Source organism: Elgaria multicarinata, chromosome 7 (genome assembly GCF_023053635.1).
Source record: "Elgaria multicarinata webbii isolate HBS135686 ecotype San Diego chromosome 7, rElgMul1.1.pri, whole genome shotgun sequence".
In the NCBI taxonomy this organism is placed as follows: Eukaryota; Metazoa; Chordata; class Lepidosauria; order Squamata; family Anguidae; genus Elgaria; species Elgaria multicarinata.
In genome coordinates this window covers 65,533,078-65,677,256 of record NC_086177.1, presented here as the reverse complement: position 1 = coordinate 65,677,256, position 144,179 = coordinate 65,533,078, and the positions used below count along the sequence as shown (strand labels likewise).

General features: G+C 41.4%; 1 protein-coding gene across 1 annotated transcript; it reads left to right on the top strand.

Moving 5' to 3' along the window:
* Positions 1–57,998: 57,998 nt before the first annotated feature.
* Positions 57,999–120,047, top strand: ST18 (ST18 C2H2C-type zinc finger transcription factor). The gene is made up of 18 exons (XM_063130710.1): positions 57,999–58,177; positions 64,011–64,802; positions 69,898–70,032; positions 74,590–74,680; positions 76,229–76,333; positions 76,479–76,684; positions 78,620–78,831; positions 89,738–89,983; positions 97,603–97,715; positions 101,348–101,410; positions 102,988–103,056; positions 108,640–108,702; positions 108,912–108,992; positions 110,060–110,281; positions 112,434–112,522; positions 114,551–114,654; positions 116,462–116,605; positions 119,907–120,047. Exons 1-18 carry the CDS (start codon positions 58,015–58,017, stop codon positions 120,045–120,047), a joined length of 3,039 nt encoding a protein of 1,012 aa, XP_062986780.1. The 5' UTR covers positions 57,999–58,014.
* The last annotated feature ends 24,132 nt before the right edge of the window (positions 120,048–144,179 follow it).

Sequence of the window (144,179 nt, the reverse complement as noted above, 5' to 3'; positions counted from 1 at the left end):
TTTATCATAGCAAAGATGTCTCCTTGCATCACCATCATTGGGTTTTAGGGTGGGTTCCCCCCCCCAGTTTAGCATCGAGATGTGTTCTCCCCAAAGTGTTAATGGAGGTCACCATTGTTGCTTCTGTTTGCTGTGTCTAACCAAAAGAGTTCTTGCAGAGTTGACTGTTGAGGAGCAAAAATGATGTACTTCTGTGTATTTCACCTTCAGCTTGAAAGCAACAGTGATTAACAGGACTTTTACAAAGTTTCCGTGTAGTTACAAGGACAGCTTCAATCTTCTGTCATTTTTTTGCATTACCTATGATTATGCTTTTACCACCAAAATGCATTTATTTTAAAGGTAACAATACCGACTCGGGGAATAGCTTATGTTTCATCTATATTTATCAGCACTCACTGTACATTTGTGTCTTCATTACCAGGAAATATTAAGGGACATTGTGCCATCTATTCCTGTTTACAGTTTATTATGCAGAGATAGGAAACACTTAGCATGTAAAATGAATGTAGAAATTATTCCTGGATAGAAACACGGACATTTCCCACTCGTTGGCTCTTTCTCCTCCATCACCGGATCAGAGTGTAATTGTCAGTAATCAGGCCTGGTTGCTGCTGATAAAACCACTCTGAATGCTAGCAGCCTTCTTTGTGTGATGACTCAATTATTCCAGAAGTGCCTCATCAAATCTGCCCCATCAGCTGGGCTAATAAATAAGGAGAAGAAACTGGCCCCCCAAAGCAAATTATAAATCCATTTGCATTAACCATTTCGCTGGTCCATGATCTAGGCAGAAATAAGCATGGCAGATTGTGTTAAGCTTATTTGAATATGTTTATAATGTTTACAGCAGGCATCCCCTGCTCCCCCCATTTTTTTTTTACACAAGGTGTTGGAACTATCAGCCATGAATAGCATCTAAATGCAGTTATGTTAATTAACAGGAAGCCTTGGGCATCTTTGTGCAATATTTTGTTGCTTAAATCAGGTGAAAGTTAAACCTTTCTGCTAGGCGGAATATGATCTTCCACAGGGCATTAGAAACTGCTGCAATGGGTTTAAAAAAGCAAGCAGGGGAGGGAGCTTTTTGCAGGTATTGCGAGGACAAGTGCAGAGGTTAAATGGCTTTCTCACACAGGCAAAACTAACCTCACTTTACTGCAGCAATTGCTAAAACAAAGTTAAAACAGGCATCTTGAAATACAGTTTAAAAGCAAACATTAAGAAGTTTTATGACTTTGGTATTTGATGTGGCTCCAGACCACAGTGAGGCCCAAGAATGATTTGATTCAACTGTGCTTCTAGGTGGAAGGTGAACCTTGGGGAGAAGTCTGAGGTGGGGTCACAGAGCCCTTTAGGATGCTGTGTAGGCTAGAGGAGAACCCTTGTCCTTCTGGGAAGATGGTAGCTGGGGCATAAGGAGGCAAGCACCAATTACTATGAAGGGAAATCTGGACTGAGAAGGCAGTGCCTATAAGAGAGGGGAGAAAGATGACAAAGACAGTGAGCCACTTTGCAAATATAAGGCACAATACTGCCCTCACCAAGAGTACACAGTGCAGAAAGGGTCTGTGAACTTGCAGAGACCACCAGCCCCATTGCGCCACAGTCATGTGGGGTTCAGAAAGATATCTAACTAGCCAGCTCGTCTTCCAGCAAGACAGACCTCTGTTGACTCTGGTGCTCAAGCTACTTACACCTAGGGGCACATGGAAGGTATGTACAGCTTCAGTATGTACCATTGTTATAGGCCTCAGTCCATCCATTGGCTGCCCCAAAGGTTGGGCTGAGGCCTATACCTTAAGGCAGAGACAGGCAACCTTTTGGGGCCATGGGCACATTTGGCAATATGAGAAACTGTCCTGGACACCACTGCAAAATGGCTCCTATAGGAGGCATGACAAAGGAGAAATAACCTGCCCCAAAGGCTGAGTATAAGGCAGAAGTAGGGTCTGAGCTCCCACACATGAAACTACTCATTTGAACCTACAATTTTCAACACCAACAGATACCTAATTCACAATCCCAGCAGATAAGGTTGTTGTTGGCAAGGTGCTGGGCGTTCAGGCACCACATTGCTTACCCCTATCTTAAGGACTCTGTTAAGCCATCAAGCAATGTTTGAGGTACCTTGCAAGATCCCACTCATGTTCTGGAGTCCATGAGTTAATATTAAGGTTAATATTAGTTAATATTAGAAATTTGTTTCGATTCGGTTTTGATCAGGATTTATCCAGTTCACATCTTTCAGACTGAACATGGACTGAGATGCAATCTGCAGTCTAAGTCCATACATTTCCAAGCTTGTAATGTGATTCACAGATCCCTAAAAATTGCATTCAACTGCATGTGTACATTTCAAAAATATGCTTGAAAGAAAATGCAGACTTTTGAAAAAAACGTGCACAAATATGCTTTAATCAATGAAAGAAGAATGCATATATTTCTAATATGTACACAATTGATGCATACATTTGAAAAATACACGGAAAAATACACATGGATTTTCATGCAGAAAGAAAAACAATAAATTGCACACTCTGATACAGACTTGAGTCAGAACGAGCTTTGAGGTGGAATTCAGAGAATTTCAAAGAGCTTGAGTTTTTCTCATTCGCATATCCCTATGGGCATGCATTGGCCAAGTCTATAGTGATCTCCAGTAACTGGCCATATCGTCTTAAGCTTGTGGCTGTGACAGGGTTGCTGCAGCCAGTCCAAGGTCATATGTACATATTTTTCTATCCATTCGTGGCCTCCAGGATATGAACGGCTTGCCAGTGTTTCTCCTCAATTGCCACGCAAGGCAGTACATCCAAGCATAGGCTGCAACAAGCATAAGGCCTCTGGTACAGCTGTGCACCGGTGCTTCTTGCCATCCATTCAGAAGAGCAGGATTATTATTGATGTTATTTATTTCATTTCTATACCACCCAATAGCCAGAGCTCTCTGAGCAGTTTACCATTCGTATAATAATAAAATACAGCATAAAATACAGCATAAAACACAGATTAAAAATTTACATATACAAAATTTAAAACAATTTAGACATCTGAAAACAGTTTCAGTATAAAATACTCGACCTTAGATGTCTGGCATAAATGCCCCATCATGTGCCACTAAATGCCATTAAATGCCTGGGAGTAGAGGGCAGTCTTATCCTGGCACTGAAAAGATTACAGTGTTGGTCTGAGTGGGGAGCTCATCCCATAGTCAAGGGGCCACCACTGAGATGGCCGTCTCTCTTGTCACCACCCTTTGAGCCTACCTCAGAGAAGGGTCTCAGAGGAGCCCCCGAGATGTTGATCCTAGTGTCAGGGCATGTTCATGTCAGAAGATGCATGCCATCAGGTATTGCAGTCCTGAGCCATGTAAGGCTTTATAGGTTAAAACCAGCACCTTGAATTGGGCTCAGAAACATACAAGCAGCCAATGCAAGGAGGCCAGAATTGGTCTTCTGTGCTCAGAACTTCTGAACACAGTTATTAATCTGGCTGCTGCATTTTGCACAAGTTGCAGCTTTTGAACAGTCTTCAAGGGCAGCCCTACATAGAATGTATTGCCGTAATCTAATTTGGAGATTACCAGAGCATAGATTATTGAAACCTGGTTATCCCTGGCAAGATAGGGCCATAGCTTGGCCACCAGCCAAAGCTGGTAGAAGGCACTCCGAGTCACAGAGGCCACCTGAGCCTCAAGAGAAAGAAATGGATCTAGCAGAACTCCCAAGCTATGGATTTACTTATTCAAGGGGAGTCCAACCCCATCCAGAACAGGTTGAGCACTCTCCTTCTGGGCAGAAGAACTGTGGATTGTGGTGTAAATCTGTTTCATGAATAGTGAATAGCTGGAATAAAAGTAAGATCTGCTAGGAATGGAGTAGGTTTACAGCCCAACCAGACTGTTCACAGGAACCACAACTTCCAGCAGGTACAGAAACATTTTTAAGCAAGGCCAGGAAGCACTACTTTCTGATAGATTCAAGCCTTTTCCAGAAATATAGGTGAGGTGGGCACAGCATGTTTCAGACTGTCCTTGGTTGCATCACAGCCTCTGTCCATCTCTGGAAGCCTCTGGTGAGCCAACCAATGGAGAGGCAAACTCTCAAATCCCTCAGTGTGCTGTTGGCTTTTGTAGCAAATAACAGAAGTCCTAGCATGGCTTGTGGGACCTCCATAAAGTGTGCAAGGTCTGATCTCTTTTTTAAAGGCTCCTACATATTGATGAATGGTGATATCACTAACAACTTGACATGTCAGAGGTCTTAATAAGATGAAAGGAGGTCTAGTGTCACTCCAGGGACCTCCCCAGGCTGACTTTGGCTGCCTCTCATCTTTCTGAGACTTTTGGCACATCATGGAAGCAGATTGTAGAATCCATTCCAAATACTGCAACCCACTCTAGAATTTTTGGCAAAATGGAATAGATTCATTCTATGCACCACCAAAACTTTTTGGAGTGGTTCTAGTGGGGTTTGCTCACCCATAATAAGTTAATAAATTTTGTGTGTTAGATTTATGACTTTTTGTGTATTAGATTTATGACCATTCCATGTGAAAGCATGTGCTCATTCAAAACTGAATTATTATTTTTAAGATTGTCCAGAAAACAGGGAATTCATTGCACTACTAACAGATACAACAGAAAAAAATATAGTATGCCTTTTGTGTCTTCGTTACTGTACATACATTTCCAATTGCAGTATTTTTATGACAATGGACAGTTTTGGTAGTGAGCTACATTAAGTAATAAAAATGGTGGTAAAAGATAATAGTACAAATAATGATGGTCAATTTCCAAATACCAAATACAACAGTAACTGTGGGGCACAAGCTCAATTCTTAAGATGTTAGTGATAGGCCACTGCATGTGTGAAGGAGCATGCAGTTTTAAGCTCACAAGGCTTAAAATTGCTCAGTAGAGCATGGTTAATGGGTTTGGGTTTTAAATCAGTCTTCCAGAGAGTTCAAGAGGAACTGAAATAAAATCCCTCATATATAGCTTTTTTATCACAATGTTTTCTCCCAACAAAGCAAAATATCTATAGTAATGGTGGAAAACAGTTGAAACTTTGAGGACATTCCTATTTTCTAGGCAAAACTTTACCCTCCGGGTAACAATAGCTGAACAAATGTGTATTCTCTAATCTTGCTATCTGAACTAAGTAGGTGTGCTTTTATGTCTCTGCAGATAGCAATGGAAATCAGAGTGATTCACAATACCCTCAACAACCAGTAGATTGCAGGTTTTGGGATGCTGAGGGAACTTTTAATGCATGGCCAAGTCATTATATAACTCTTTTCCCCTACATCTATATATCCCTATAAAGCCCAAGAGGAAACGTGTGGTTTTTGCGATGTATCTCATCATGTGTTTGCTCAATAACTAGGTATAGATATCTGTCTGCATGGGGTGAATCTGGCAGACAACTCTGTTGCTATAGACTGACTTACACCATTTGCATGCATGCAAACTCATCAACCAAGCATCATGTAGGATCATGTGTTGGCCGTGATAAAGTTGAGCATAGTGAGAGAATCATAGTATGAGGGATCCTTTCATTATTTCAGGTAGAGGATCCCTTCTTGTGTTTCATTTGAAAATCATTGGCACACTCCTGACACTTGCTTACATTTCCAAACCGAATGCTGAACAATAACAGATACAAATCATTTGGAGACATGATGTTGTGTGAAGGCCCAGCCTCCCAGATATTACATGTTATTTCTGAGATCGGTGTGTTCAGTCATTGCAGTCCTGACATTACACTTTCACACATATCTAGAGCTGGCTGTGAAACTTGAGAATTTGCCCATGTTCTTTAAGTTTAACAGGAGATCAATCTTGAGTGGAAGCTAACACATAAGAAATTGCACATAAGAAATTAACATGTCGTAGAGAATGGCTTTAGGATAGCCTTCTTCTGGCTGTGCTAGGTTGTTATATGCATGGGCTATTTTCATGAGGGAACATTTAAACCTGTGATTTCCAGCCACAATATGATGTTGGAGAGTATACAGCCATTTTCAAGGGTAAAATGAATGCATGTGCGTTTGGATTCTGGCAGTAGCAGAACGGCATTGCCCCAGCCTACATGCATTCATTAAAACATTCTCCAAGAACCCTCGTGTGATGAGGATTCAACAGTTATGAACATTTTAAAAGGTCTTAAGTGACATATTAATCTGCTGCTGCTATAGGCTGGCATTAAGAAGTTTGTCTCCACATTTTCTACCATGGAATGTGCCAGAGTGGAGTCAGACAACCAGTTTTTCTTCAATTACCATCAATGCTTGCTATAACCTCATGGTGGGAGTTGAACTCAATTAGGGTCTGATGTGATATAAGGCTGATGTGTATGTTACAAAACAATGAGCAGAACCCAACCGGGGGCTTATGCCGCCATTGATGCTTTCCTGCTCCACCCTTACACAAGTGGTGAGTCCCTCAAATTGCATTGCACAAGTTGGACCTGCCTCTTATGCAAGAGCACTTCCTCTTAGCACTTCCAAGGGGAAGCCCGAAATGAGTGGAGGTGCTCATTTCTGAGAGGAGGCAGGTTGGCGGAGCTCCTTTATGTGAACTCTGTCAACCTGCCCCCTTCCAGAAACAAGCATTTCTGCTCATTTCAATTTGCCCCTGAAGTGCTAAATCACATTGTGCAAATGGTGATGGTGGGGTTCACTTGTGCATCACAATTAGCAGGCGGAAGATAATTAGTGGGGGTGTAGGCACCCCAAGAGTCTTGTGTGGTGCAGAGTGGTGAGCGGCAGTTACTGAAGCCGAAACTCTCCCCACTGCCTGAGTTTGATCCCAGCGGAAGCTGGTGCTCAGGCAGCCAGCTCAGGTCAACTCAGCCTTCCATCCTTCCGAGGTCGGTAAAATGAGTACCCAGCTAGCTGGGGGAAAGGTAACTGTGACTGGGGAAGGCAATGGCAAACTACCCCGCTACAAAGTCTGCCCAGAAAACATCAGCTAAAGCAGGCGTCCCTCTAGGAGTCAACAATGACTCAAGTGCTTGCACGAGAGGTTCCTTTCCTTTTCCTAAGCACCCCATTGGATTCTGCCTGATATTCTTAATGATGGTCATCTTGCAAGGCTGGTATAAAAATATGAATAAATTTAAGTAGTTAGCCCATAACTCTGATTGCAGAGTTATATGGCTAAAATTGTCTTCTTTTCCAGAGCTGTATGGTTAAAATGAGGGGTGCATGGAGGGAATGCTGTCTTCTTCCAAAAAAAAGAGAAAAGGAATGGGTAATATGTGAATTTTTGCATGCAGTTCTCCTAGTTTGTGCAATTTTGCAAGTGATTCCCCTCCCCCAGTATAATGCATTCTTGTGCATACTTTCTCCTGATATACTCATGTTTGTGCACATTGCCATTTTTGTATGCATTATTTTAATTTGCAAACTGAATCTCAAAATTTCTGTAAAGTATGGATTTAGATGCACAAGGACGATTTGGTTTTGTACAGAATTTGTGTTTGCCTGGCCAATTTGCTTATATGTGCAAATTAGACACATTTCTATAAAAAAATATTAAATTGAATTAATTTCTTCTCCATCACAACCAATGCAGAGGGGTTAGAAAATCTTGATAGCTCGTTCATACTTTTCTGAGCGGTTTTTCCAGCATCTCTGCTTCAGTCAGAAACCTATTGCACTTTGCAGTCAGTCTGCAAAGTTACGCCCGCCCCTGTGCACTTTCCGAAGTGGATCTCAGCTGTGCTGTCTTAACTCTCAGTCCCTTAGGAAGCCAGAGACAGCAGATGGGGTTAGGGCAGAGGGCTGACGCTTCTGACAGTAAACGGCCCGGTTGTTGAGTTGAAGCTGTGAGCGTCAGGAAGCGCCTTGTCCCTCGAGAGCCAACCACTGAAGAAAGTTGAAAATGAGCCTTTTGAGAAATGCTATTAAAAGTAGTAAAATTTACAATTGTGCAGATGATCGGCTGCTGTGTGGTTATTCGGATGCTAATGAGTTTGACATTAGGGAACTCCAAGGGTTTACAGCTACTCCCTCATGTGATTTAGCACTTTATTGGCAATCTTTGAGAAAATAAGTGGAAAATGTATTGCTAATAAATATATAACTTGATGAAGCGTTGGGTGGGGGGGAAGGCTGCTAAATTTAAGGATATAGAAAGGGCTCCTCTCACAGATCTTTTGTTTTAGGATAATGTATTGCAAACAAAAGGACTGAGGCAGGTGCAAAGTGGCTCTTGTATGAAACTAGATTAGTAAATTAAAATCTTATCAGGGTACACAACCTCTTTTTTCTAGGAGCATGTCTATTATAAGATTAACATCCTTTTAGTTTCTTGGCTCTTTTCCCTCCTCTTGGACATAATGTTATTATTTCCCCCCACTGCTGCAACTACTCACTAAACTTTTCTTTGTTTGTCATGTTAGAATTTGGAAGCCTAGTAGCTGTGAAAACCTCTCCCTGCATGCATATGCCAGTATAAAAATTTAAGGCAGCATTTTCAATTTCAAGGGTTGATATACTACATTTATTATGAAGAGTGTAGAAAAGTTTGCAAATTGCATCAAAAGTAAGTTCATGCCATGATGAATTGGCAGTCTTTAATGTACCACAAGACTCTTCTGCTTGCAGAATGGCAGTGGCAATGGGCTACTAAATGCCATTCATTCTCCCCAGCTCCAGCATCTATGCAGCATTTGTGCTGTACTGCACACTATTCCAGAATGTCTGCCTATACTCAGGCAGGGCTGAAGTGGGATATGGGCAACAATTCTGTGGAGTCCTTCTTCTCCTCCTTCTCCTTCTTCTTCTTTATACTCTGTTGCTGGAAAAAATAATTCATTGTTAGGTAGGGTGACCATATGAAAAGGAGGACAGGGCCCCTGTATCTTTAACAGTTGCATAGAAAAGGGAATTTCAGCAGGTGTCATTTGTATATATGGAGAACCTGGTGAAATTCCCTCTTCTTCACAACAGTTAAAGTGCAGGAACTATACTAGAGTGACCAGATTTAAAAGAGGGCAGGGCACCTCCAGCTTTAACTGTTGTGATGTAGAGGGAATTTCACCAGGTTCTCCATATATACAAATGACACTTGCTGAAATTCCCTTTTCAATACAACTGTTAAAGATACAGGAGCCATGTCCTCCTTTTCATATGATCACCCTATTGTTAGGTTCCAGAAAACTATTTTCAGAACACTTCTAAAATTGTTCTGAACTACCATGTCAAAAGGAGCAACAACATGCTACATACAATCTAGGAAACTCAGAGGCTGTTGGTTGGTTGAGGGGTTATTGTTTTCTTCTATGAGGCACAGGCAGAATTCAGCTGAATCAGCCAGGACATGGGCATTTTCAGTTTGGGAAACAAGGTAAAATCCATCAGGAACCTCTCTTGTGCATTTGAAATTTATCCAGGTTGTCCCATGGAAATTTTGGGATGCCAGGGGGTTACCAAATCGTAGTGTCCAAGCAAGACCATCTACAAAATGTTTCACAGGTCAACATTTTTGGTCAACAATTTATCTACATTTTAATAGCAATGCTTTTTGGTCCTTCTCTGCTAAGAAACCAAATTGTTGTTCTGCAAAGGGTTAGAATCAAGAAACTTGCTGAGTAGTAGGGTGACCATATTTGGGAAACCAAAAAAGAGGACACCTAGTGTGTGTGGGGGGAAGCAGCTTTCTGAGTCCTGCAGAAAGTACGTTATTCCCCCGTCACCTTAAAGAACCCGATTGGAGTGGAGGATTTCATTCTGCACCACCACCATCCACTCCAATTGGGGCCTTTTCTATAATGTCCACGAATGACCCACTTTCCACTTTAAAACCTCAATTGGAGCTCAGGGTGGGAGAATGATGTGCCTCAAGAAAGCATGTCATTCCCTCCTGCCATGCTAATGGCAGCCTTAAAGGGGAAGGTGTGTCATTCCAGGACATTATTGAAAATTATAGAAAATCCCCCCCTGACACCATGGAAAGAACAAAAACCAGGACAAATCCGGGGAAATCCTGACAGTTGGTCACCCTACTGAGTAGGCTTCTTCCGCCACTCTTTAGGGGACAAAACAGACTTTACTTTAAATGTATGTCTAGCAGTTAAGCACTCTTTTCATTTTTACTCTAGAGTAGGCACAGCGGCTCCTAACAGGAGCTTAAACGTCCCCCCATACCCTCCACAATAGGGTCCCAATATGATTAGAGACCCTTTAACTACTCAATAATAATAATAATAATAATAATAATAATAATAATAATAAGTGCTGGTATTAACATTTAAAGCCCTAAATAGTTTGGGGCCAGGCTATCTGAAGGGACGTCTTCTCCCATATGTATCTGCCAGGACTCTAAGGTCATCCTCAGGGGTCCTTCTCATTGAGCCCCTGCCAAAGGAAGTGAGGCAGGTGGCTACCAGGAGGAGGGCCTTCTCTGCTGTGGCACCCTGGCTGTGGAATGAGCTCCTAAAGGAGGTTCACCTGGTATCTACACTATATTCTTTCAGACACCAGGTGAAGACCTTTTTATTCTCTCAGCATTTTAACAGTCTATAAATTCAATTTTAACTTTGCTGTTTTAAATTTGTATTTCTGCACTGCTGCTGATTCTATCATGGTTGTGCTTTTATAGTATATTGTATATCATGTTTTTATACTGTTAGTTTTATACTTTGAATGGTTTTAATTTTTGTGAACCGCCAGAGAGCTTTGGCTATTGGGTAGTACAAAAATGCAATAAATAAATAAATAATTCAAAAACAAAATAGCTGCAAGTCCCAAAATGTAAAGTCATGTCTGATTAGGGCCTCCATATTTAGAACACACTCAACGACCTATGGAATATCAGGAATTCTGACTCTGCGTTGGTGTTTCAGGTAGCTATGCGAGCACATATGTTTTGATCTGGATTCTTAAGTGCTGCGATAGCTTACAGGGCATGAGGATTAACATTGGCACTTCTGATAATTTATGTAATTAATAATTTATATGGACACTCTAGGGGGTAAAGTGGTTTTCAGTCTTTATCTGGTGAAGTGCTTGTGTAAAAAAAAAAGTAACGAAAGGGAAACTGAACTTGGCAGATAGCTGAGTTATTCTTGGGTGAAAAGGGTGACTACGGCAGTATCTACACTACTGCTTTATTATATTGAAGTGCACTGACAACTGTTGGGGCCCATTGACACATTCCATATACCATTTTCAAACTATTTCCATAGTGTTATATCTTGCTTGGTGTAGATCTGGCCTAAGGCCACAATCCTACACATGTTAAGACAAAAGTCCTTCAACTCCCAGCATGCCCAGGCAGCTATCCTTTTTTTTCTGTCTGAACATGCCAGCTGGGGCATGCTGGGAGTTGAATGACTTTTTTCTCTGTATAAACATGCATATGATTGAACCCTAAACTGACTAAAGTTCTCTTGATAGGAGCACTGGCTTATTTGAACTAAAAAATAACCCCACTTCTGGGGAGTGAGGCATGCCATGCTGGCCTTGGCTCTCTAAGATTTGTTGTTTAAATATATTCTTCATTTGTTTACTGTCATCACCCCTTTCTTCCCCTCCCTCTGTAGTTGCCCTTGGCAGGAACCTATCATCTTGTTACTTTGTAAAATGCTGCGCACATTTGTGTTGGTGATGGTGATGTCATTGTGGCTATCTTTTGGACTTTGTAGGAACATTTAATGCCTCAAATAAGTCACGCTAGAACTTAAGTCTGCTGATGTCTGATCTGAAGGCCTTTCCCCACATAAGTCCTGATTTGTGAGAACTCTCTGTGGTTACTCAGAGAGGAGGGGTGGTACTCATGCTCAGGAATGTTTCCCATCTGTTCTTACATCATATGCTCCTTCCTTGTCAGGGATGAGCCCTGGCACACATCTAGCCTTTCCCTTATAAATGCAGGATTTACATTGCATTGTGATAGTACACTCAGGCCATAGCTAGACCTAAAGTTTATCCCAGGATCATCCCTCATTCGTCCCTGCCTGAGTGCTGGATGCCCTGTGTGGCACTTAGATGAACAGGTTTGACCCCAGGACAATCCTGGGATAAACCTTAGGTCTAGCTATGGCCTCAGTTAATTCTGAAGAGCACACTCCTTGTTGTACTTTAGACCAAAACCAGCGAGAGCCAGGCAGGACAGAAGCGTTTCCACCTCCTATTCCATCTGAAAAATAATGTTCAACTAGATGGGCCTCTCAGCCCACTGACTTACCTGGGAGTTGTTGTGATGGGCGATGGAGAGATTTGTGGATCTTCCAGATCCATGTCTCTGCTCTCCCCTCTCTGTCTACTGTTACACCTCCTTTCATCCCTCCCTGACCCTCTTCCAATGTTGAAACAGCAAGCTCATAAGAAAAACCACTGAAGAGCTTTCCACTGTGTCTGGGAAGGGTAGAGAGGGGAAACCCCCCTAAGGTTCCTCCTCCAGTTGTAGCTGCATCTATGGCTTTGGTGGGGAGGAGATCTACACCATCCTATGGTCCTTCGGATACCCTCTCCAGGACTGTATAATTGTTGTGCCCGTCTTATTCTAAGAAGGCGGAATGCTGGAGAACCACATTGGCCATACCCAAGGCTGTTCTATTCAACAATTACAGTATATTACAAAATAAATACATAAACAAATAATATTCATACAGTATTTACTGCACAAGTAGATAATAAAATCTGTTCCCACATTCCACACCAAGCAGAGTTTTTAAAACAAAGATTTAGGTGCTTCCATGATCACAGCCATCTTACAGCTTGCAGCCTAATTTATATCATCAGTGGGGTAGGCAACAAGGTGCCCTCCAGATGTTTTGGACTACAACTTCCATCAGTCCCAACCAGCATGGCCAGTGGTCATGGATGATGAGTGTTTCAGTCCAAAACATCTAAACATCTAAAGAGCACCAGGTTGCCTCCCCTTCTACCATAACATGACAAGGATATGCACTAATCCTATAATAGGGGTGGGATTTTGGAAGCATTGCAGGAACATATTTTCGTTTCTAGAATTGGATGACAGGATACGATTTATTTCATTCATTTTGTATCTCACCCTTCCTCCAAGAACCTCAGGGAGGGATATGGTATCTTCTGCACACCTTTATTTATTTTAAACATATTTTTTTAATTTGTTTTTTTTTTAGATAAACACAATAAAACAAACTATCACAATACAATAGATAATTCAGAATGCTGTCCAATCAATAGTACTTTATCTTCACACCAACCCTGTAATTCTGGTTTGTTTAGATTGAGAGGGCGTAACTGGCCCATGGTGAGCATCATGGCTGAGCAGCTATTTGCTGTAAGCCTCCTTGGGAGCGCTTCTGCCATGAAAGGTGGCCAAGAAATAGTTTAAATAAATAAATTAAAAGGCTGGGTCTTCTCTACTCTCTTCCCCACTCTGGCTCTCTTCTGCGAAGCTGATTTATATATGTACTCTTATGTAAACTCAGCGTAACTTACTTCCAAGTAAATTCATGGAGGTGTATATTTAGTAGCATGAATTTAGTATAGAAAAATGTTTTTCTACATAACTTACATTTGTTATAACTTACTATATGTGCTCAAGCATTTGCACCAAATCATAAGTAACGTGTTTTCATCTTTGAAGAGCAGGATTGCATCTTATTTGGGTACAATGATAAGTCCTTTCAAGGTAATGGAAGCTTATCCATTGAGATTACAAGACAGACTCTTCATATGTAGCCTGCTAAAAGGAAAGGGGAGCAGAAATTTAGCCCAATGTCCTCCTGCTTCATCTCTAGTTTTGCTCATTCACTTTGCATTCTTTCTTACAGAGAATGAATTTTGGGATTATCTGTTAAGTCAGACAAGACATTTTGGTCCGAGAGACGGATTTGGTCATTTGGAATTTGCACATATTTTTGCTCCGAAGCAAGCAAAGGTGGGAGAATACATTCAGTGTTTAGTTTTGAGTGGAAAGTATGTGATTCATTTGTCGCACTACTGTTTCATTCGGAAATCTCATCATGACATTCGAACTTTGGTTTTATTTAAACTGTTACAGTGTTTCTTAGGTTCATGCAGCATCTTTTAAAGAACAGACTGATGCTTCTGATACTCTGTCATTCCAAATGGGCAGGCGGCAGTGACGTTTTCAGATGCACATGTCCTCCTCACAAATAAAGAATACATTTTAACACGTATGTTTTTCATTTAATATAGGAGACATTAAAAAAAAGCATACACATCGGCAATACAGTGTTGGGTGCATCTTTTGTTCCCCAAGACTGCTAAGTGTCACAACATTTTTTTTTAATTTTTATATTTTCCCATCATATTAAGAACCAGATTTCTCTCTCTTAAAAAATGGTTTCAGCCATGTGACATCCAGAAAACATTTCTTTAAATAAGTCCAAAGGGGGAGGGGGAAGGTTTTAAAAAAGATAATATTTTGCTTCGGCTTGTACTGACCTATCGGTTATGATATTATCGTACAATATTTTTACATATTTGTTCTGAAAATATAAAGCTGGCACCTGCCCCCTCATTTCGTAAAGCTGCGACTTTACCCTCTGATGCCTTGGTAAAGCAGACTAATAGAAATCCTTGGCACACATTAGTTACCTAAGGGAATAATAGAACTATTTGCTGTAATCGTTTGGCAAAAGGACATAAACATATGGCTTTGGTTTATATTCAGCACTGCCAGTTGTGCAAAGTTGCATGGATGAGGTATACAACAGCAGTGACAACTCCGAAATCAGAAGTGAGAATCAAAATAAATCATCCTCATTACAGAACCATCCAAGCTTGTCTCTGGTCTAACGTTTATTCCGCTGTTATGCATTTTCAAATATTAGATCTCTCTTTGAAAAATACTCCTTCAAAAATATACATAGCATTTGGCCATTACTAATCATGGTGTCCTAGAATGGATTACACGGTATGTAGTCTCAAATTGAATCTGTTTTCAGATTTAGATTTAGCGTTTGGACTTATTTATTTTAGTTTTGGAGGATAACAACACAGCTAAAGCAGTCAGATGCCCTTCGTTCATTTTTCACTTGTGGAAGGCTGTAGCACCGATGTTGAAATGGAAAATATGGTGTTGGAAAGAAGTTATCAAAATCCAGAAATCTATACTTTGGCACCGAAAAGGTCCTTAAATACTGTTTTGACATTTTATACCTGCTGATTAAAAAAATAAACCCCAAACATTTCTAAATAGTCTACTGAGTACCAAAACAGACATTACTTTATATCTGTATCTAGCATCTATGTCTTCTTTTCTTTTTAAAATCTGGATCAGGATCCTCATAAGGGAGCTTTTAAGATCCAGATCTTGCTTCTCCCACTATTAAGTATTATCGGCATATTAATATATAATTTTAATCCACCATGTATCCATCCTGCATGTGTATGTCTGTGTATATTCATTCTTCTTTAACTATATTTAAAGTAGTCATAGAAAATTTGGTTGATTAGCTTTAGTCTTTCCTCCTGGCAATAATTTGCTTTGATCTCAACCTGCTATGGGATTGACATCTTGGTTGCAAACAAGACCTAGGCAAGTGGTCAGTGTTATCCATAACCAAATAAACTCTAAGGACTTTGATTTATGCTGATTTACAATCTGACCCTTGGCAGCATATTTTTTTATACAATGCCAGCATAATATCCTTTGAGCATTGAGTTAATGATGTGCCCTGGACACATTATAAGTATTTAGAACTTGAGACCTCCCTAGCTTTGGGATTGCCTCCTTCCATCTCTGAAGAGCCATTCTGGATAGCAATTTCCCAGCTATGTGATTCCCTTTCTCCAAAGCCTAAAAAGATAGCAGATCAGATATTCATCACTCATTGCCTGCAGTCTCAAGTAGTGACCTTAAAAAACAAGCCTCAAACCTTAGGTCAGACATTTCTTGATTTGCTTCAGTGTTTGGCATTAATGATAATGTTAATATCTTAAACATGTTAGAAACATACAGTGCTTATGAACATGTCACTCATAAGAACATAAGAAGTGCCCTGCTGGATCAGACCAAGGGTCCATCTAGACCAGCACTCTGTTCACACAGTGGCCAACAGCCATCGGCCAGGGACCAACAAGCAGGACATGGTGCAACAGCACCCTCCCACCCATGTTTCACAACAACTGGTGCACACAGGCTTACTGGCATGGATACTGGAGATAGCACACAACCATCAGGGCCAGCATCCATTGATAGCCTTTGCCTCCAGGAATTTATCCAACCCCCTTTTAAAGCCATCCAAATTGATGACCATCACTACATCTTGTGGTAGTGATTTCCATAATGTAACTATAAGCTGTGTGAATAAGTAGTTCCTTTTATTTGTCCTGAATCTCCTACTAATAAGCTTCATGGGATGACCCCCGACTTCTAGAATTTTGACAGAGGGAGAAAAATGTCTCCCTATCCACATTCTCCATGCCATGCATAATTTTGTACACTCAATTTACATGAATCAATAAATGATGATTTTGAGGTACTCATCTGAGATTTTGCCTCTCCACGCAATGCTTCCCTCTCCCCACATCTCCTTCTTTTTTTGTATAGGCAAATATGCTCTCATTTTCATCACCTCAGATAATATGTTTGCATCATCTCATGTCAACTCAAACACAAGGCTTTTTAAATCGAGACAAATTTAGTTAAATCGAGACAAGTTTGATTAAAACGAGATGGTACCTTAAATTCATGACCACATCTGTGTATCTTTAGGTTTTAAAAAAGCAGCCGTGGGGAATGGGGGCAACTCAGCTTAGACCATGACATCATATGAGGGGGTTGACTTTTCTCCCCCATGTCATGTCCTTCCCCAAAGATGCTATTTGTCTGGGAGGAAAAACTGCCATAAGTGCAATGAACAGTTTCCTTTCCTTAGTTTAATTGCAAAATGTTGTTGGGAAGGATTCACACCCACACCCACACCCACACACCATGTTTCTGATTTGGGTCTGGGGATATCATTTATTTGCATTAGTTCTATACCACTTTTCATTTGTACAAATCCAGAAGTGGTTTACAAAAGAATACCATAAATAGTCCCATATGAGAGACTGATTCAAAGAAAGCTCGTGGTTGGTGGTTGGGGGAAAGCCATAGTTTTTTTAAAAAAAGTTATACTTTCAGTAAATCCCCTAAACACAACAGCATTGGTGTATTGCGGCAGAAAAATTATTCAAAAGGTCAGGCACTGCCACAAAAGAAGACTGTCTCTTGTGTCACAGCCAACCAGAAATCTATCCATTGCAGCACAGAGTACAGGGCCTCCCCTAAAGATTGTAGAGGCCTGGGAGGTTAGTATAAGGGGAGATGTTCCTTGCGGTAACTTGATCCCAAGGATCGGGGATCAGAGGATCTGGATTAGGGTGACCTGAACTGGTATGTAAATGTGATCACACATTTAAAGTATCATCTAGATGCATGAAATCATTGTGTATATGTAACTGAATACTGGTTCATGCAACCAGCAGATCCCAGGTATGTGTTTCAGAGAATGTAGGTAGGCAGATATGAATTCACAAATGACCTGGAATCATGTACAGAAGTTGATCATATGAACTGGTATTTCCATGTGGTGTCTGTGTATGTGACACCAACAACTTGTGTGATTGTAGGTCCTCTTTTCTTAAAAGTTGTGACAGTGGCAAAGAACATGGCAGCTGCTCCCGGAGGCCATTATATGCATGAACTGCAGGCTGAATGAACATGGTACCAAGTGTTGGGTAAAATGAGATGAGAGATCAAGTGATGTTCATAAATATATCAACTAACCTTGCACATATCCTGAAAATCATTGAAAGCCATTTTCTTAGGGAAGGTACTTCATTACTAGGGAAGAGCAGGTGATTCATTAGAGAACCTTTAGAAGTGATAGCTAAGGGCTACATTATATGTTACATTGGAACTCTGATTTTAGAGATAATAATAATAATAATAATAATAATAATAATAATAATAATAATAATTTATTACCCACCTCTCTCTCTGGATCAACATAATTTTCTTTTTATAAAATCAATCACGGAGTGACACAGTTTAGATTGGCATGAGGCAGGAGAGTTTAACCTTTCCCCACTCCAGATTGTCTCCCTGGAAGCTGCTTTTAGGCGTGGAGGGGAAAGCATCTAGACTTAAGAATGTAAGCCTGTAGACTTTCCCTTCTATACTTAATAGCAGCTCCAGTTGGGATGCACCTCAAACTTTACTGTGACCTCCGTCCAAATCAAGGGGCAACTGCAGGTTGGGAATCCCAACATCAACATCATCATCATCATCATCATCATCATCATTATTAGTATTAGTACTAGTATTATTATTTATTGCATTTCTATACCACCTAATAGCCAAAGCTCTCTCTCTCTCAAATATAATGTGATATTTACTTATGTAAGTGTTTTCATTAGGTAAGATAAAATCCAGAGAGACAGCACTATGAGAGAGAGAGAGAGAGAGAGAATCATATGTTAGGATTTAGGTATTAGACTACTAAATTCAGTGCTACTGAAATGGTGTCAACTTAAACTAGGTGTAGCTCTGAAGTTTAAAAAAGTTATTGGCAAAAAAAAAGTTATTGGCAAGTGTTACATGGACAGATATGCATACATATTCAGGTGTTAGAGAAAGTATTGACTTGAATACTTAAGCAGGAATTGGCCACCCCAAGTAGCTTCACATTGCGTGTCATTTAGTTCCTAACCCAGGCATCCATGTATACATAGGTGTGAGCAGCACATTTCATTAGGTGGTTCAGCCAGGGATTTTTTTAAAAAAAGGTTTAACAGCACATAACTAAGACAAACCTGTTCTACATTACATCTTAATGTTAAAATCACTGAAATAAAGAACGGGAGACATTCAATGTACCTGAAATTAACACCACTGGCTATGGAAGTTAAAGAACTATGGCAATAGGGGAAAGTTACATGTATTCCATTAGTCACATTAGTCACCAGTAACACATCATATATATTTTTATTCTTTTACAGAAAACATTCAGAAATTAGGCCTACTAATTGGTTGCATGAAGGAAGGACTTCTTCACACAGCACATACTTAAGTTATGTAACTCACTACCACAGGATGTGGTGATGACCACCAATCTGGACGGCTTTAAAAGGGGGTTGGATAAGTTCCTGGAGACAAAGGCTTTCAATGGCTACTAGGCTTAATGGTTGTGTGCTATCTCTAGTATTTGAGGCAGTAGGCCTGTGTGCACCAGTTTCTGGGGAACATGGGTGGGAGGGTGCTGTTGCACCATGTCCTGCTTGTTCATCCCTGACCGATGGCTGGTTGGCCACTGTGTGAACAGAGTGCTGGACCCAGCATGGCGCTTCTTATGTTCTTAAAATACATCCACACCAATATCAGGAAAGCTGCCACACTTAAAACATGTTCAATAGTCAGGAAATTTCTGAATCAGTAAAAGACAGCATGAGTTGGTAAAGCCCATCATGTTCATCTAGAACAGCCTTTCTCAACCTGGGGCGCTCCAGATGTGTTGGACTACAACTCCCAGAATGCCCAGGCTGGGGCATTCTGGGAGATGCAGTCCAACACATCTGGAGCGCCCCAGGTTGAGAAAGGCTGATCTAGAAAGACCACCACTCGTAAGAAAAGAGATGATGATAAATAGCAACAGCAACCCTGTTAATTTTTTTAAATGATTTTTTTAAGAAGGATGAACAATTATTAGCAATTGTTTCAAAATATACAACATCCCAATTATATCAAACAAATTGGAGAGGAAGGTCTATGGGTCAAAATGCATTATTTAAAAATGAATTACTGTTTTCTAGCACCAACTAGAGTTCCACTTCTTCCTTTGCACTACTCAAGCAAGGAAGCCAAACCACATACCACAGAGGATGACTAAAAATAACTATCTATATCTATGTTGGGAAAGAATTTCCTTCATGACTCAAAATTCCTGATCCCACCCAGCAAAGGTTTTGGGAAATCTCGCTCATATTGGCATAGGTTGAGATATTTTGCTGGTCAAAATTACCATCAGTAGAACTCCAATGGAAATACCTTAATGGAAATGTCTTTGTGACTTTTAACAATTTTACTTTGGACTTTCAGTCTAGGGAAACTGCAGGTGGATGATATGAAATAACTAACAATTACAGGAGAAGTGAAAAACCCTTCTCCATCCCACACCCCACCATTAGGCTGACCATATGAAAAGGAGTACAGGGCTCCTGTATCTTTAACAGTTGTATTGAAAAAGGAATTTCAGCAGGTGTCATTTGTATATATGGGGAACCTGGTGAAATTTCCTCTTCATCACAACAGTTAAAGCTGCAGGTGCCCTGGTCACTCTAGTATAGTTCCTGCACTTTAACTGTTGTGAAGAAGAGGGAATTTCACCAGGTTCTCCATATATACAAATGACACCAGCTGAAATTCCCTTTTCTATGCAACTGTTAAAGATAGAGGAACCTTGTCCTCCTTTTCATATGGTCACCCTACCCACCATGCCTATTGGCACAAGAGCTAATAGTTAAATCCAAATATATATATATATATATATATATATATATATTCAGTGAATTTGTTGGAAAACCTTAGGAAAATTTAAAGCAGTTCTGTGATTTGTATCACCGTTTTAGTGCTGAACTATCCTTGTCATTTTATGAAAGGGTTATGAATTTATTTATTTATTTATTTTTAGTTTCTTCTATTTTATTTCTATGGGGAAAATAAATGTAATGAAGTCCAGAACTCAGATGCAAGGAATGGAAGGGGGGAAATCAAGTCAGGGATTTGGCTTTTTAAAATTTTGAGGGGGGAGTTTACAGACCTGATAGTCCCCAAACTTTTTGGCACCAGGGTCAGGTTTCGTGGAAGACAATTTTTCCACAGACCTGGGGGGGGGGGTGTTGAGTGGATGGTTTTGGGATGATTCATGCACATTACATTTATTGTGCACTTTATTTCTATTATTATTACATTGTAATATATAATGAAATAATTATACAACTCACCATAATGCAGAATCAGTGGGAGCCCTGAGCTTGTTTTCCTGCAGCTAGGTGGGTTAGGCTGAGAGTCTGTGACTGGCCCAAGTCACCCAGTGGGCTTCAATGGCCAAGTGGTGACTAGAACCTCGATCTGGCAAGCCCCAGTCCAACACTCAAACCACTCTGCCACACTGGATTAGACAATGGCAGGGCCTGTCCCCATAGAAAATGAATGGAGAACCTCCTGCCCACAGGCTGAATGCAGCCCCTGGGGGTTTCCATCCCTGTGCAAGCAAGCTTCTTTTGCTGTTAACTCTGATCACTGATTGGGGATAAGAGGATATTTAAAAGCATTTAACCTTTAAATATCCTGCGAAGAATGGGATAGTTGCAAAGATTTTGAGCAGTGCCTTTTGCAGGCAAGAGAGCTGCTGCACAGAATTAAGATGTGCATTTTGCAGACCAGAGACCTGCTTACTTGTGAGTAGACATGCAGGGACTTTGAATTTGGGATGCTCTTTAAAAGTGTTGTGGAGTAATTCATTCAGAAGTCTTGTCCTGCTTGCTTCTGAGTAGGGCTAGACACACAGAGAGAAGCGCGGGCAGGCAGCGCTGCGTGCACCTGCCCGGCGGCCAGGTAGAGCGTGCTCGCCCAGAGCCCCCTTCCTCCTCCCTCAGCAGCAGGAAAGGAGGCGCCGCCCCGCCCGCCCGCTACACTTGCGCACACGAGGAGGAGCAAGCAGGAGGAGGAGCAGGTGAAAGAAGGCAGGGGTAGCCGCAGCTCAGTTTCCCCGCAGTTGAGCTCTGCGCAGCCACCTTTGGCCCGCGTTTTACACACACACACACACACACTGCAACGGGAAGTTTCCCCGGGCTTGAAATTCAGAGGTTACCTCATTTCTCCTCAGTTGATGGCCCTGGAAGAGAGGCTTGCCTAAACACGTTTGAAGAGTGGGCGGGGCTTAGCAGCAGATTAGGGGGTTCAGTTGAACCTGTTGTCTGCACGCAAATGCATGTATACAGTGCAAATGTCTGCAGGAAGGAGGCCTTTCCATGTACAGCTGTATGTGTGAAGCTTCCTTAAGAGCTAGAAGGGTGAGGTTCCGGTCCACGTGGAAACCTCCATGCTGGATTCTCCCCTGAGGGTGGAATACTCCCCCCAGTGAGGCTCATCCTGGTGCAAATATTGTCATATTTTCAGCACCAAGTCAAGACTTTCCACTATTCCTAGGCATTTGAAGGCACATGCTGGGGGTTTTATGCATATGGTCTGTACTGATGCTTTAGTTAGTTTATTATGTTTTTGGCATTTCTAATGGTAATTGTTTTTAACTGTTTTATATTTTGTATTTTTTAATAAAGTTGTTGTAAATCACCTTCTCTCAATTTTTAAAAGAAAGGCAACTTAGACATTCAATCATTAATAACAACAAAAACCACAATAATTTGTGGGTGCAATATCAGGGATGGAGTTACTTAGTGTGGGCCCATCCCACTCATGTGTTGAGGTGCTTTTTATGCACACACATGCACACACATACACATTGTTCATTATGAAAACATGATATATATTTTCCAGTTTTATGGGAGAGTTGTGATGTACACATTTTCTCCCAAAACTCCTTAACTACATATGATCTCATTGCATTTTTCTTCAAAATGTAACAAAGGTCCTTCCTAGAAACTCAGAGCAAAGCATTAAAATATTTTCATTTCAGGTGGCATAAAACATTGCCTGTCACCAGTGAATATAAAAGCACTTTGAAGGCCTTATTAAAATGAAAATCATTAGTCAAATGAACTCTAATGCTCTATTGTGTGAATAGATAGTTAGAGGAAATCTTGATTAAATCATAATATATATTTTATGACTGTTTGTGTAATATGTGTCCCAGTAAGTGTACTTTAGATGGTAGCCTTTTGTTAGAAACATTAAAACAAAATATAAGCACTAGTGCTCTGTTGTCTCTTAAACCTAACAAAAATATTAAAATATAAATATAAAATATTTCCCCCCCAATTGTATTTATCAAATGTCAAGTTTATAATATTTAATTTTCTGAGAAGTGTCCTGTAATAGGTGAATATTATGCTATTAAAGTAAAAACAGCATGTATCTGATAAAATGGGATCTAGTTCACAAGATCTAATGCTGCAATTAATTCATTGGTTTCTACGGCACCCCAAGGGTGTTCCAACACACTAACATGGCTACCTACTTGGGAAGCCATTGAAGCATGGGTTTTTGGTGTTTCTTATTCAAAATCATTTTGCTGAAATATACTAGAGTGTTAGAAAGTCTTCTACTACAGAGATTTTGTTTTCTGCGCAGAATTTAGCATATAACTCTTTGAACTCTTGGCATATATAGCATTCCTCACCATTGGCAATGGTGGGCAGGGATATGTGGATAGTCAGGTGCCTTTCATTCCATTGTCCTTTCACTGGCAGAACCAGATTTCTCCCAAATTTGCATGAATTTGTACCTGTGAAAATGTGCCAATCCTCCCCCAAATGTGCAAATCCCTCCGCAAATGCACATTTTTACGATTTAGCTTATGGAGAAAAGACACGTTTTTGGCCAGTGGTTCCCCCCCCCCCGCCCCATACATTTCAATGATTAAATTTATGTAAAATTCAGAAGGTAAGAAAACTGCTCCGCAATTCCACAGAATCCATGCAACTCAGGAAAACCTGGTCTGCTCTAGAATCTGCAGGTTGGATTCATAAAAATCATCAACTCATTTGATTCCGTACAGATATCTCTGACATGCCTAATGTTGGCTAGGACTGATGGGAGTTGTAGACCAAAAACCTGGAGGACCATAAGTTGCCCAAGTCTGGGATAACCATTTTCAAATGAGCACTACCAACAAAAATCCTACATGTTTCAACACCAGCAAATGGATTGGAGGAGAGGAAATAAGTGAGACATCAACTTCTGTACAAATGCAATGTTACAATCAATACGGTTGTGATAACATGGCATCTTGACACAGAGTGTTGCACTGGCTCATTAGGATGAGTTTGAAAGGAACTGAAGAAGCAATGGCCATTCTCCTCTCAGACAACCCCACTTGGATGTTGAAAGGACACATGAGGAGGTCTTAAGGCCACAGAGGCTAGTCTAATCCCCACTCCATATTCAGTGAGCATGAGAACAGGCCCTACATATACGCACAAGTGGAGCTCTATGTGCATATGCTAGATACATGTAGAATCCCTACTAATGCTCAATTAATGCAGGGGCACAGTTGGTACACACTAAAGTTGTCCATTGTGGAGAAATCTGGTAATTTGTGGGCCCAACAGATCCCCACAATGGACCTGGCATGGCTTGCATTAGTGAGCCAAGCCATGTGTCAGTTCTCAAAACCTTGGAACTTTACCATTTTTATTTTGCACAAAATCATGGGCTGATTTGCACAAATGGCGGTAATAAATAGAGCAATTTGCACTAATTAGACCATTTATAGCTGTATTTTTGCGCAGATTGTGCTACAAATAGACTAGGATCTCAGTGAAAACTATTCCTTAATCTGTCCCCTTTGTACAATGAGCAGAGAAACAGTGCCTGGTCTCATTGGCCTTCCCATGTGTTCAACCAGCAGATACATGTTTGGGTTCCTCTTATCAATTACCAATGCTATTTTAGGGATGACCATCTAAGTGGAGTTCCAGAATAGTCCCACTGAGATCATAACAAATGCTCAAGGCATTGCAATTGTAATTTGAGTTAGACAAATCCTATTGCATGTTCAAATGTGGGTTTTATATTAGAGAAAAGCATCAGTACATTCAGAAGGGGTGACTACTCTTTCTTTCTGGTAATTTCAGTACTGTATAGGGTTCATGAAAGGAGTTTGTGGCACACTGACCTCTTACTATATACATAGGTCCAGAACTAACATACTTTAAATTCATATCTAGCAGACATGTCTTTCCCCCCATTTTTACTCTAGAGTAGGTGCAGGGGCCCCTGAACTGGATTAGGCCCATAGTAGGCAGGAAAGGGTTGAATCTCTCCTACCCTCTCCCCATGTTAGGGTCCCAATCTGGATTTGAGCTCCTGCGCCTACCCAAAAGTAATAAAAGAAAATGTTGTAGCTGCTAGATATGGATGTAACGTAATGGCTGTTTTGTTCCGCAGTCTACAAATAAGTAGAATTACATTTAAAAGTGACAGAACATTTATCTATCAATGGCCATAGATTGAGAGAAGATTATGCAAATAAGTCGACTGGGCTGCTGGATTATCATGATATCTAATTCTATCATGTTGACTAGTATTGCATATTGAAAAATCAGACTCCTTTTAAATAAACACAAAATGATATTTTCTTTAAATGTGTTTGAGATAATAATGAAAAGTTTCACCTGCCAGATCCTAACAACCTTACTTGGAAGTCCAACTTATTTTCACAGAGACTTTCTCTCTCTCTCTCTCTTTTTTTTATTGCATTTATATACCGCCCCATAGCTGAAGCAATCTGGCCGGTTTACAAAAGTTAAAAACAGTAAACATTAAAATAAATATACAAAATTTAAAAATATAAAAAGCATAAAAACTTACTGTACAGGATAATCAGGAAGATGCATAGAGACCATTTGTGAAAATAACAACTAGGATGCACTGTTTAGACAGTAAGGAACCTAAATAAAACATACCTCCTTGCCTCATTAAATGAAATCCTCCTTTATATGTAGGAACATTCTTATATATGTACCTATCAGAAAAATTTCCCCTCCGCTAATACAGTTTCCATAAATACAGGTACACTGAATTCAGTTGCACTTTCCAAATGATTCTTGATATCTTCTGAAATAATCAAGTTTGTTCACAAGCTACAGTTTTGCAAGGCTGCAAAAGAAGCCTGTCCATTTGTCCCTTTTGAGGATCATGGTTTAAAATCCTTTCACCCTGAGTTCTTGGCATTCATTTCCTTCGATCCTTGAATGCTGCCCCAGATTGCAGTTGCCTCAAGAAGAACACCTTATTTTAGTAAGGCGTTTAGGTAATACGAAATTAGGTGGCCTCAAGAAGCCTTGCCTCTCAAAGGCAATGGAAGCCATCTCTCAAGTTTGTATGACAGACCTGAAAAGGATCCACTGAATGTAATGAAAACCACACAGCAGTGGCTCTGTGTGGATTACACCATTTCCTGAGGAAAAAGACCCCCCCCTTTTTTTTAGTTTTGTGTGAGTGAATTGTTTTATATGCCACAGACATGATGATAGGTTTACGGTGCCACGTTCATCATACTAAATAGGCCTAGCCAGTTTAATCTTAATCTGTTTAAACATCTGTCATAAATTCAAATGATTTTCCTAAAGAAAGAAAATCAATAGAAAAAATCACCTATATTGATTTGGCTGGTGCTTTTCATCCATTGTGTGGCTTTTAAATATTCATGACAAAATAAAAACCCAAATAACGGCTGTTTAAAAAGAGGCAGTATCCCCCCCCCTTTTTTTTTTTGATTCCTCAATTAAAAGTGAAGTGCAGTGATTGGTGCAGTATTTATTATGAAACGATGACAAAAAACTGGTAACCAGTATTTATTTATTTATTAATTAAAAAAAATAGTTTCAGCTTACAGAAGCGGCTGTTAATTTTGTCAGCAGAGTTGCAGGTGAAATAATGCACATTGGATAAATAGTCTGTATTGGTTTAACTGAACATAATATATAGTGTGTTCTGGAGTTGTTTGTCTCAATAGACTATAGTAATCAAAAGTAATGAACCTATTATGTGCAGGACCTTGGAGAGCATAGAATGGCAGTAAAAGTGTGGCACATAAAAGGTTTATTAAAGGAAATTAAAGTCCATCATTGCCACACCTGCTCCCCTATTATAAGTCTATGGCAGGTCAGTGCCTTCAATCACTACTCAGCATCAGAGAACAGAGCCACGTTTCCCATTACCATTGCAGTCACATTGCAAACAACCCTATCTAAGGTTTGAATGGCAGCAAGCAACCATGGGCAAGTTTTAGTTTCTGATCAAACACCTTCTTTTTATTCGGCTGTGTAACCATTTTTTTTTTTTTTATAGATCCAGCAGATGAAAATGTGTAATTCTGTTTCCCAGCCATATATGTGTGTGTGTGTGTGTGATATTTCTAGTTTTAGAGTACACAAGACAAACACAGAAGAAACAGAGTTATTCAAGTATTTGCATAACATTTTCAAAAATCTGTTCAACCATTTGACTGCTTGTTTATTCCTATAAAGAGCTATTTAGGTCATATGTCATGTACCATATGTTCCATGTCTCATGTAGCCCTCTGTAATAATTAGCTGGGGGGGGAGGGAATGGAGAGGCACACAAATGTTGTTTCATCTTTCAGATGGTTAACTCAGCCCTCTTTCTCTTCTTCACAGTCTTGAAAAGGAATGCCTTCCCATGCATATTGGGGATCTTGCAATAAAGCTTAACATATGCGGGGATATCTTTCAGTATCTGACTGATGAAAATATGTACAATTTGTGTTGTTGTTTTTATCAGTTTGGCGAACAAGGGGTTAGGGGAGGAAGCGTAATGAGCAAATTATCCATATTTAGAATTTCAGTAGATACTAAACAAACTTATGCCTTTGCTAGATCAGGCTATATCCCGGGGGGATACCCAGGATCTTCCGTGTGTGTCCAGATGAGGCACAGGGGATCCTGGGATCAGGCAGGGATCAACCCTCCCTGGCCCCGGGATATAGCCTACCCCTTTGGGCCAACTTTTCCCCGCGGTCTTGGGTTGAGCCCGAGACCACAAGCGTATGGCCCGTTTTCGCAGCTTTTCCCAGTTCTGCACAATTACTCGCATGGAGCCAGGAGCTGCGCCCATCGGGGGCAGGGTGGGGGGAGTGGGAAAATCAATTTAATTTTTTTTAAAAAAACCTTACCTTCGCATACGAGCGTTCATGCACATTGTCCCCTTTAAAAGTTAAAAAAATGGTGGGTGCGACAGCTCTCTTCTTGAGTTGCCTTGCCTTATATGTAAATGAGGGCGAAGATCTCGTGTTATTGACAACACGAGATCACCCCTCCTCCATCCTGGGATATCCTGAAGGTCTAGCAATGGCCTTAGATGCCCCATTTGCATTTCTCACAGCTACTTCTGTGATCCCCAAGTAGAAGGGATGCAGAGAAGTGGACGTATAAGTACGTGCCGCATCATTAGAAGCTGGTACACACAGTTCAGATAACTTATTTAAATAACTTTGAATTAGATAAATTTGCACTCAGCAAAGATTATTGACTATCTTACACAACCCTTCTAGGTGGTGTGAGATGAGATGATTGACTGAAATTTGAGGCCTGCTCTACCATTACACTTGCCATATAGCATGTCCACACAATACGCAATATGGTGCGCCATGCTACACATTACAGCAGTGGCATATCGGGGATCAGAGAAACGTCTTCAGTTTGGGTCCATGTGATGAGTAGAAGTCTTTCTCTTCTTAACCCGTGGTGAAGACCTTTGCTGTTGCTTGACCACACAACCAGAATCTGGTGTGTGTGATTTTCATAGCATGGTCTTATACCAGGGGGGCTTATGCAAGGTGTTTGTATGTGTTTTTGGCCACTGGACTCCTATTGGGCTGTGGGCCCTTGTCCAGTCATGCCTACCATAGATGGCAGACCTGACCTTCCCCCGTCCCACCATTCTGATCAAACGTGAGGTCTTGACTTTACCTAATTCCCTGCCCTTTGCTCCCCATAGTCAGTCTGTTGCCAAGTCATAGTGCTTCTCTATTTACCTATTTCAAACATAGCAAGCAACTGGCCAGTTCTACACCAAGCAGGATCTGACACTTTGAAAGTGGTTTGAAAACTGTATATTTTATTTATTTATTTATTTATTTATTACATTTCTATACCGGCCAATAGCCGGAGCTCTCTGAGCGGTTCACAAAAATTAAAAACATTCAAAGTATAAAACAACAGTATAAAACCATAATATAAAATACAATATAAAAATGGAGTGTGTCCTGGGCCCCATCAGTTGTCACTACTGTTATAACTCATTTTAAAGCAGTAGTGTAGGTCCTGCCTAAGATTAGTCAATAGGAAAACACATAAGTGTGAGCCTTGGGTTCACTTCCCCTTCTTTCCTTCTCCTTCTGTTTCCCCTTGTGTTTTGTCCTTTTTGTCAGAATATGGTAAACCATGGTTTGTGCCACTGTTTGTCATGTTTAGACAAAAACTGGAAAATGTAACTTGCAACAAACCCCAAGTAAAAGCTTTGCATCTCCTCTCCTCATTCATGAAGGAGGAGGGAAGGGAGAAAGGAGTATGTGGAAGCCAGTGTTAGTGCTACTTAGAATAGACCACTGAAATGAATGGGACTCAAGTTAAAGTAACACTGAATATGACCCCCAAACGCCCACATTCTCAGAATATGGGTTACTGTTACATCTAAATTGGCCCATTATGTGTGATTTGACCAGCTCTCAAGATGGTTTAGCTAACTCAATAGTTGTTTATTAAGAACTATTATTAGATTGTAAGCCTATGCGGCAGGGTCTTGCTATTTACTGTGTTATCTGTACAGCACCATGTACATTGATGGTGCTATATAAATAAATAATAATAATAATAATAATAATAATAATAACTTTATCTTCAGCTCAAATCAGTGGAGCTCTTGGAAGGGAGTTCTGCCAAATTGTCCTGTTCCAGAAGTTTCAGCTAGTTCCTGAAGCAATGCTGCAACTGTGAAATATTGTGTCTTTTCCGAGGACCTGCCCAGTTTCAGAACGCAATAGGCAGTATCAGTTGCATTTATGCAATTGATGTAGTGCTAGCATAATGTCAGCAGTGTTAGCTGGCACAACAGGTTTCCCCCAAAAAACTGTCAAGCCAGCTAATGCCATTAGTGTTGTGCTAGAGGTCACTTACACTAGCACTACATCAATTGCATAAGATCCACAGTCCTGCTGGATACTGCCCAATGCTTTTTGGTTTTGATTGGATGAGCATTACTGTAGTGATGGCAAATAGGGCATATGTTACCCAGAGGACCTTTTCTTCTGTCGACCCCGGACTGTGGAATGGCCTCCAAGAGGAGATTCATCAACTTAACTCTCTCTCTGAATTTAAGAGATCTTAAATCGCCTACCCAGATGAGTTTTAAACTAAGAATTTTTAAGATGTGTTGATTGTTATTTTGACACTGTATTGGTTTTATATGCTCTTTTAATTAATTTTATGTATTGGATTTATATTGTATAATTGTACTAATGTTTTTCCCCGCCTCTATCCAAAGGGAGAGGTGGGTAATAAATACATAATGATATTGATGATGATGATGATGATGATGATATAACAACAAGGGGTCCAGCATTCCATGACCTTTGGTAGCAATGTAGGTGATATGCCTTGATAGTGCAATAGAAGATGAATATATGTGTCATTACTTCATAATATTCCTATGTGCTCACCGCTTTCACCAGAGGTGAGAAGTTCCAGGGGTAGCAATTATCTGGGTTTGCTTTTCATTAGAGGAGAAATCACTGAAAACCTAAAGTGCTATTACATTCTCATGAAAATTGTGAAGAATTTTATTTTCACTAGGGAAAATGACAAAGTGTTGCCTTTGAAATACCCTGAGCTTTTTCCAAGAAAAAAAAAATACAGCATGGGAAATAAAAAAGAGACACATGCTCCTAGTCATACAAACAAACAAACAAACAATCCATAGAACGTCTTCTTTTGTTTGATTGTACCTTAATTTGCTGTTCTGTTGTGAAATGTCATAAGACCTTAATCCACAAAGCAAAATATCTATCTTAGATCTTATTTGGAATATTTTCCAAATAAGTAGAATTAGATTCACTTTGTCCAATCAATCACTTTATTACGGTCCGAGACCAGCACAACATTAATCCAGTAACCACCACCATACAAAGTAGTACATATCCTTAATTCCCATCTCCCAGAGATTTAACAGTCCCCCGAGGTTAATAGGTTATGACGTGTCCTCATAGCCAAGTGGCAGAATTTAGCAACCTTATAAGTAACTGAGGGGTTTCTATCGGCAAGGAGAAACTTGGTATAAAATTCTTCAGTGTTACCTGGAAAGTCCTGTAGTAGAGGATGGATACTTTGTCACTTCAAAGCTCAGCCCCTCTATATTTTAGGAGACTTTAATGAGATCCCTAGATCAAAACCTGCCATTACACTTTTTTCCACCTGATCCAGATCCCAAGACTGCCTCCAGCATCAGAGACAGAACAACTACAGTATGTACACCTGTTGCTGGGGAGCAGGAGCAGGAGCCTGCTGTTGCACTCATGTCCTGCTTGTAGGTTTCCCACAAGCAGTTGGTTGGCCACTGTGTGATCAGAATGCTGAACTAGATTGACCTTGCGTCTGATCCAGCATAGTTCTTTTTATGGTCCAATAACCAGAAGTTCTTGTATTTTGACAGTTCTTGTTTGCATGCAAAAAATGAGTAATAATATAATTTAAAACATCTGCTCCATTTAATTTCAGGTTGTGGTAAAATTAAGAGGTAATGAGTATAAACAAATTGGAAAGCATCCACTACTGAGCCACACAGAGAGAATGCATCTCAAGATGCTACAAAAGATCACTTTATTCTTAAGAAAGCCCATCACATTTTGGCCCTGATGATTTTAGGGGTATTCTTCAGGGGTTACAGATATGAGGATGGAAATGTGCTGTGCTTTCTTAAGACTAAAGTAATATTTCCCAGCATCTTCAGATTAGGAGTGTCATCAGACAAGTGTTTTATCGCACACTCATTACTCCCCACTGATGGATGTTCATGTGTCTTTTCATGATGACGTCCACCTCCCATGCATCTCCTGCTCCTTCTTGCCTTCTTTCTGTCCTAAAATAGACCCCTTTAAATCCAGTTTTTTTAAAAAACAGAATGTGTCGCTATTTCCTGCTGTGTGCAGGAAAAGAAGCGCAATAAAAACAGCCACTGAATGTGCCATGTGTTTATTGTTTATCATAGGACAGAAGCATCATAGGACAGAAGCAGGGAGGAAAATGATTGTAAGGAAACACAATTCCCCCCCCCCCCCCCCCGTCTGATGATGCTCTTGTTCTCCCTCTGTTTGCCTGTGGTGGATTATTTCCATTTTGACTGTCCTTATCACCTCTTACCACAGCATGAAACTTTGTTTATTGGTGATAAGACTAGAAAAATAACTTTCACCTCTGGCTTAATAATAGACTTCTTCATTTTCTACATAATTTTTGATGGGTTCATTTTGAAGAGAACAATGTGCTGATCTCGAGGGTTCAGATTCGGCGAGATAGCTGAATACCTTTTGATGTAAACTTCATGAGTATCATGAGTATCATGAAGCAAGTGGAGCACAATCTGTCTTGCTATGTTGCATTTCAACTGCAGTTGCATCCTAAAGACAGGTTTCCAAATATTAGGCACTTAAGGTTTTCTTAGCTGAATTATGTGTGCTTGGTGAAACTGTGTGGTGTCTAAGGGCACAATCCTATGCATGTTTAGATGGAAAAAAATCTTTGCTGGCTGGAGATGCTGGGACTTTTCTCTGTCTAAACATGCATATGATGCCCTAAAATGTCTCTTTGAAGTTGCATTAATGAGACATCTCCAGTTTCACTCCATCTTTGAGCAACATTATGCCATAGCTCTACCAGATACCATGCTGTGTTAAAACATTGTGCACAGGCAGTAGTACATCTACTGCTAGCCATCTCCATGATATTGTGTCACCCCATTGTTCCCATGTACAGCATGACCATCTGGAGAGGAGAGGCCTATGTATGTGGAGCATGTAGGTCTCCCTCTTCAAAATATTCACATGCTACATGCAAATTTAATAAGGTTCAATAGGGCTGCTCTGTTGCACCAATGTGATGTTCAAAACCCACTGCTGCCACCACTATCACACAGCAGTGCATAGTTTCATTAGCCCCTGCAACCAAAACAATCAAGGTATTGGAGCATCTTCCCCATGAGGCAAGGCTAAAGCATTTGAGTTGCCTTAGTGTTGAAAAAAGTGATTTGGAGGGGGAAGCAGCATGACCAAGGTTTAAAACATTATGTGTGGTGTGTAGGAAGTGGATAGAGGGGGGTTTCTTTTCCTCCATCTCCCATCACCCTAGATCTTACAGCTACCCAGAGGCATTGAAAGGCAGTCAATTCCGAACAGACAAAAGAAAGACATCTCCATGCAACTCTTAACTAGCTTGTGTGGCTTTAAAAGGGGGATAGAGACATTCATGCAGGGATAGATCTATCAGTTGCCACTAGTGGCTTTGATAGCTAAATGGTACCTCTGTGTCCAGAGGGATGCTGCTGTTATGGAATACCTGTTGCTGAAGGGCATCAGCGGAGGAGGGCTCTTGCCCCATCCCCTGCAGTTCCTCTTTTCACCAGTTATTTAATCTCATTGGGGTGAGAATGTAAATCTTGATCACCTGCAGCCTTTGGCCCTTGTCTAAAAAGTATAATTAGCAATTGCTTAATTAAATATATTTTTTTCCATTATGAATGACAGTCTAACTATGCCTAAAAGTTATTCACAATGACAAAATTAGTAAGTTCTTGGCCTACACAGATTTTGTGAGACATGATAACAATTCTCCCACTACTGCATTCAATGGTGAGTAGACCTAATGAAAGTCTTTCTGTTACTGTTACAGATGGATGCAGATGGAGAAGATAAAAAGCTACACACACGTTCAAGAGGAACCAACGGTGAGTTAGGAGACCCCTTCCTATGACCCTGTGCCCATCGCAGCATGAAATGTAATGATTGTTGCACATGGTCCCAAATGTGTAGTCAGTAAGTCTACACCTTCCTTTGGGCTCATTTTAATCAAGTCAGGACATGCAACTGGAAATGTTAAGAGGTGAAATGTTATTAGATGTGTGGGGAAATGGAAGAGGAAAGAAAATTTCACTATGCGTGTTCATTTCACATGGATAATTCAAAATCCAACACAAAATGACTTTGGTCTCAAATAAGAACGATCTCCTTCAAATTATATGCTAACTTTGGACATACATTTTTTTAATGTTTCTTCTTCCTGTTGAATCCATTCTGCTGCAGGTATGTTTATTTTTTTAAAATCCTTTACAAACTGGATCTGCTTCTATCCGAAAGTGCTGGAACACTCCTAATGTGTATGTTTTTTAATTTATCGTTTCAAATGTATGATAAAAAGTTAAACTTTCTGTTTCTCTCTCATTGGGTATGGAACAGATGGCAATGTAATATTGAGATTAAAAGGCCCCTTAATGATCTAAACATCTGGAAAACATGATTGACTAGTAATACAACCCCTTAAGGAAAATAACTTTTTATTATAATTGGTAATGCTTTTTGTGACCCTTGATTGTGAGTGGGAGACTGGCATGTGTAAAATAAAACAAATAACATCATTTGAAGCAGACTTTGGTTACAAAGTTTGTGGCAGAACCGAAATAACTGGATGTAATGCTAACAAGTCTAATTTGCCAGTACCAGTTAATGTGACCATGCATGTCCTAAGGATGTTTTCATACATGACTCCATAAAATGCCTTTGAAGCATTTATTTATTGAAGACATCATATGACTGTTGCTAATGCAGCATTGAATGCAGGATGTGTACCCTGAGCCAGTGAAGTCTGGTGGCTCTGATTTTGGTGGGGATGTGAATCCATTCTGGGTTTCAATCCAAACTTGCAACAACTCAAAAGGAGCTATTGAAGCTGATGATCCCCATCTCTAAAATAAGTTCAACACCTTGGAAAGCTCTTTTAGAGTTCAATCTGGTTCTCTTTTAGAGTTCAATAGATTCACAACCCCACCAGAATCAGAGGCACCAGCCTCCATCTCTCTGAGCAATTAATAGCAAAAACTGATTCAAGCATTACTTGTGGAAATGCCATAGAAGCTTGTCCATGTTACATTATGGCATACCTCTGGAAGATGCCTTCTTTCTATGGGAAGTTAGCTAGGCAGACTACACAGCCTGCTCTGATCTCATAGCCCCCCCCCCCCCCCAATTACCAGTACAGGTAAATGGAGGACCAGGAGAGACCTAAATCACTGGTGCATGTAGATTGTGATGTACAGCCCTCCACAAGCAGACCCCTGTGTTCATTCTTTTCACCCCCTCTCACATTCATCCTGCCCTCTGTGGCTTCTACCTATTTTCCCAAAAGAGGGGTGGGTGAATGGGCAGTGCTTGTGCTGAATGCTCAAAAAGCCACCATCTCTAATTTGGATGCACTTCCTGAATAAATTTGATTCACTGCAGAAGTAGTCTGAACGAATGTGCTTAATATTGGGTCCTTCCTTCCTTCCTTCCTTCCTTCCTTCCTTCCTTCCTTCCTTCCTTCCTTCCTATTATATTATTCTGGACAAGAAACGATTTATTTATTTATTTATTTATTTTATTTATTTATTTATTTATTACATTTTTATACCGCCCAATAGCCAAAGCTCTTGGGCGGTACAAAGAAAGAAATATTAGAAAGATTTTACTGTTTAGGACCATTTAGAGCTGCCTCACTCAGTCCTTTTCCAGCTTCACTGGCTGCCAGTCCAGGTGTGGACCTGATTCAAAGTGCTGGTACTAACATTCAAAGCCCTAAACAGCATGGGGCCAGGCTATTTACTGAATTAGTTGCTGTTGTAGACAGTAGAATAAGGAATGAGTGTGGGGGTAAGCAACCTTTGTCCATAGGGCCACATATGGTCCTCAGGAGGGAGGGAGGGAGGGAGGGAGAGAGAGAGAGAGAGAGAGAGAGAGAGAGAGAGAGAGAGAGAGAGAGAGAGAGAGGCCATGGCTAGACCTACTATTGTGTCTAGCACGACAGAGGGGGGAGGATCTCGCAATATGGTTATCGTGAGATCTCCCCCCCCCCGTCTACATGTGGCGCGCGATGTCCCAGGAGGAAGAGGATGTTGTGCCTGCCATTTTGTTTTTTGTTTTAAAGGAGACAGAGCACATGAGCACTCCTGTGCAGAACGTAGGTCTTTAAAAATATTCCCGGTCCCCCTACCCCACCCCGATGGGCACAGAGCTCCTGCCCAGGTCCCAGGTCTTTGCGGTTATTCGCGAGGAGCTGGGACAACCCGCAACACCCGGCCACACATTCCACGGTCTCAGGATCATCCCGAGACTGCGGAAAAAGCAGGCTAAAAGGGTAGGGCAATATTTCAGGCCAAGGGAGGGATTATCCCTCCCTGCTCCCGAGATCCCCTTTGCATCATGTAAACCCACAGGGATGATCATGGGGCAATCCCCGGGATATCGCCCCATCTAGCCATGCCCAGAGAGAGAAGAGAGAGATTGGGGAGTCAGAAATAGAGAAAGGAGGGGGGAGAGAGTATCACACAGAGAGGGAAAGAGCAAGGGTGGCAGAAACAGAGAGAGAGAAGAGGGCCAGAGAGAGAGAAAAGGGTTTGTCCCCATCTGCCTCTGGCTTCGGCCTTGCTAGCATGTGGCCCCTGACAGATTGTCAGCAACATGACCCTCATCATGGGAAAATTTCCCCTCTCTGGCATAGTGGACAACTAATATAGTTTTAAATAGTCCAATATGGTCTCCTTGCACTGTCAGCCATTTTAAAGCAGTGCCACACTTCTTAAAACATCACTGGAATGTTGTGAAGGGCCATCAAAAATTCCATAGACCTTTCAGTAGAATGAACCTGAAATGTTGGGAGTTTCAGTTCTAATCAAACCCTGTCCTAGGGCAAACTCATACGTTCATGCACAAGTGTAAGTGTGTGTGTGTGTGTGTGTGTGTGTGTGTGTGTGTAAATGCTGCCATTTATTTCAGAGGAAGTCCTTAAATAACTATCTCTACCAAGATACCTATTTTAAGAGCTCACTTTGCCCTCACTGAAATAAATGGCAACATTTCCATAGACTTCTGTGTGATCCGGATCAATCCCCAAATGAGGTGAATAATTGCAACAGCATAATGAAGTTACTGCTGCATATCTGAACATTGTAGTGAGCCTCCATTAGATGGAGTCTGCAGGGAGCTACAGACTAACTGGCTGGGTTTCATTTAGCAGTTTCTAATCAGAGTTAATGCACTGCCGTACTTTCTTTAAACATTTAAAAGGTGATCTCTCTCATTTAGCAAGCTAGTTAAATATATTTAGGGCTTAAAATGCCTCTCTCTCTCGAACACACAGGCTTAATAGAGCAACAGCATTTTCCCAGAAGTGGGACAACGGATGCTGCCTGTGCAACATGAGTAATCTTTAGAACCACCTGTTGGGCGCTTTCAGTTTGCTGCTTAGCCTTCTGCGGGCAGGTATTGGTAAACACCAGCTTTCTTTATTCCCAAATCAAATTATGACTTAGGAAAATAACGTGGTTTTTTCCTCATTGCACATCCATTTTAGTTATACTTAAAGGAAGAGTACAGTGACAGTTTTTCCTGTATTGAGCACTATCACCTTCGTTATATGCAGAGTTTTTGTTTTTAAAGAACCATTACACTTAGCAGTCACAACTCACAACAATAATCCTGCGGTTAGGGGAGAAAAAAAGAGTCACCTGTGTTTTCAAAGGCTCTCCGCTCTCATCCGAAACAGGCAGGTGCACAGAACTAAAATGACTTGTTCTTCTCTTCTTTTACTCACAGCACACGTGGACTCGATAGCACAGGAGCTCAGGTAAGATTCAAGAAGTTCATCTCTCAGCTTTGTCATAGAACAACCCCATTGTGCATTTCTTGCATCTCACAAATGTACGCACCAGAGCAAAGCAGGTCATCACAGGGATTCAAATTATTATTATTATTATTATTATTATTATTATTATTATTATTATTATTATTATTATGAACTTGAAAGGGAAAACCTTTTAAAGTTCCCCTGAATGTCACAGCCTATCAGGAGACTGTGTATGAGGGAAACGTGCCTTTGGTAGTGCTGGTGGTTGCAGAAAGAAGAATTTTCTTTCTCTTCAAAGTCTTTTCCCCAGACTATTCGGGTGTATGTGTTGGGCTCAGAAGAGTAGACTTCCTGTGTTTCTTCTTCTTTTCCTCAATCATCGAAAACAGTTTTGCATGGAATTCTCCACCCCCTGTTATCTAGATGGTTGGCACTGGGATTTAATGAACGAACTCTACAATTAGCTAGGTGTAGGTAGTAGTGCTGTGCCTAAAATTTTGATTATTCTATTTTCAGCATTTTGTGAGGGGTGGAGGAAAACAAAATCCCTGGTGAAAGAGGCTGGAGGAGGTGAGAATTCTGAAGGATTTTCTCCTTGAGGAAGGCTACAGGGTTTCCACATATCTTTTTAAGTGCAGGCAATTGTTGAAGGGTTTTCTTTCATTATTTTTTTTTAAAAAAAACACCGCTGGTAGTTGCAGGAGCCCAGGAGTTCTTACTAGATGTCTATTGGAGAGTGATAGGTCACATGCTCTCCAATAGACATTCAGGAAGAAGTGCCAGGGGTGTTTTTAAAAAAAATAAATAGAAAGAACACTCCTCAAAACTGGCTACACTTTAAAAAGGTATGTGGAAATGCTGAACCCCTTCCCCAGGAGAAAATTCTCTGAAATTCTCCATCTTATTGTAAAAGAGGCAGAAAAAGCAATGCCTCTTTTGCAGGGAAAGGTTCCTGAAAATAGGGGGCACAGCACTAGTAGGTAGTTACTGACAGGAGCTTGTCACTGGGAATTGACATGCAAGAACTGATGACTCTGACAATTTTGGTTTCTCCCCATTTTTCATTTTTACCGTCTTAAATTTGCTTCATCCAATTTCCACACTCATTTTAGATGATGATGATGTTGATGATGATGATGATGATGAAATCACTATGATAATCCATACACCTTTTGTCTGCATTTGCCCTAATATACACATTTTTGCAAGCAATTTTCTCTAATAATGCATTTTAATATTAAAATGTGTTTGATAGGAAAAGAGGCACACAAAAATGTGTATATTAGTAAAATACACATTTTTGTGTGCCCTTTTCCCCATCATACACATTTTTATCCTCTTATCTAATTAGAAAAATCTGTCTCAAAAATTCAGAGAAGTGTATTTTTGTTTTTTATGGATAAATGAATTTGGGTTTACATATCACAGCTTTCCACAACCTGGTGCCCTCTCGATATATTTGTACTGCAACTCTCAACATCAACCAGTCAAACACACTAGTTGGGGGATACTGGAGGTTGTGGTCCAACATCCCCAGAGGGGACCAGGTTGAGGAAGGCTGGCATTATTGGTTCCAAATTGTGAAATTAGGCAAATTCATAGTAAAATCTGAATCAAACATTCCCCCCCCCCAACCCCATCCCTAGTGACAGGTAGTGTCGCTATTTCTGATGGCTCCCATTCTTCAGCCTGCTCATCACTTCTCCCACCATGCATTTTCCTGATACAATGAATGTGCAAATATTCACATTCATGGTAAAACTAGCTGTTCAGTTTAGAATTGTCCTTTGCGTTACTACTGGGTCACTGAAAGCATTAAATAAAGTGGTATATAGGATATTATGTAGATGAAAAGAAGGGAATAATTTGTCACAAGCAGGGAAAAAACCCAGTTCTTCACATCCTAAGTAGTTGAATCAAGGAAATTTCAAGGACACATTGTAGGAAGAATCCTAGTGAAATTTAGCTTTCAGTTGAATGGCAGTTGGGGTGTGTATGGAATGAGTCTTTTATCATACATGTATATGGTAAAAGCTTGGGCTTATCTTGCTTTTCAATCACCACCACCAAAAAGGTTATTGTGAGAGTATACTATATCTGATATAAGATAAATGACTCAATACACCTTCTATCCTAGCAATTGTAATTGTTCCATGGTCCCGTTTTCACATAAGCAAAGTTTTTTGGGGGAGGAGGGAAATTGAAGCAGGGAAGCACTGGGGTTGAGGCCCTTAAACCTTGTCCTTGCTCACTACTTCCCTACTCCAAATTGCCCTCCCTGGATGTGGTTCAAAATGCATAACCTTGAAAAGATGCATTTTGAAACTCATGGGGCAGAGGAGGCTCCAGGTCAGATGTTTTGGAGCAAAGACATGTTGATGGGAAAAGAGTTAAGCTGCTTGCCATGCTGTTTCTCCAATACCAATTTTTGCCTCCTGAAAATGCTCCTCCTCCTCCTCCTCCTCCTCCTCCTCCTCCTTTTTCTTTTAATTTTAGAAAGGTGCAGGGGTGCCTTATACATTGCACTAGGGCTGTGCACAGACCCCCCCGATCCGCTTCATGGCCCGATCATGAACTTCCAGATTGGGCCCGATCCTCTTCAGGCCGATTCGCCTGACCCCCGCTCCGCTCTGCGGAGCGATATCTGGCTCTGCCACCATCACTGCATGGATGGCAGTGCCGTCGGCGGCACCAGGTAAGCCAACCCCCCAACCCTTTATCTGTGTCCGTCATTGCGGGCTTCAATTGAGGCCCTGGCTTGAAGCCGGAAGAGGCCTCGGCCTTCACTTCTGGCTTCAACCAGGGCCTCAATTGAAGCCCGCGATGGATGGAGGTAAGCCTCCCTCCTCCCTGCCCCCTTACCTGGGTCTGCCATCACCGTCGCTGCATGGACGGCAGTGCCGGCAGCGCCAGGTAAGCCAAACCCCCCACCCCCTTACCTACATCTGTCATGGTCCGTCGCAGGCTTCAATTGAAGCCCCAGCTTCAAGCAGAAGAGAAAGCTGCAGCCTCTTCCGCTTTAAGCCGGGGCCTCAATTGAAGCCTGCGACGGACTGCGATGGACACAGGTAAGCCTCCCTCCTCCCTGCCCCCTTACTTGGCTCCATCGCCATTGCTGCAGGGACTGCGGTGGTGGCGCCAACACCAGATGAGTCCCCCTCCCCCCCACTTACCTGCGTTCGGAGCTCCAGATTGAAGCGATCCTCTTCGCCTCAATCCGCAGCCCCCCGACTCTCTTTGCCTCCGCCTTTTCCGGAGGCGAATCAGACCGCCTCGCTATTGCTTCTCCAACCCGAAGAGAAGCGAATCACAGCCCTAATTTGCACATCATATTTATTTATTTATTTATTGCATTTCTATACCGCCCAATAGCCGAAGCTCTCTGGGTGGTTTACAAAATTTAATGTAGTCATTAAAGGGGCATGGGAGTGCCTCTTTAGTTAAGCTGAGTTGCAAACAAACAAAATGTTTTCACCATTATATGCCTCAAAATACTAATACTTATAAAACAACTCCTGTTGAGGTAATAACTTGGCATACATAATCTGCTAGTGTGGCCTACAATTGTGCAAAATCTGATACAAATTGATACAGCAAGTTAAAAAGTGTTGAAAATGGACACATTTGTACCTTTTACTCCAAGCTGAAGCTTTGCATATTATATACTTCTTTAACATTCTGAGGAAACCATTAATGTACTTTATTCAAATTTATTTAGGAGGTGTGTCATTCGTTAGCTTGCTGACATTCTGAGCAGTGGTTTAAAAGTATCAAGGGTTTTCTGCCTCATGAAAGCCTATGGCAACAATTATTGGCAAAGTTATGGTGGGCATGCTCAGTTTCTCTCTGAAGCGAAAATGATGTTAGTACACCAATGTTCTGAGAGGAATTTCAGCACTCTTGTCAGCGTTCTGACAGAGGAGGAGGGATAGCAGAAAACTGTCAACAGATACGTGCATGAGGTAATTTTGAAGGCTGAGGGAATCGCTCTCACTGATTAACAGATTACCGATGAAGTGGTCATAGGGAGGGAAAGTCAAAAGCTATGATGGAATCTTGTTGCTTACTCGGGCTTATTCAGAAGTAAGTTATTTTGAACGTACAGGGACATATCTATTCATTTGTGCTCATCTACTCAGTTAATGGCTTGTTTGTTTGTTTGTTTGTGTTGTGTGTTTTTTAGAACACTGTAATAAATTCACTCCTTCCGCTCTGCTCCTGGACCATAAATAGAGGCTCAGGTTGTGAGATTCAGCAGTGCCATCACCAACATATCAACCTCTCCTACCCTTTACTTCATTGTTTGTCCTTGCTATAGACTGAGGTTAACCACCAGTTAATGGGACTGGGAGGAAATTTTATCCACTGGCACAATTGGCACAATTGGCACAGAGGTACATGGTTTTCTTCCTTGTAGCGAGAGTATTTGTGCTATATGGGGATAATGATGAGAAATCAGTTATTGATATCCAACTGTTTTGTCACAACTTTAAAGGGTAATGGAAGCATTGTGCCATTCCATGGGGATGGATAAGAAGGCAACAGGGAGATCTCCATCAGGGATCTTAGGGGTATGGCTTCAAGGTTCAGCCTAGCATGGGGCTGACATGACTGCCATCCACCCAGGATGCAAGAATGACTCATGGCTTGGTGTATATCATGGTGGGCCCAAAATTTCTTGTCACCTCATCTATGTCATCCCAGCACATGGGCTGGTGCAGTGGCATTGGCTGGCAATCATGCCTTCCAATGGCATGAGTATCTGAATTGGAAGAATGTATTTTCCTATTAAGAAAAGGATAACCATACATCCAGACCTTGAGGCTGTTAACAATTCATCTCAGTGTCCCACCAGGATTCTACAGTATCAGAACATATTAAGAACGTAAGAAGAGCAATGCTGGATCAGCATTGCTGGAATGACCCCAAGTTCTAGTATTATGGGAGAGGAAGAAAAATGTGTCCCTATACACATTCTCCACACCATGCATGATTTTGTACACCTCCATCATGCCTCCATAACCTTCCTTCTTTGAATCATAGAATAGCAGAGTTGGAAGGGGCCTACAAGGCCATCGAGTCCAACCCCCTGCTCAATGCAGGAATCCACCCTAAAGCATCCCTGACAGATGCTTGTCCAGCTGCCTCTTAAAGGCCTCTAGTGTGGGAGAGCCCACAACCTCTATCTTTTACTACTCACGTATCTGAAGAAAGCCTTTTTATTGCTTTTAGCATCCCTCGCTAATCTCAGCTCATTCACAGCTTTAGCCTTCCTGACGCCATTTCGGCACTTCTGTGCCACCTGTCTGTACTCTTCTTTTGTAGCCTGTCCTTCCTTCCACTTCCTATATGTATCCTTTTTTGTTTTCAGGTCATCCTGAAAACATTTCCCCCAAGCAAAACAATTCCAGCTTCCCTCTTAGTCATTATTGACTAAAATTGGGAGGGGATTTTCATCCCCAGATGAGCTCAAAGAAATTTCTGTTATCTCCCACAAGTGCTTGTTTACATCATCCATGGTAGGTACATTCCTTGTTGTGTGTGGAGTAGAACCATCTTTCTCTACAGCTGGGTATTATACACATATTCACGATAAGTGACAAATGATAGGATTGAATCCTCTGGAACTCTGCAAGGCTGATCTCATGGTGAGGAGTAGCAGCTGCCTATCACCTCTTGTACTTTCAAACAAATAGAAAGAGTGAGGCAGCAGGCCAAGAGTATCATCAGTCTTGATGAAGGATGCCAAAAATCTTGCCGCACTAGAGTAAACATCTGGCTATACCCCATAGACTTTAGGGCATAAATCATATTCTTGAGGAATATTTTTTCTGTGACAACTGGTGTCTGAAATCACAGCACAAGAGATTAAGTATGTGCGGGCATCATTCTTCATTAATTTGTTTTATACTTTATTAATATGCTAGGAACCATCATGTTACCATGATAAATCCAGCTTATACATTCAGCAAAATCAAGTGGTATACATTTTCCTGGACCATACCACATCTCTCTCCACCCCTACCCTATTTATAGATTGGATCTAAGTAAAAGCTCCTGACAGTGAAAGTTCTCAATCATGTGACTGGTACATAGCTCCCATGCGCAGCCTGAAGTGGTGTAGTCCAGAAAAACCTTGACCAATTAATTCCAGCAATATATAGATTGGATTGGTCAGAGACAGTTGAAACTATTGAAACTATCTCTCACTAAAAGTAAAGCTGTACCAGATTCAGTTTTGGTCAAACATGTGGAAGTTATTCCAACACTTGAGGTAATTGGCCCCTGAAGCATTTTGAATGGTTTCAGAGCACTGGTGGTGCCACTAGTGGTGTTGGAGGTCATCATTTGGGTGACTAACAGTGGGCAACATGAACTGCCCACCAATTCCCCCTTCCCCCCCAAAAAAAAAACAAATTAGGTAATGAATTGAAGGCTCCACTTTAGATCTAACTAAAGGTGACTGATGCTTTAAAAACACCCGAGTGGTGGTGCTAAAAGTGTGGGTAGTTGACAATATATAGGCTCTGGCCACCTGGCCTGGTAAGTTCCCCAAGCAGTATTGAGTGAGCTTCCTTCTAGCTTGATTTGGAATGGAGGTATAAGAAAAAGAAGAATAAAGAAGTACAGAATTTTGGACCCCGTCCCCCACAAGCATCCCCCCTTTCTTCACAAGTCCTCTTCCCATTTAACTGGCAGTAGCAAGGTCTATGAGGAGATCTCACTGAAGGCCTCTTCCTCAGCACCACTGCAGCATCCCAGGCACAAGGTTCCCTGAGCTGTTGTTGCCTGGCTGCCTGATACCCATTCTAAGGATTCGGTTGCTCTGGAAAGTTACATTTCCCAGGTTCCCTGCCACCTAGGACACTGCTGTGGGTACTCGGGCTCAGCTTTAATCCAAGCTAGGTAATAATTTATCTGTCAGCCTTCTTGGTGGCTGCTCCAAGGCTCTGGAACTCCCTTCCCAGGGAGGCTAGGCTGACTCCCTCTGTGCTACACTTTCAGAGGCAGGCAAAAACCCTTTTTTGTTTCAGCAGGCTTTTGCAGCTACTCTGGACTTGTGTTAATGTATTGGATTCCCCCTTTAATCAATAATAATAATAATAATAATAATAATAATAATAATAATAATAATGTAGGGAAATACTGCTTGCTTCATAATGTAGGTGAGCAGTTCAAGATGGACAATTTCATATTATGGGCCAGGTAAGTTCAATGTGGCACTATCATTATCCACAACTGCTGCTCACGTTTAGAGCTGCCACATGGGACATCTTAAAACAGTAGCCCTCGTGGTGCAGCTATCTGTTGCTATTTTTCCTCAAATATTCTTAACTGTATTTTCAAAGCAATTAAAACAATGTATCTAAAATAGATAACTCAACATTAACATATAAAAAATGAACATACACAAGAATATTTAAGTATAAATTTAATATGCCCAATTCACATTTTTGATTTGTACACATACACACACACATACACACACACACACACACACACAAGCTGGCTACTTAGATATTTTACACTGAAATTCTATTAGCATAGAGCATGGGTACGTATAATGAAGCTACTCTGCATGGCACACCATTTGCAGCTCTAATAAAGGATTTATGCTGAAATTCACCTATCCTTATTACTACTTCCTATATGTCAACCATTTGCAACCATTAATTAAACAAGTTATAAATGTAAACCATTGCTGCAATAAACTTTATAGGCCTGTAGTCTTTTAGGATCCTCCCTTGTTTCTTTCTCCTCCATCTTTTAGACCCCTTTAATTAGCAGCATCTTAAAGCCAGGGCTACAGCTCTGATAATGTCTAGTAATTCTAACAAGCTCATCCTAGTAAATTGCCAGTGCAAGGGCACCCTTTCCTGGTACTGCCAGAAGAACAGAATGCCCTTGTGGACATGGAATGTTTGCAGGCTCATATTAAAATGCAGTGTGTTGAGAGTTCTCTGCTCAGCTTCACCCCTTATACAACTATACCTGGTCATGACAATGATGGTTTGCCATCAGTGGAAGCTAGGGCTGAAAGACCAACCAAAAAGACATTAGGGAGGGGCCTGAAATCCTGACTGAAACCCCAGAGAGCTGCTACTAGTCAGTGTCAACAATACCGGGCTAGATGGACAAATTATAGCTTCCTATGTTCCTAAATGTCCAGAGCTACACTCCCTGGCTCCAATACTGGACCAAACCTGAGCTCTGTTCCCAGACATAGATATCTCTAAGCCACCTGCCCATGCCTCATCTAAGGGCATTTTTTAAATAATAATAATATTAATGATGATGATGATGATGATGATGTGGCAGCCCCAGTGTAGTGACTGTTGAACATGGTTGATTCCCTTAAACCTATTCATACATACGTATATCACACCTAATGCAAGCGAGAAGTCTGAATTAGTGGGGCCTTTCATTCCAACAGAAAGTAACCATGAAACTGTGAATTCTCCTTATTTGTTTGCTTAGCTAAATTTCTAAACCAAAAGGTCAATAATGTTGAAGTTATATTTTAGTTTTTGTTTAAGATTTCCATGGCAACAGAATGCAACTCAATGCTTGCCTTTGGTTTTGTTTGTCATAATTTAAATGGTTTAAATTATGCAAAACTATTACTAAAATCAATCAATCAAACAAACAAACAAACAAACAAAGCATGTTTCAGTAATTGTCTTTAGTATTTCCATCATTATGGGTCATCACCACTGTCATTTTCAAGGCAAATACCAGGGATTTTCAAAAGTGGTATTGCCTCATTTAAAATTATCTCCCCCTGCAAAAAAATAAAATAAAATAAAAATCCCAACACTGGGCCTTGGATAAGAGGTATTACAAGCATGAACAGTACTATGGATGTGGTTGAGAATATTTATTCACATTTTAGAATTTGGCATGTTAAAAAGAGAGAGCAAGAACAATAACGTAGTCCCTACAGCTCCTTAGGTTTCTTCGCAAACTGTATGTATTTGTTATTTGTCCAAAGATATTTGGGGGATTTTCCCCTCATGTTTCATAATGAGCTCATGGCATGCATAGATTTCATTATAGCCGCTTGCCTTCTCCTGGGTTATTACCAACTTCCTATCATTCTGGCCTTTTTACGTGCTTCTTTTTTTATTTCCTCAGTCATTTCACAGTCGAATCGTTCCTTTTGGTCAGGTGGCCTATAACATTAGTTTACTGTCTGAAACATCTCCAGCCTCAAAGCATAATGACTCGACAGCATTATCCATTCCACCCCCACCCACTCCAGTCTCTCTTAGAAGGACTAATAAATTCTCTTTTCCCAACAAGGCTACACCACTTCCTCTTCTCCCTATACTATTTTTTTTTAAAAAAAGAAACCATCCTTTGATATTGAAATTCTAACTTGATTCCAGTTACATCATAACATATTTCTTCTAAATTATTATGTCTACCCTCATCCTAGCACCATTTCACTTTCTTCTTTGCCAAGCCTTTCATTAGTATATTTGCACACTTTAATCACCTTCATGCTATTTTGCCCTAATATTAGTGTTCATCAATTCTGATTCCCCTTTTATCTTCATTGACATCCAAACTTTTATGTTTATTCCTTTCATCTCTGTTTGGTCAGTGTGCTTTCTCTGACGTCATACAAACATAGATTAAATTAAACCCCTCCTCAGAACTTTAATTGGTATTGGTATGGGAAGAGCATGAGTCTTGTTGAACAGTAGCCATCAGGAGTTAAGGAAGGTCTGGTTCAGGGAGAATCATCCTTAGAAAATGAGGGCGAAAATGTTTTGGATTGGGATAGAAACTGGCCATGGACATACAGTAGAACATGATAGCCAGTCGAAGGGGGCAAAGACCTCAGTGGGAAAAGCACATGCCAGAGACATAAGGAGAGGGACGCCATGAACAGTGGCTATATATTATTTCAATATCAAATGCAGTATGCTAGTGAACCTGAGAAAGAGGGAGCTGTTGTGCCCATGCCTTGCTTTTGGACTTCCCATAGGCCTCTTGTTGGCTACTGTGGGAACACAATGCTGGACTGATGTTTAATTTCTGAGCACCTACAATGATTGGTGTATCTCATGTATATGTATTTGTGCAACTGGTTATTTATGAGTTATTTATATTTGGTTTGATTCAAAGGCAGGCATGATACAAGGCTGAACATGAGAATGTTTGTCATCCTGAACATGAGATGGATTGGCCTTTCCCCTTTGTTGAATCCAACCAAAGCAGGCTGTCTATTTTACAGAACTCGTTCCTAATGAAATCTTTGTAGATCAGCCCCTGCTAAGGAGTGGCCAGTTGTAAGCCAATATAGTTTGACCCATGATCTATAGGGATTTGTGGCAATGAAGAAACTCTGTGGTCAATACCAGTACAAGATTCTGTTCAGTACCAGCAGTATCAACAAAGACTTTGAAAAGGAGGTGGCCCAGTGCTCTCAGGTCATAAGAAGCTTCAGAAATCATACTGTTTGCATGGGACTCACCACATGCCTATTCAGATTTTGACCCTAATGAAGAGATTGTTTTGATTAAGCAGTGATTTTAAATCACCTGTTTTCCAGACCAAAAAAAAACCTCCTTTTGTTTGCTCTATTATCAATAAAGTTCAATTAAAGCTAAAATAGTGTACCATGGGTGTCTAAGTGACACTTGACTAAATAATATTTCTGAGGGCAGAAACAAATGTTTAAATTTTTGAACCACTTGAAGTGTGTGTGTGTGTGTGTGTGTGTGTGTGTGTGTGTGTGTAGGGAATGCATGAAACTGCAAAGGCAATTTAGAGGCAGCCACGTTTTTGAAAAGTTCAATTGGGGGCTTTCTATTGGTAATGATGGCAGTAGTGTCAGTTGCTTTGGGGGGTCTTGTGAGGGAAAAATGGAAGCTAATGTGAGAGTGGAATTTGAGTAGCATTGTTGAGGATGGCAAAATAGTGCTGACCACCTGACAAGAACTGAAAGTATCAAGAACACAGTAAAAAGAAAAGAAAAAGAGAATGCTTCTGCCGCCCCAAGTAACCTCTTCCTGTGCCTTTTGAAAAATGTTGCTGCTTCCCTGAGAAATTGTTGATTTCCTCCTCATTTTTACACCTTTTATTTTATTTATTGCATTTGAATACTGCCCCATAGCGAAAGCTCCCTGGGTGGCCTTTGAATGGAGTTCAAATCTGGGGATTTAAATTCCATCTCAAGCATAAAGAGAACAGTGATGTTAAGTTATTGAAATGTCCTTCCTAGATCGGCTCTAACTTTGTTAATGAACCGGTTATTCATCTTTGGGTGCTTTTTCTTTGTGGTGCTTTTTCATGGTATTATAATTTAATGTGATTGATTACTGTTTATAAAATGGTGCTAATGCTGTAGCTATAGGTAGGTATGCAGTTATTCTAGCTTGATCCATCTTCCACTGATGAACATTTTTAATGTTTATAATATTATTTATAAATAGAAGAAGTGGTTGGAATTTCAAAAATTGTGAAACAAATCAATTACATCCAGTTTATTACTCAGTCATACTCAGAACTAAGTTACATTAAGTTCAGTAGGGCTTACTTTCAAGTAAGTATGCATAAGATTTCTCTGACAATTTATTATTATTTTTATTATTTATTTATTTATTTATTACATTTCTATACTGCCCAATAGCCAGAGCTCTCTGGGCGGTTCACAAAAAGTTCACAGAAGTAGCTAATTAATACATACCTGTTCTTGCATGTTTATTACGCAAAACAAGTTTCTAGCTAACATTCTAAGCAATCAGGCTGGAGAATTTGCCCTGGAATACCATCATAGTGGTTCCTCTGAGATGCCAGTGATGTCATTTTTCTGATCCTGCACTGGAGGAAGAAGTATCCCACTCTATTGCGAAGATTCAAGTGTTGGTACAACCAATCTTAGTATCATCAACTGATTAATTTTACATCGTATGTCCTTGGTTTTAATTTCAGAATCAAGTAGAAATCTCTTCAGTAGTGAAAACATTTTACTTTTACCACTATTTCATCATAAGAACATAAGAAGAGCCCTGCTGGATCAGACCAAGGGCCCATCTAGTCCAGTATTCTGTTCACACTGTGGCCAGCTGCCGACCAGGAGCCCACAAGCAAGACATGAGTGCAATAGCACCCTTCCACCCATGTAGCTAGCAACTGGTTTTTATAGGCTTTCTGCTTCAGATACTAGAGGTTGCACTTAGCCATCAGCACTAGTAGTGATTGATAGCCTTCTCCTCCAGAAATTTATCCAACCCACTTTTAAAGCCATCCAAATTGGTGGCCATCACCACATCTTGTGGTAGTGAATCCCAGAGTTCAGTTGTGTGCTGTGTAAAGAAGTACTTCCTTTTATCTGTCCTGAATCTCCCAACAATCAGATTCATGGGATGACCCCGGGTTCTAGTATTATGGAAGAGGGAGAAAAATGTCTCCCTATCCATATTCTCTGCACCTTGCATAATTTTGTACACCTCTGTCATGTCTCCCCTCAGCCTCCTTTTTTCCAAGTTGAACAATCCCAGCTGTTGTCACCTTCCATTGTAGGGGAGATGCTCCAGTCCCCTGATCATTTTAGTTGCCCTTTTCTAACTTTTTCCTGCTTTACAATATCTTTTTTAGGTGTGGTGACCAAAACTGTACATAAGGCTGTCCCTATCAGATATTAATAGTGTGAAGTTATATTAGTTCCTGATTCATTTTTTTAAAAAAATACATTTTATGAGTCTCAGATTCTCCAATAACCTTGACAGCTGAACTAGTGTTCCATGACAACAAGCAGACCATTGATAAATAGCAACAAAACTATTAGTGGTTGAATTTATGAGATGAGTAATAGAGAGGCTAAATTATAGGCTTACTGTTTGACAAACTGCTGTTTGACATATCTTGGCAAATGCATGTATGTGCATCTCAGAGAGAGAGAGAACTTTTCTAACATCCTGATCTGTAACATACAAATATGTACCATTAGGTTCAGATGTAGATCAAAGAATTTGTTCTGCCCTTGGGTAGGACACTTGACTGCATGTATTTTTGGTCCCTACTCTAAAATTTTCATACCTGAATTCAGCTGGACTTCCCCTTTTCTCCCTAGTACCAGCACTATTCTTTTATACTGTATAACTCAACAACAACATTGTAGAGTTGGAAATAGTTCAGGAAAGGACAACCAAAATGATTAGTGCTAGAGCAAGGAAAGGGAAAGGAACCTCTCGTGCAAGCACTGAGTCATTACTGACTCTTGGAGGGACGCCAGCTTTCGCTGACGTTTTCTTAGCAGGCCTTATAGTGGGGTGGTTTGCCGTTGCCTTCCCCAGCTGTTATTACCTTTCCCCCAGCTAACTGGGTACTCATTTTACCGACCTTGGGAAGATGGAAGGCTGAGTCGACCCGAGCCGGCTGCCTGAAACCAGCTTCCACTGGGATCGAACTCAGGCCATGGGGAGAGTTTCAGCTGCAGAAACTGCTGCTTTACCACTCTGCGCCACACGAGGATCTAGGTTTGCTAGAACAAACCTCCCTATAAATAAAGGCCTCAGCTTTGGCGGCTTCTTAATTAATGCTTTAAGGTGATTTCCTGCATTGAGCAGGAGTTGGAGTTGATGGCTTTATAGGCCCCTTCCATCTCTACTATTCTATCATTCTATGAATTTAGAAAAAAGGTGAGGGGGTCATGATAAAAGTTTACACAACAATGTGAGGAAGTGGATAGAGATATTTTTTCTCTCTCAGTCTCCCACAAGTGCATATTTAAACTAGGAAATTCACTACCATAACATGTAGGCTACCATTACATGAAGGGATTAGAAAAAATCATGGAAGATAAGGCTATCAATGGCTACTACTCACATTGGCTATATATAACCCCTAGTATCAGAGATTATATGTCTCTTTATGCCAGTTAATGGGAACATGAACAGGAAGGTGCTATTGCAATCATGTCCTGTTGTGGGCTCTTCCCACAGACATCTGGTCGGCTACTGTGGAGACAGAATGCTTGACAAGACTTTGCTTCTTATATTTTTATAATACTAGAACTGATGTCATCCAATGAAACAGATTTGCAGGAGGTTCATGGTCAACAAAGGAAGTTATTCTTCACACAGTGTAGAGTTAACTTAAGGAATTTGCTGCCACAAGACATGGTGTTCACCACTTGATGGTTTTAAAGGAGACTGGACTTATTTATAATAAATGTCTATCAATGGCTACTAGTCATGGTAGTTATATGCAACCTCCAGATTCAGAGGTAGTGTGCCACTGAATACCAATTGCTCATCCTGTTCATGGGTAGGAATTATAGCATCAAAGAGGTTGTTTTTTGAAAGCAAGGTCAGAAATTGATAAGTATAGTTGAGGTCAAGAACCAGATAGCCAGTCTCAAAGTGGCAGGTCTGTATCCAGTTAGTGTCAAAGAATGAAGTCCTTTTTCAGATCAGGAGGAAGATAAGAAGCAAACATGAAAGCAAAATGGGACATCCAAACGTTGAATTCTAGGTACACTAGGGTAAAGCCCATATCTCCATGGGTGCTAGGAGTCCTGCTCCTTTCTCACTTCTTTGCCTCTCAGTCCCCTTACCACAGAGGGGCTTATGAATAATGCAAGTGTGGCTCATGCATAGTGAATCATCCCTCTGAAATGTGCATGTAGCATGACCCTTCCCCTCCCTCGCATGCCTCAATTGGCCATCTCCATCGCCGGGACCACACCACAGTGATTGACCAAGCAAGGCTTCCCATCGTCCTGCTGGTGGAGAAGTGCCCTGCCTGCTCAGTGCAGAGGAAAATAATTGATATTAAAACTTGAGCTTTGAACTTTTCCGAAACATCAAAAATTTCTGCACATCTTCACTGCTCAAGCTTCAGTTTAAAACAAAAATGAGCAAAGTCTGGCTGGTAGATCTCGAGTAATAAACCTTACACTAGTGTATCCTTATATAAAAAAAGATATGTCTTAGCTTTCAGATAGTGGGGTGGGGGGGAGAAGGAGGTGGTCAGAAATAAGAGATGCCACAGATCCAAGTTCAAGTTTTATTTCCTTCCATGCTGAGTTTTTATGTCTGTCTTGATGTGTATTAGAAGTTGCATAACTAAGAGGAATATGGCCACATAAATTAAAAACCAAGGACCATTGCAATTATTTCAGAGAGAGTCCATGTTTTGATTCTACATCATAACCTAAGAATATTAAAATCCTGTTATTGATGAAGTTTAGATAAATGTCTCCTGAACTTCATTGGTACACACAACAGATGACAATAATTTTTATTTTCACTATCTGTTCTCTTAAAGCAGGAGTATACAACTCAAACTACTCCACAATCCACTTTAAAGGTTTTATGAGATCAAAAGAGCTGCACTGCATACATTACTTTCATATGCTTTGAAGTTAGAAAATGATGCAATAGATAAGAAATCTAGGCAAGCATTATGGGGTACTACATTATTTATTATTATTATTATTATTATTATTATTATTATTATTATTATTATTATTAGTGTTGTGGGCTCATTAAATAGAATATAACCAACTTTTCTACCCATGCTATTATCTTATGCCTATAAAAACATTCAAAGACATCTTAAAGCTTTCAGTCGCTTGTCAAAAATACCATCAGTATGTGGTTTTGTTCATCATTGAAAAAACGAGTTGGATTATCAACTGGAATATTGCCACATCCCCCACAAGGATGGAGCTCTGGTACCATCAAGGCAGAGTGGCTTGTGAGTGCTAAGAGTCATATGCCCCCTCCGTCCAATCTGATTCTGTATCAAATGGCTGCACTGGTCTCTCTACTCTTCTAACACTTCTTCCCACTGTGCTCATTGAATTACTACTGGAAGTGAGTAGAATAGATGGACAATATTGTCATCTGGTTCTTGGCTCTTAAGATCATGCCTACTATCTGGACGAAAGTATAAAACCAGTCCAGAGCCCCGAGTGTGTATTGTAGAGCTCTTGTCCACTAGAAGCCTCACATGAGCAGGAGCTTTCCTGTTCAAGCTTGGCATGAATTGTCTAACATCAAAGTCTATAAGCAGCCACTTCTGTGCATACACTGATGTATGGCAAGTGCATGTAGCATAGAGGATTAGAAATCATGTGGGGTTATTTGAACTTTGAAGACTGTGAATATTTCTTTTCACTTCCCATTAATTCTGTATCAATTTCTGCCTTGTTTTGATTGCTATCCTAGCTGGCAGAGCAAAGCAATTGGCAAATGAAATGGTTATGTGGGGTGAAAGATCTTGGTACATATTTTAATTATTTGTCCCGGCTAGTGCAGTTCTTTACATGTATGCTGCGTGCTCCTGGAATTGTATATACAGGTCATCATTAACACATTGTTATGATTACCACATTGTGGCATTTACTTGCTATAACAGATAAATATGCCAGTGATTTTAAATGGTGGGATTGGGAAGTATCCACTATATCGGTCTCTTGGTTTGTGCCGCATTGTGACAAATCAAGAGAGTTTACAATGTAAGATGCACATTGGTTGTACTTCAACTTCTGCAGCATTGCAGATCTTCACATTTGTTTCCATGTCCTTCATATTTGTAATGGTGGTCTGCCAAGAAGATGGCTTGCCAACATGGATTTAAAAAAGCAAAAAAGCAAAAAGCTTAAGTTAGTCATATGCTACCATCCAAAACAATCAGAATCGGAGCCAATTTAGTGCACATAAGTTACCTTGGAAGGATTAATTTATGCTGTTGAGCCTCATAATATGTGTAACCAACAGGGAGCTGTCTCGAGACAGGGATTTTTGCAAATCTTTCAGCTAGATCAATGAGCCAAATGCAAAATCTAGCAACCAGGGGCATCATGTAGATTTGTGATGCTCCCTAGGGGAGCTGGGGTCCAGCAACCAATGAGTGGATTACACTGATCCATAAATGCAGTTTTTCATCTGTGACAGATATAATATAAATGCTATTATTCGTATTGCATAACTGGGAGAGAACAAGTGACAATTAATATTGCTTTTGCAAAAAGAAGTGAGAAAGTAATGAATTTTGCAGCAGGTGACAACAGACTTTTCAGGAAACATAGCGCTCATCACGCACTCACATCTGAACCATGCTGCACTGTAAAGTATCTCATGGCACTGCAGACTGAGAGATCCTCAGTTCTTGTCATGGAGATTTTGGTAATGGCTGTTTGACAGAGATGCATAATCTTGTGTGAAATGTGGTGCGGTACAGCTCTGCATTGACAATAATATCTTCAGTCACAGAGATAGCAGTGGAGTATGCCTTTGCCTGCTGCCAAGGGCAGTTAGAGCGCAAGGGAGAGGGCCTTCTCAGTGGTGACCCAACTCCTCTGGAATCAGCTTCCACTGGGATTTCATCAAGCCACTTCTTTGCAGGTCTTTAAGAAAGCTGTGAAGTCCCACCTGTTTTGTCTTGAGTTGCTGGCTTTATTGATAATTTCTGTTTCACTAATGATTCTTATTGGTCATCTCTATTTTTATTGATTTTTATTGAATATGTACTTATTGATTTTTTATTGATTTTTATTTTCTATGCCCTCTGGAGAGGTATTGAGAGATAGCCTAAACATAACTGTAAATAAATAAATAAATAAAATGCCTTTCCGTTTGGTAGATCAAAGTGGACTCAGTTCTATGTGGCAATTAGGGGTGTGGCAAATAGAATTGGAGGTGCTGAACGAACAGTCTCTGAAGCAACTCCCTTATACCACCTGAGGTGGAAGGTCATTCTTATAAAGCATGATTGTGTTCTCACCTACATACAACACAGTAGAGAGAAGGCTACTGATAATCTCAAGAGCCCTGGGCCACAATGCCATGTCTCATGAATTCCAAGGATCCTGTCTTATTCAACTACTCTCACTTTGGTCTCATGAAAGGATGCTATAGGAGATCTCCAAGGTTATTGGGGCACTCATTTGAGCAGTCACTTACGTACGCTCAAAATATTTGGCTTCATCAGCCTGAAGCTCTGGCTGATGTGATTTATAGAGTCATGTTAGTTTGGTATAATGTGCCATATTATGTCTTTAGTACTATAATTTTTTAAAAAATGATCAGAAACATATGAGTATACTAAAGTCCAGGGCTGATACATCTAAATAGGCAAGCAGTGGAATATGGGTTTAAATCAATGATTCCAACAGGTTAGCACAGAGCACAGAGGAAAATTCTGCCTCCATATGTAACAGATATGTAAAACTACAGTTTAATATTATTGTTCTATTATCAATCAATTTATTGAAGGCAACCAAATACAGGTTTTAGCCAATTTGTTGTATTAACATATCATTTATATGATGCTTTTCATTTACAAGTGCTTAAAAGGTTTACCTTGTTGATTCTCAAAAATATTTTTTTTTGCAGTATTCATACCAAAGCTATTCATGAATGGCGTATGAATTCATTCCAGATCCCAGTACAACTCTATATGCTGGATCACACTGGAACAACTCTACAACCATTCCATTCTATTAATTCAGTGAACATGGCTGGCCTTACTGTTAGGCAGGAGAGGGTATTTAGCTCAGGTAGTAGATTTCAGGTGTTATGAAAGGGCAGCAAATTATTGCTTTACTCTGCGTGTGTGTTTAAATTTGTACTGACAACAATGGGGGAAGGTACTATGGGATTTTCTGCATCATATACCAAAGTAGTGTGGCTGGCTTTGGGTACTGTACACCTTGACCTCGGTGGCTGGGATGGACTCTATTTGCTGTTCTGCCTCAGTCAGCAAACACCTTGGGCCAACTCTGTCACTGACAATAGTGTATACCAGTTTGGGGTTCTTAGTTGATGGGAAAACTAAAAAGGAACAAGATTTCCAATAATAATAATAATAATAATAATAATAATAATAATAATAATAATAATAATAATAATTTGTAGGGAACACAGATCATGTCTCATCCAGGCATTGACCTGCTTTGCTTCAGCAAGGTTGCAGCATTATTTGCCTTCCTAGAATGCATTTCTAGAAGCATTCTATGTTGGTGGGGCTCCGTGTGAAGTACTATGTCCAGTTCTAGGCACCACATTTTAAGGAGGACATTGATAAACTGGAGCATGTCCAGAGAATGATGACCAGGATGGTGTGAGATCTGGAAACCAAGAGGAATGGTTGAAATTGCTGGGTATGTTTAGCCTGGAGAAGAGAAGTTTAAGGGGAGACATGATAATGAACTGCAAATATCTGAACGTGTCAGGATCTACACTACTGCTTTATAACAGTAGTGACAACTGTTGGGGCCCAGGACACACTCCATATGCAGTTTTCAAACCGTTTTCAAAGTGCCATGTCCTTCTTGGTGTAGATCTCTTATGTAGAAGATGGAGTAACTCCCCCCCCCCCACACACACACATTACTCCAGAGCACAGGATTAGAGCCAATGGGTGGAATTGCAGAAAAGTATATTACAGCCAAAAGCGGGAAAGACGTTCATAACAATAAGAGCTGCTCAGCATTGGGCCTGTTCAGACAACACATTAAACCATGATTAGGCCACTAACCCTTTTGCAGCAAATAGTTAGTGTGCATGGTTAAACCATGGTTAAGTAGCTACTATGGTTAGGAATGGTTCGCATGACATGCTAAGTCATGGTTCACATAACATACTAAGGCATAGTGTTCAGCTCAAAATACTTAACCACTATGGCTTAGTATATCATCTGAACAAGGTCATTAGTAGACTGCCTCAAGAGGTGATAGGCTGTCCTTCAGTGGAGGTATTTAAGCAAAGGCTGGAAGCCATCTGTTAGAGATGCCGTGGCTACATCCTGCATTGCAGATCCTGCAGTGAGGATTGAATTGGTCTAGAAGACGCCCAGTGTCCTTTCCATCTCTTGATTCTATGATGCTGACCAAAAGGCCATATATACATTTTAGCAGAAACTACTATTTCATCTATTTATCCATTCATAAAGTCCCATCTATTCATTTTCATGCATGATCAATAGAACAAAGCACTCAGACTTGTATCCTTGAACCTTAGCCGTCTGAGCATGACAAACAAAGTTGACACATGTAACTGGTAATGTCATTTTCACATTAGCTCTTTCTAAGGATTAGTCAACCACTATAAATCTTTTCTTATCCCTTCCTGGGTGGATATAGTCTAGTCCTGAACAGAGTTTAGATTAACATATGTTTTACACAGGATTAAGGATGGTTTACGGTTTCTTTTTTATTATGCAGACTTGTGGTACCAGCTAAAGAGAAATGGCATGATGGGGTTCATCTGCTCTTTAGTTCAACCAAATAAACTAAACATACAACACACACACTAAAGATCCAACTGTTTAGAACTGTAATCATATTCGTTCTCCTGATTTTTCTTCCTTTTCTTCTTAAAAACAAAATATAGACTCATGCAATGTCTTTCATGTTCCTTTCTTTCACTCTCAATGCTTCTACATAAATGCAGTGCCTACAAAAGCTCCATGGCTAAGAAGAGAAAAGCTGAAGAGCTGATTTTTGGAGTTCCAGTCAACAAAAGAAAGTCTCTGCTAATGAAACCCCGTCACTACAGTCCCAGTCTCGAAGGCAAAGGGGAACATGAGGATAAGGCAGGACTGCAGGACAACGGCAACAATCTCCAAGCAGGTATCAAGGACAACCGGCTCAAAAACAATGGGCACATTTAAACTATGGAGGTCACTACAACAAGATGTAGTAATGGGCACAAGTTTGGTTGGCTTCAAAAGAGGGCTGAACAAATTCCTGGAGGAGAAGGCTATCAATGGCTACTTTTTCTGACAGCTATGTGCTACCTCCAGTATCAGAAGAAGTAAGCCTATATACACCAGTTGCTGGGGACCATGGGTGGGAGCATGCTATTGCACTTGTGCTTTGCTTGTGGGTTCCTAGTCGACAGCTGTTTGGCCACTGTGTGAACAGAGTGCTGGACTAGATGGACCATTGGTCTGATCCAGCATGGCTCTTCTTATGTTCTTATATAAACCTAATGTTCCCAAGAGAAGAAAGGGTAGGTGGAGTCATCTCACTAGGTAGGCACTCTCAAGTGGGAGGTAGAATGATTTGGACTTTGCATGAATGTTGAGATTGAGGAATGCAAATGATGATCTCAAACAGGGGTGTTGGACCACCTTCAGCAGAAGGGCTAGATCCCATTTCAGAGAAGCTCTTGGGGAATGTATTCCAGTGGTGAGTGGAGCTGAAGGCAAAAGGGGCAGGGCCAAAGGCCAAAGGAACAGGGCCAAAATACCAGCATCCTTTAGCTTAAAGTTCTTACTGCCAGCTAGATGGGGCGAAATCCCAGTGATCACCCCGGGATCGTCCCTGTGCATCCAAATGATGCACAGGGCATCCCGGGAGTAGGGAGGGATGATCCCTCCCTTGCCCAGGGATATCACCCTACAGTTCTAGCCCACTTTTTCTGCGGTCTCAGGATGATCCTGAGACTGCGGAACGTGTGGGCGCATGTTATGGTTTTTCCCAGATCCTCGCGACTGGGGTGGGGGAAGTGGGGAAATGTAGGTGTGGGTGTTTTTTTTTAAGTCAGTATTTGCGCATGAGTGCTCATGCACTCCTTCTTTAAAAACAAAACAAAATGGAGGGCACGATGTCACGCACCGTGTGTAAACCAGGGCGACGATCTCACAATCATAAAATCTTGAGATTGCCTCCCTCCGACTCCCTCGTCTAGCTGAGGCCTAAGTCTTACGAGAGGCATGTCTACCTTTTAGAATGGGAAAAAATGCATAAAAGCTAGGAAGCCACCAAATGGTTCGAGGCCATGGGGAAGGGGTGGGGCCAGGGGAAGTCTGGGTCAAGAGGCTGAACAAGGGTGAGGCCTTTGACATTCCTTTTAGCCCCTGTCTTTTTGAGTCTTATGAGCTGCTCATAGGCTTTAGAACTGGGAACAGCATTACAACATTCAGACTTTAGCCTTCCACATGGAGGATAGCATGTAGTGGAAAAACAAGACCACATGCCTCCTGGACCCACCCCCCAACATTGCATGGCTGATTGGCTCTGTCCTCCTGATTTCCACACATTGAATAAAGTTCTGAAGAAAGGGCTGGATGTGCTCATGGAAGTTCCTACACTTAATTGGGGCCCTGTAAAATCAACTTATTTATTTATTTATTTATTACATTTTTATACCGCCCAATAGCCGAAGCTCTCTGGTCGGTTCACAATTTTTTTTGAACTTTCCTAGTTCAATTGTACAAATTCCCCCTGCAGACTGAATCACCTGGATGGGGTGGGGTGGGGTGGGGGGTCCGTTGGACTCCTGGACCCAGCCAGGTGCTCACAACATTCCTATCCTATATATATTGGGGAAAATATGCCAGTCATTTAATTCCTGATGTTGATACTAAATTCTGACGTTCACACTATGTCACTCCCCTGTCCTAGCCCTCACATCCTCTCCACTAGTGAGTATGGTGGGGGGATTGGCTGGACAACCAGAAAATGGCCCACCCAGAAATGTGGCTGACCAGCCAAACAAGGAAGGGTGGCTAAAGGGCTGTCCTGTAGTCATGATGATTACAGGTAATTTGAAATGCAAAAGTGGACAAACTCAGAGATTTAAACAAAAATTAGGTTGGCTAACATGTTGATCTAACAAATCAGAAGCAGTTGTAAAGCATGGAATGGCTGTGTGGGTGAGGTGGCAAGGGGAATAGAAAAGTTTGTTGTGCGATCTTCTAACGGAACCCATAAGTCCTCGCCTGAGTGCCTACTCTGAGGAAAGCTCGGAGGATGGCAAGAAGGGAGAGGGCCTTTTCAGTGGTGGCCCCCCAATTATGGAATGATCTCCCAGACGAGGCTCGCCTGGCGCCAACATTGTTATCTTTTCAGTGCCAGGTCTCTTTCTCTTCTCCCAGGCATTTAACAACATATGTTGAGGGTTTTTTCCCCCCTTAACTGACCCCAGAATAGTTAGTTTTAAATGGTTATTGTCTGTTTTTATGCTTTTTATCATTTTAAATTTTGTATATTTGTTTTTAATGTTCACTATTTTAACTTTTGTAAACTGCCCAGAGAGCTTCAGCTATGGGGCATTATATAAATGTAAATAATAATAACAATAATAATAATAATAATAATAATAATAATAATGTCTAGGGTCTAAAATTACCTACTTGTACCTGGAAAATCACATAATACAGAGTTGGTTGTACGTTATCCTCTATAACAGAAAGACATACCTCTTATTAATCTTAGGTTTTCAGTAAAATAAAATAATCCTCATTGTGAAGAAGACAGGGGCCAAACACAAACCTTTTATTTGGCCGCCCTGTCTTAACATAGCCATTAACTACAGCCTGGATCTTTGTTAGCTTATTTGCCCACACTAGGAGCGTTGCTTTCTGCCCACTCAGAAAGTAATCCATGACAGTGGGACTTCTAAAAATAAAGTTGCCTTGGAGTCAGGCCACAATAAGGGAAACAATGTGCAGCAAAGAGTTTTAAAAAGGGGCCCCGTCTTTTGGTATGGGGCCCAATGTCCTGAAGAAAACGCAGAAGAAAGAATTAATAAATATTTTCTTTTAATGTATAACAAACAGTTGAACCAAACAATTATGTAAACTGGAAATGACCCAAAACGTGAACAGTTTGGCAGCCGTAAAGTGAAATGCATTGTGGTGGCACATGTGCATTTGTGTCCTCCTCCTCCCTTCCACAATAATCTGCACTTAATAGGAATATTTTAAACTATGTAGCTAAGCAACAGAGGTAATTGTTGCTTCCTAGAGCTTTTGTTAGGCACTCCACCACAGCCCAAATATGCATAATTAGGTATAATGTCTATAAATCATTATTGTACACATGTGGGTAGTTAAGTGGATTGAGAGAATAGTTCAATGAATTGGACATATTCACTGAAAATGCTTTTTATTTGTTTTCGGTAGTTGATAATACTTTGAAATTATGATAACCCTTTACACTTTCTCTTAATAGCTCACTGTTGCTGAGACAGAACTTTATTTGCATTTTTATATGATATTTAATTTATTATTTAAATCCGGAGTTGGTCTGACATGGATTCAGCAAAGAACCGGACTGTCTTATCTTTTATTATAAGCTTGTTTATCTCGTTTTTTTCCCCTCTAGGAAGTAAAATGTGGAACGTTCCAGTTTATGTTGAATACATCCCAACAAAAGAATGCACCCTATAATCAGCATTATTGAAGGGGCTAGTGTTGTGGCTAAATTCTTCCCTTCATCCAAAAATGCTTTTAGTTACTATGGTAATATTTACTTGATCCTGGCAGACCAGTGTTGATTTTAGGGAGATAATTACCAGAAAGGAAGATGATGGAGATGCATTTTGGAGTGTCCTTGTCAGGGGGGAAAAATGTTTAGGAAAAAAAATTAAATGAGACACAAAAGGTTTATTGTCTTTCAGCATTTGAAACTCTTTTCCTGTAGCCACAACTACCAACTATTTTCTGATATGATTTCAAAGAAAAAAAAATTCTTAACACAGCGTGGCATATATTTTACCGTGTTTTAGGAAGCTAGAAATCTATTCATGTTTTTTTTAAAAAAATCTGATTTCTCACTTGTCAACTGATGTTCTTTAGTTCTGTAACTTTTGTGACTACTTGGAATATGTATTCTCTGGCAACAACCACTTATGCAATAAGACTTCCCAATTTCCTCTTCCCTTGCCCCTGCACACCCCCAAACTGCTCCAGAGGATTTCCCAATCCTCTAGAGCAGATTTGAGGGGTGTGGGGGTGAGTCTGGAGTGAGGAGAGAGAATCCATTCTGCCAGCGGTGTACATTCTGCGGGCAGAAGGACACCATTTTATATAACCATATAATATTTAGAGTTCAGTTCTTCCAGTAACCAAAAGTGGCCGAACGCATCCATTTTGTAAAAATTCTAGGGAATAATATCTATGGAGAAGAAAGCAAACTGTCAGAGTAGATTAAGAATAAGGATATTTTCATCAGAGCTTTATTGCTTCATAGCAATATGTCAATACAGCCTCAATGAACAGCAGGTATTTTCCCTGCTCTTCAGCACTGCCAGTTTGACCCTGTTGTCCATCCATCCATCCATTCTTCTATCTTCTATCAGTCCACATTCTATCTATGTGGACTGTAATTCAGAGTAGGGGGAAGAAAGGGATGGATGGAGAGACAGAGCTGTATATCTGCTATGTGGTGTGGATATTCTTCTTCAGTCTGAAGTACTACTAGCATCAGAAAGTTCAGCTGGATTCAATATAGCCTCACTCCATCCTAACATTGTGAGGCTTGCTTTTGCATAATACTAGAGGAATAAGCAGTTTGACTATTGCAAATGACATACTGATTTTGCCTATCTTTTGAAACCGCATGAAAACTTCTAAACTTGTGAGTAGAGAACACTAAACTGATGCCCTCAGTGATATCAATGAGACTAAGGGCATGTCTACACTAGGCAATATTCCAGGGATCATCCTAGGATGCACATGACACACAGGGGATCCCAGGAGCAGGGAGGGATGATCCCTGCATTTCCCTGGAATATCGCCATACTCTTTCTTCGTGGCTTTTCCCGTGGTCCCAGGATGATCTCGAGGACCGTGGCTGGTGTGGCTGGCTGCCCCAGCTTCTTCCTTCTTTCCCATGTGTAGTGGGGGGTCATCTGAGGGAAGGAGCTGCAACAGGAAGAGTCCAGGGCCATCAGGGTGGGATGGGGAGTGGGGTCGGGGCTTTTATTTTATTTTTTTGACTTACTTTTTTGCTGGAGTGCAGGTACGCTCCAGCTCCTGTATTCTTTAAAAAAATGGTGGCCGCGATGTCCTCCTTCTTCCCTGGACATCGCACACCATGTGTGAACACAGGGGGAGGATCTCACAATCAGCATATCATGAGATCTTCCCCCCCCCTCCCTCCTGGATCACCGGGAGGTACAGTCATGCCCTAAGATTGGCTTCACAACCGAACTTAGCACACCAGCACCCAAGGATTTTGATTATACATAGTATTGCAAACCATGCACAGACAAAATGACCTTTTCCGGTAATGTTTAAAATTAACATGCCAGCAAGAAACACAAAAATTAAGCCTATGATGAAACCACTGAGTAATACTTTGAGCATGTACTGAAGCGATATTTACTGCAGTGGGTTCACATGTGAGATGAGAAGATATTGGATGGACCATACAATTGTTGCTTGGATCCTTTGTACATTCATCAGGTTTTGGTTATACGAATTGGCCCTGTATAATACATTTTTGAAGTATTCTCTCCTGCAAAGAGCGTTTTCTCAATATGATTCTTGCTATTGTTCATAAAACAGATCTTGATCTAGACTAAGCCTGTGATGTCAAATCACTTAACACTGGAGTATTCTCACTGATGTGAATAGGACTAATTTATGAATAAGTGGTGTGTGGATTGTGGCCAAAATAGAAGTAATTTGTTTTAATTTTGTGCCTTTCTCTCCGTTTTTTTTCTATATAGAACATAGCATTATAATGCCAGCAAAAGGTACCCCTAATTTGGATGTGCAAGAAAATGTTCATCAAAAAAAGGATGATTACACAGGCTACCAGGACCTAATGACCACTTCTTTAATTAACTTTGAAAAGATAGCAAAAGATGCACCGAATCCCCTAGAAAATGATAAACTCAGTGACAGTGGCAGCCAGTCCTTAAAAATAGAGAACAACAATGTTGATGAATGTTACATGATTAACTCTTCAGTAAGAAGAGACAGAATTGGTGTTCCTGACCCACAGTACTGTTCCTCTGAGGATAATGAAAGTAGTTCTGAAATTCTGGACAATGACTGGGATAGCTCTTCTAATTTCTCTGAAGAAACAAGCTTAAAACTTCCCTTAAGTAAAAAATATATTGTAGAATGTCATAAGCAAGATGTCCTAAAAGTGTCAGGAGTCCAAACCGAAAAAAGGGATTTTGACAACTCTGAAACTGTTTGTGACTTGGAAACAGGACTGCAGGAATCACAGGAGTCACATGTTGAATCTTTCAGCAATAGAATTCAGAATCCATTTCCTGACAGTGAGGAAGACGAGTGTCTGTCGGAAAATACAGAAATGTCCTTTGACTTGGACAAAACCAAACAGAACTTGAGTTTGCTGGAACGAGCAATTGCTCTGCAGGCAGAGCAGGGTCACGTCTTTCACAGCACCTACAAAGAGCTGGACAGGTTTCTACTGGAGCATCTTGCTGGTGAAAGAAGACACGCCAAAGTGATTGATCTTGGTGGTAGACCAATCTATAACCATAAACGTAAGTCCACTTTCCTTGTTCACATTTGTTTAAAACAGCTGTTAATTTCCTTTCCTTCTATTTCATAGCCACCATGTTTTGCATTTTCAAAGACACCTTTGCAATATAAGTAGGGATCCCATGACTGTCTTCCCACATTGCAAACTGTCAGTGGTAGGATGAAACATGTGAATGGGAAGGGACTTTTCTCTAGGCCTGCATCCACCTTACTCACAAAAGGAGCTGTTCTTCCTAGTGTTGGAATCCATTGTCCAAAACCAGCACACAATTACAATGCTTAAGTCCAGTGCTGTCTTCAGATTTTTGAGGGCCCTTGAGCAAGACACCTTGAATAGGTCCCCTACCACAGTGAGCCTATTTTCTCATCCCCACTGTCACTGGCCACTATTATTATTATTATTATTATTATTATTATTATTATTATTTATTTATTTATTTATATAGCACCATCAATGTACATGGTGCTGTACAGAGTAAAACAGTAAATAGCAAGGCCCTGCCGCATAGGCTTACAATCTAATAAAATCATAGTAAAACAATAAGGAGGGGAAGAGAATGCCAACAGGCACAGGGTATGGTAAGCAGGCACAGGGTAGGGTAAAACTAACAGTATAAAGTCCGCACAACATCAAGTTTTAAAAGCTTTAGGAAAAAGAAAAGTTTTTAGTTGAGCTTTAAAAGCTGCGATTGAACTTGTAGTTCTCAAATGTTCTGGAAGAGCGTTCCAGGCGTAAGGGGCCTGCTCCTTATCTTATTTCTCATCATTGCTACCACTTGCTTGCTTAACAGGCAGAGAGCCAGTAAGCAAGTAGTCAGTGGCATCTACTGCTCCTCCTTCTCACCACCACTTTTGTGAGGACCAGAGAAAGGGGCAGGTGAACATGCAGGTTGCAATGCTGAACAGGTGGAACAACTCCATGGGACTCTTGACAGTGAAGCCCTACTAAGGTGTGGGCCCTCAGGAGGTGCCCAATCATATCTACCCTTGATGCTGTCCATTCTTAGACCCCATTGACTCCATGTTAAGCTGACCATATGAAAAGGAGGACAGGGCTCCTGTATCTTTAACAGTTGTATTGAAAGGGAAATTTCAGCATGTGTCATTTGTATATATGGAGAACCTGGTGAAATTTCCTCTTCATCACAACTGTTAAAGCTGCAGGTGCCCTGCCCTCTTTTAAATCTGGTCACTCTAGTATAGCTCCTGCACCTTTAACTGTTGTGATGAAGACGGAATTTCATCAGGTTCTCCATATAAACAAATGACACCTTCTGAAATTCCCTTTTCTATGCAACTGTTAAAGATACAGTAGCCCTGTCTTCCTTTTCATATGGTCACCCTACTCCATGTGTGCAAGACTGCAGTCCATCCTGTCAACAATCAGTGGATCCACATCGTTTGCTTACAGGGCTCCTCTTCCTGCAAGATACCTCATCCTTCTGCTGTAGTTCAGGCAGTGAAGGGTCCAAGAGGAGAGAACATTCATTGCTTCCATTTGACATCGGGGAGGAAGGACTATACGGCTGAGTCAGGAGCATACAAGGCTCCTCATATTGCCACAATGATATAGAAAAATGAAGCATACAGTTACTTTATGTCTGTTTCTCTGGTGCTGCTTGAGAACAGAAATCAGCTTTTACAAAACAATACTTCTGTGGAAGAAATATTTACCATATTGTGTTATATATGTGCTACCACGAACAGTCAAATGTGTTGTATAATGTATGTTATTATATTGTAGATACTTACTGGGCACAATGGAGACCCTATGAAATTATTTTGTTTATTTATTTATTTATTACATTTCTATATTGCCCATCAGCCAAAGCTTTCTGGGCAGTGCACACTCAAAAACCATAAAATGCAAGCATAAATGTAAAAAGTTAAAAGTTTAAAAGTTTAAAAGTCAATATAAAACCAGCAAAGTTAAATCCAGGGAAAGCCTGTGTGAAAAGATATGTTTTCAGGAGGCATTTAAAAGATGTTACATTTTCTGCCTCCTGAACCACATGAGGGAGGGTTTTCCAGAGGGTGGGTGCCGCTGCAGAGAAGGCCCGACGCTAAGGTTTTTCACTGTGGCTACCAGTTCTCAGTTGTAGCCGAGCCATTCACAGACATTATGAATTTCAAAGTGCCTTACATGGTGTGCCTTAGAATCCTACTACTATAATAATCCTCAGCAATGAAGGTTTAAGAATGTGTGAATCATCAAAATGAGGGTTTGCTGAAGTTCTCCAAATTTCATCTCAAAATTCATTCTAACTCGAGTCCATATCTGATTGTGAGCTTTTTTTTCCCTCTCCGCATGAAAATCATGTCTATTTTTCTAAAAGTAAGCATCAGATATGTGCATCTTAGCAATATACACTACACATTCTTCTCTCACTGATTAAAGCCTTTTTGTGCACATTTTTCAAAAGTTTGCATTGTTTTTATGTGCATTTTTCAAATGTATGCATGCTGTTGAATGCATTTTGGGTGGTCTGTGAATCACACTGCACGCTCAGAAATGTACAGACCTTGACTGCAGTTTGCGTCCAAGTCCGTGTTTGATCCGGAATGTGCAAACTGGGAAAATCTTGATCAAAAACAAACTGAAACAAATTTCTCATACTACTCTAAGTATATTTCCTGTTTTGAATACTGAACTCTTTGGTAACTGGAAGATATTTTAGGGGGAAAACTCTTGGTGAACAAATGAACTGATCTGTCATCTATCTATCCATCCATCCATCCATCCATCCATCCATCCATCGTATCTATTTTACATTAAGAACCTAAGAAGTGCCCTGCTGGATCAGACTGAGGGTGCATCTAGTCCAGCACTCTGTTCACACATTGACCAACCAGCTGTTGGCCAGGGACCAGTAAAGCAGGACACGGTGCAACAGCACTCTCCCACCCATGTTCCCCAGCGATTGGTGCATATAGGCTTACTGCCTCTGATACTGGAGGTAGCACATAGCCATCAGTGCTAGTAGCCACTGATAGCCTTCTCCTCCTATCCTATCCTAGGTATTCATTATATACTATCTATATTTCTATATTAAAGTGGGACTGTGCAACTTCTGGGTTCCAAGTTACACAGGTCTGTAATAAGGATAAACAACTGCCACCTGTGCCCTTATTGAGGACCACATGCTCCCCATAGGCTCACATCAACCCACTTGAGCCTTTCTGATTTCCTAATCCTCTACTTCTTCCCATCCCATAATTATTTCCCCTCTATGTTTCTCTGCATTGTTGTTGTTGTTGACTGAAGTTTTCCCAGCCTCTACTACCATGTTCTGTGTTCTTTGGTGGCGGCGGCGGCATGAGCCTTGTTGAAATAGTTGTATAATTACCGTCGAAAGGGAGAGAACACATTCCTGAACCCTGAGCCATCCATGGCTTTGCAATCACCTACAGTGCCTGGAATTGACATTACTAGCGGATTCTATCAGGCCAACCTAGAAGTAGGATAGGGGCTGGAAAGTCCCAGTGTGAGTGGAATAGTTTTGAGCATTAGGTAAAGCTGATACTGGTGGATGGCTGGATGTGAAGGATAAAGATGGTGCAAATCACCCTTGTCAAAAAAATAAACTAGTTGCACCTGGTGAGTGTTTTGAGGATCCTTTTCACTGGTCTTTCTCTTCTAATAATATGTGAAGGAAAGATCATGGAGAAGTCTTGGGTAAGTGCTACCAAATGAAGTGGATGGAAAGCAACAGGAGAGGGAAGTTCTGTGTCACTTAAAATATCATGGGGGCCAGGAGGCCCTGATTACAAATGACCACACTGCATGGAAGCTTGTTATACTTTATTGTTAATACATTCAATTATATTCAAGGAAAAAGTATCTGCAAAAGATACACTTGGTTAGCACAGACAATATGGTAGAGTGCTCCACTGTGTTAAAATAAGAACATAAGAACAATGATCACATATTCTCTAACTGTAGCTGTTTAGTGGGGACAATTCTTGTTTTGTGTAACCCATCCTTGGAAGGCTGTGCTCCCTATTTGGTCCATGTCTGGGATTTTACTGGAGATGTTGGGATGCCTTAAAAAAGTTAGTGTGCACTCAGGTGCACTAGAGTTCTTCAGATTTCATCCTCTCCTCCCCTGAGTTTGTAGAAGGTAAATCTCTTTGCGTATGAGGCAGATGCATCTTGACATGTTTGCTTCTAGTGCACCTGCATGTAATCCCAAAACATGGAAACAAAATGCTGGTTTACTGCTTCCCTTTTACTCACACACATCACCCTGCATAAACCAGACAGTAAAATCTGTTGAATATTTTTGAATTGCAACTTTTGTAACGTGAATCATTCTAACATTAAACATTCTATAAGAATTTTGTGCCCGTTTCTCCTCATGCATTCATTGTTATGCATTTTTGTGTAATATTCACATTTTCCCCTAGTATAATGTATTTCTGAATATTATTTCATTACAAAATTCAAAGAAGGATAACTAAGATTTGGTTCACCTAGTGGTTTGAACAATATAAAATTAGGTGAGTTGACATTAAAATGCAAACTGAATGAATTTATCCATCATCCATCGTTTCAATGCACAGGAGTGAAATGTTAAACAGTGTGTTCTCTCTTAATAGCTACTGTTTCAGCTTGTTCAACAAACCTCACCATGCACTTTATAGCCATGCCATTATAGGGAGCAGAGGAAGTTCCTTGCATAACTTCCCCAATATAATATTTTGACTTAAGCATCTCAACAAAGACAGAACAGATGTGAGAAATCACTTATGGGCCTATGTTTTTGACTGGTGAGCTGTCTGTTTCTTCATAATGATCCTTGTTCCTAAAGCCTGATGTTTTGATAGTCAGTGCTCCCTAGATTTTCCCCCCATTCACAAATAGTTCCAGTTTTCTGGCCCATAACTCAGATGTCATTGCAATCCCAAAGCCATACAATTTAGTACAAAATCATTGTCTGAAGTAGAATTTGAAAAGACACCTAGCAGCATTTCAGCTTATGGTAACACCTTGACAGAGACCTGCTTTCAAATCACCCCATCTCTTCCAAATATTCAGCTTGGAATATACAAGGAACAATGTTGTTCAGACATGATCCTCATTTCTGTTTTCTGCAGACATGCCTAGGCCTGAAAAGAGAGAGACCAAATGTCCCATCCCAGGATGTGATGGCACAGGGCACGTGACTGGATTGTATCCACATCACCGCAGTCTTTCGGGATGTCCCCATAAAGTCAGAGTGCCACTTGAAAGTAAGTATAATTTCTTCAATACAGAAAAACACAGTCTGGAATAAAGAAATTGTCTTTGTGTAGAGTGGTCACAACTTTATTAACAAACAGTAAGGAATTGCAATGGGAAATAAACCTATAGATATGTTCAAGCTCCCTTTACAGCTGAATTCAGGTTCTGTTCCATGGTCCCTACCTGGACAATCACCCTCTGGCTCAATGCATCAGATCAACTAGATGCCAACCTGTGTTTTTCCTTGCCTGCCTACCATGAAAGCAGGCCAAGGGGTCCCATGACTGCCTTCAGGCCATCACCACTGGCCATAGTATGATGGTCCAGAAGTCTACTGGATCCAAGGGCTGTGTCTTTTCCCCAGCCTCCAACCTCAGTTGGCCAGCAATGAGAGGTAGGATGAGCAAGCAACACTTCCAGATGCCTCAGGCTGCTCACTGGGGTAGCCTATTTGCTCCCCTTCCCCTGCTGAATGAAGACATGAGACGTTATTAATGGCCAAAGAGTCACAACTTTATCAAGTAAGCAAACAGGATCTATAGCGTTTGTAACATTGCACCCACCCAGGTCCAGAAAACTGTTGAACAAGCTGCCAGCAGCCTGATGCAAAAAAGCCTAACAAAGCCATGACTGCAAATAACAGAGATTCAAACTGGGAGAAGCAAAGCAACTCATACCAGGGCACCTGCACCATTTATTTATTTATTTATTTATTTATTTATTTATTTATTTATATTTTATTTATTACATTTATATACCGCCCCATAGCCAAAGCTCTCTGGGCATTTTACAAAACTCGGATGTTAAAAGCCTGTGCTTATTCAGCGTAGGTGGCTTTAATCTAGACAAGCTCTCAATCATCTTCCAGGCCCTGAAGTCATGGTATAATCTGCTAAAGTCACAGACCTGATCTTAATAGAGCCCTGGCTATGGTCCTTGTAGACACCCCTTTCTTTTTCAGCAAAAGTGCAAACTATATTGTGTGGTAAGCAGGAACAGACTAGCAGGAACCTTCACAACCCCTGACTTATTGAAACTCAGGACCATAATAGACCTTATGCTATATCTTTTTTTTTTCTTTTTTTCCCTTTTTTATTCTAGAATAGTTGCAGGCCTCCTAATCTGGATCAGGATCCTAGCATGGGGATAGAAGGGCTTTAAAGATTTGGATTGCGCCTGCTGCATCTATGCTAGAATAAGAATGAAACAGACATAGCTGCTAGATGCAGATGAAAAGCAATGTCTGTTTTGGCCATCTCTGATTCTCCTTCTGGAGGTGACCCTTGTGCTGGGGGCTAGGACTATATCAGTGGCTCCTTGGGACTCTAGTCACCATGACTCCATAGCATTTGCAGCATCCACTCTGGGCTGGCCTTAATTGCATGTGCCAGCACTCAGAAACGATTGCTCCGCAAAATGAGATAAAGCATCAGCCAGGCCATTGTCAAGGCCAAGAACGTTTCGGGCCAACAAAAGATGTTCTTACCTAAGCACTGCAACACAAAGGATCTAGGTAAGCATTGCAACACAAAGGTTCCTGATCCTGGGGAAATTGGGAGATCTGCCTGTTAATCATTTGAACCACGGCCTGGTTGTTGCACCAGAATCAGCAGAATCTCACAGTCCGGTTGCCAGACTCTTGTGCCCACAAGGGACTGGTGCCATGATCAGGAAGAACCTAAGGAACACGAGGTCTCTCATAACTCCCTGATCTACTCGCAGCTGAAGCCATTGCCTAGCACACTAGCCACTCCAACGAAAGGCCCTGAAACCCACACTCTCAGCAATATCAGGTTCCACCTCAATCCAAAGTTGCTGGCTCTAAAATGAGACCCTAATGAAATGTGATTAAAAAAATGCTCACCACATTTGTACATCTTCTCTGTGTAGCTGATGAGATGATGCCCTGCCGTTGTACCACACAGATCATTGTATAGGCAGTGTAAGAATGCTCTGCTGGGTGCAATTGCATTGTGTGCACTGTTATGGTAACCCAGGAATTCTTGTAGCTGATTAAGCATCATTTTCTTGGAGCAGCAACAAGTGTCTGATCTTTCCATGGCAGTTCTAATTTTAACATCTGTTAGGTGGCTAGAGTGATCTACTGTGTTAAGCTCAATGCCCAAGAAGGTCAAGTGTGAAGACAGGCCTTCCATCTTTTCCTATACCAGGGGAACTCCTAGGAACTGAGCATGGTCATGGGAGTGTCACATAAGCAAAGCACACTGACTACCCAGGAAATCTGTTTTGAATCAGCTGGTAACCTGGCTGATATCTAAGTACTTTACTTAGATGATTAAATTTCCCAGAACTGGTTATACAGGGTGCCTTTATGTTGATTTCCTTTCAGGCCGGTTGAATCTGCCAGTTTCATTTTTTTCCTCACATTCAGTTTAAAAAATAAATAAATAAATCTCAAATTCTTTCCATCTCGAATATAAAAACATGTGTGCAGTTGGGTAAATTCTTATCAAAACCAAACTGAAGTGAAATTCCCACCAAGCCCTATCTTTCTCAAACAGCAATAAGAGAATAAGAAGAGCCATGCTGGATCAGACCCATTCCCACACTGGCCAACCAGAGGCCTACTGTATGGGAAGCCCCAAAGGAGGACCATGAGTGCAACAGCATCCTCCTGCTCATGTCCCCAAGCAACTGGTTTACTCTTTTAATAACTGCAGCAGTAAAATAATTCATCTTGGGAGGTGCAGACAAACTGAAGTAAACAGGGGTGGTTTATTTATTTATTTATTTATTTATTACATTTCTATACCGCCCAATAGCCGGAGCTCTCTGGGCGGTTCACAAAAATTAAAACCATTCAAAGTATAAAACAACAGTATAAAACCATAATATAAAATACAATATAATACAATTTATTCCCCTCTACATTGGTAGGGCTGACAGTACAGAAGCATTCTATGTCTGAAATTACTGTTGGGATGAAATTGTCCATGAGCTGCTACAAGGAGTTCTAGGGTAGAACTCTTGATCCAGCAAAAATCTAACAGAGACTGAGGGTTTTATAATCACTCTGCCAGCTGTTTCTATTCCTGACCTTTTGCTGGGTCATCATTCATAGCTGGATCTGTTCCATCCTCCCAAGTAAGCCACTTCTCCCAAGTCATCCTTTTTCTCCTTCTGAGTAGCCTCCTAGCAACAGAGTTTCCCATTGGGTCTGCTGCCACCTTTGCTCTAGAGACCCAGGGGGCAAGGGAGTCAGGGATTGAGGCAGGGTTTGGAGTGTGGTCAAAATGTTATTAGGCGTTCCAGCCTTCAATCTGCTGGTGGTTCCTCCAGATCTTCTGTGGGAGCATGGTTTTCAGTGGATTTCAAACCCTCTTCCCCAAAGAGGTCTCTCCAGGGTCAGACAGGATCCTGGCCAAAAAACAAAACAAAAAATTGCTATATGAGAGGATAGTGAGAATGCACCTATAATCTCTTATCCTGGGACATGAATGGTTCTCATCAGACTGTTCTTCAACATGTTGAAGATTAACTCATAGTAAACTGAAAAAGACCCAACAACCTTAGAACAATAAGAGATTATTGACTCATCTCTCTTTCTCCTATGATGTAAGAAACAGCAGGATATGTGGAGTGAACAGTTTCATAGAGGCATAGTAGCCCCCCTCAGGTATTTCGAAAGCATGTAGGGTCTATACACAAGAAGGGGGAGGAGGGACGAGTGTGCTAGCTATGTCTCCCTGCCATCATTCTCAGCATCCTCCATGTGTAGAACCCTGGTAAATTATAGTTCTACATTTCGGGAAGAGCCTCTACAGAGACAGGAGGCTCTCTGCTGCAAACAGATGCCAGCTACATACGGAGGGCAACAGGAACAACAGCAGAGGGGGCATGGAACTAGCACACTCATCCCCCCTCCTCATGTGTTTTCCATGCCTGAAGAGGGCTATACAAAACAAAGGCAGCCATGTTGGTCAAAGAAACAAATCTAAAATCCTTCTAGCTTAATACTTGTATTAAACCAACATAACGGTCACTAGGTAAGATGCTATTTTTTTTAAAAAAAAAAAAAGTTGGTAGTGGGGAGAGGAATAAGGAAGGGAGCAAAGCCTAGCAGATGTTGTAGTCTAGATATCTGCATGGTCAGAGTCTTAAGATGACATGGAGGAGGAAGGGTTGTGGTTGTTTAAATTGGGCTCTGCCAGGTGATGTGATGGTTTCAGGTTTCAGTCACCCTCCAAATTTTAGTTCCCCCATTTTTGAAAATATGAATTCCAGCTGTTAACTCAAAACTACATTATCCAATGTGAACTGGGGTGAACCTTGGTTGGTGGAAAACAGAAGTAGAGATCAAGTAGTCAGTCTTATTGTAGCAAAAGCTGGTGATTCCAAAACTCTTTGGGTGGTAGAACTATATACCAACTACATTAGATTGCAACCACAAGATAATGACCTTTTAATATTGATTGGAGAAACAGATCAGTGATGTCTTAAATGTGTATAAATGCTGACAATACCTCCCACACCCCTATTTTGAACCACCACTTGCACTGCAAAGTTGATATGTATTTGGGCCACTCTTTTCTTCTTTTGTTTAGTCCTTGCCATGCATGAAAATGTTCTAAAGTGCCCCACTCCTGGCTGTACAGGAAGAGGACATGTCAATAGCAACCGCAACACTCACAGAAGGTAATCCTAGTCTGTTACCACTGATGATAATGATGACCTAGGCTGTTCAAGAAGGGACATTTTCATTAACATTTGTCATTCAGTCAGTACAAAATGGTAAGATAAGCACTTAATTCCCCAAACGGAAACTTCCCTTATCTATATATGAATAAGGTAGTGTAAGGTTTATCACTTGAGATCTACCAGACCAATTTTGCTCATATTTGTTTTAAACTGATGTTTACATGGAGAAAATTTTGAAAGTTCAAAAAAGTTCAATGCTCAAGCTTTAATAGCGAATTAATTTCCTCCACACCTAACAGGCAGGGCAGCCCCTCTGCTAGAGAGAAGACGGACAGGCTGGCTCAGCCAAACAGGGTAGTGAAAGGTGGACCCTGGCAATGCCACAAGATTAGGCTGTCGCTGCCAGCTGGGGGCTGAGGGGACAGTGGTGGCTAATTGGGGAACGTGAGGGAGGGGCCACATGCAAACTTCGGAGGAGGAATTCATTATACATGGGTCACATTTGCATTATTCATAAGCCCTTCCATGGTGAAGGAACTGAGGGGCCAAAAAGCAGGAAAGGGAACAATTAAGCACACACTTAATTCTTTGACTGAAGATCACTGAGACAGCCTTCTCCAGCTTGGTGCCATCCAGATGTGTGCGTTACAACTCTCATCATCCCCATCCAGCATGGGTAGGTTGGGAAAGGTTTCCCTAAAAGATATGCAAGACCCATGTCAATGGTGCTACCAATTCTCAGATATTACCTCTCTTTTTTATTTAAATTACACATTTGTAAATAATTTAAATAGTAATGTTGCTTTACTTTAATTGTATATGAAGTCGGAGTTATATCCTTGATCGTAAATGTTCCTAACCATGAACAGCAGAAAGTAAAGTGAATTACAAAGGACCTTATTCATGAACACAGATAAGGTAAATTTTATGTGGTACAAACATTCGGATTGACTTTTCCCTCCTGTATACTGTGGTGGGCTGATTCAATTTTCTGACTTTTCCCAACATATGTTAAGGTTATGGTTCACTATGATTTGATCCAGCATGCTGAAATCATTGATAAGGCTGGCTCAAATTAAATTCACCATGGATAAAATAGATGGGGGAATGAGCATCATATTACAAAATATTTACGCGGCCATCATTACTACTGGAGAGTTTTAAGGCCTGAAGCAACGTGGAGGTAATGAAGAGGTGCACAACAGGCTCTGGATCTTAGAGATTGTGATAGTGGGCAGGTGAAGAGTTCAGATGAACTGCAAGTGTCATCAAGGCTCATCAAGAAATATATGGGAAAGGAACACCCAGCAGGACAAAGATGCTTGAGATAACTGTGGAAAGAAATATGGCTGGACTTTCAGATGCTGTAACACTGTAACACTGAGTAAGATGGTGAAAAGTTAGAAAATCAAGAGAAAAGTGCTAAATAGTGAATAATAATTTGCCTATGCTGCCCAAATGCATTTTTAAAATGCCCAGTACTTTGGAGGGAACAAATAAAAGTTGTTAACAATTACTCATATGTTGCAAATCTCTTTCAAACAGTCTTTCTGGTTGTCCAATTGCTGCAGCTGAAAAAATGGCAATGTCTCAGGAAAAAAATCCACAAGAGTCTCCCAAAACAGGGCAGTGCCATGATCAGGTCCACAGGTAAGACTCTTTCATCACCTCTAGAGCACAAGTGTGTTTGTGAAAGTTATTTGTAAGGTCGCGTACTTCCCTGCAAGAGAATGACACCGACACCCTTTGCACTGCTTTTTTTTTCTTTTTTTTACTGTCTTTGTTGCTTCAGCAGGACAAACTTGGTGAAGCAACTTGAGTTATCTCAGTACAGCTGCAGATCAGCCCAGCCCAACCCTTCCCCCAGAGCCACATTTACAAGAGAGCAAGAGAAATGCGGGAAAGTACCGTTTGACTATGCTAGCTTTGATGCCCAAGTCTTTGGCAAACGCACAATGGTGCCAACTATGCAAGGACAAAACCCCACACAATTCCTTGAATGTAAGTGAAAGACATTCAGTCTCATTCTTTTCTTTGTTTTATATCTCAGATTGCAAGCAAAAAGAAATAACAGTGGTTGTTCATAACATTTCAAAATATACCATAGTAAAAGAACCTCTGACCCCAATTTTAAGAATCCAGGAAGACAGTGCATATGTACTACGCCCACAGATAAACAATGCTTAATGCACAAGCTTGAGACCTGGGTAAACAGACCTGCAGGGAAATTGATCTATGGAGTGTTTATGCTCTCTCTCGCCTTAGCCAGACCTAAGGTTTATCCCGGGATCGTCCTGGGGTCATCCCTGTTCATGTAAATGACACACAGGGGGTTCTTACAGTTCCAAATATGTGACTCTTGCTCCTAATGAATAATATCCTCGATTGAAAAGAACCACACACAGGCCCCATTCAGAAGACACCTTAAACCATGGTCGTTAAGCCGGAAAGCTGGGCTGTGTTCAGAAGACACCTTAAACCATGGCTTTAACCATGGTGAATAGAGCAAAAAGCCTTATTCGCTGTGGTTAAAGACATGGTCTAAGGTATCTTCCGAATGCGGCCTGGCTTTCTGGCTAACCACCATGGTTAAAGCCATGCTTTAAGGTGTCTTCTGAATGGGCCCACAGAGATAATAAGCAGCACCCACTGCTGTAACTTTATAAGGCTTTCTATCCCAGAAAGGCTAACTGGATCCCACAATATTATTTCATTTTGAATTTTGTAAGTGGGGGCATATTGTTGTGGTGGGTGGCAGGAACTTGTTAGTGATGTGTTGCTGGAAAGATTGCTTTGATACTTCTGCTAGTGCCCCCCAGTCACATATGGTACAGAAGCAGAGGCTGAATGGTTATAACTTGCTTTTGCGTGATGCACAGTTGTGTGGTACAACCGTCCCCTTGCTCTCACCTCCTTGCACAGAATATTATCCCTACAGAAGCTTCAAAATAGTAATTTCTTGAAATAAGTCTGGATTTAGGGTAAGGTTTACCTGTAATTGTAGCCTTCTTCATTTTTTTGCCGTAGTTGTCTCAATGTTAACTAAAATGGATGCCTAAAATGGCTTACGCATCAGATTGTCCATAAAGGATTGCATGTGTACTCCTTGTTGAAATATAGGGTTTGGGGATATTCTTTCTCTGATCACAATATAAACCTATCTGAACTTAAAACCCTATTTGAAATCTGCCAGAATGGGAAAAACTCTTCCTGTGGACCCCACAAGTGTCTTTGCCCTGATAGATTTAAAATAGCTGACACTTAAGCAATGCATTATATTTATTTTCCTGGTGAATATTGTATCAAATTTATCTGCAAAGGAGAATGCTTTATTTAGCTGTTCCAGCCTCTGAAGATTCAAACTGATTTAATAATCAATACGCCGCCCTGAGATCTTAATGATCTAGGGTGGGATACAAACGTTTTAAATAAATAAATAAATAAATAATGAAACATTGCAGTAAATTTGAGGTGAACAATGTTTGGCTGTAACCTAGCATTGTTGTACGTTAGGCTGACCGGTTTTGTTCAGAGTTTGAACACGTTCATCATGTTTATGTTAATAAAGTCAGCAAGACCATTCATAGCCATAGTCTGTAAAGAATTTCATTGTGGAATGAGTTAATCGTGAGTAAAGGATCCACGATTTTGTCTTCCGCTGAAGATGAGAGCACCTGAACATTTTCATAGCAACTCTGAGCTTCTAACAATAATATCAGTAACAACGCCAATGTATTCATTGCTGAAGCTTCTTCATAGCAATGTTGAGTTTCCAATTAAAACTCAATTAAAAATAGACTTTCTTTAATGTATTATTTACCTATTTTATTGTATGAATGGATAATTCGTTTTTTTAAAAAAAACACAACCCAGGATCTTTAATGGGGGTGGGGGAGTTGCAAGTAAGCTATTTCTAATCAAATCTCTCTTCAACAGCAAAGCATTTTTCAAATCCAGGGAAATTTTCTCATCGGCTGCCTAGTGCTAGCGCCCACACACAGAGCCCTTGCCATGCCAACTCTTATGGCTACGGTCAATGTAGTGAAGACACCCACATAGCAGCAGCTGCTGCAATCCTGAACCTTTCCACCCACTGCAGGGAAGCAGCAGAGATCCTCTCCAACAAACCACAGAGTCTGTCTGCCAAGGTAGGCAAGTCCAAGAACCTGGAGGGTGTGCTAGCTACTGAACTGTGCGAATAAACTGTCTTTCATATTAGTGATTGCATTCAATTTCTCTCTTCTCCTCCCCTCCCCCCCCCAAAAAAAAAGAGGGGGAAAGAGAGCAGTTCCTTTCTGGATGTTCTTTTGAAGAGAGACAGAAGGTTTTGTTGTTGTTGTTGCATTGAGTGGGGAGGGGGGGGCAGAAAGGAAATGCAAAGCTGTGATGTCGACAGTCAACATAATTGGTTTCGGAGTAGAAGAGGAATACAGGAGGAAAGATGGGAAACTCTTAAGTCTGTAAACAGTCTTGGGTGAACAGTGGTACAAAATGTGTTTTTAATTTGTACCACTGCATTTGCAGTGGTGCAAAGGCTACTGTGAAATTAATAGATACAAGGGGAGGGGAACCATCAGAGATCCATATCTTCATATTTTGTTTACTGATAATTCCATTGAAAATAATTATTCATACTATTATTAAGATGTGAATGAAAGGTGCAAGATTTGGTGTGTTTGAGGTTGGAAGAGATTACTTGCATATCTGAATGTTTATCTTCTAGTTGATATTTGTATCATTACATTGTAAGCATATTTTATTTGTACTGTTTATTAAAGCCACGAAAGATATCCTTCCTTCCTTGCATTATAGTACTGCAATATATAGGGCATGAAATGCCTCAGACCATTCTGCCTTGCAAAAGGGTGAATTAGGCCCATTGTTGCTGTGAGACATTTATTGGTATCACTGGATACCATTTGTAGCACCAGGAACCCCAGTAGAATCTGGGCTATGGTGCTGGCAGAACCTCACACAAACACGTTGGATCCGTCTTGTTTATAGAAAAAAATGGCTGGGCACAGAGGCAGGGAAATTGGTGGTGTCTGAAATGTGTTAGGGAATGACATGCAACATTGCCTTTGTCACTTGAGTATGTTCTCTGTGATAGAAATATGCATGTTTCACAAGTCTTTCACTGTGTAATGCAGCAGCAGTCCCACAACTATCTATCTATGTAGCCCTCTTCTGGCATTCTGTACCCGAACAGAGCAAATACGTGAGGAGAGGGATTGCTCCAGCCCCAGCCCCAGCCATTGTCGCATCCATTACCCCCTACTCCCGGAGGGTGACTGTCTGAAGAGGAGCGCCTCCTGTATCCATGGAGGCCACCCACACAAGGCAGGACTCTGGAAAATCTGCATTTTGACTCACATAGATAGTCTCCATGGATGCAGGAGGTTCTTCTCTGTGGGCTGTTGCCCTGCATGTACAGGGTAATGGATGTGACAATGGAGGGCTGTGTGGCTGGACCACTCCCTCTCCTTGTTTGCTCTAGTTGGGTACAGTCAGAACACCTGAATAGGGCATCTATCTAGAATCTATCTATTGATCAATCAGTCATATTTTTACCCTGCTCCTCAGCCAACAGGGCACTTGGGCAGCATCTACACTACTGCTTTATAATGGCATTGAAGTACACTGACAACTGTTGGGGCCCATGACACATTCCATATGCCGTTTTCAAACCACTTTCGTAGTGGTATATCCTGCTTGGTGTAGATCTGGCCCTGGAGTGGTTTACATACAATCAGTAAAACACAGTCCTTGCCCTTCTACAATAACAGGAGCTCAGCCATTCTGGTTACAGAGAAGTCCCTGCAGAAGGACTCTTGTTCCACACAACCAGCTGCTACTCCAGGTGGCAACTCCATTCATTCCTTATTGCACGAGAGAATCAAATCAGATACTTGAAGCATGTATGCCATGAAGTAGAATGTTCTGCTTTGCCTTTTTCTGACTGACGTTATGACAGCCGGGTTCCTGAAGCCACTGATGGTGACTATCTTGCATTCATAGCCCAGCTATCCAGACCAGTTCTTCATAGCCCCAGCTATCCAGGGTTTGTTGCTGGTTTTCTCTGGGTCCACAGCTTTATTCATGATGTTGGCCAGAGACATATTCTAGTGCTGGGCTATGGCAGAGATGGCTCCTCCCACCCTCGTGTTGAAAAGAAGTCTGATGCCAGAGGCTGTATTCAATTGCTTCCTCTACCTTTGGCTGACCTTAGAAACAGACCTTTCTTGCCAAAGAAAGGTAATAAAGGGACCATACATAAGATTATTATTATTTTTTAGTTGTACACCTGTTTTGCATTTGCCAAAGGATGGAAGGCGATGACAACAACTCATAGTGGCATTTGGGGCATATCGTAGGGGTGGGGGGATGTGGGGGTGGGATTCATCCAGATTTTTTTTTTAAAAAAAATAATAATTAAATGTTCCTCATGACTTGTCCTCTGCCAGACTTCATTTTTGCCAAACTTCCAGCAGGGCACAGTGACAACCAGTGGTACAGAATATCTAACTGAAGAATTAGAATTAGCTTCTGTCCAGACTGAAGGCAAGCAAGGTTCAAAGAGAAGGAGTAGCCAAAATCACACACATTCTTTTTATTTGGTTTGGATAGTGATCCCTTTTAGGAAATGGGTATTTGAACAGGAAAATATATACTCCCATATTCTCTAGGTGCGTGTATCTAAACTAAAACAAATTGCTGTCATTTTCAAAATGTAGTCTGAATCAAATACTGTAACATTTGTTTGGTTTTCATTTGATGTCGTTTCTCAGTGATTCTCTTCCTGCTTCTCCACACTCCCCATTATTACATTTTTTTTCTTTTAATTATAAAGATTTGCATCCCCTTTTCTCAGAAAACATCTCCATTTCATTGGAAATAACAGCAAAGATGAATTTGGAATTGTTCAATTTCACCCTCCTTCCTGTGCTATTTACATGGGAAGTTTTTAGGACCTATTGGGAACATTTCCTGAGCACAAATGAATGAAAAATGAATTTGTGCAAATTCCATTTGTTTTTGTGTTGCTGGCAAAGGAAATGTTTTACATAGAATGGTTTTTTAAACAGAGACTGTGAAGTAACCTCAGCCCAACAGGTTCCTGAAGCATTCCTCAGCTCTAGTCAAAAAGAGAACCACACAAATGATTGGCATTGTTTAATAGATTTATTATTATTATTATTATTATTATTATTATTATTTATAATGCTTTATTACAAAGTGCTGTACATAAAATAGGTCTAAGCAGTTTACAAAAATATAATAATCCTAAGAAAACCTTTACTGAATTCAAAGACTATAACAATATAAGATAAAAATAAAAACCAATGAAAAATATATAGTGGCCACCACAAGTGCCATCAGCACGCTCAACCTCAGGAACAATCAGCCAACCCCTTCTCTTTGGCATAGCAGTAATATATCATCTCTTTAGATTTTACCCTTTTTGCTCCCCATCATGAACTAACATATTATCTCTGTTGAGGATGTGATGGATAAATAGAAAGATGGCATCAGCTTTCCAAACTTAACCTTGGGGTTGAGGATAGGATCTGTCACTACCTTTATATTGTTGAATTTATTATTATTATTATTATTATTATTATTATTATTATTATTATTATTTCTATATGGCTCTATAGCTGAAGCTTTCTGGGTCAGTTTCAATGGTTAAAAACATTAAAAATACAATATGCAAAAGTTAAAATGTAGTAGGATTGAAGTCTTAGGGCATGTCTACACCAGCCCTATATCCCAGAGTTGTCCCTGGATTTTCCCTGTGTGTCCAAATGATGCATAGGGGATCCCAGGGGCAAGCCGAAATGACCAGGGACTTTCCCTGGGATATCTGGGACCACAGAAAACCTAATTTTTCCATGGTCCTGGGACCATTCCGAGGTGCACAGGCTGTTTGGCTGCTGCTGCTGGGTCATCCCTTCTTCCCTGCGAGTAGCTGGGTTCTTAAAATGGGCACAGAGCTGTGCGGGGGCAGTCTGTGCCCATTGGGGATGGGGAGCAGATTCGGGGGTTTTGGTTCTTTTTAACTTACTGTTGCAGGGGGGGAAATGGCGGCCGCGATGTCCTCTTTCCTTCCAGGACATCACGCAGCTGTCAAGATGTTGGAGGAGGATTGCGGAAGCAGGTAAGTCTGCGATCCTCCCCCTCCCTCCCTCTACAGCCTATGGTGTAGACATGCCCTTAGTCTGGTCCAAGCAATGACAATCACAGTGGCACCTGGAAAGGTTCAGAGATGCATCATGGTATTGATATGTTATGTATAATTATAAAAACTTCTTGCAATTAATTCGGATAATTGAATCCAAATAAAATCAGATTTCAAATACTCCACATTTACTTGCAACCACTGGCCTGCAAAATATGGTGATTTTTGTGTGGAATGTTTCAGTACTGTGTTTGACTATTCTGATGCATTTAAATGCCTAGAGTTGGGTCTAGGCACAACTATGCTTCTTTACTTCAGTGTAAGTATGCCCGGTCCTGATTCTGACTGGAACTGTGGTGCTCCTGGAGTGGGGGTTAACACACGGGGGAATTTTGGGACAAAATTGTGGGGGGAGAACACTTAAATCTCCCCTCCTTGGATGCCATGGACCCAGTCCGAATCAGGGCCATGCATGCCTACACTGAAGTAATGAAGCCAATTTAAAGAATATTTAATTTGGCTCCAGGTCACTGGGTCACTGAATAAAAGTTGTGAGAGATGTAGATTATTTAATTACAAGAACTAGAGAAGTGAAGGCTCTCAGACTAACCTCTTGAACGTAGCCCCTTCCAGCCCCCTTAGGTCTTAATATTAACGAAATATTTTAGGAGATGCTAAGTCTCATAGCTTCTACTCTAAATGTAAGCTCTTGTGCCATATCATACTATCATATCAAATCATATTATATCACAGACTTTCCCTGTTTTATGCTATGGCTTACATAGCTGCCATTCAAAGTGGTAGCAGTACATTCTATCTTTAGTCTCCTCATTGCCTCTTGCCAAAAATTCTATTTATTGTTTTCTCCCCTCCGTCTCACATGTTTAGACAAAATAGCATATGCAATGCATACTGTGTTTTGAAAGGGGGAAAAAACAGAAAAATAAATGGCATAAAATAATTAAGAGAAAAGCATCTATGATGTATCTCAATGCTTTTGCATTAGTAATGGCGAAGTTCATGAGTGAATCAGAACCGCACTCAGAAACGTATGATAAGGGAGCCTAAGGGGTGTGTGTGTGTGTCAGTGCAGAATAGCCAGAATCTAAATAAAAGAAGTTCAATATGAGTGAAATTAAATACTTAAATCATTTTCAGTATTAAATACTAAGAAATATAATTCAATTTTATAACATTTTAAAATAAGTGCAGGCTGCTTGTCCAATGTTTGTTGTTGTTGTTTTGCTTCTTGATAAGCAATTCACCTTTAATTCCACAGATTTTACTTTTACAGGGAAACTTACAATTCAGGAAGGGACGCGGAATAACTGGACTTTCACAGTCTCACTTGTCCCTGGCCTTGGAGTACATCTATTCTCTTAAAACCCCTCTTGTTAAAATCTTCTGCTCTGGGATCTGCTCTGGGTGCTCCAGCCTTCAAAAATCCAGATATTGTTTGTGGTGGCATCCCATCTGTAGGATTTACTCCATAGGCCTGTTGGTCATGCATCTACTTTACTATAATTCAGACACCAACTGAAAACAAATGATCTACCCAATATGTTGGCAGCATTTCCTTAAATTTAATCGTATTTACTTTAGAAAGTGACAATCTGCTGTTTTCGGAGCTGTGATATGGTCAGTTTTTAATTGCTTTATCTTATGACATATTAAGTAATTGTTCAGGGCCGGCCCTCCCAGGCGGCAGAGAGGGAGGGGTGGTATATTGGGTGCTCCTAATTTCACCAGGAGGGTTCTCCACAGGTGTTTTGGGAGTGTGCCTCCAGGCAGGCAATGGCTCTGGAGAGCCCCCACACCCCCGCCACTCTTACACAAAAAGTGGGGGGAAGCAATGGGGGTGGCAGAGGCACACATTTGCTCCCCCACCTCCTTCTTGAAAGTTAAGGAACAACTGGTCAAAAGGTGGGATATCTATACACTACACAGGAAGCTGTCTTCTACCCAAGGGAATGATTTGACTACCAAGCCCGGTATTGTCTACTCTGCCTGGGAGCAGCTTTCTAGGGCCTCCAACAGAGGTCACCCACATCTACAGGACTGTTTTAACCAGTGATGCCAGGCGCTAAGCCTGAGACCCTCTCCATACAATGCATAGGCTCTTGCTCTACCCGGCGGCGCGCCCCAATGGGATGTGCATTGCATACAGAATTTCTACAAGGGCATGCAGGTTGAGGAAACATAATCAACGTTTATAAAACAAGTAACAAGTTATGGGTGTTACTACTGCATTATGTTATAGCAAACTCTCTTCCTGATAATTTTCACAGAGACACAGGGAAGTTCTTGTACAGGGCCGGGGATGGGAGCATGCAAAGCCTTGGAGAGAGTAACAGCAGCATTCAATTTGCCTGGCAATGGCAAGTTCAGTAAATTAGGCTACCCATGAATCAGCACATTCAATCTCAACACAACCCCCACCCCTGCCCTAACAAAGATGAAATCAACTAACAACAACTGACATTTGCCATCGATGGCATTTCATATGTTACAGCTTATTGGGTGGGTTCCTGTCAGAGGAACACTTCCAGTTTGTGGGGAGCTCTGTGTGGCTTTGGTATGTGAGGGTCCATATGGAAAAACGTTTTTCCAACTTTTACTGCACATCCACTTCTATATGTTCATGTTTCTACACATTTGAAAGAATGATGTGGTACAGCCCTCTTGGGAATGTACCACTTCAGTAATAAGATAGTGTAGTTAAATGCTCCTCTACGTAATATCACTCTGCTTATCAAGTGCAAACATGAGAGCGAGAAATGTCCTTGCCTACCTTTTCCCCTGATTTGCTGGTTTTCTGTATACACAGAGTTTCTTTGTGGGAGAGCTTTCAGCGATGCAATCTCCAACTGGCAGGTCCAACCTTTGGAGAGCTGTACCAGCTGATTTGTCTCAGAGTATATCTCCTCTTTCCAGAGCCATCCAAACACACCTTTGCTTTGAGAGAATGAGAATAAGCAGGTCTAACAAAGCCAGGATTTCTATCCCTTTACATTTATTTCTACTCTTTGAGAATTCCACTAAATACAAATATTTAAAAGATTATGACAATATGATTGAAGGAGTTCTTGGTGATAGAGGAAGAGGAAAAATAGAAAGGAAAAAAATACAGTTCTGTAATGGTTTTCCTTCAAAAGGCAGCTGGACAGCCACCTGTCAGGGATGCTTTAGGGTGGATTCCTGCATTGAGCAGGGGGTTGGACTCGATGGCCTTATAGGCCCCTTCCAACTCTGCTATTCTATGATTCCTTTTGGCAGCTGCTATGACTGCAGCAAAAGTTATATGAATTTTATACTGGTCTAAATAAAAAGCCATGCTGTAAACATGGATCCATCCTCCTATGAACACAAGAGGCTATTTCCCCATGACTGTATTTGATTGTTCCATGCATCTGTGAGCTCACTTAAACCCCATCTGCACAATGTTACAAATACAGAACCCGGGTATTTTCTGATCAGAATTAGGCATACACGCTCACCCACCCTTGCACATCAGAAGATAGTCCTAGGTAGCGAGTATCTTCATATTCACAACAACACGTCTGAATTGTCTTCTAACCAAACCACTTTGGTGCAGCTAATTGAAGTTCGATTCCCAACTGTCAGATGTGTTTCCTGACATGTTTGGATCCGTTATTTAATTTGAGACGACTTTGACTGTTTTATGGAATTTGTTTGCTGTTGTCTCTGCCTTCTGAGTAGCTGGTATTTTGTCAGTGACAGAAAATCTGCACTATTTATGGTTTTTGCACTATAAAACTACTGCAGACCTATCACATGGCATCTTCTCCTAAGCCATCTGTTACAGAGGTCTGGCATTTTATGTGAATATTGGTCAGGCAGACTTAACCCAAGATTTTTATTATGAAAAATGTCAGCAACTACAATATTTAGCATTTTACTTTACAGTGGTCATTAAACTTGATTACTTGTAGCTCTGTTTCATGGCTGTACTTATATATCAACCATGAAGCCAAAAAAACATGAGGGTAATCATGGCAACAGAGTCAGGCCCTGGAAAGTTCAGCTGGCAGTGATACAGTTAATATCTTGGATTTTTGTAAGTAAGGTTTATTAATGTTGATATAAAATGTATTTGATATTATACAGATGGCATAAGATGTTGTGGTTACTAAGTTATTATCCAGGATAAGCTGTACTGTCAAATTCAGGGCTTAAAACTATCACAGGAGATTAAACTATTTACTAAAAGGGGGCAGAAAGATATAGCCAAAGCATCTTAGTATGAACATATTAGAAGTGTATTTACTTCCCATAAATATAATAAAGCATATCTCTCTTTAAGCTGAGGGATTGAAAATGTGAGCTTGTCATAGAAGAGAAGCAAATGCAAGAGTTTTTAAGTTGCACACACACACACACAGACCATGGGCAATTGGCCTGATTGTTTTCAACTTGTTTTGAAAAGAAATTGAGATAACTGATTTTTCCTGTCCTTTGTCAATTATCATGTGGACATTACATTTATTGGCTCATTTTTTAAAACCCGTTTAAAGAAGCAGCATATTCTGAAAATGGCCAAAGTTGGAATGAGTTAGGTTATTATTTTTATCATTTTTTCCAGGAATTATCTTGTCAACAACATTCCCTTTGGATACTGGTAACAGGATTGTCTTTGTCATGTGACTAGCTTTCTCCCAATGTTTGAAATCTAGACTGGATGCCATTTAGATATTTGTTGGTTGTGCAAAGTAGAAAGACAATCTGGCCCTCTTTATTTTATTGATTTATGGCTAGGCAAAGTTCAAAACTCTCTCTCTCTCTCTCTCTCTCTCTCTCTCTCTCTCTCTCTCTCTCTCTCTCGTAACCAAGCAGCTGAGCTGCTTGTCAGATATATGAGGTGGAGCAGGTATGTAATCAGGTCCTTTATACAAAGAGAGTTGCTGTAGGTCAGGGGTAGAAATTAGACAAGATGAGGCCTCCATGTTCGGCCATGGGATACCATCAAGCAGCAAGGCAGTCATTCCAGAGGAAAAATAGTTTGTATTGTGGACTAATGGACCCTCCAAGTCCAGGTGTTTAAGCTGATTACTTTTGATTGATATGTAATTAGTGCATTGGGGTTTTGCATGAAGAGCTTTTACTACAGATAGACACAGACCAAAAGACAAACCATTCCATATGTAACCCATCCATAGCCAAACAGAAAGTTTGGGTGTCTACTGGGGGGTCACCAGTGGTGAATAGCTTTATTAATTAACAGCTGCTTTACCCTGGTGTTTAATTGTCTTTCCTTTCAAAGGTTACATGGGAGATAGCTAGCGAGAACAAACTACTTATTTTCCTCTCCATGTTTTGGGCTCTCTGATACAGGTCTCCCCAATGAAGAGGGAGTTTGGAACTAGCCTGGATGCCATGGCAATACTATCAGAATTGGTACCAATGAGAAGGCAAGAATGTATGGAAACCACTGGCATAGCAAACTGCTAAATAGCATCCAGTCTTGCCTCCATTGAAATCTCTTATGATGACTGATATACAACATAATCAGAGAAACTATTGCAGTGCCCCAATCCTGCTTGTGCATCATAAGCCCCCAACAGTGCGATCCTGGCAGGACCTACACTACTGCTTTATAATGGTTTATAACAGTATTTATTTATTTATTAAATTTATATAGCGCCCCATAGCCGAAGCTCCCTGGGCAGTTTACAAAGGTTAAAAACAGTGAACATTAAAAAAAAAATACAAAATTGACAACTGTTGGGGCCCAGGACACATTCCATATACCACTTTTAAACCACTTTCAAAGTCTTACATCCTGTTTGGTGTAAATTTGGCCCTAATGCCTTGTCTACTTGCTGGGAGTTATAGGACATTTTTCTGTCTAAATATGCATAGGATCATGCCCTTAGAGTGGCATGCCATCACCCTTTGGCTGATGCAGGAGGCAGAACCCCCAACTTACATGAATGTCTCTACAAATCTTCATTTAAGATGATGTGGCAGATAAGAAACATCACACATGGGCCGTAGCTAGACCTAAGGTTTATCCCAGGATTGTCCTGGGGTCAAACCTGTTCATCTAAGTGCCACACAGGGCATCCAGCGCTCAGGCAGGGACGACCCCGGGATGATCCTGGGATAAACCTTAGGTCTAGCTACGGCCATGGTGTAACAGGTGGAGATGTGATGGTTTGGCTTTACTGCAGAATAAAGACTAACGTGAAAAAGTACAACTTGTGTCTTCTTTTGTACCACACAGCATTTCTGTGCTTCAGAGACACACACAATGTGACTCTTCATTACAGTAAACCTTTTAAAAGATCTTTGTAATTCAAATTCCATTTGAGCTAAAGTGAGATTGTCACTGATGTATGAAGCACCCATGACAAATGGTCCTCTTGTGTCTGATTTCTGTATTTCTTTCCCCTCCCCCTCTGATACAGATGTTGTAATATCTCTAGGGTGTGGGGGAAGGGGTGGAATGCAATAATACTACTGTTGATGAACTAAGCAGTGAATTAATGCTTTTATCTGAAAGGGGATCATAGTTCTCTGGAATAGTGAAATGATCAAGGAGATTTAAAGCTAAACTTTTAAAAAAACAAATTCAGATTTAGTATATATAGTTTACATTTAAGAAGCATCTTATTCAAATTCTGCTTACTGTGTTTAAGCACAGAAATGTGAAAAGAGCATTATTGGGGTACTACTTAAGTCTGCCTAAGAATTAAACATTAACGGGTGTAAAATCGAAAAGCTGGTTTTAGATTTAGATACATTTAAATAAAAGCAGGCATTTTCACTTATCCCTTAAAAGCCCCACATGTCTTATGTTGCTGCTACGAATGGTTCCCTCTTTAACAATTTCACTCTCTCCTCTTGCATACCAGGGAGCTGATATAGAAGTGGATGAAAATGGCACCCTGGATTTGAGCATGAAAAAGAACCGAAACCAAGAGAAAGTGACACCTCTCACTTCTTCTGGTACTGCTGTCCCGACTCCTTCCTCTTCTCCCTTCAAAACAGGCAGCATTCTGGTCAATGCCACCTTCTACCAGGCCTTGTGTGAGAAGGAAGGCTGGGACATGCCAATCAACTATAGCAAGAGCCAGGGGAGAAAAGAAGAGGAGAAAGAGGTATATTTTGTGTTTGTCAGTACATGGGGGAGAGAGAAGGGGAGAAAATAACACATCTAATCTTGGATACGTTTATTTTCAAACGCCCAGTTTGAGCAATGGCAGCGAAGGTCCCACTCCTACGCATACATAGAAGTGAATACCAGTCATTTATGCAATCTAGTGATTCAAATTGAAGATGCCCACAGAAAGAGGAATTTCATGAGATGTGCTCTTAGGAGTTTATGAAAAATCACGAAAGCATGGCATTCTGGAAAGTGTAGTTGGAATTCCTAGAAAGCAGCATCAAATTTTGGGAGCCAGTTTCTGGAAGGACTAGAGGAAATATTTAAAATCCTAGATACAAGCAGCCACATTTTATTTATTTATTCATTTTATAAGACTGCTTCCTGGGATTTTTTTCAAGCCTACGAATTTGATATTCTCTAATATATAATCTAGCCTCGTGTGGCGCAGAGCGGTAAAGCAGCAGTTTCTACAGCTGAAACTCTCCCCATGGCCTGAGTTCGATCCCAGTGGAAGCTGGTTTCAGGCAGCCAGCTCGGGTCGACTCAGCCTTCCATCCTCCCGAGGTCGGTAAAATGAGTACCCAGCTAGCTGGGGGAAAGGTAATAATGGCCAGGGAAGGCAACGGCAAACCACCCCGCTTTAAGGCCTGCCAAGAAAACATCAGTGAAAGCTGGCGTCCCTCCAAGAGTCAGTAATGACTCAGTGCTTGCATGAGAGGTTCCTTTCCTTTTCCAATATATAATCTGGATTTCATGCTTAGATTATATACATTCAGAATTAGAGCTCTTTCTCTGAAGATCTCACGTGCACTCATATTCTCTATACATCATGATTTAGTGAAATAGTAAAGCCTGCATTACTAGCAGTTATCACCTTGCTTAGAGACTTTATAGAGGACTGTAGTTGTTGTAAACTCAATATTAAATCTTAACTTTTAAAATGCTAACTCCTGGTTTGTTGTTGAGCTCCTAAACAACCCAGCAGTCCCAGTTCAGACATCATACTGCACAACCTATGAAGGAGCCGATTGTGGGTTGTATGCTAAAGTGGAAGAGTCCGGCACCACTGCAGGCAGCCTATCTGGTTGTGCATGACAACACGTCAGTTTTTAAACCAGTGGGTTGTTGTTACATGCGAACAGCCCCATTGTCATTCAATCTCAATCCTTTGACCGCACAAGTCTTATCCATAGGAAATAAGAAATCCAGATATAGAGGTTTCTGCTGTCTTTGATCAACCTGATTGTTAACCGAGTCAAACTAAACCTGAATGTTGCCATAGGACAAGACAGCAGCTGAGCTGTGTTTTAGACATGACTCTGGACTAGCTATGTGTAAAGCAGAGTGTGGAGATACAGTTAAAGTCCAAACATGGTGCAAGAGCACATGGTGTTGAATTCTCTCACACCCATAGCTTTCCTCTTTTCTTTTCTATGATGAAACTTTTCTCTTCAGTTTGGTGATATCATCAGCCACATTGTTGTCCGTCACACAATGGTCAAGTTCCTGTCTAAAACTAAGCTTTATGTGTCTTCTGAGCTTTACTGAGACTTTTGGCTAAACTACATGAAACAGTTGTAGATCTAGGACTTTAAATGCTATTGTGTGCAAATTAGGATGGTGGTGCAATTATTTGTTTATGTATTTAATTTATATCCCACTTTTCTACCAAATAATGGCGGTCAAAGCAACTAACAATAAAATCCAGATTAAAAACAAAAATGTTATTAAAACGTAACATAAAAACACACACAATTAAAAACACAACAATAAAAGAAATAAACAGCACCAGTCAATTAAATTCCCTTCAGCAACAGATGAATTTATATGCCAAAGGGCTGCTTGAATGAAAATGTCTTTACCTGCTGATGGAAATAACACACAGAGAGGGTCAACCTAGCCTTCCTCAGCAGGGAGTTTCCAAGCCTGGAAGTAGCCACAAAGACGCCTATTTCTTGCAGCCCCACCAAATGTGCTTTTGATGGCAGTGGTGAGAGAAGGCCCTCCCCCTAAGATGTTAAAATGTAGGGAGACTCATTTGGGAGAAGGCAGTCTTTCATGTAATCTGGGGTCTATAGGCTGTAAACAGAACTTTGAATTGTGCCTGGATGCAGACTAGTAGCCATGAAACTGTTCTAACATGGGAGTCATGTGCTTCTTGTAACTCACCCCTATTAGCAGTCGGCTGCAGCATTCTGGACAAGCTGAAGCTTTCGAAGGCAGCCCCACATAGAGCATGTTGCAGTAATCCAAACATGCTGTAACTAAAGCATGTGTCACCATGGCTAGATCAGATATCTCTAGGAATGGACCCAGTTGGTGCCGTAACTTCAGCTGTACAAATGCACTTCTGACCACTGCCCAAAACTGGGCATCCACATTCTGCTAACGAATGCTGGAACCTCTGTCCAGTACTCTCCATCCTGCTGTCTTTCCCTGAAAGGTATTTTCCCTTCAGCCTGGGTCTGATACTGGGAGTAAAACTAGCCAGGGATAAAGTAATGGTGGTGGGAGGGTGGGGAAGAGACGCAGCACAGCACAGGCTACCTTTGCTACCCCAGAACTGTTGTTTTTAAATGGATACCGTTTTTTTTTATACTGTTTATGTTTCTGATGGTTTTAAATTTTGTATACTTTTTAATGTTCCCTGTTTTTAACTTTTGTAAACCGCCCAGAGAGCTTTGGCTATGGGGCGGTATATAAATGTAATAAATCAAATCAAATCAAATCACTGCCAGCTTTACACATAACTGCTTTAAAGACATAGAACTGCTTGGCCCTCAGGCAACGATCAAGCTGAATCATCAAAGAAATCAAGCAAATATTAAAAAAGAAGCTAAACCACATCCCATTCTCTTCTCTGTGTTCCTCACAAAGGCGCTAGAACACAAAGGGAACATCAATATGCATGTCAACGTGGCACATCAATTTGGCCTACAATAGAGTTTCAATAGAAAACAAAAATGCAGCTGTGGGTCTATGCCCACCCCTCCATAAATAAGACAAATATTTACATAAAGTGAATCATCATTTGTAAGGGATACTGTACTAAATTATAATTTAAAACCTGGTGATTTCCTTGTTTTTTGTTATGCCCTTTTCATTTATATGTTTATTGAGTGTTGGCAGTATGTTTTTTGTTTGTTTGTTTGTTTGCTTGCTTCCCCCCTCCCTCTACCTTTTTGGCCATGTTTTCCCCGTGAACATTGTTGCCAGAACGAGGCAAAGTAGAGTGTTGTTTGGATTTGCTCTTACGATGAATAATCAGCATCGGACCCTTATAATGCCAGTTGAGTGACACTTTGATAAATTAACAGGAATCAGCATCGTTTATTCAGATTTAACTTCCCATATAACTTAGGAACAGTACACACAAAATGGCTGCCGGTGAAGGGTGGGGAAACCATATTAAATACTTCCCTCTGAACATGTCATCTTCCAACAAGCTGTTTGTAGCCATTATCTCACAATGCAGAAAATTAGGGGATTTTCTTCCATCCCTAGGTACTTTAGCCGTTGTCTTTTCCTTCAAAGATTATGGTAAAAGGTCCTGGGAAGAGGCAAAGAATTACTACAACCATGTGCTGTCGTAAACCTCTGCCTGCTGTCAGAAAGGCCAGATTCTCTCCCCAACTCATGACATTCCAAAATGTCTAGAGCAGCCTTCCCAACCTGGCACCTTCAGATGTGTTGGGATGATGGGAGTTGTAGTCCAACACATCTGTAAGGACACCAGTTTGGGGAAAGCTGCTCCAGAGAATCTAATACAATTTGTGTATGTATAACCTCCTAGTGTGGGTTCTATGGGGCTTAATTAGAACAAACTTGCAAAGAAAACATATATATATATATGTATATGTATATGTTTAACAAAACATGTCTTTAGTAAACATTCGAACCCAGAAATATGCCATAATCTGTCCTCTGTGCAGCAACAACAACAATAACAAACATGGATTTCTTGCTTGAGCTCAATCCTGCGTGGTGCACCGATTACTCTGGGAGTCCCTTTTTGTAGACTTTTTTAACCTTTATGTCCCATGGCAAAATTCCAAGGAGCAACAAAACAGCTCAGAGTATTAGCCCTGCAATAATGTAATTAGTACAAATATCAATACAAAAAAATGATTCCCACCCCTTTGAAATGCTATTGTACACAATTAATATTTCAATTTACCTTATACAAGGTGATAAGGGCTTATAATTAAACAGAATTCTCAAACACTCAGCTTTCAGCAGAACTGGATCTCTTTCTTTCTGCTGTTTCTTTTCTAGCCCTCCCTCTGAGTGAGAGCCCCGCCCAAGGGACTAAACCGTCTGCTCCATAGGGGTTACATTTGCACCTATATGTACATACGCCATACTCCAGGAAAAACTATTGCTGGAATGCCTAAGCTGTCCTGGCCAACTGAGAGAATTGTTCTGATAGTCCAAAAACCAGGTCCAGCACACCACATTTAGCTACCTGAGGCAGAGCAGCACATGGCACCTTCCCCACCCCCCAAGTAAAGATGCATAGTACCCCAAAGAGGCACCAGAGACAGAAAATCACAGAAGTCCATTCTCCTTCCCTGGCTGTAAAACATCATCATCATCATCATCATCATCATCATCATCATCACTATTATTGTTGTTATTATTAAAAAACTAATAATTTCCAGTCCCTTGATGATACCTGAGGTAGTTGCTTCACTCTTCCTGATGGCAGGGCCAAACATAATTTAATCTCAACTAAACCAGGTAGCCGGATATCACACCTGGCTTCAAGACACTGTTTCTTCAGATTTATTTTCAATTTTTTTTTGCCTGGGAGACAAACTCCTTGGTGTGGTTGAAAAGTTTGTCGCAACTGAGGGGATCTATTTGGAAGAGCCTTTAGCATGGTGGCCTCCTTTCTTTGGAATGCTTTGCCTCGAGGCCAGGCAAGCACCAAGACTTTGTTGCTTCTAACGCCTTCTGAAAACAGCTCTATTCCAGGAAGCATTCCTTATTGGCATTCTGTTTTTTGGTTTGTTTAAAAACTATAATTTAAATGGTGTTTAAATCCTTACTTCTTATGTTCACTGCTGTGGAATTTGTTTCAGATATGGAGCAGTATAGAATTTTTGTAAATACAATAAAATAAATAAATAAATAAATAAATATGCCATTTGAATGAGTTCCAAGTGGTCATCATGTGCTGACAGTGCTACGGATACCAAAAGGAATACTTTTCATTTGTACAGTGCTTTCAAGTGTCCCAAGCACTTCACATGTAGCATCCAGTCGGTTTTAATACTTACAGCAAACCTGTAAGGGTTCTGCCAATTTTGATGGAAAGCTGGGATATGAATTGAATAAATAAAATAAAAATAATTAAACACTATAAGTTAAGTCAGTATTATTATCCTCCATTTTGCAGATGGAGGGAGGGAGGGAGGGAGGGAGAGGCCTTCGCTAGGCCTAAGGATTATTCCAGGCAAATGGAAGGGTTGTCCCTGCCTGCTCCCAGGATCCCCTGTGTGTCATTTGGATGCACAGGGATGATTCCGGGACAATCCCAGGATATAGGCCTGGTCTAGCCATGGCCAGAGAGAGAGGTTTGCCTAAAGCCATCAAGTGAGTTCATATCAGAGGAGAAATTCAAACCAGAGACTTCCTCATTTGTAGCTGAGTCTACACTACACCATCTCTCATAAAAATATCTTACTTCCTTTGTGCTAGCATTTCTCTATAAGTTCAGGGATGATGCTCTGGGTAAGCAATGTATATAAGAACAGAAGTGGCTGGAAGTGGTTTGCAGTCTGTAATGATGAGATTGGCACAATGTTGTTAGGATTTCCTTTGCCATTTGCCTGGCATGAGTTCCTATGAGAGTAGCATGACCCATCAGCCAAACAGAATTTTTTATGACGCCACTATATATAACAACAACTGGCCATGACCAGAAGAATGGACAAATAGTTGGGATACAACTAGGTGAGAATTCTTATCTTCATGGACCCATAGGTAAAGGAAAGGAAACTAGCATTGCATTTAACATAATGAAAGGACTCAAAGAGATGGAGGCCTTAGCTAGATCTAAGGTTTATCCCGGGATTGTCCCGGGGTCATCCCTGTTCATGTAAATGACACACAGGATATCCCGGGAGCAGACAGGGACGACCCCGGGATAAACCTTGGGTCTAGCTAAGGCTGGAGTCCTATATATTTCGACTTGATTAATTTTGTCTCTGATCCATGTCAGAGGGACATTTATTCCAAATAATACTGGATACAGGCAGGAGTCTCAGAAGCAAAGCTTTAGTGACTCATAAGGGTATCAGCTGCCCCTCAGCAAAAGAAAGTATTGTATCCATTTCTAAATTATTGCTATTTGATTCATATGCACAACAGTTGGTCAGTTGTGTTGGTCATTTCTAGAAAATATCATCTCCATCACACACTGAGAAATGGCCTGTCCAGATGCCCCTTTAAAAAAATATAGTAATCCTGAATTTGGAAAAGGCTCATACTGTTTCCAAAAGGAAAATGCTGAGAAATAGCTAGAGCTGTCAGTTTAGTTCAACTGTCAGTTCTCCAAAGATTTCAGGGCTTAAAATGTTAAAAGTGCCAGATGCTATTATCTGTTATTCGTGTTGCCATTATGCTCTGGTCTTTGCAAAAATCAATATAAATGTCCATCTGTACATTAATGGAATTTCATTTGGTTTTAGTTTTTGTTTCTTTCTGGTGGTTGGGGGTGGGGGTGGGTTCCCTGTGTGCATGTAGGAATATGCAGACTGGCAAGGATCCAAGGAATTGTGCACTACTTGAGCTTCCAAAATGATTTTCTTACCCCCACCCCATGCACGTACACAAGTGCAGTCAGGCAGACTGCTTTGGAAACAGAATTGGAGGAGGTGGGAGGGTGGGGTGTCTGGTGTTGAAAGAAAATAAAACAAATAAACACAAATAAACATCCTACTAGACCCGTGCAAGTTCTTGTCCTCACCTTATTCTAGCTGTGGATCCTGGCCACTTTCTGTCCCAAGATATCTTTGAAGACATTTACACTGTGAGGGCTTCTTGCATTTTTTCTTAATATTACTTATGCATCCTTTAAATGCCTAACAACGATAGTTTTTGGAACACAATGAAGCTAGGGTGCTTGAATTTAATTCATTGGGTCTGAGAGCTGGTTCATACATGCCTTGCATGTATACATTCATACATTCATCATAGAGAACACGTCACATGATATTGAATATATAAACGTGTTCCACAGAGAAAGTACTGTATTTGAGCTGGCAAAAACCCTAGTGATGTTGTTTGATCTGTGATGACTGGTCTAACCCTTCAAGTCATTATTTGATGTTGCAATCATCCAATTATGAATATGCCAGTTGCTGTTTTTCCCCCATACAGAAAGAAATTAAATCAGTCAAAGAAATACCTTTAGTTTGACTCTTTAAAAAGTTTTGTGGGTCAAAGCCCTCAAGTCTTCATTGGGAGTAAGCTAGTTTTGCTTTTGAAGTAAGCTTGTTTTCAATGGTACCTGTTTTCTCTGAATCAACTGACCGTTTTCCAGTTACCAGTACTGAGTAGAATATAGCAACCCATCAGAATAACAGTCTCTTCTATTTTTTTCAGAAAGATCCTGTGCTCTGTTCTGAAAGTCTAGAGGAAAAAAAGTACTCAGATGTCTCAGTCCCTAGTCCAAAACCCAAGCTGCACTCGAGAGATCTCAAAAAGGAACTGATCACGTAAGTCACTAAATATCTTAAGATTTTCCAACCCATCTCCTTATGGCCTTGAGAACTCTAAGCTGATCTTCCAGACGTCCAAAACCTGGACCACATGCCCATTGCATAGCGCAGAGCTATGGGTGCCAAGGCACTTTCCTATTTAGTGCCTTTGTTGAAACATCTGGGTAGACTTGCAGCAATATTCTCCTTTGCTTCACTAAGTACAAGATCCTTCCAGGTAGGAACACTTGACAAGCAGTTCGTAGACATGCTTGCTGAAGTTTGGATCACACAAGAACGTGTCTGTTTGTTGTACCTGTTTGCTATAGCTCTAGCTGTCAGTCTACAGGCAGGTCTGTTTGTACAGCACATTTCTGTGGGAACACAATAAAGCAAACCAAAAGTGAAATCGATTGCAGAAGTTCATGTTGTCCAAGTAGAGCTTGGTGTCTAATAAAGCAGCCCTTTAAGCATAACACCCTCAGGATGGTATGTTTTGCTCTCCCTTAGGTTTCATAGGATCCATGTACTCTGTACCATTTAACACTGATATTGTTTCATTTATTCAGCAGCAACAAGTTGATGCCAGATTTAAGTCTGGTATTTGCGTTCTGGATTTAGAAGCATTAGCTGCCTCTCAATATTACAGTTCCCATGAGCCAAGTTTACTTTGACCCTGCATACCTTAACTCAAATAAAATAGCTGCTCCCCATATTATATTCATTCTTACAGATCACTGACAGTTTAGCTTTGCCTCTTTCAAGAACACAACACTGATAACGTTCATGGGGGGAGGGGGGAACCAATAACTTTGCCAATGAAAAATTACTATCTTTCTAAAGATCTTCTGCTGTGTGATATTAATTCTCAGGATTCACACCACTGTTTACCACCTTAATCTTAAACTGGACATAATTGCTTCTCTTTATTCTTAACAATCACTACAAACCTCTTATGAAATTTTAAAGCATCCATAGGCCTTGCTTCGCACACTGCATGCTGATGGGCAGCCAAAATGTGCTTGGCTACACAATTTAATTCAAAAACACTTAAGTGTCACTACGTAAAGGCTCTAAAGGTAACACTGAGGGCAAGGGACATTTACTAAATATCCACCGGCAGAATTGGTAGTTAGTGAGCAATACAAATGGCTCCATCATGAGGAAGGACCTACAATGACAGTAGCAATTGTCAAGAAAAATTCTACCTCTGAGGCTCAATTACAATGAAGTTTCTTCATTACAAATACAGATTGCATATTTTGAAATATTAATGGCCTCACCAATGATTATATTATACCAAAGCAGCTGTAAGACTCAGAATAAAATAAGTTGTCTCAATGATATACTACTACTTAAAAGAATATTGTGTGCTCTGTGTCTATTTTTAAAATATTATTTTGGGGTCCATGTTGAGAGGATTAACAGAATATTTTTCCTTCAAAAGACATGAATGAAAACAGTGTCCAGGGTTAAAATGCCTAATATAGGGCAAAAAGGCATTTTGTAAGTACTGACAGTCAATATATAAGCTTAAACACAGGGAACATTCTCACTCTCCATAGATTTTCTAAGATAATGGAGGGGAAATGCAACTCATTAGTGGATAATGTATAGAAAATTGAAATAGTTTAACCCAGAAGTAGGCAACCTTTTTGTGCCTGTAGGCATGTTTGGCAATTTGTGAAACTGTCTTGGGCACCACCACAAATTCAGCGCACTGCAGAGGAAAACATTGGCCTGCAGCCACCTGCCTTCTTCATTTCCTAAGAATGTCTCTGAGCCCCACATGTAGCCAAGAGGCACTCATGGGGGAAATAATATGGGAAGAGCTAGAGGCCCTCACTTTGCTTTGAAGTAGTCCCAGCTCCAGTAAGAATTGTTGTTATTTAAAAGAAAGAAAGAAATTTAAAAATGAGAGGGGGAGGGCACCTTGGTGGGTGCTAAGAAAGGTGGCTGCAGGTGCCGCATTGGCCTACCCCTGATTTAACCCCTTTATCAGAAAATGGAGTGAGAACAAAGTAGATGGGCACAATGCCCATTCTCAGTTTAATAAATCATAGTTTGTTAGATTGAGATCATTGTATCTAAATGCATCCAGAGAATCTTGGTGGACTTAAACCATCCACATCAGGAAATTACATCAGCCTTTAATATCACATATGAGTACATAGCAAGAAGACTAAATCCAGGTGCACACTCCACAACCTATACTATTCAAAGTGCTGCTTGTTAGCTTTAAAGCCCTAAATGGCTTGAGAGCAGGTTATATGAAGGAACACCTATACCCATAAGAGCCATTACAGTCAGCCTCTCCTGCTCAAAGATCCATCAAGTTGAAGGGCAAAAGACGCAGGACCTTCTCATTGGTGGCCCCTCACTATAGAACTCCCTCCCACAGGAGACTTGCTTAATGACCTTGTTGCATGTTTTTAAATGAGCTTTAAGACCTGGTTGTTCATATCTGTTTTTTCCTGATTAATTTGTAATTACCTTAACTTAGACTTTTAAATGGAAATATTTTAATAGTTGCTGTCTTTATTATTTAATTTTATTAATGATTTGATAGTAATATTGAAATGCACATTATGATTATATATTTTGTTTATGATTATTTAAATATGTAAAATATATAAAATCAATAAATAATAAATATTATAAACAATAATTAACAAAATTTCATATATATATTTACATTCAATTGGAGGGGTTTAAAAACAACAACAATCTGTAACTAACTAGACATTTACTTAATCACAATATGAACTAGTAAAGTGTTTTCTACAACCACAGGAAAGCAAAATAGTTACTGCATTTATTCATGTATTTAGAGCTGCTTATACAGTTGGCCTGTCTACACCCTAAATCTCATAGTGGCATCTAAATGCCATCCACGTATCATTGAAAAGTCTTGTGGCACCTTAAAGGGTGCCACAAGACTGACTGACTCTTTCTCTCTCTCTCTTTGCTGCAAAAGACAAACATGGCTACACTTCTGGGATGGCTACCCCTCTGGAGTAACAAATTTATCATGGCATGAGCTTTCGTAAGCAAGAACATACTTCATGAGATATCATATATGCAATCTGTTCATATTCTAATGAGATATATTTGAGTTATGCACAAACATTGGTAACTTTAAGATCTATAGCAAATAGGGGGGCTTCGATTTCCACAGAGTTATCCAAACTTGCTGTAGTTCAAACTCATCTTTACTATCATAATACCAATCAGAGGCACTATCATGAAGAGAACCATTTCAGACAGCGACAGGGCCAGTTCACATCTGTAAGCAGACTTCTGCCTCGTCCCCCAGCACCATTCTGCATGCAGACATACAACAACAACTTGGAGAAACATCAGCATGAACTGGGGATTGGAGCATGGAGAGCCACAGCCATTTTCTGTGATTCTTGTGAACACACTGACATTCCTTCACACTCTAATGTGCACTGGTGCACTGCATACAAAACTATGGGTGTTGGACCCGGATGGCGGCGGGGGGGGGGGGGAGCCAGGCGTGCATTCAGTATAGTTACCACACAATTTGCAAGAGGTTGTATTTAGTCTAGTTATCATAGGATTAAATAAGAGAGGTTTCCTGTAAGTGTATGTGTTCAGTTTCTCTTCCTTTCCTTTCCTTTCCTTAGGTGTCCGACACCAGGATGCGATGGCAGCGGTCATGTGACAGGAAACTATGCCTCCCACCGCAGGTAAAAGAAAAAAGCAAATGCAAATAACAAAATGCAGAAATGCGATTATGGAATTTTTAACAGGACTAGCTATTTTTCCACCAAAGCCCAATATACTGTAAATTGCTGGCTTTTTACCTTTCAGACTACCTGAAAGACTGCCTCCTCCCACATCTCTTTTATGTGGAGTCACCTTTCCTCTGCGCTCTCTTCTAGTGGCCAAAGTTAGTCGGTCCCAGCCAATGACTCAGACCACATGACACTAAAGTAAGGGTGGTGAGAAGCCATCTTGCTTTTGTGGTCCTTCCCGCAGCTTTTGGCTGGCCTTTATTTCTGTCCTTCAAAATCTCACTCTGCTAATTGATCGTAAAAAGGAAGTGTGGGAGAAAAACCTGATATTCCAGGAAGGATGAACTGGCTATAGTCTTAGCTATTATGTCCCATTTTGGCCTGTAATTTTTCTTCCTTTCCTTCCCATCATGACTATCTCTCTTATCCCCGTAAACATCACCACCCAGCGCACCTCACCCTTTTGCAGTGCTATCTCCTACCCCAGGGCTAGTGTATAAAATATCTCATTCAGTCATCATATGTGCCATCTCTGTGGGAATGCTCCTCTCAATCTCTCCTCTCCCCAGAGATGTGCCTCTGTTTTGTCAGGCAGGGAGAACAGCATTTTGGCCTGCCAGTCATGTAAGGTGGGCAACTACTAAGAAGAGGGTCTTTTCTGTTGTGGCACCCCAGTTGTGGAGTAAGTTCCCCAGAGAGGCTTGCCTGGTGCCTACATTGTGCTCTTTTTGGCACCAGTGAAGATCTTATTTTCCCAAGCATTTTAGTCTTTCGGTTTTAAAACTATTAGTGTGTTTTGCACTGCTGCTAGGTTTTATTTATTTATTTAGTTGTATTTTATACTGCATTTTTAAACTTTTGTGATAGATTTTATTGTGTTTGCATTTTATGGTATTGATTGTTATGAACTGCCCAGAGAGCTTTGTTTACTGGGTGGTGTAAAGAAATAAATAGACAAAGGAGGGTGCACTCACAGCCTGAAATCTTTGCACGGGCCAACAGAACTGGCTTTTGAGCACCTAGTGTATGGTTATAAAAGGGCACATTTATGTATTTATTTATTTGTTCAGGCTTATTTATGTATTTATTTATTTATTCAGTTTATATACTGCTCAATTGTTACATGCTCTTGGGATGGTTTATAAAAGCCCAAAGCAACAATAAAATTACAATAATTTTGCAACAGCAATAATAATAATAATAATAATAATAATAATAATAATAATAATAATAAACACATTAAGAGTATTAAAGAACCAGCAATAACATTAATAATCAGAGAACAGTTTCAAGATTAAATATCTGCTGGAAGAGGAAGATCTTCTCCTGGTGTCTAAAGTGAGGATGCCAGTGGATCTCTCTGGGAAGAACATGCCACAGTTGGGTTTGCTGATTCTGACTGATTACAAATAGTTGCTCTTTGGTCCTTTCCCCTCAATGTTAAAAGTTTTTATAGCAGTCACATATTTTTATTGTTATTTTGCTATAGCATATTCAAGGAAGCCTTTTTTGATATTTGTTTCCCTTAGTGTGTCCGGCTGCCCATTAGCTGACAAGACATTAAAATCTTTGATGGCGGCCAACTCTCAAGAGCTGAAGTGAGTTTTCATTCCAAATGAGGGTGGGGGATGGATGGCTACTCTTTTGACATCTTCTACTGCTTTAGGAACTCAGTTTGCTTATTTAGTAACAGGAACCAGTAAGGTTGTTCTGCATTCTACAGCACAGACTATTGCTTATTTATTTGTTCAGGCTTATTTATTTATTTAAAATCACAAATATTTTCAGGGATATTTCCTGTCCTTAATCATGTTTGGGCATTCTAATAGGGTGACCATATGAAAAGGAGGACAGGGCTCCTGTATCTTTAACAGTTGAATAGAAAAGGGAATTTCAGCAGGTGTCATTTGTATATTTATTTTATTTATTATTTATTTATTGCACTTATATACCGCTCCCATAGCCAGGGTTCTCTGGGTGGTTTACAGAAATTCTAAAATTAAGATAAAAACGAGTATACAAAATTTAAAATTCTAAAACACAGAACATACACACATAAAACATTAAAAACTGTTAAAAAAAATAAACATGTAGGTGATTAAGATGTGCTGCCATATGCTGGGCAAAGAGGAAAGTCTTAACCTGGCGCCGGAAAGATAGTAGTGTTGGTGCCAGGCGAGCTTCATCAGGAGATCATAGTCTGGGGGCCACCACCGAAAAGGCCCTGTCTCTCGTTGCCACACTCCAAGCCTCTCTCGGAGTAGGCACCTGAAGGAGGACCTTAGATGTTGAACGTAGTGACCGGGTATATTCACGTCGGGAGAGGTGTTCCGTCAGGTATTGTGGTCCTAAGCCGTGTAAGGCTTTATAGGTCAAAACTAGCACCTTGAATTGGGCTTGGAAACATACAGGCAGCCAGTGCAAGTGGACCAGAGCAGGTGTTATATGGTCGAACCTTCTGGTTCCTGAAATCAATCTGGCCGCTGCATTTTGCACAAGCTGAAGCTTCCGAACCGTCTTCAAAGGCAGCCATACGTAGAGTGCATTACAGTAATCTATCTTGGAGGTTACCAGAGCATGGACAACTGAAGCCAGGTTATCCCTGTCTAGATAGGGGCATAGCTGGGCCACCAATCGGAGTTTGTAGAAGGCACTCCGGAGAACCTGGTGAAATTCCCTCTTCATCACAACAGTTAAAGGTGCGGGAGCTATATTAGAGTGACCAGGTTTAAAAGAGGGCAGGGCACCTGCAGCTTTAACAGTTGTGATGAAGAGGAAATTCCACCAGGTTCTGCATGCATACAAATGATACCTGCTGAAATTCTCTGTTCTATGCAACTGTTAAAGATACAGGAGTCCTGTCCTCCTTTTCATATGGTCACCCTAATTCTAATCCCCCATGCAATTAGAATTGTGTGTATGGGAATAAACACACTAGCTCCACCCCATCCATCCCTGACCTCGTTGTCATCCTTGTCAACCTCCATGCATTGGAGGGAAAACATCTAACTCTACTTCTACACCTGCACTGTATTCCTTCTGTTGTCAGCTGAAGACCTTTTTATTTTCTCAATATTTTAACACCTAATTTAACTTAAATTTAAACTTTGCTGTTTTAATTCCATATTTTAATCTATATCAATTTCTGCTGTGTGGTTTTATCCTTGTTGTGCTTTTTATTGTATTTTGTATTTGTGTTTTTAGACTGTTGGTTGTTTCATTATGCTTTACATGGTTTTAATTTTTGTGAACCGCCCAGAGAACGGTATAAAAATGTAATAAATAAATAATTTTTTTTTAAGGTGCAATCCTATGCATGGTTAGTCCAAAATAAATAAATAAATAAAAGTACAGGGGTATGCTGGGAGTTGTAGCACTTTTTTCTGTCTAAAGATGTATAGCATGGTGCCCTTATTTATTTACTTATGTAATTTATATCCCAACATTCTGCCAAAAGAATGATGCTCAAGGTGGCTAACAATTAAATCCAGATGAAAAACAAAAATCTTAATTAAAATTTAATAAATACAGAAAAGAAACACAATTAAAAACACAACAATAAAAGAAATAAAGAAAACCTAACAAATTAGAGCACCCCACCAATAAAGAGAACCCCCTTCAGCAACAGACGGGCTTATATACCAAGGCCCTCCCTGAATAAAAACAACTTTGGCTGCCTGCCGGTGAAATGGCAACAGACAAAGGGCCAACTTAGTCTCCCTCGGCAAGGGCTTCCAAAGCTTGGGAGTGGCCACTGAAAAGGCCGTCTCTCTCATGTCCCTGCCAGACCTTGGCTTAATCTACATGAAGCAGGATATTGCACTATGAAAGCAGTATAAAAGCAGTATACAAAAAGCAGGAGCCCAGACCTTTGGCTATGGGGCGGTATATACAGTAAATGTAATAATAATAATGATAATGATAATGATAATGATAATAATAATAATAATATTTTATAGCAGTATGGGCCCTTTGACACATACCATGCACCACTTTCATACCACTATATCCTGCTTGGTGTGGCTCCTGACTTTTATATACTGTTTTCATAGTGCAATATCCTGCTTGGTGTAGAATTAGGCCCTTGTGTTGGTAGACCATGCTATTTACAAACCTGATCTTCCAGAGTTTTAGATCATGCTGCAGATGTTCACCCTTCTGGCAAGAGAGAAAGAGAAACCATGGGGGAGAAAGGAGAGAGAAAGAGAGAGAGAGACCTTTCCTTCCTCACCCTCTGTCTCTGAGCACAGGGGGAGGTCATGGGGATCATTTGGAAGTCCAGGAAGAAAGTAGAAAGAGAAGACTTCTCTCAGGCAAAGATGTATTTACCTGGCAGAGTCCATTGGAGGTGGGTGTGCAAGAAAAGAGCACTCAGAGCCAGAGTTCCAGACTAAGAGCTTCTTTAAACAAGCATTTTATAGCATGCTCATTACTGGCCACTCATGGATGTTCACAGGTCATTCTGATGACACCATCAGCCTCCTGTGCATCTCCCACTTCATTTTCTCATTCTAGTGCTAAAAAATAAAACCTCAGAAAACCCAACTCTTCTGGGATAAATCAATATTTGTCGGGTTTTCCTGCCATGTACAGGCAAAGTTGCACTATCAAATGACCACTAGAGGGTGCTGTCCCATACCACTGCATTGAGGCTGAACAAGCCAGGTGGTTGCTGCTCTCTTCCTGCTCTCTTCTTTGTGTAATTACAGCTAGTTGCAGAAGCGGAAGAGATGCAGAAAGCAGAGCCATGGTAAGGGAACACAATTTTCCCCCATCTGAAAGAGCTCAATGTCAAGTTACATTTATCACATGGAATCCCCAGGAGTTAGGGAATCAGAGGTGCAAGAACAGACACCCAGATGGTGTCTGGCCAAGTGAAATTGGGAGCGGTCCTATCCTGTGCAGTGGGTGTCACTTGGGAGAGGGGATCTTACTGCTAGCCAAGTCCTGACGTGGATTTACCATAATACTGGGAAAGAAAACATTCCAGTTTTTTTAAAAAGCCAGCTGGAAATCTCAAGTCTTGCAAGAAAGCTGGGTCTCACAAAATACCCGGTCTGATTTTTAAATCAAAGTGCTTGGACTGAGCTTTCAAATGTGTTTATCCAAACCAAGCCTGCAAATCTTTCCTTTTTATCCTTTGCCACTAGACATCCCCCTCCGAATGTGATTGAGGGAAGCATTAAATCATCGGATGAGTCTATACATTACACAGCCCGAGTCACAAACAAAAGGGTGCAAACACAGGTACTTAAGGAGGCCTCAGTAATCTGGGCATCTGGCTTTGTGATTGAAGAAGAAGGCTGGCAAAGCCCTCACCCAGTTATCCTTGGGAGCATTCTGGCTGATGAAGAAGCTTGGATGGTCAAGGCTTCCAAAGATGCTGGACAGAATTCTGCATTCATCTTACTAATTTGTAACAGAGTTGTTACTAATTTGTGGCAAGGAATGCAGGCATCTTTCCTCAGGGCAGCGCTTCTGTTAGGGAGCTAATCATATTTCCCCTGACTTCCAGCTGTATAGACAGTTTCCACCCCTACTAGTGGATTGGTTACAACAGTGAGTACTGTGTACAAGGTGGATGCGCTGCAGGAACCTTTGGGATACACCCTATGAAAATGCTACTGATAAGCAACAGACTTATTAGAGAGCTTCGGCTATTTGGCGGTATGAAAATGTAATAAATAAATAAAATAAATTAATTAATTATTACCACCACTACCACCACCTCCTAGGCTTACACCATTTCAATTTATCATTGGTTTTAAAACAAAACAAAACCTTGCACTGACTTACCAGACCAATGAAGGCCAAGAGTGCCGATGTAGCCCTTTTAAAACCCTTTTAAAAAGTGTGTTTGGGTGCGTGGGGAATAAGTAAGCCTACCTTCTTCTTCCACAGCAATCCCCTACTATTTTGTGAACCTTTTTCCTTATTAAACAATGGGGTTGTGTGTGTTTTTGAAGGATTTTAAAGATGCATATTTCAGCACTGCCCAGTGCTGAAATGCACATCTGTTTCATTTTTCCCCTTAAAAGGGGTGGACCAAATTCCCGCAATTAAAAAACAACACCTTAACTGAAAAACCTTTCGAGTTCCAAAGTGAATCCGGAGATAACGAGGAATGCAACGAGATTCTGAATGCCAACCCCTCCCACGATCCTCCCACCATGTGCTTCTTCCCCTTCCTACTTGCTTGGTATTGCCAAGTGGCAACAGCAACAATAGAGAAGGGGATCTGACCGGAGGCCCACCTGCCCTGCCTCTCACAACATCTCTGGCACAGAGAACACTGTAACATTAGTGTCCCAGGTGCCAAGGAACCGGGAAATATAATTTTCCTAGGGCACCTGAATCCTGATGGTGCCAAAGAGGCCGTTCTAAACTTCTTTTCTGGCTTGGATTACAGTCTGAGTTGGAGGGAAACGATAAAAGAAATGGCACTGAATCTAGTATACAGGCAAGCATTTCGAGCAGACTCAATTTGTATTCCGAACCAGGTAATTAGGACTTTTGGCAACATCACCAGTTTCTTTGTGTACAGCTAGTGCAAGCCTTAATGAGAACCTACAGAGTGTGTTCTATGTGAAGTCATTCATTTCTTAGGATGATCGCATGTGCGTTGTGTGTTTGCTCTAAGTTACTGCATGAAGGTACAGTGATAAGGACATGGATAGCTCTATTGTCAGGTCAGAAATACAGAATACATTTGAGCCAGACTATAACATTCCTTGCATTAAGGGGAAAAATATGAGTGTACAAGGACTAGATTTCTTTGCTTAATAAATATTCCATTTTGGCTACTTGAAGAAAAAACATCTATCTATCTATGGAGAGCCATAAAGATATTTCAAATCTCAGATGCAATGATTCAGCATATCTGATTCCTGCAAGCTAAATAGCAATGCTGCTACTATTTCCTCCACCCATCCAGTAATCTAAATAACTGACTAGGAAAACCATACGGTCTGTGCAGATGTCTCAATCTCCATTTGCAGTCTCCATGTACAACAAAATATATTTCTTTCCCTAGATATTTCCTGTATTTCCAGTTGTACACCAAGGTTCCTAACCAGGATGATGGGAGCCCCTATGCAAAATCTCCCTAAATTAGCAAATTTTGTGAAGGGTCATTAGTTCCAAAGGATCATCTTTTTTTCTCTTTGTACTTTGTTTCATAGGTGTCCTACTCCTGGATGCGATGGCTCTGGTCATGTGACTGGAAACTATGCCTCACATAGAAGGTAAGACTCTAACATTTATTCTAGGGGTGCACAACCTTTTCAGCCCTAAGGACCACGTATGATGCTGGCATGGGTGTCAGGGGCTGCATGAATGCACACATATGGACACACGCACACACACACATGCACTTGCACATACAAATACCTAAAAGCCTAGAAAATGATGTCAAAGGCCAAATAAATGGCTCTGCTTTGTGCACTTCTTTCAGCTTGTCTGGATGTCCCCGAGCCAGGAAAGGTGGTCTCAAAGTGACTCCTACCAAGGAAGAAAAAGAAGACCCAGAACTTAAGTAAGTGGGGTGGCAAAGCACTTACTCCTCACTGTTTGATTTGGTACATCAGAAGGACCATTCAGCTTTATCTCAGTTTCACTACCAGATATCCTCTCGTCTCCTAACAATAAAGCTAAATTACACCTGCAAAGAATAGTTTTGTGATGGCCATGAACTGTGCTGCCCCTGAAATAATCCATAGGATGCAACTCAACAGCTCGGCCTAATGAGGGAATCTTCCAAACCTTGGGAGCAAAAGGAGATGTGAAACCTTTGAGTTTATTTGACTGCTTAATTCCCTGGAAGCTCTCCAGCCCTAATGAGCTAAGGGCAGAATCCTGTGCATGTTTCGACAGAAAGAAGTCCTACAATTGGCAGCATGGTTGGGGCACGCTCCGAGTTGTAGGACTTTTTTCTGTCGAAACATGCACAGGATTCTGCCCTTAGTGTTCAAGCCCTAATGAAGTAGTGAAATGGTGCAACTGTTTCAATTGTCTCTAGTTGTGATATTACACACACACGCACACACACACCAGATTGTGCTGCTCAAAATCCGGAACAAATGTAGAATTTTTTATTTGTAAGCTATTAAACTTGAATGGTTGCCAGTCTAGCATTGTTAAACATGGGTGTTCCTATTCTGTATACACATATGACATTCCACCTCACTTTGCAAGTCTGCCAAAGGAGACAAATGTGATTGGCACAAGAAATGCTTAAATTTTGTGTGTTTCTTCCCTAATGTTGCATGGCTAGTTGGGGCATGCTGGGAATTGTAGGACTTTTTTCTGTCTAAACATGGATAGTAGTCTTAAAAGGACATGCTGTATTTACAAGAAGCACATTTTTTCTGAGGCCTTAGCTAGACCTAAGGTTTATCCCGGGATTGCCCCAGGGTCATCCCTGCCTGCTCCCAGGATATCCTGTGTGTCATTTACATGAACAGGGATGAACCCGGGACGATCCCAGGATAAACTTTAGGTCTAGCTAAGGCCTGAGTTGTTGTAGTTGCTACAAGGACATTTTTTCCTGATTTTTGTAGAAGTAAGTAAATAATAATAATAAGTTTCACTGTGCTTCTGTAGATGTCCGGTGCTAGGCTGTGATGGCCAAGGTCACATATCAGGTAAATACACTTCTCATCGCACTGCTTCGGGTTGTCCTATGGCTGCCAAGAGACAGAAGGAGAATCCTCTCAATGGGTCTTCACTGCCCTGGAAACTGAACAAGCAAGAGCTGCCACACTGTCCTTTGCCAGGCTGCAACGGGCTGGGTCATGTTAATAACGTTTTTGTCACCCACAGAAGGTATCACTTTGTGTCTTTACTCCTTTTCTTTTAAATCTTAACGAATATCTGCACTATCTAATGCAGCTGTATTAATGTAATAACTGAAGCTATTAAAATGACAGGGGAAAAGAAACTTGCTTAGATTTTGCATGAGTCCTGAATTAACCACATTTCCCCTGGGTGACAGATGTGCAGGATCTTTCAAGATGTCTTTGGTTTTATTGTAGCTGTCCAACTATTCACGTGTTTAGCTAGAATATCCACAAATACCCCTTCTGTATATGCTTAGCCTTAAAAATCCTTTTAAAAGGGCAAAACATGCTTAGCACCTGATTGCTGAATTATTATTTTCATGGACATTTGCAAGTTGATTCTTTGAGTTGTTGTGCTGCTAGGTTCAAAAGAACAGTTCATGTTCCTCTGACACTAACCGATCCAGGATTTGCACTGTTGCTTGGGGTTGAGTTAATACTTCTGCTCTGGTAACAACCACTGTCAAAGCACACTCACTATGCACAATTCAGCAGTGAGGTGAAGATGGGGGCTGTGGCAGCAAGCGGACTGGAGACCATTCCCTTCTCTGAGACAGAAAAGGGCAATTCAAATAATTAAGGGGCTAATTATTTAGCATCTCCCCTATGAGGGAAGGTTACAACAGCTGGGATTGTTTAGCTTGGAAAAAAAGGAGGCTAAAGGGAGACATGATTGAGGTGTGCAAAATTATACATGGTGTGGAGAAAGTGGATAGGGAAACTTTTTCTCCCTTTCTCATAATACTAGAACCCAGGGTCATCCCATAAAGCTGATTCATGGGCGTTTCAGGACCGATAAAAGGAAGTACTTCTTGAAGCAGCACATAGCTAAACTATGCACTTCCCTACCACAAGATGTAGTGAGGACCACCAATTTGGATGGCTTTGAAAAGGGGGTTGGATAAATTACTGAAGGAGAAGGGCATCAATAATGGCTATATGCTACCTCCAGTATCAGGAGCAGTAGGCCTAAATACTAGGGGTGTGCAAAGTGGGTCTTCTCTGCCTTGAAATCCAATCTGGAGCTCCATAAAGGTGATTCTCTGCCTCGATTACAGAGCCCCTCCCCCTCTCTCCACCTTGTCGAATTACCCTTGAAGATCTGTTCATTATTTGGGTAACTGATCTTAACAAAAATGCTTACAGCTCCCTGATTTTTAAAGATAAAGAGATAAAACTTGGCAACGTGATAGCTCTTAAGGAGCGCTTTAGTTCCACCAAGTTTGAATTAGATTGATTTATGCCTTGATTTTTAAGGATTTTTTAAAACAAAATTCTTCTCCAACCTGGTGCCCTCCAAATCTATTGGACCGACATACACCCACCCCTGCACCCAGCCACTAAAATAAAGAGCCTGGCAAGCTTTCTCACTCACCAGCCAGCCCAGCAGCACTTTCACACTGTGGAAATGTAGATGATTGGCTTCTATGAGTCCGAGCAGAAACACACTCCCTCTCTCCCTCCCTGAATCAGCAGCCAGTTAGCGTTTCCCACTTCCCTGAACACTGCAATTAGAGGAGAACACTGCTGTGGCTATTCCTATTGGTTAGCCACAGAAGTCAATATCAAAGCTACCTCTCACCCCACTCAGCGTCTTCCAAATATGGAGTTACACACAAACAGAGCAGGATAATTCTGGAGACTTTAGAAGCTCCGATTGGGCACGTCTCCGCTCTGATATTAATCGATGGGTTGGGAAGCACACAATCTCTGTGTGTGGAATGCTCCATGGATGTTTGCGGTTACCAGATCATTCCAGGGCGAAGTGCACACCCCTACTATATTCAGCAGTTGTTGGGGAACATGGGTGGGAGGGTGCTGTGGCACCCATGTCCTGCTTGTAAGTTCCTGGTTAACAGCTGGTTGACCACTGTGTGAACAGAATTCTGGAGTAGGTGGACCATTGGTCTGAGCCAGCATGGCTCTCCTTATATTCTAATGAGACATTTTAGCTACTACACAACCGGTTAACTCAGTGGTCACCCTCTTATTCCCCCAATAATATTGTTACTGCATTATCATGGGGTTGCAGTTTTAGACAGCGCAAGAAAATGTACTGATAAGACCTTGGAAGCTGAAACGCAGCAATCAAAATGTGTTTCAACTTTCATATAGGTCCCCTTTCCTACTCTTTTCAGTTTGTCTGGATGTCCTCTGAATGCACAAGCCTTAAAAAAGGGCAAAATATCAGAAGAGCTAATGACCATCAAGCTGAAAGCAAATGGAGGTAAGGAGATACAAACACGTAGACAGAGGGCACCATTACACGGAGGCAGGGCCGGTCTACTCTTTCCCCCCACCTGCCGGCTATCCTTAACAGGAGATGCTGAGCATTGAACCGAGGACCTTCCACAAGCCAAGCAAGGGCTAGAACACAGAGTGGCAGCCCCTCCCTTTCCGGACCAAAATTTAAAACTGAATTGATTAATTTAATTATGGGTTTTAAAAATGACTTTCCTCTATGATTTCATTGTGCCTTTCATTTGAAGAACGGGCGGGACTCGGGCTTGCCCTTCAACATATACCAATGCTGGATTGATCCCTCCCAACCCCACCTGCCTGTCTTTATTTATTCTCCTCAATCATTTCAAGGGGCAATTGAAATTACATCATAGGATGTTAGAAATGGAAGGTACCTTAGAGGTCATCTAGTCCAACCCCTGCTCAGTGCTGGCTCTACGATGCAGGAGGTGACTGTAGCATTCCTGAGAGACAGCCACCCAGCCTCTGCTTGCACGCCTCCTAAGCTTATTGTTGCCCCCTGTGCGTATTCATTGTATTTCTTAAAATTAGCACAAGCGACACCCTCTGGCTGGTCTTTGCCGTGCACTCAAATGCATTCAAATCCTTCTTTAGCAGCAGCAACCACTGAAGAAGCTCACTAATAGGAACTGCTGGCATTGGGGAAGAGAAAGTCTAACTTTGCCTGTAACCATTAGAAGGTGGCAAAGGAGGCAAGGGGTGCATCCGTGTTAGCACTAAGCAGCTGTGCAGTTGCTGATGAGCTATTTACACCCTTTCCCCACACAGCCCCCCCCCCCCCACATACTCTCTGACGTTGATACCCTCCACCCCTGCCAGGAACAAATACCTAATCAGCAAGAGAAACGGATGGATATTTAACTCCTTCCTTCACTGCCACGTACCAATGGTTACATGCAAAGGCAGGACTTTCTCTCCCATCTTGGTCACCGCTCAGCTGTGAAGCACTTCGCCAGCTGATGTGGCTCCTTAGCCGCGTTTAACACTGTGCTTGCTACCAAAGATAGCTGCATCTCAGGACTAAACTGCACAGTGTGTTATAGACATAACCTGTGGATGATCCTACTTTCTTTTTTATCTTCAAGTAAGGGTGCTGGTCAGATCCGGACCGGAACAGGCAGGTAGGGGAGATTTAAACCTTTCCACCCAGCTGCTCCCCTGCTAAATCCCCATACCCATGCAGGTCTAAAAAGAGGGGAGGGACCTCCGTTGGCACGAATGAAGTTTCCCCTCTTCTTTTTAGCCTCCACAGAGTGGAGAGGGGATAAATTTAGAGGGGAGAAGTGGCTGGATGGGAAGGATTAATCCTCCCCTACCCAGCTGAGCTGGTCCAGATCCAAACTGGTGGCCTGCCTGCTTAGTTGAAGATTAAAAAAGGAAGTTAGGATCAACTGAACAACAGCTATTTAACACAGTGGCTGGGTTCACACAACATGCTAATTCACCCAGTGTGGGTTGTTGTTGAACCATGGGTTATGATGTTAGCTGAATGCTAACCCACTGCATAGTTAACAAGCCACCTTTGTGTAGTGTGTAGATTAGCCCTCAGAATCTCAGCTCTGAACAGCTGTAAGCTATCTATTAAATACTCAAGCAGGGCAGTCATTTCAAGATTGGATCCAGAACAAAAACTCTACTCAGGACCCAGGCACAAGTAAATAGCACATCAGAAAGCCAAGAAAAAACATCCAGCAATCCAGTTAGGCCACATGTAAATCTCTTTGGACCACCTGGAATTCCCTTAGCAACAAACGCCATGGCTGCTTCTCTGCTTCCGAGGTGACATAATAAGAGCTTTGACACTGACTCTGATAAGTGTAGAATTAAATTGTAAACGTGCAATTTTGATACCAGAGAAATAGATGGATATTTAACCAGTTTAACCTAAGAGAAGTGTCTTATAATGTACCATTAGACAAAGGTTAGGATTTGCCAATCTCTTCAGGCAGGTGTTATTTTACACATGACTTGGTTCATTAAATTTCTCATGCAGGTTTAGAGAATGAGGAGGAAATCAGACATTTGGATGAAGAAATAAAAGAACTGAATGAATCCAACCTTAAAATTGAAGCTGACATGATGAAACTTCAGACACAGGTAAAAAAAAAGAAAACATTTAACTGAGCCCCAACAATAAATATCTACTATTCTGTCACTATTTTGTAGTTCCAAGAATGGTGAATAAATTAATACTAGTTGATTCATTTACTCCTTTAAAATACTATACTTTAAATACTATAATAAAAGTATATGTTATTCAATTGTCATGTCTGAAAATATTTACACATATTCTGATAAAAAGACAATTTCCAAATCAAGATTTGAATTTGTCTGAATATATCTTTAAACAATTCCATTCGCATTCTTGACCCCACGCCCATCAAAATGTTTGTTACAACTATTTTCGGCTATTGGAAGCTTTTTCAGATTTATACTACAGCACATAAAATAAACATGTCGTCCTTCTCCCACGCCCGCCCCACTTTTTCTGTTTTAATTTTGTTTGCTAAATATAAGTCAAATAAACATGATAAATCTCCATTGATTGAAAGCTTTCTGGAACAGTTTTCTGATTAAATTCTCTTCCAGAAAACCCAGATCACTGATACTTATTACTAACTCAACCATAGAGTATGACCTTTATTTTCTTATTATTGGCAAGTCACATCAATAGAATGAAGCATTTTGCCCCTCCTCCATCAGATCGGCCAACATATCAGCCGACTATAGCTTGATCCTTAATCTGTCAACAAAGCAATCAACACATGGATAGTATCTAGAAAAGTCTCTAGAAAAGTCTCAGTCCCCATAACTAATATTGCCATTCAACTTCTCTTTAAAGATTTATTAAAAAATTAACAAATTGATGCCCAGCCTACATTATGATGACTTGTTGCACAGTGAGCACCTTCATTTTCTATTCTGCTTTTATTTTTAGCTTTCCCACTCTGCCCTGCTTCTAATCTCAGCCGTTCTACCACATAACCTCACCCAGGAAAGTAGCTCTAGAGCTAATGTCAGGGTTGCCGCTATTGTAGTGAGTCAGCAGGGATGCTGTGAGGAAAAAGACAGCAATGTAAACAGCAGCCTGCTTGCTTCTTCCCTTCCTGCCTGAAGGCAAAACTCTTTATTTTTAACCAGGCGCTGACCCTCCCCCCCATTTTGTCAGCTTGAGGCCTGAAGTCTTTCATCCATCTCACCCATTTGTGAACTCACTTCCCACAAACAAGGCTCTTTTCATCCAGCAGGGTCACTGTCTGTGGAGCTTCATTTAAACATGGTTTCTCTTGTGAAACAACAGCAGAAGCCGCTGGCTTGGAAATAATGTGGATTGCCCCAATTAGGAGTGCCTTATGACCCTAATGTGCATGCAGCTGAAAGTACTTGAGGTTCACTTCTGCCCAGTTCTGCTATTGTACGCTGTCTCGTCTGAGCAATGGGTTGTAGGCTGTTGTGTTTTGGGAAGGGGAGCGCGTGCATTTTATTTTGCTTCATTTTTAATTCAAGTGTGCACACTGGGCCATGAACGGGAACACCGTTTTTGAGAAAGATTGCCCATTCCCAAGCAGACAAAATGTGTACTTTAGAAAAATCTGCACTTTAAAAATGCACACTCCCCCCCCCCCCACCATCCCCAATATGCATTTTTACGCTTTAGTCTGTGGAGGGAAAATGCACATTTGGGTGCACATTTACAAAACGTGCAAATCAAAATGTGCCATTTTCTTGTTCGAATGAAAAGAAAAACAGATTGCCGTTGAAAACAGGTGTGAGGTAGTCTGAGCCTTAAGGTGGAACTCAGAGAATCTTGGAGACTTTGGGCATGGCTGATTCTCCAGTCCCTCATTTTGGTCCAAAGCTCCCCTGTTCACACGACCATGTGTCATTTGTTTCACAATTTCAGATAACATCTATGGAAAGCAATCTGAAAACAATAGAAGAAGAGAACAAACTTATAGAGCAGAACAACGAGAGCCTATTGAAGGAGTTGGCTGGCCTAAGTCAAGCTCTCATCTCCAGCCTTGCTGACATTCAGCTTCCACAAATGGTATGTCTGTGGTTGGGAATTTGGCGGTTTCTCTGGGAATCTGGAGAATGCTACGTGGTGGCATATTGCAGGTCTGACCAAGATCAGTTTCAAAATGTACAATGATTCTGCACAATCCATCTGCCTCACTGAATAATGAAAAAGGGCCTGCAAAAAATTCTGAATAGAAGAATGATCATACCTTTAAGCATAGAAAAATGTTATTTTTTGGAGAAGGGAAAACTTAGCTGTTGGAAATCTAGGTGTCCATTTACATAAACCCCTAAGATTAGAAATTTGACGGCTAGGTTCGAAAGAGATAGTTGAGCACACCCAGGACTTGGGCACACGCAGTGGGATTAATTTACCTCACAAACTAATTTTGAAAATCTGCAGGTCAGCCTTTGAGGCTACCAATCAAAAGAATTCAAGGAGCAGAAGACCAACATCTTGTGGAGAACTAGTTACCTAGTTCTTGGATTTCAGTCCCCATTTCTGAAGAGTGATGAGGAAGGATTGACAGAAGGCCCAGAGTGTCATGACCATTGTGTCCTGGATTCAAAGAATTTTGCAACAAGCAGAACATCCCATGCTGCCCGACAAAAAACAATAATTGAGGGATAGCTTCAAAGTCTCCTATGATATGACATTGGGGAGATGGATTCTTTTGTTCAAAGGGAGGAAGTAAACAAACAAATTCAGTAGATAGGCCCAAGCACTTGGTGTGCCTAAATTAGGTCTTTGATTTCTAGCAAGTGATTGCAGTATGGTATAATCATTGGCCACTCATGAACCTTTATAAGAGACTGGGTATCTTAAAAGGTGCATTTTCCATCAACATTGAATACTCTTTACCCCTGCTTTTCTGACATGGAAATCAGCTGGTTTATTTAAAACAAAATATACGGTTATCACAAGGATAGTAAAAGTTTGTTTTTATTTCTGGGTCACCCATCCAGTTGGCAGAAATGTGGCATTATTCCAGCAGTCTGGCTTTAGTGAGTCTGGAAGAAGAGCCCAGAGAGGATTTTGTGAAGGGGAAAGTCTAGGTGGCTACTTATGAATTGCTAAAAAAAAGAAAAAAAAGGGGAAAAAAGGAAATGCATCACTAAAAAATAGGACAGAAGAGGATAGTGATTTGCATAAAATTTGCATATGCTAATTTTAGACATATAGATGTATATTTAAAAATAATTTTAATAGAAATACAGTAGTGTGCAACACCTTCATGTGGATAGTGCTGTCTGTCATGGGGAAATCCAGCCCTTTTTAGGCCGGATGGATCCCTGCAACTGACCCTGCTCAGCTTGCATTAGCGAGCCAAGCTGTGCAACACTTCCCAACACCTGGGAACTTTATCAGGGAGGTTTTGCACAAAATCCCAGCCATAAATAGTGCAATTTGAATACATTACACCATTTACGGCTGCCATTTTGCCCAAATTGCGCTATTTACAGCCGCCATTTTATGCAAATCACGATTTATTTATCCCCTTCCCCTGAAAATCTGCATGTTGGCCCAGCATTTCGCATGCCAAGTCAGACTGACTCACAGCTGAGCCAGTGAAAGTTTTCCTGAGTTCCACTCCCCAAAATGGATTCCTCCAACTTCCATAAGTGTGGAAGACTGTGACCAGCTGACTGGTGTGCCTGCCTCTTCAGTCTGTTGTCCAGGTGCCATTGATGAGAGACAGTTCTTATGGTTCTGTTCTTTCTTAAACTGGACTTGGACAGGGCAGCCCTTCAAACGGAGGATAGTCCTCTGTAAAAGAGGACACACAGCCAGCCTAGACTCTAGAAGGGAGCCCAGCTAAAATCTCTCTGGTCACCTAAGGCAGGGGTGAACAATTTCTGGAGTTCCAGGGGGCATTTTTGCCCCTCCAGGAAGCCCTGCAGGTTCAGCACCTACCACTGGTGGCAAAACAGATTTGGCCATAGTAGAGTTCCATAGCGGGTTGCTTCTGGAGATTGGTGGCACATTGGGGATTTTACTACCATGCATCTGGGTACCATGGCGGCAGCAGTGGTGATAGCAGGGCACTGCACTGGAGTTTGCAAGGACCTCATCCAGCCTGCAGGCTGCCCACCCCTGACCTAGGGTGAGTAGCACAAACAGCACTGACTGCAGGACCTTGATTTTCCTTCTTTTCTTTTTCTTCTTTGCAAATGGTTCCAAAGGAGAGAGAGACAAAATTAAATGGCCAGGCCTTTCCCCCCCCCCCTGTCAATTGGTGATCCTAATAACAGGCCTTAGTTAAGCAGGTGCTCTTTACAGGTGATTAGTTCAGACCACTGACAAAAGCCATATTTTCTTCCCTTGGCAACAGGCAGGCTGAGGAGGAAAAGGGAGCGGGAGGGGAGGGGGAATGTAGCAGGGATGTCAGAGAGGGGGGAAAGGACATCCCACTACACTGTGACATGTGGCTCCCAAAAGAAGAAGAAGAAGGAGGAGGAGGAGGAGGAGGAGGATTACCTACCCTGGCTTGAAGACTCTATCCTCTTCTGTGGAGAGACATCTTCCCTGAATGAAAACACATTTCTCAGAACATACCTCCACCGCATCCATCTTTCTTAGAATGTTACCCCTATTAGAGACTTCTTCCCTGGGTGAAAATATGTTTCTCAGAATATGAGCGTCATCACATGGGGGGAAGTTGCATTTCCTTACCGTCGCTTCTCCACCCATGCTTTGGTCCCACATTACTTCCTCTTTCTCAGGGAGAGGAAAGAGGAAATAAACAACGTGCACATGGCCCATTCAGTGGGCTATTTTATCGCACTGCTTCTCCTGCACACAGCAGGCAATAGCGGTAAATTCTGTCCCAATTTTCCACCCAGATTTTCCAGGGTCTTTTTTTGCACATGAAGAAGGGGTGGGAGGTGTGCAGGATGGACCCACAAAAATCCATGAGTGCCCAGTAATGAGCAAACAATAAAATGCTCATCTGATGGTACCCTAGATCTCCACCAGAGTGTCTTCTTTGCCTGACATTTGCCTTCCATGTTTTTGGGTCCAATTGGAGTCCACCAGGAGAAAACCCTTCAGTGTGGTGGCCCCCTTCCTATGGAATTCCCTGCCTTTGGGGGTCAGGCAGGCACCCATGTTGTATTGCTTTTAGCACCTCCTGAAAACGTTATTGTTCCAAGAAACTTTCCCTAAATGACCGACCGCGGTTTTATCTGAACCTTGTTCTTTTAAAATGTGTTTTTAATGGTGTTTTTATTCTGTTTTTATTCTATTTGTTCACTGCCCCAAAATCTTCAGATAGAGAGCAGTATATATAGATTGTAAATAATAAATAATGTGTTTTGTCTTCATTTAGGGCCCAATCAGTGAGCAGAATTTTGAAGCATATGTAAATACGCTCACAGAGATGTACAGCAATCTGGAACGGGACTATTCCCCGGACTGCAAGGCTCTGCTGGAAAGTATCAAACAGGCAGTGAAGGGGATCCATGTGTAGGACGGAGAGGCTGCTGTGCAACAGGTGTTATTCAGCAGCAGCGAACTCTAGATGGATCCACAAAGAGCACCTGGACTGCTTAGGAGTATTGGTTGCCGTGCTGCATTTACAACTACAACATTGCACTATTTTTTTTTCCAGCTGACATAAAAAGGACAGAAAACATAACAGACTATTGTATTAACAGCAATGACTCAGATCATAGAATATATTTATTTATTTCGGTACAAAACCTTTTTTGTTGTCATCACTGTTGTTTTGCACTCTTTTCATTTTGTAAAGTGAATGTAAAAAGTGTGTGTGACTATTTTTTTACATTTTTTTTAATTTATTTTCAAAGATTTGTGTGAGGTTCTTTTTTTAAAAAAAATCTTTTAACAGCGTTTCTTGCAGCCTGCCATATTTTTACAAATGTGTTTGCTAATTTATTTTCCAATGGGATTTTAAATAGACTGAAAGTTATAGTGTAAATTAAATAATTTGCTGGGTTTGTACAGGAGGAAGAAGAAGAAGAAGAAAAACTATGAAAGAAACAAAATAACAGAACTGTGATTCTAGTTTTATTTTCACCACATCCTGCTTTTTTATAACAGTTTTTTTTTTTAACAAAATAAGAAATAGGTTTGCAATAGCACGAAAGTTGAGAAGAACCAAGGATGCAAAGCTGAATGGTGCCCTCTGGTGGAGAAATATAATCTCTTTGAGCACAGCAGGCTGGAAGAGTTGGAGATATTTTTTTTAGCAATAATGAAATATAGCAATCAGCAAAGCACTGGACTTAGCTGTGTGTCTTAGCCTGCACAAAACGATTGTTTGAAACCATTCAAGGGAAGACCAGATAGATTGACGGATATATTTTTGTTCTATTTCATGTTCATTCATGGGGTGGGGGACTCTTCCCCCACTCCGCCCTTAAATGTGATAGTAGGCTTTTAGATGACCTGTGGATTTTTGGTACAGAGCCTTGTACAAAAACATTGGTCAGTTGACCAATATTGATATAATTTCATATTGGAAAAATGCATGCCAATGCTGATGATTTTGTACATACAATTAAGCCAAGAGGAGAGAGAGAGAAAAGACTTCCTTGAAATGTCAATTATTGTGCTAGGTTGAATGGAAGAAACTGAGAAGCCTGCAGTTGCTTTTCTGTTTTGACATGTGGGAAACAACTCCCACAGTGGTGAACTGAAGTTGCAAAAGAGCAATGCATAATGACTAGACCTACGAACTGTAGCAATGCACTGATTGGTTTTCCTCCTACTATACACTAATGCTGTGATTCCAAGCACATTGACTTCAAAGTGAGTTGCATTAAGACTGATAGGACTTTTACAGCCAAGAAAATAACCCCATACCAGCAGCTCCCTTTGAGCATAGTACGCTGCCTTACGCTATTAGTCCATCTAGTACACTATTGGCCCCATTCAGACAAGACGCTAAGCCATGAATAGGCCACTAACCCTTTTGCAGGAAGTGCTTAGTGAGTGTGTTTGAACCATGGTTATGTAGCCACCATGGTAAGGAATGGTTCACACGACACACTAATTCATGGTTCACACAACACACTAAGCCATAATGTTTAGCTCAAAACACTTAACCATCATGGTTTAGTGTGTTGTATGATCAGGGCTACTGTCTGTATTAACTGGCTGGGGCTCTTGGTGTTTTCAGCAGGGGTCTTTCTCAGCTCTGCAGGGATTTGGTGGGAGATGTGGACTGGGATCTTCTGTATGCAAAGCTACTGAACTACAGCTCAGTGAGTGGAGCAGGGGTGGGCAACCTGCATCCCTCAGGTGGCATCTGGCCTTCAGCCTCATTTCAAAAGCCCTCTGCATGCAGTTAGTTCAGGCCTCTGACCGGAGGGACCTGTCTCTTCCTTGGCTGCCCGCTGTGTGGGAAGGAAGAAGGAAAAAGAGAAGAGGGGTTGGCAGCCACTTTTTGTTCTGGTTCTGCCTGCTGCTGGCTTTGGACCCACTCACCACTAACATGCAACTAAGGGAATTCAACCCTCAGGAGAGAAAAGGTTGCTCGCCCCTATTGTAGAGAGCGGCACATGCTGTCCTACTGAGCTGTGTCCTCTCTCCTTATCTGTGCATCCTGACCGTACGCCCAGAGCCATCTCATGCACGGAAGTGAACGGGGAAGCCTCTGCTTGCAGAAGAGATTGTGTGTTTACGAATCACAATCCTCTGCAGCTTTGGTTCAGGTTGCCACGTAAGTTGCAGTTTAAGGCAGCCTTAGTTTCAGGTGATTACTGCTGTCCTCAAAGGTAGATCCCATGGAGGTTGATGACTCCAGGTTTCAGTCAGATCCAGGTACCTTGGCTAGCTCCTTCAGCGTCCTGAATGAAACCCAGAGCTGATTTCCAGCCCCACCAACATCAGAGCCACCAGCCTCCACTGAATAAATTTCTAAAGGCTACAGTCCTCAGCATCCACTCAGAAATACAGATACACACACGTCCCAAGTGGACCTCTTATTCATCTGTATTTAGCCTCAGTTTAGTAGCAGCTATAAACAGAGGACTGATGTCTATTTCAGGGAGCATAAGTAATAAAACATTTGGGTGTTGTTTTTTTGTTCTTTCCAGACTTGTAACACTGTTGTTTTAAAAGGAGGTATTAAACAACCAGCTGAACTGCCTTTCTTTTTGTATGCACACCCGTCTCACGTGCACATGTGCCTCAGTGTAAAATGTATACATGGATCTCGTGTGCATTTTAATTTTTCTGTGCTACAATGAGCGTGTTTATTTTTATTTGACGAATTTAATAGATCTCAATTGGATACAACAACGTTCACAGTCCTTGCTCACACAATGATATGGTCATGTTCCCATTCAAGAGTGCTTTCCCTGGATCATTCAACTTTCATAATACACTGTGGTTGCTGTTCTGCATTAGGTGGGGCTTGCTGTTCACATGGTGGGATTGATTTGGCCCTCAGACCTTAGTTTAGGCAGGAGAGTTGTATGTTCTTAGAAGCTGTGTTTATTTTTAAAAGAAAACAATTTGACAGAAGCAACAGTATGTGCTAATATAAAATAGAACACCAAATTGCTATTAAATTATTGTACTTGTTTTTTTAAAAGACATTTGCTATACTTGATTAATGTATACAAAAATATGAGTTCACTCATGACAGAGACTAAAAGTTAATTTACTAAATATTTTACAAAATTTGTTATATATTTTATTTAATTTAAATTAAACAACCTCTTACCGACCTATTTATTACTATGATTTACTGTGGCTTAAGTTAATTTATCTGTGTTTGGATTGTTTGCTCAGGATGTCTCTTCATATTTATTTGCCTTCTTTGTACTTGATGTTTTGTAATGTGCACTGTGATCTTTCCCCTCCTCTTCCTTCCTTTCCTTTTCCTTTCCTGGGTTAATTTGCATTGACAAGCTATCCTGTAAATTAGACCTTTTGTAAAGAGCAATGATGTATGCTTTTTTTCTTTTTCTTTTTTGGAGTAGTTTGTATACTGTTTCTTCATACAATTAATATTTCTTACATCAAAGCAACAAAATTGTGTTCTGTGCTGTACATTTGGTGTATGGTAGGAAATAAAATTGATACGGAAACAGGTTCTATAGGTTCTCTGGTATCTTCAATAGACACACAGCACTGTGCATTTTTAATTTCACCTATGAATTCTCACCTATCTACACCAAGCAGGATATAATACTATGAAAGTGGTTTGAAAATGGTATATGGAATGTGGCCAGATCTACACCAAGTTGGATGTGACACTTTGAAAATGGTTTGAAAACTGTATACAGAGTGTGTCCTGGGCCCCAACCATTGTCATTACTGTTATAAACTTGTTTTAAAGCAGTAGCGTACATCCTGTCATAGGCCCCAACAATTGTAATTGCACTTCAGTACCATTATAAAGCAGTAGTGTAAATCCTGCCATGACAAATCTTTTTCTTTCTTTTTTGGAACAAACATGACATTTCTCTAATGTTAGGGTGACAAATGAAAAGGAGGACAGGGCTCCTGTATCTTTAACAGTTGTATAGAAAAGGGAATTTCAGCATGCAGCCCCTGGTGAAATTCCCTCTTCATCACAATTGTTAAAGCTGCAGGAGCCCTGCCCTCTTTTGTAGTGTGACCAGATACAAAAGAGGTCAGGGCTCCTGCAGCTTTAACTGTATGTTTCTGTGCCAAGAGCTTGAGGCAGACAAGGAAGTACAACTTCCATGTAGCTCCATGCCATTCAGGGAGAAAAACATAAAAGGTGGAGTTGAAGGGAAGACCTTGGGCTTAGTGAGTCAAGCCCACCATATTGGCTGCAGGGATAGTGGTGGAGGCAGAAGAGGATGCTTTCAGGCAGTGGCGGCAGCAGAGCAGAAGCAGCCTGGAAAAGCTGGGTTTTAAGATGTGAGGGAAGAAGGAAAGAGGTGGGTTTGAGGCCTGAAAGAAAGAAGTGAATGTCGTTCAGTGGCAATGGGTATGAGGAAGTGAAGGCCAAAAGTCCTTGGTTGCATTGAAGGAAAGGAATTCCCATACAGCTTCTGCAAGACTGACATAGGAAGAATCAAGGAGTAGTATGTATGTATCACCCTCAGACTACTAGCGCCCATGGCGACATGAACTTACACTAGTTTAGGGAGGATAAATGCCAAGCCGTGAGGGCTATGTGCTGCCTCAAGGATCAGGGGCCATATCAGTGGTTGGAGAACAGCAGAGAGAAAAGACTAATTGTCCTCATTTCTGCTTAGAGGTTTCCTATTGGCATTTCTTTGGTGACTGTAAGAAACCCAATGCTATTCTGATCCAGAAGGCCTCTTATGTTCTTATATACCAGAAAAGCTTCTTGTCTATTCAAAGAAATCAAACCCAGTTTTCCCAGGGCTGAAATTTTAATCTCTCAGTGGAATTTACTTGAGCAGACCAGTTCAGCAATGACAATGTGAAAGGATTTAAAATGGACACTGTTTTGATAGCTTCGTAGTGCTTCTCATAATTGCTTCACTCTGTATAACTACTTGTGTAACATTTTGTTACTGCTTTTAATCACTCTTACAAGGGAATATAGGGTGGACCCTAATATTTAGGAGATACTCCTTTTTAAAAGACTTAATGCAACCGAAAAGTAAATGTGCAATTGTTAAATGGAAATTACTGTTGTGCTGAATATTTCAAAGCATCAGGGTTTTTTGGCAATTTGTGGGATTTGGTGGCAAAATGAAGACTTTCCCCCCCCCCCCCCATGAAAAGGAGGCTGGGGAGGAGGAGAATTTTGAGGAATTTTCTGATTGGGGAGTGGACAGGGGTCCTCTTTAGCTTTTAAGTGCAGGAGGTGGACAAGGGGTCTTTCTTTCTTTCTTTCTTTCTTTCTTTCTTTCTTTCTTTCCTATAAAAATACCCTGCATGCTGTTGCAGGGTCACAGGGCTCTCAGCACAGAGGCTTTCAGCCAGCAATGCTTCCTGGAATGCCCAGGAAACCACATGATGTGACATGGGGGGCATGGCTAGATAACTGTTTAACCCGGGGATCACCCCGGAATCATCCCTGTGCATCCAGATGATGCACAGGGGATCCCAGGGGCAGGGAGGATCCCTTGCCCCGTGTTGATGGGCACCACTTTTGTCCCAGTTTTTCTCGTGGTCTCAGGATGATCCCGAGACCACGAGATGGGTGGGCACCCATCCCGGTCTCGTCCTGGCTCCTTGTGAGTAACCGTGAGATGCTCCATGCCCATCGGGGGTAGGGTGGGGGCAACGGGAGGTGTTTTTTTTTTTTTTAAACCTCACTGTTTGTGATGGAGCGCTAGAGTGCTCATCTTGAAGAAAATTAAAATACAAAACAAAATGGCAGGCGTGACATCCTCCATACCCCTGGGATGTGTAGACTGTAGTGAGGATCTCGCAATCACCATAGCATGAGATCCTCCCTCCTCCAGGCCCTGGTCTAGCCATTACCTGGGATTGTCTACACAGAGAGAAAGCCCCACGGTGGCTGTGGACCTGCGCCCTGTTGGTTAGGTGACACAGGTGCATCTTCACAACCACTGCAGGACTTCCCCACGATGCGGCATTTTGAAAAAGTGTGGGATTTACCCTGAGTTTTTCAAAGGGAGCGATCTCAACACGGCACTTCCATCATATAACGTCTCTCCATGGCCAATCTGGGCCAACCTGGGGGCAGAACCTGGTGGAAGGCGACAAGCGATAGGTTGCCTTCTGCCAGGAAGTGGGTAGGGCCAGCTCTGGGAGCCGGATGGCCAGCCAGAACCCCTGCGCTCCCTCCTCGGCATCAGGATTACCCAACACCACTCCCCGGCAAGGGAAAGCTGGAGATTGAGGGGGGCGGCGCCAACCTGGTGCTGTGAAGACAGCCCTATGGTCTCCTGAGCCCCACCCCTTCTCCTCCAACTGCCAATAGTTTGGTAGCTTCCTGGCCACTGTGAAGCTTTTCCTCATTCTATAAAGTTGAAATGCCTTTCCTAAGGCTTAGTTGATGGCTCTCTCCCCCCACCCCCAGTTTTGGCCCCACACAGCTCTAGAATGCAGCCCCTGAGATCTTTTCTGAAATTGAATTTGGCCCTCTGGCTGAAAGAGGCTCCCTACCCCTACACTAAAAGGAAGAAGCAGTGACATTGTATGAATTGGACCGTGCACCCTGCTAATTACTGGTTTGGTGGGGAGGTCAAAGGAGGACTTTACACCAGTTCCAACCCCCAGTGAAAGTCATCAGCACCAACCATTTGTAGGATTCAGGCAGGGCAGAGTGATGTGGCTGCCTCAGGCAGCCAATTTGGGGTGCAATGAAAGGGCAGCAAATTGTTAGCTATCTAAGTTGTTGTAGTAGTAGTATTTTTTTCTGCCAGGGTTGGGGAGAAGATTTTCTGCCTCATGTCCCAAAATCACATTTATTTATTTATTTATTTATTTATTACATTTTTATACTGCCCAATAGCCGAAGCTCCCTGGTTTTGAGAGTGTTGCACCTTAACTTGAGTCATTGTGTGTGGGGGGGGTGTGGGGGTGTGTACTTGCTGCTGTGCATCAGGCTGCAAAATGTCTTGGGCCAGCCCTGATTAAAGGAGGTAAGAACTATATTTCTCCTTGGTCCTGTACAAATGCTCATTTCTACATGCAAATTGCCCTTTGCTGGATCAGGGTGAAGGAAGCCAGAAGTGAATCAGAGATTTGAACAGTAGTGACACAGAACTGGCCGCATCATACAGATGTAGTTAAGGAGAGCAATATCTGAACATTCCCCTAACAGTTTCCATTTCACCCACAACCAGCTGTGTGTAGATGAGAACAGAGGCGAAAAATTGTCTCCATAATGATAATCACAGCGTGTGTTGCAGAGGAGGCAGAACCACGGAGGCATGCAAGCAGCATATGTTTTCTCCTCTGTTAGTGCCAGAGTCATTATGCATCAAATAGGGTTCTTGACAAAACGGAAAAGCATTTTTAATCATGTCTGTGCAAGGCAAACAATTTATCTTGGGTCCATAAAAAAAAAATTAAAGGAAGAAAAATAAATAATAAAGAAGAAAATCTCCAAGTGTATCCATCTCATTCATTTGATAAGACATTATGGGACCATTAAGTGGTTTGAAGGGCAACGTGGCACACAAATATATCTATGACATTTGGGTTTTCTTTGGGTTTTTTCATTCAGCTATAATAACCAACTTTTCCCTTCGCAATATTCTGGCCATTAGGTTCAGGCTAACAACAATGGTCACATCTTATATCCAGTAAGCAGTAAGAGTATGAAAATGTTTCATTTATTACTAACTATACTGCCTGATCCAACCGGAGGAAACACAGTTCATCACTTATAGAGTGACCCTATGGAAAGGAGGACAGGGCTCCTGTATCTCTAACAGTTGTATATAAAAGGGAAATTCAGCAGGTGTCATTTGTTTGCATCCAGCACCTAGTGAAACTAGGTGTATCTGGTCAAGAGGGCAGGACTCCTGCAGCTTGAACTGTTGTGATGAAGAGGAAATTTCACCAGCTGCTGCATGCCTACAAATGACACCTGCTGAAATTCTCATTTCTATACAACTGTTAAAGATACAGGAGCCCTGTCCTCCTTTCCATAGGATCACCCTAAACAATTACGGTGGGGGTGGGGAATGAAAAAGAATACAGTCCTGGAATGTTTTTCAGAGCAGGAGCAGTGATCGCCAGAAAAAAGGACAAATCCTCTTTTCTCCAGCAAGCAAATGAGGTGATAACAGGGCTTTCAAATTTTACAGTTCTCTGTGTCTGATTAGCATAGAGGAAGTCAAAGAACGAAGAAAATGATTAAGCAGAGGCTAGGTCCTTCCTTCTTCTTTCTATCCTAGTTCACTTTATCCATTTAAATTGTATCACATCTTTGCAAGATGACTTGTGTTTCTAATTAAAAGCTAATATTTGCATTTCTGCTGATTTGAGACGTTTTGTTAAAGCTCACTGTATTTAAGAAATTGAATCTCTGCAGTCAGCAGCAAGCACCACTAAGTTCAGTGCCGTTTACTGCTAGGTAACTGCAGAACCTAATAAATTGGGTATTATGCTCTGCACGGCTGATCTTTGGAGTGTGCATGTGTACGTGTGTGTGTGTGTACATGCTGTCATGATGAGCGACCACAATTATCCACCACACCATGTAGGTGTGGATGTGGCCTGTTTTCCATAGCTAACTTTTTAGCTAACCGTAGCTAACTGTTTAGAAAAGCTACCAGGGGGAGAGTAGGATTTGGCTAAAATTGGGAGGACCCAGGGTTGGGGCTTGTGTGGTAGAGTCCCCCAATGTTTCCCCCCTCTAATTCAAGCTCTGAAAGAATGTGCATGCAAAGGGATGCTGCGAATGTTTCCCTAGACTGAAACACTGGATCCAGAAGCCAGTCCTCACATTGTTCTGGCTGGCACTGATCATCATCATCATCATCATCATCATCATCATCATTTTGGAGGTTGAACAGAGCAGAGGGGGGCATGGAGAGAGAAGAGGATTTGATTCCTCTCTACCCCACACTCCCCCCATCTTCACTGTAAAATCTCATCAGTGGAGCTTCAGTCACCTTTGTGTGTTTCTCTTGTGCTGTTTATTTGAAAGTGGGCATTGCTAACTATGAAGGAGAAAGAGTGGAATAGAGTCATTTGCAATGTGAAAGAACATTCAGGTAAGGAGTTTTTTTGGGTGGGGGTGCAAAGGGATGCTGCGAATGTTTTCGTGGATTGTTTTTGTCAAAAGCGACTTTAAGTCTCATGTGTGAAAATACACATGCTTGGAGTCCCACCAGTCTCTAAGCAGACAGAAACACTGGATGTGAGATTCTGTCAATGCTTAAAGCTATGACTTAATACTAGGGGTGTGATCCGCTCCGATTAGGAGCGTAGAAGCAGTAGCGGATTGGCCTGCTCCGCCTTACCCAGAGGCGGAGTAGGAGCGGACCGCGGACCCCCTAGAAGCAAGGCGAAGAGAAGCGGCCATTTTTCGGAGCTCCTAGTTCAGGCGGAGCGCTCCGGTCGCCATCTTGAAAACATTTCGCCATAGGATTGCATTGCGGCAAATAATCGCGCATAACTAGGTTGTTTTTGAAGCTATCGTTCTAGAAATTCTTGTGCTCAGAGAGTCGTGGATGGGGGTCATTTTGAGACCACTCTCACCTCTCTGCGTTGTCTGGGTCGCGTGCTATATTTTTGTGAAAATCGGGTCAACCGCGCGGCTCAAACGGCGTTTTCGGCTTTTCGCCCATAGGATTGCATTGAGGGAAAGAATCGGGGATAACTGGGGGGGGGTTTAAGCTATCATTCTGAAAATTCTTGTGCACAGAGAGTCGTGGATGGGGGTCATTTTGAGACCACTCTCACCTCTCTGCGTTGTCTGGGTCGCGTGCTATATTTTTGTGAAAATTGGGTCAACCGCGCGGCTCAAACGGCGTTTTCGGCTTTTCGCCCATAGGATTGCATTGAGGGAAAGAATCGGGGATAACTGGGGGGGGTTTAAGCTATCATTCTGAAAATTCTTGTGCACAGAGAGTCGTGGATGGGGGTCATTTTGAGACTACTCTCAACTTTCTGCATCGTACGGGTCGCAGGCTAGAAGTTTTTAAAAAATCAGCGGGAAAAATACCTTTTTCAAAGGGCTGAGGGGCAGAGTCAGCTCCCGGTCATGATGATCCCAAAGTTGGAGGAGGGCATAGGCAAAACAGGTAACTTGGGATTCTGGGAAACTTCTCTTTCTTCATCTGAACGGGCTTTTCCCCGTGTTTTTTAACACAGTAGCCCCACCAAATGCACAAACACAACCTGAAATCATATACTAAGCCAAGAATAAGAGATAGAAACACAGCACTGCTCCCCACCCTAACCTTGGTGAACAACTGAATAGATGTGGTGCAAGGGGATGAGCTCCCCTAGGGCATCTCATCGTGGACGTGCCCCCAGTCTCTCCTGCACTGGAAGGCCATTAGAGCCTTCCAAAGAGAGTAAAACGGTGGAGCAATGCCTATCATGAGTTGAAGTGAATGCTCACTTTTCAGTGGTGGAGCAATGCCTGTTATGAGTTGAAGTGAGCGTTTTACTTCTTCTCAGAGCTGTTGGTGGCTGTCTTGAACTGGCAGCTACTTCCCCCTCCCCCGGGCACGTCCCCCTATTGCTGGTAAAAGACAGATATAGCCTTTTTAAAAAAATTCTTCTTGCTGTTTATTGAGCAACACTGCTGCTTTTAATTCCACCCCTCCTTTGTTTATTGATTGATTTATTCCATTTTATATGCATTACTGGCTTATCCTTGGCTCACTTCCTTATGCCCCCAGAAATGCCAGCTGCATGCCTGCCTGCCTTCCCTCCCTCCTCCCCTGCCCACCTCGCAGGGATGGTGTGTGTGGGGTGCCCGATTTTCAAAAATTCGCCAAAAATCAGGGGATGATGGGATTGCTTTGAAACTTGGCGTGCGTGTGTATATCCCCATGAGGTGTCATGGTGCCAAACATGAGGTTTCTAACTTGAACAGAAAAAAAGTTGTATAATTTTTTAGCTTTCAATGCAAGCCTATGGGGGGGGGGGGGAAACGGAGCTCCGGATCCGGATCCGGAGCTCCGGGCGGAGCGGAGCGGAAGTGGGCGGAGCGGGGGCGGGGCGGAGCAGCCCGATCCGGAAAATGGCGGATCTGCAAGTGAAGCGGAGCGGGGGGTCCGTGCACACCCCTACTTAATACTCCACCTGGCACCCTCCAGATGTTTTGGATTCCAACTCCCATCATCCCCAGCTATTGCCCACATTGGCTGAGGCTGATGGGTATCCAAGTCCAAAACATATGGAGGGCATCAGGTTGGGGAAAGCTGTTCTACAGCTTCACTGAACCATGTGTTGTTGTGTTTATCTCGTGGAGGGTTGCCAAGATCTGGTCCCTCTGCTGACGTGCATTAACTGAATTGGAAACTATTGTAGATCACACTCCAACTCTTTGTAAATATTCTCTAGTGGGACAGATAAACACATCCACACACACAAGCATCAGCTTCCCAAAACGCTGGAGGCCCAAAGGAAAATATATAAAAATTAGAGATGGATGGATCTGGCGGTTTCACTTTCTCCCACATCCAAATTTCTTTCATCTCAAGTTCTTTCCATCCTGTTTATAAAGAATTGTGCACATTTTGGTACGTTTTTATTAGTGCTATACCAAAAATTTGATTATTCAATTTTTTGGCATTTTGTGGGAGTGGAGGGAAAAACAAAAACTCTGATGAAAGAGCTTGGAGAGGTAAGAATTTCAGAGAATTTTCTACCTGGGGAGGGGAACAGGGTTTCTACATACTTTTTAAAGTGTAGGATGTTTTGAGGGGGTCTTCTTTCTAAAAAAAATTTTAAAAATCCCTCCAGCACTTGCAGGAGCCCAGGAGTTCTTCCTGAATGCCTATTGGAGAGGGAAAGGTCAAATGGCCTCCAATAGGCATTCTTGAAAAACTGCTGGATTCCTCCAAGTGCTGGTGTTTTCTTTGTTTTTTAAATAAAGAATAGAAAGAAGACCCCCCTCAACAACCAGCTACACTTTTAAAAGGTATGTGGAAACACTGGGCCCCTCCCCAGGGAGAAAATTCTCCCTCTCCCTGCAAAAGAGGCAGAAAAAACACTGCTTCTTTCTCAGGGGGAGAAAAAGTTCCCGAAAATAAGGGGCAGGATTTGGCCCCGCACTAGTTTTTAACAGAACTGAACCGAATTAGATTCTTGTCCATCTGCCCTGGCCAAATGTAATAGGTACAGCTATTCCAAACATGGAGAGGACCACGTTTTGCATGCTAGCTATTTATTTATTACATTTATATCCCACCTTCTTTCCTCCAAGGAATCTAAGATGGCATACAGAATCCTCCCCCTCTCCATTTTATCCTCCTAACAACAATCCTGTGAGGTAGGTTGAACTGAGAGTCTGTGACTGGCCCAAAGTTACCCAGCGAGCTTCCATGGCTGAGTGGAGACTAGAACCTGGCTCTCCCGACTCCCAGGCCAACACTCTAGCCACTACACCACACTGGCTCTCACACAATTTACCTGTTAACGATGAAGAGCCTGTTGGGAGAAAGAGCTGACAACCCTAATTCTGCACCACAAATAAGGTTGAATACACAGGGATTCAAACCCAGGCTTTGAAGAGCAATGCATTCAAAATCCTCGGTCTGCTTGCGTTGGATGAATCTGTTTATTTTGCTTCGTTCCGCATTCAAATTTCTTTAATCTTGAGTTTCTTTCTATGCAGTTTGTGGCGCAACTGGTGAACGTTGGTAAATACACATGAAAATCCTGAATGGAATGACATTCTCACCCATCCCTAATAAAAAATATGTGCTGGTATGTATCTCTATGTACCACTGCCCTCTACTGGAATTCAAGTAGCATAATCTTTCTATAAAATAATTAACAGTGCAATGCTATGCACTACTCAGAACAAGTCACATTGAATGCAATGGGGCTTACTCTCAAGTAAGTGTCTCTTGAATTGCAGCCTAACAGCATCACAGACCAACATAAATACAACTAAAACCAAAAATGAAAACATCAAAATGTTGGTTAGACACAGGGTATATCTATACTACAGACTGAGCTTGGGTTAATACTCATCCCTTCTCTCCAAGAAATCCTGACATGTGCGGATAGTCAGGGTAACTTGATATCGCTACAAGATTTTTGTCAGTACCTTTGACAAACTACAGTTCCCAGGATTCTTTGAAGAAAGCTGTGGCGGCTAAAGTGGTATAAGACAAATGTAAGTTTGTAAGTTATGCTTCTGACTCTTCCTCAGGTTTATTGTATTTATTTTATTTCTATACTTATTTACTGCATTTCTGTACTGCACAATAGCCAAAGGAACATAGGAAGCTGCCTTATGCTGAGTCAGAACATTGGTCCATCTAGCCCAATATTGCTAACACTGACTTGCAGAACCTCCCCAGGGTTTCAGGCAGGGTTTTTTCCTTCCTTACCTGGAGATGCCAGGGATCGAACCGGGGACCTTCTGTATGCAAACCAGTTGCTCTACCACTGAGCTACAGCCCCCTCTCTGGGCGGTTCACAAAACTCCATTTATGGTTCCAAAGCTATAAATGAACCAAATGCTTGAGATGGCTTGATAATAAATAGGGCTGCACTATCATACACAAGTATTGCCTGTCTGAGCCATTGGCGTATGATTCCCCCCATCCTTTAGCCTTTGTGCTCTCTCAGGTGGCAACACGTGATAGTCTAGTTCAGGGGTAGGCAAGCTGGTGCCTACCAGATGTTTAGGATTACAATTCCCATCAGTTCCAACCAGTATGGCCAGTGATGGTGGGAATTATGTGAGCTGTTATCCAAAACATCGGGAGGACACTAAATGAGCTACTCTGGACTAAATTATATTTATCTACTATTTTATTTATTTCACATGTATATATTTTCCTACTAGAAGTACTCTAGCTGGCATGTAGAATAAGATCAATCTTCCCCAACCGTGGTGCCCTCCAGATGTGTTGGCCTATAACTCCCATCACCCTCAACCAGCGGAGGAAAGCTGGGATAAAATGAATAATGGTCTAATAGAATCAAAAACATACGATGCACATGTGATAAAATAACCAACACAATAAGCCATCACAACGCCCTGCTCCACCACAGTACAGCAGCAGAGGACATTTTTTTCACATCAGGAAGCACAGGAAGGCTGGGAGGCTGCAGAGCAACGGAGAGATGTATAATAGAAAGAAATATACCCACCACTCCCTTGGCCACCTTATAGTAATTAGGTGAGCTTAAACATTACAAAAACAAATTATGAAACACTCTGAGAGTGAAACAGAACAATAGAAGACTCATTCATGGGGGAAGAAAACTTTAAGGAAATTGGAGGAGAAATGTAGGCACAGCACAACCCCCACCTCTTCATTGGAGCTAGACACAACACAGCCCCACTCACCTCTGCATGGTGGCGGATGCAAAATGGCCGCCAGCCTGCCAACACCCTTCATGCTGTCGCCACTTGCAGTGCTAACACACAAAGCTCCAAAAGCCTTACCAAAAAGAAGCTGTGCCACAACCCTGCCAATGGTTGAGCAATCACTTTGAGAAATTGTTGAGAATTTCTCCTAGTCCAGAAAAAATCAGTGAAGGTATCCTGTCCCCCAAATTTCATTGCCCACAAATAGGCATTGAAAGCTGTTTGAAAACTGTATATGGAATGTGTCATGGCCCCCAACAGTTGTCAATATTGTTATAATCTATTTTAAAGCAGTAGTGTAGATCCTGCCAAGAATGAATGTAAGAGAGTGTGAGCAGCTCCTCCCATGGGAGTAGTTTGGAAATTAGTTAAGAGATCACTGGGGCTACGTTAACATATATGAATAGATAACACTGTTTTAGGTTACACTGAAGACTTTCAGTCTCCACAGATCACTGGAAGGGCTAGTTCTGCTGGTTGGCATTGTGGCCACCAGCCAGTCCCTGATTCCATCTGCAGCATCTTCTATCCCTTCTTCTGGAGGGAGGGAAGAGCCTGGAACCGGGTCTATGACTGTCAGGGACAAGAAGTGATTTGCCATCAATACCACCATGTATCTCTAACATCTAGCAGTGTTGCGGGGCGGGGCGGGGGAGATTTTAATTGTAAGCGGCTTTATGAGCTAACCTTGTCTTTAAAAAATGTGGGGTCTGGATAATAAATAAATAAATAAATCTATTTGCACAATCACTTACTTTGGTTCAATCAACCACATTTAAGTCTGTAGTGTTTACATGAAAAGAGGAAATAAGAGAAAAAGGGTTGCTGGGAGTTGTGGGCCTTTTTTCTGACTGAACATGCATGAGATTGCAGTTTAAGTAGGAGCATGTCAACACGAAGGGTTTGCTCCAGGGTGGCTTCACAGTAGCGGCACGTCATCTACATGATGCAGCCGCCATTGCGAAGCCATGCGGGGGCCAACCCTGGAAACTCCACTCCAAAAAGGTTGGGCATTTAATCTGACTTCTTTTTAATTTTTTTGGCAGCAGAGGCTTGTCACAGCCCCATGGCGCCCCCTGACAGGTTGCCATGGGCTGGACAGGGAAGGCGGCAGCCCCATGGCTCTGTAAAAGTAAAAAAAAAAAACACGCACGTTTGGTTTTTCATTGTCTCTTTGTTCTTTATTGCTTCTATTGATGTTTTAATGTAATACCATATAGTCTATATATATTTGAACTATACAGAGTAGCTATTTTGCTCAGTATATTAAAGGGTTTTTTAAATACTTCAGTTATTTTCCTATTACATCTGACTATTGACAGTGATACGGTCACCAGTATATCCACCCCTTTCTCCCAACTCATTGTCTTAATTGTAAGGGGTCAGGATAAGTTTTTCAACTTATTTGTGGAAGAAGAACAAAAATCACTGAGTGTATGTTATCTCCACTGAATGTAATTGGGGGGGAGGGACTGAATTGTGCTGTCTTCTTCTTTAAACATGTATGAACAGTATGGAGGAAAACATGGAAGTATCTAACTCTGTCTGCTTAAGGAATGAACAAGACCACCAAAATTCCCATTGGTTTGGCTCAGGGCTTCCAAGGGCTTATCTACATGGCCTGTTTACCCCAACGTAGCTACACATATTCTCATTTTAGGACACACGAGTCAGCCATCCGTTCGCAGTAACATCGCATATTAAACGCGAGAATGCGCACGTTCGCATTGGCAATTTACCGTGACTTTTGGCTGAAGTCCGAGTTTGCTCCGCATTATGGTTGTGTGTCATTGGGGGAGTTAACTCACATTTTGACTGGTGGGTGGAGCTTTGAGGGTAGGAGAATATTATTGGCTGAATTCCCACGGTCTCACCTATTGGTTGGCTTGTTTTTTCGTGCCGTTTTTAGGTTGAACTATCTGATCCTTTGGAGGTTTGCATAAACAAAGATGCAGAAATGTGCTGCCATCCTCCTCTACAGCCTCGTTTCTTTCCCCCCACTCCGGTTTAGCTGTTATATCAACCTGCGGAGCACCCCATAAAAACTATTTCACTTCACTTGCCTCCGTAGGATCGTATCCCAAAATGCAACAATGTGCCCGTGCACATTTATAACTACAGTACAAAACAAATACAGGAGATAAATCGCTGTTGCTGCTGCAGTGTGACACTTTTTACCTACATTCGAATCAACGAAAAATCGGGTTTATATTTAATGAGGAGCAATCCTGCTGTCTTATAGATGAGGGCCAAGTATTCTTCTCCTCCCCAGAATTGGAGGAAAACTGGAAACCTTCCTTGAGTCAAACTGAGTGCTAAAGTTGCCTCACCACCTGCCAGTTTCTTATGGCTTCCTGCCATCTCCAAGCTATTCCTACCACCTTCCTACCACCTTCAACACACACTCGCATCCTTTGCTTCTTACCATATCAGCTTCTTAAAAGCATGAGCAGCAAGGAGAGGCAAAATGGAGAGCTAACCCCCACACCACCATCTCTCTCCCCTCTCCCTCTGCCATCGTCCAATGACAGAAATACTGGGCATGGTGGATTCTGGGAAGGTAATTTGTTTAAGGGCTCCAGTAGCTGTCCTTAAGTGAGCTACCATTCCCAGAATCCACTGCACTACATCACACTCTGGGCCTTGGCCCTAGCAGATGGCAGGAGGGCACAATCTTTCCTCTTCCAAGTTCTCAGAATGCTCAGACAGGTTGTTCAGATGTCGGGGAGCTTCCACCCTGTTTATTCTCCTGGTCCTCCAACCACTCTGGGTTCACTTCTGAGCTTGTGACTTCTTCCAGCTTCCTTATGTTCATGTAAATGCAGCCTTATTATGAACGGAACAGTTTAAAGTAGCTGAAGGATTTAGCGTGTGTTTGTTACACTGAAGCAACACTTTGTGTAAGCCTGGCCCTGAAGTAAAAGAACCTGCAGGGAATGGGCATGGATACCCTTTAGAACCTTCCCAGCCATGTTTTCTGACAATTCCGTGTACAACGAGCATGCTGGTAGCTATTCCCAGGCATAGTAAAGATGAGCAGGGAGCACGATGCATGTAAATGGTCTTGTGGAACATCTTTAATCATTCATGTATTTGTGCTCTCTTCCATAGTTAATGAGCCTGCCTGCATTCACCCTCATTTCTGCTCCCTCTCTTGTTCAGTCAGTTTGTTGTGGTTTTGTGTATCTAATCCATCTGTCACTCGATTACAGCTATAGAGCACCTGTTATGGATTTCTAGAGTTTCATTCAAGCTGTTGACAAGTTATTCACAAATTGGCCCTCGTCAGCCTGTCGTCACATTGAGTGCTCTTTGGCGAATTCTTTTGGGTACACACAATAATGAACAGAAGATAGGGCCTCTTCTAAATTAAACTGCTTCATTTTCTCCCCATTTTTAAGGGATTATGAACAGACTGGAGGTTACTTGTGAGTGTTGCATTCAAACACTTCTTTCCTCCATACAGAGTGATGTGCACAATTAATCTCAATGAAATGGATGGTGGACCAGTAATGGCACAGGTGGGCCTTTTGTGGCCCTCCTGATGTTTTGGCCCACAACTTCCATCAACCCTAGCCAGCATAGCTAAGGCTAAGGGATGATGGCAGTTGTAGGCAAAAATATCTGGAGGGCTGCAACTTGCCCATTCCTGAATAAGGGAGGGGGGGTGTTATCCATGAAAAGACCATGTCCTTTCTAATTTCTAACATCTGTGCTTTCCCCCGCAAAGTTGAGCAATCCATAAACTTTGCTCATAAATATATACAAAAATGTACTGAGGACTTTAAAAGAAAATAGTGCAATGAGCAAAACATACCATAATACAGAGCACAAGAAACGCATTCCAATTTAAGAAATGAACAGAGTAATCCTAATTTTGAGAAGGGGTGAAAAGTGCCAGGTTGTTTGCCACTTTGAAAGCCCTGCTGGGTTGCACTAGCCAAAGGAGAAGGTGGGGGTGGCAATTACCTCATTTTAGCTGCCTGCCATGGAAATGCCTCCTTTCAGTGCTTTCTGATACCTACTGCCATTGGAAAAACTGCTGGCAGCAGATCTTTGCCCACAGAGTATTTGGAAGGCATAACTGGGGCCTATGGGGTGAATGACCCCCTCCCCCAGTGGAGCTCCTCTGTACTGATGTAGGGGGACTTCTGCCCCATATTAAGTCCTTTGGGGCAGCCATTCAATGGGGTTAGGATTGCTCTGTTATTTATTTATTTATTTATTTATTTAGGGGGGAGGATACTGCTGAAGAGCTTGAATTTCTAGACCCCTGCTATGTTTCCTGACTGTTGTTTTAGTTCGATATTGTTCTAGTTCCATATTTCCATGCTGTTCCATGCTAATTACTTTTTCCAGCCTTTCCTAAACTTGCACACTCCAGATCTTTTGAATTTCAGCTCCCATCTGCCCCAGCAAACATGAGCAATGGTCAGGAATCCTAAGAGTTATTGCCAAAACATCTGGAGAGCACCGAGCTGGGGAAAGCTGTGTTAGCCCCTTTGAGTTCCTTATGGAATAAAATCATGATTTAAATTTCTAAAAATGAAACCAATGTGAATTTGGAGGCGTCTGATCATCCAACGCACACAGGAGGCATGGTGGAGGCAATCCTCACCTCCTCACTCTCCCACCCTGCAGATTGTGTTTGACGGGCTTTTTGGCCTGTCTAGTGGGGGCACTTTGGAGGAAGTGGGAAGGAGGCTGGAGAAGGCCCAGAATAACTCCTATCCTGGCCTCTCTGGTCTCCTCCCTCCCTTGCCCTCTAGAATACCCCTGTTCCTCCTCCTCCGAGGTCACTTTTCTGTGCCGGATGCAAGGAGGCAGAGGAGTGGGGTTGGATCTCCAACTCCCCCTTCCAAGGTAGGAGCAATGGCTCTGGTCTCAGAAGAGGGAATCTGAACAACCTTATGGTCCATTGGACACTCATCCAGGAACCATAAACTACTCTCTAAACCACTTTTCCTGTTAGCTTTGCGCCTGACAACAAACTTCAAAGCTAGCTGACAAGAGTAAATTCAAACACAGAAACATAATACATTTTCAAAGACCATTTCCCTAGATTTCAGTCATGCTAAAGGAAAAATCATTGTAGTGAGGCATCCAATCCAGAGGCAGAGGCAGAATTACGCACTTCATGATAAATACAGCACAGGGGAATTCAGACAAAACCCTCCAGGCATTGCAAGAATGCATGAGGGGGAATGCAGGGCTGTGGGAGCCAGCCCTGTCCCTAACATCTCTGCGTTCAGAGCTTATAAAAAAGGGCTCTCCATATGCACTGGTGTAAGTGTTAGAGCTCCTCCATCTGCAGGGCAAACCTCTCCCATCAGCAGAAGTATCTGGCCCCAATGACAGCCACCTTAGTGTATAGAAAATGCAAGCATGTTGTACCCATAGAACCTGAGGCATTGCATAGTTTATAACCACCTCCAAAGAAGTTACAAAATTGGCCACCATTTTGAAAATATTAGAATGCCTTCCTATCTTCATTTGATCTTCATGGGGTACCCTTTATACATACCAAAGTGTTTGTTTGTTTTTGCTAAGCCACTGCACTGAATCTCATTTCCATAACAACTATAAGACACAGCATGGGGGATTTCTGCGAATGAATTCAAACCAATGGTTTATCAACTGTAGCCCAAAAAGCCAATACAAATTTCCTCTCAAATGCCTATTTTAGGAATATACCAACAAACATCATCCCACAGTGCTGTATGATGGAGTAAATAACCAGTTAACCATACAGCACCCCTCTTTGTGGTAACAGATGTGAGTTTTTAGCTAGCACATTTTTTCCTTGTTTTCCCCTCCTCTGTAGGGGGACTGAAAGCTCCACAAGACCAGCCATCCTGATTGATGTGATCTTAAAGTCTGTGCAACTTTTTCATCTTCATCTGACTCCTGTTCTAAAACTTTGCTCTCCATCCGAGCAAAGCAAGAGAGATGAGTCTAGTATAGGCCTTAACTAAAATATCTGTCAGGCAAGTGTGACCCTTGGAAAGTTACTGGAACTAAGCTTTAAAAATAGAGCAAAATCGTTACCAAATACGGCTAGACATTTCAAATGTCTGGAAAAGTTCTGATGACAACAACCTTTGTTTAGATGGCTGTTCCACTACTGCTATGAGATGATCAATGCTTCTTCAGTAAAGTACAGATACAGAGACATGGTTGCTTCTCCATTAATTAGGTAAACACATAGTTATCCAGCTCCATCTTTGGGGGGAAAACACAGTGTGGACATAGTAAACTTCCAAGCAGTAACAGCTGGAAATATGGAGGCAGGGAGTTAGAAGAACTCTTTGCAATGTTTAAAATCTGTGAAAAGGATTTTCAGAAATGGCAGGGGTCTTGGCCTACCTTAACACACCCGCACTCCCTTGTCTCTAGAGCTCTCTCCCAGATTGTTTTTAAAACGTCCTTGAAGACTGGACATTCCACTCTGCCTTTAAATGAATGAATGATCATTTTTATTTGATTCCCCCACCACCCACTTCTGTTATTTAAAATGTTTTATGCTGCTCTTTTAATTGGTTTTATTTTATATTGCATTGTTTTATGAACATACCTGATAAACTGTCTTTGAGGAGGATTTGCTTTGAAAGGCAGTATAAAAATATTGGGTAGTATCCCATGCTGCCACTACGCCTCCTCTGTTTGTGTGCTGCCAGTGGGACCTACAGCAGTATAAAAGATTTTAAATAACAGCAGTGGGGACAAAATAAATGGAAAGTGCAACAGCAATCCTGGAAATGAGCTGAGACACTCCAGAAAAGGACACGTCAGCAGACCTGAACTCTGTTGATGCATAACATTCCAGAAATGAAAGTTTCGGCTCATTCTGATTGCTTCAGGAAACACTAGCTTTCTGTTGTGCTACTGGCATATCCTGCTGGCATGTAGGTGACACCGCACACTGCCCATTATAAATAAATATCAACAATTTGCTGGTGTTATGCTCAGCCTGAGCAATCAGTGAGCGTTTTATTCCTGATATCATTTCTTCTGTTTAACTCCATTATCCATACCATTTTCTCAGTCCATGCCAACTTCAGATTAAAATAAGGTGTTCTATAAAAAGGTCATCCTACAATAAATAAGTTTGCTTGTCATGTGCCACAGTTCTCCCTGCCACCGCCATTAAATGGGCATATTTCCCTTAGTTTTCTTACATGTTATCTACCTATTTCCTCATTTGGGATCTTTACATCCTATTTGCAAGTTTAGATGGCATATATGTGTGGGTGAGGAAGCTACCTGGAGACTGCTAGGGAAACCTAGGGTCACTATTGGCAGTAGATACTCCCACAGATTTATTGAAAAATACTTTGGGTGACAGTCACCACTCCCTTCTAATAACCCCATTGCTAGAGTTTGTGTATTATGCCATTTCTACACCAGCCCAAAAATGTGGGCTGGTCATGGCAGAGTCCCTTTGCGTCCAAATGACGCACAGCGACTCTTGGGGGTGGGGTGGTGGACAAGTGCAGATTTTCCCAGGGATAAATAATCCCTGGGAAAATCCGATTCTTCCCACATTCTTGGGATTGTCCTGAGACCGCAGGAGGTGTGGTTGCCTGTCCCGGCTTCTTCCCTCCTTCCTCCTCCCTGTGAGTAGTGGGGAGCAGTAGAGGGAAGGAACTGGGCTGGGAGGAATCGGGGTAGGGGGAGCGGGGCTTTCTTTTTTAAAAAAACCCTCACTTTTCATTGGAGCACACGTGCGCTCAGCTCCTTTAAAAAAAATGGCAGGCATGATGCCTCCCTTCCTCCCAGGATGTCGCACCCACATGTGGACTAAGGGGAGGATCTTGCGATCAGGACATCGTGAGATCCTCCCCCTCCCTCCCTCTACACCAGGCTGGTGTCGAAATGGCTTTAGTTTCAGGAGCCAGAACTCTCCTGAAAGCCAAGGCTAACAGGCATATGCTAGAAAATGTGACTGGCTGAGGAGAGAGTACTGGAAAAGAGTATATAATGGCTTAAGGAGAATAAAGAAGGAGCAAAGCAGAGCCCAAAAGGCTTAGTTGACCTGCTTAAGTCACCTGGCACTAATTCTACAAAAACATTGATGCTGTGCTAAAGAAGCCAGAGTCTTCAAGTCATCCTCACGGGAAGCCACAGTATTCCAATGGCAGGTCTTCCTAAGACTTTGTCCCAGCTAACTCCATTAAAATGTCTCATAAATGGGCCGGACAAGCACCCTAAAGTACCTGAATTCTAGTATAGGGAGGGAGGAATTAAAACAAAACCCTATCCACAACCTAGGAAAAAACAGACACTGTAGGGTTTGGATTAGAAGGAATTTAACATTCCCCGGTGTCCAAGAACAGAGAATTATTGTTATTTATTATTGCATTTATATCCCTCCAAGGAACCGAAGGAACCGCCTACTCCTCCTCTCCACTTTATCCTCACAACAACAACCCTGTGAGGTAGGGTTGAGCTGAGAGTCTGTGACTGGCCCAAAATAACCCAGTGGGTTTCCATGGCCGAGTGGGGACTAGAACCTGGGTCTCCCAACTCCAGTCTGACACTTTAGCTGCTATACAACACTGGCTCTCAAGAAGGTATAGGGAAGCAATGTCCTCTGCTACATACATCTGAGTACATCCTGAGCAGTGAATGCCATGCTCAGATCATCATAATGAGACTCAGAAATAATAATAATAGGAGGAGGAGGAGTCTGGAACAAGAGTTTCTGTAGACTTGAGAGGAAAGATTCCATATTTATAGTAGAAAGTTATAACCACCATAATAATGGATATAAATAACTTTGTAGTGAAGCAAAGATAGTATAGCATGATGCTGTACCATAACAGAAAAAGAGGAACTGAAAGGAAAATAGTTGAGGGAAAGTACATAACTGAAGTTTTTTTGTCCAGTTTTGGAAGAAAATCCCAATAAAACACACAATATGGTGACAGAACTTGCCACATATAAGCATCCCTCAACAAGAGTGAATCAATACACCAAGTTCAGCTTCTGACAAGGCAATGCTGTTTGATAAACCTGCAAGATGTGGGCTGCAGAACACACATTTCACCAGATGCCACTGCCAAGCCGTAATGAAGCTTTACACAGACCCACTGCAAACACTGACTAGCCTCATTAAGTTCTGTAAAAGGAAGTGAAGCTGAAATATTGAAGAAACCAGTAAGAATTCTAACCAGTCTAATGAGGATGTCACTTAACAAGAAAGGGAATTGATGGATGGGGAGAAATGCCGGGGAAGGCTCCAAGCTTTACAAAGAACGTAGTGCTGAGCCAAAGGTCTGGTTTGCATTTGACAGCAGGGATTTTGAGGAGCTAAATTCCATCAAGTCATTTACCCGGCCCTTTTCATGTCCGTTTACAGCCACTATCCCACCTCCTCCCATTGCTGCTGCTTTGGTGGAAAATTTATTCTGTTTCAATTCTACCTAAATGATTTCAGCCAATCTGGGATCATATGCTGTACATGGGGACATCACAAGGCTATCTAAAGAATCCATCTTAGCTGATAGGTAAATAGAGCCCAGGAGATCACAATACTTCCTATATTGGTCACAAAGAATGATAACTGACTAGGACCAATTTCTCAGTCCTTTTGATTCTTATAAACATTTTCATGACACCTCCTGCCCCCTTCTAGTTCTAGAACATTTAACACCCAAAACAGTTTGCTAAGCAAACTGGAAACCA

Excerpts from the sequence above, each read along its gene's own strand:
- ST18 (XM_063130710.1), top strand. The coding sequence starts at position 58,015 with ATGGCTAAGAAGAGAAAAGCTGAAGAGCTGATTTTTGGAGTTCCAGTC. Across the intron at positions 74,681-76,228 it reads AACCGCAACACTCACAGAAG|TCTTTCTGGTTGTCCAATTG; the intron begins GTAATCCTAGTC and ends TCTTTCAAACAG. Across the intron at positions 101,411-102,987 it reads AACTATGCCTCCCACCGCAG|TGTGTCCGGCTGCCCATTAG; the intron begins GTAAAAGAAAAA and ends TGTTTCCCTTAG.